We start from the raw sequence: 144,179 nt of genomic DNA on the forward strand, positions 1-144,179 counted from the left end.
TACTCAAGATGAAACGTGACTGGAATACGAAAGGACTGGAGCCCTGACGTAACATAATGTGATTTGAACATAACTTGAAATACATGACCAATTTGAGATAGAAACATTTCATAACATGGCATAACATATAATAGACAACATATTTAACATGACATACTTGTAATGTACAGTAATACATGACAGAATATATTATGTAACAGATAAAAATTGATGACAGAATAAATTCTGTATAATAGACAATTACATGATAACTTGGCATGGCATGACATATATGATAACACACATACATACACTGTAATTCCTTTACTTAGCAGACATACACAGTAGACTGCTAGTAAGTTAAAAACTAACTTACCTCGATCTCCGCGTTTCTTATAAAACTTCAAGTGCGACCACGATGAACTGTAATTAGTGATTCTAAAAGTTAGAACTAAATCACTAAATATTTGAAATATGGAAAATACTAACTTAAAGAGTAAAATTTTCATTTTACTCTCTACATGTGGGAAAATGACCGTTTTACCTATAACTTAAGGATTTTGCATACTAACTCCAAAAGTTTCTAAAATTTACATTCCTCATGTAAATTTTGTCCTAAACTTAAATATCAACTCAGAAAATTTAAAACAAAACACAACTATGAAGAACACACTATGGCTGAAACATCCATAGGCCATTTCCCTTGATTTTTGTTGCAATTCATTCCAATTTCAAAACTCATGCTTAAACTAAAATTTTGCAACAAACATCTTCCAATCCTAAATTCAAAACCATACTTAAAACATCCATTTAGAAAAAGCTAATAATTAACACCAAAGTTTTTTGTAAAAAGATCCAAGCAGTTAAATCACAAGTTTTGACCTTAAATCAAAACATCTCCAAGAATTTTAAAAAATCAAATCTTACTTCTAACATATTCATAATATCATCCTAACATCAACCATGCTTTAAATCATCAAACTAAAGTCACCAAAATCACAAAATAACATTTGGAGTTTTTGATTTTACACTTAGTCCAAAAACATAAACTTTTTCCTCAACTAGTTTTGATAAATCTCTTGATCTATGACTTATAAATATATGATCTTCAAACCAAACCATCACATGGTTTAAAAAGATGTCCTAAAACATATATAAGCTTCTAATTCAAGATCAAATGGTTAGAAATTAACCAAAACATAAATTTAGCCAAGAATATCCACACTTTGGCTTATTTGAATATCTCTTTGCATAGAATTTCATATCTTTGAAACTAACATCAAATATCTTCAAAATAATAGTATAACATGTATATAAGATACTTAGGATCCTCCAGTAAAATTATTAAAGTCATTAGAATAGGTTTAGACCACCAAAGAGTTAAACTTTCTCAAAACAGAAACTGTTTTTCTTCTTCCAGTTTCTAAGTTTCTAAATCTAAGAAAATATTTCATCAAAACCTTTAATCGTGCAAATATCCTCAACCAATAATCACATATACATGTTAAAAATACTCCATAAAAATTTCAGACCAATATCTATCCATTAGCGTAGTCAAAAACTCCAAACTATAACATATTCTCCAGTTTATCTCCCAGAATGACCTTTCTATAGTTTACATAATATTTGACTGACCAAATGATCTTCAAATGGGGCAAATAAGATATCCATGTAAACTAGACTAAAAAAGGAACAACTTATATGAAGGAGACTTTATGATAAAACACTTACAAAAGCTTCGAAATGGGTGTGCAATAGACCTCCTAAAAGCTGTCCGAGAGAGAGTGTTTGATATTCTTTCAATAGAAAGTGTAAATGAAGATAATTTCATGGGGAGAGGTGGCTGGAGATACTTATGGATGAGATATGGAAGAGATGAGGCTAGAGTTGAGAGTTGAGTGTAGTTTTCTCCTACCCAAAATATCTATAAAAGATTATCTCATAATATTCTATCAATAGTATCTACAAAAAATCAACTTAAGATATTTTTATCTAATAATATCTATAAAAATAAACTCAAAATATTTTTACCCAATAATATTCATGAAAATTATCTCAAGATATTTCTTTTTATCCAATAATATCTACAGTTTTGAACAGACGTTTTGTCCGAAAATATAAAAAAATGTTATTGCGCCATAAAACTTTAAATAACCCTCTGAGTCTAATGGCACAAACCATAATACATTTTGACACTTCTAACTATCTCCAATAATCAAAAACACACTTCTGATACCATAGTAAATAATAACACTAACTATGTAGTTAGACAAAAACCTATACGATTAATGGATTCGTGAAAACTTATGGGATTTTCATGAGGTTCCTAAAGTTAATAGAAATTTCACAATTGAATTTCTAACGGGCTGTTACAACATAGATACATTTCCGCTCAATAAATATAGATGTAAGTTATTGCAGAGTGGTATTTTATTAACCTATTGCCTCTATGGTTGTTAATAGATTCGAGAATTGCGTATCTTGAATCCAGATGAAGTTACAGATGAACTTTATGCTCTTGCTTGCGGACCAGATCCTTGGGTGGGATCATATAGTGGATGCATCATGAATGGAATTCGGTTTCACACAAAAGACCGTGAACAACATCGACGCAGCCAAAATAGTGGGGTTGTTGTTGCTGGGGTACATCAGTCGATGCCGGTTGATTTCTATGGTGTGTTGAAAGAGATCCTTGAATTACGCTACATGGGCTGGCATCTTGTATACTTGTTTAAATGTGACTGGTGGGATGTTGGTGATCATAGACGTGGCATACGTGTAGGGGACCATCTTACAAGTGTGAATACATCAAGAAAGTGGTATCAGGATGAGCCTTTCACCCTTGCATCTCAGTGCTCACAAGTATTTTATTTAAAAGATGATAGTATGGTGGGGAATTGGCAAGTGGTACAAAAGATTACCAATAGGAATGTCTATGACATTCCTCCTGTCCCAACTGCATTGGATGATGGTGAGGACTCCTCTGAAGGTGATGCATTTCAAGAGGAAGAAGCTAGTACTGAAGATTTTTCGATCAATGAAAGTGATAGTGGCTTGGGAAACACATTGCATCGGGAGGATGAAGAACTAATTGTTGTTAATGAGGTAACTATGCTACCTCGTTCTACTCCCGACGATGCCGACCAAACTTTTATTGAAGATGATGTGGATGGTGACGACTATGGCGATCATCCCAATACTGACCATTATGAGTCTGAGAATGAGGACGGGTCCCAATCGAATTCTGAAACAGAATCTGAATAATGTTTGGTCTAATTGCATGTACTTGGCAATTTCCCTATATATTTACTAATGTGGTAATGTACTTTTACTTTCGAACTCGAAACCTTATCGTAATTTGTACTGATCAGTAGGTTTTTACTGGTTATGCTGCCTGTAGGGGTAGAACAAGTATTTATGATTAAGGTGTTAAGTAGGTTCTAACATTTGTACTCTTCAGTACATTTCCTTACTGCATGTTGGAGGGTTTTGATCCATGTTTTAAGCATGTAGAAATAGGTTTTAATTAAGACCAAAAACCCATCCTGATTGAAGAATAAAACCATTGCTACCTTTTAATGAAGATGGGTAACAACTTTCTCTTTACACTTGTATAATGAAATGAATATGCTCTGTTGTTGCTGATGTACAATTATGGAAAAATACATATGTGAATATTTACATAGGGTTTTCATTTCCCTTTGGCACATATATACATCGGGGATGTATTTTTGTTATATGATGTGCTCTACCTATCATCTGTCCGCTGTTCTTCCAATACTCTCTCACAACGTTGAATCTATTAATATATATCAATTATAATGTATGGGTGATGTACTGAAGTTTCCAATGAATATTCTACAACCTCTGATGTTGTTAGTTTGCAATATTTGGGTATTAGTATCAGGACAAGGTTGTATCGGCCTGTTTCTATTGCTTTGAATTAGTACAAGTGAAGTTTTCTATGATGGTCTTATTCTTTGTTTGGAAGCAAGCTTGTATTTAATGACTATCCGCATCAGTTTCATTAAAATAACTTCACTTATCATTTGCTATGTTCTAAGCTATGAATATTCAATACCAATACCTTTCTATTGGAGTACTTCGATAACCTGAGAAATGTTAAATTTTATAGCAAAGTTGTATGGTGAAAAATATCATTAGGAGTATTTGTTTATGGATTGCTGTTTTTAGTTAGTAAACGTCCACAATGCATTGTATGAATTGAGAGTACTATATATATATAGGTACAATTTATATTCTTTCTCTTTAGGTAATGGCAAAGGAATTTTGACATATATATGCATAAATCTAAGAAAAACATGGCAGATAAAGGATGAGAGAGAGAGAGAGAGAGAGAGAGAGAGAGAGAGAGCTAATAGATAGGGAGAGAGAGAGAGAGAGAGAGAGAGAGAGAGAGAGAGAGAGAGAGAGAGAGAGAGAGAGAGAGAGAGTACTAGAAATTCAATAGTGTGACTGGTTGGTACAAACTTTGACTTAAATGCCACTTGTTTGCTTATGCCAAATAACAAATGAGTTATGACTCTTAAGTTTGTACTAGATTTACTAGGAAGCTTGGATGAATCTATGGATTGATGTAAATTTGTATGAATTTAAAATGCAACATGGCTACCTGTCATGGAGGAGTGATTTGTAGCCATGCAAGGCCTAATTTACTCTCATATGTATTAAAATTTCCTGTTAGTAGAAGTTATTATATATAGCTTCATTTGTGGGGCGGTGGTGCTCTTCCATAGTGTCGACAAGAGGCTGGGATTTGCATCATTCAAAGCCAAAGTGATATATAAGCTTGTTATACATTGTTCTTGTTGTTATAGTGTTAAATATTTTACAATTAAAGTGAAATACTTGCACATATATGCTGATGTACTTATTTTCTATATATAAATGGATTGCGTTTATCTATCAACCCTTAGAGACTATGGATGTTGGTAATGCAGGATGTTAAGTAGCTAAAATGACATATAACAGACTCTGAGTTTTCCTAATAGACGTAATTGACTCATGGCAATGGATACAGTGGGAATGGTTCTATATTAGGAGAGAATTTATTGGCTACTAAAGTTTGGCTACTACAAGCTAAGTTTAGTTGGCAAAATGTGAATTGTTGGTGATTGAGAGAGCAAGAGGAATGACTTTACAGGAAATTCAATCATTCTACCTGTCACGGTACGATTGTACAGATATTTGAGACAATGTAAACAATGCACAGTAGCACTATCTGTTGCAAGGGATCTAAAATTATCGTGTTAATTTAAATTGGAAATTCTAAAAGAACTGACTAGCTAAAACAACAATTAATTATTTGGTTAATTGGTTAGTGGAGATTCATGTGGTTATTAGACTAAAGTAATAATAAATTGGAAAAATCAAACCCATAGGCATTGCACACGGCTAATGACTAAGATATGAGCCCCAAATGTTGAGAGCATATGTGACGACATCACGTGCAGCAAGCTCTATACACGATGTGAATAAATTAAAAAAATGTATAAGAGCCATGGATTGTAGGCAAGTCATTGCGCGGTAAGTTTCCTGCAATACGTGGGAAATCTAAAATTTTGGGCACCTTTTCCAAGGAGTGAAGTCAGAAAGTGGTTGAGTTTGGTGCACTTCCTGGTTAACATCCTGAGTAAAGTTACTTTATGTAAATCATGGTTACGTTCTTGGGTTTTGAAGAGATATATAAGCTGCCCTCTAATGCCCATTACCAATGGAGGAAGCTGAGGGTTAAATGAAGTTTGGCTATGTGAGTTTCTGTCCTCTGGGAAACTCAACACCTACATAGTAGCAGCAACTGACCCCAGCTATTCAGTTGTTCAAAGCCTTCACACTGCGAACAAACCTATGTGAGTCCTCCTTACCTTTTACTCTTTACATGCAAACTGTTCAAATGTTGTTTCTATAAACTGACTACATCTACTTCTTAAGTTTTGAAAGTTAAAAAAAAAATAAAGAACAGAGGTTGTATTTGTGCCTGAATATGATGGGGTTTTATCGAAAATATGTTGTCAATGGTGCGATAACAGAATATTTTTTACACTGTGGCATTTGTTATTTCCCTCAGCTACAAGTAACTTCTCATATTTTTGTAGGGTTCATTCCCTTGCAGCATTTCAACTTCAGTTCTGTGTGCAGGCTATAATAATAATTATTATCTTTGGACTTATGTATCAGGAATTTCCAAATATGTTGCTTAGGTCAAAGGATATAGATGTACGATATTATAACTTGTTCCATTTCATGATAATATGTATTTGTAAAAGACTAAGTTTGTCTTATCTAGAAATGTGCAAATAATAGATGGTGTGACACCCTAATAATTATCTGGTCCATATGACCATCAATATCTCAAAAATATGGTTGTTTTTGAAATACATGGCATTTGAAGGCAATTGCTGAGAATAGAGTATGTTTTAATGAGGACTATGCATTGGAAATCCTTGGAAATCTGTGCCATTGATGAAGTTATATTTCATACTATAGTCTGAAGATATGCAAAGAATACAAATGTTGATGGTCACTAAATATTCCAGGGCAATGATAGTTACTAAATATAGTATGTATGTGATGATATTTTAAGACAAAAGGTCACTGGAATTTTCTGTTTTTCACAATGCAAGTGTTTATAACAAACATCTGTAGTGTGTATACATATAATAATAGTTTTATGTATATGCTCATCTATAGTATCCATATCTATTATATATATAGCATAACTTTAGTCCTGTCAGATGGTTGTATGGTATACCAGATATACGATTCATAGAATTTATGGAAATATACAATCTGGCATTTCATTATAAATATGCATGAAAAGCTGATATTAACAATTTATTATATGATGTAGCTACAATGAGAGGAACAAAGAATGCATGTAGGGGACGTGGTGGCAATCGCACATCAGTACATGGTAGAGGCCAAGGGGCACAAACTCGAGCATGCATTCTAAGGGACGAGTCTGTTTCATTTTCAGATGCATCCACTCAAGGCCCAAGTGTCGCACCAGAGGAGGACACAAATCCTGTGAATGAGGCTGAAATTGCTAACACGCTAGTTGAAGGTATATAAGATGATTAATACACAAGTTTCAGAATTGTACCAACTGTCTATTAAATAGAATAAGTACATTGTCAATTTGCAAGTGGTAATAAGGTGATAAATAACATTTCCTGCTTTCATTGTGCAAGCTCCTCCCACTCGAAAGCGTGGAAGAGGACCAGCAAGGTGTACCGAATTTGATCGCATTCGGAAGTTTGGGAAAGTAGCGGTGGAGATTAAGGATGGGCAAAGAGGAGTATCATGTGAAAATGCAACGATATTTTCAACACTCATGACATGGATTGTAAAGTTGTATGCCGACATGCGTCATGCAAGCTGGACTCGTGTTGATAAACTGAACAAGAAAGAGCTAACAGATCGTGTTAGGGTAAAGATTATGGCATATGATGGAAGCAAATTATGACTGAGATTTTAATTTGCTATTTTTCAGTGACACTAACTAGTTGATACATGTAGGCTGATTTTGAATTGGATTGGTCTAAAAGCAACCATCAAGAGACAGTGGCAATGTCACTTGCTCAGAAATATAATGATTTTCACTACCTATTACACTGCAAATACCTTGAGTATGAAACACATGAGGCAGCCCTTTCTGGAGGGACAAAGATGGTGGACAAAGCTGTGTGGGAAGCTTTATGTGAGAGATGAGGGAGTGAGGAATTTAAGGTAACAAAATTGTACTCTCAGTCTTTACAGTTCATTAGCAGCTTGTATTTAATTCGTGTACCTGGACGTTGGGATTAATTACATTGTGTCAATGATAGAATCTATCAAGGCGGAACAAAAGTAATAGGAAAAATCAAAGGATAAATCACACGGGTGGCAGGAAGTCATTTGTTAGGCTAATGGAGGAAAAGGTGAAGTTATACAAGCATTTAACAAAGTCATATAGTGTTTTTCTTCCTGTTTCCAACGAATATTTTACTTATTAAACTGATGTTAAAATCATGAAGCGGGAACAAGCTCCAAATCATGTTGCTTTCTATCGGGAGGTGCATTGGTCTACAAAGAAGGGTAGATTTATTATTGAAGCTGCTGAGCACAACTACGTGAGTTATAATGGCTATATATTTTGAGAGTCTTATAGATATTTGTTAGGACAGTAATTGCTTAGTTCTCAAACACTGATTTCTTATTGTTGTCTAATGTAGAATATGATGCTTGAGCGGATGAATGAGATGGAACCAGAAGATAACAATGATGAGAATGCCAATGCAGTGTTTAAGGAGGTGTTGGGGTCCCGATCGGGCTATGCTAGAGGTTTAGGACACTTAGTTATGCCTGAACCATCTCAATCCTTGCTATCCAATAGGGAGTTTGAACGTCTTAGGGAGGAGAATGAGAAGAACAAGGCAGAGAATGACAAGAACAAGGCTGAGGCAGAGTTGTTCAAGAAGAAATTTGAGACATTTATGAATGATTTGCAAAAGATGAATGCTTGTTTTTTAGAGTGTGATAGGCTTAATGAACGTGTTACAGAATTAGAGTCCCAAAGGGAGTCTCAACGGGAGACTCCAGGAGATGCGTAGGCATCCTCCCCTTCAAATCACTTTTGTTGAATTTTTTATGGTATTTTGAACCTTTGCTGGAGTAGCATAGAAAATGCATGAAGCATCCTTTTGTTGAGCATCCTTTTGAATGATATTTTATGAGTTGGTGGTTTTGGAGTGGTAATAAAGATGCTAGGACATTGTTGTGTACCAGTAGTGATGGATACATACTTTTGTTTATTTTCCCTAAAGAGAAGTGTCAAAGATGCCAGCCCATGGCCTTTAGAGCAGGGAACATGTATGTGTTATTTATATTTCATTGCATGCTGGTTATTACTTAATGCATTAGGCGACCAATAAATGTGGTAAGCACTGGTGTGTTACTTGCATGGTCTATTGAAGATTATAAATGTTATAAATACATCCAGATTACTATATCTTCCTGGTTCACTTGGAGTTAGAAATACTATTGCAGTAGTTGGAAATTGATAGTAGAATAACATTTTCAGCAATCATAGAATGATGGGGAATGTCACTGCTGTCAGATAAAGAGACTTGCTTGACTATGTAACTATGTGGTGTCAGGTTAAGACATATAAGGAATATGTGTTTCAAACATAGAATATTGTAGTTAATCTTCTAACATTGATAGTCTAGGTGAAGTCATGCCAAATAGGTGAATTTTTGTATAAGAGGTTACAAGAATATTGCTAAAAGTTGGTACACATCTAGATAACCTATGTACCCCAAATTCTGAAGGTTGAATATGCAATACTCAATCTGTTTATATCTTCAGTGCTAGATAAGATACTTTCACAAAAAATAGGCTACTTTCACACTAATCTAGGCAAGACTGTAAGAGCAGTCTAATTGCCACCCAAGCACTGAAGGGTTGAGTAAGTTGGGATGTCCCCAAGTAATAGGAAGCATGCAATTGTTGATAATGTGATATTATATTATATTATGGTTTCTGAAAAATTGCATTTGACCATAACATTTTAGAATGACATCTGTTTTTACTTTTCTATGTGACATTTGCTGATCTACTATGTTCAAACACAAGATGCCAAGGGTGAGTTATGAAGCTCCATGCATGCAGCAAAAGAAGAATGCTCCAGCAAAGATTGGGAATGAAGCTATACATGGTCCTTGTATGCATTATATGGTTTGCACAAGTGTGGTTGGATAAAATACATGCATTTTCTTTTGTGTATCTATGGCTTTAACCGATATTTAGATATTTTGTAAATATATGCATGCTGGTGACATGCTAAATCCCAATAGACCATATGCTTTTCTTATATATTCAATATATAAGAAGGTTTCTTATCCCAATAGACCATGCACCTTGGTTTTGGGCATTCACGTTCAGGTATTATATTGTTTGGGCAAGTTATCGACTAGCATTAATGCAAACTGTTAACATCAGGGTGGGTGAATCTCAGGCCAAAACATTTGCACAGCAAACTGAGTACCTCTGAAATATTTAGGTATTATTTTGAATTGATGTCTAGCTAATTTCTCAACAATGTAAGAAATCACTACAATAGAATTCAAAATACATAAATTCGATCAACATTAATCTTACAACAAATAAGAATGTTGCAAAAATAAATAAATAAATAAATAATAATAATAATAATAATAATACCTTTACCCCTATTATTTATCGTCTCCAGAAAACGATAAATAGAAATGGTAGGACCCTGATTTGGGATAATATGTGCATGCCAGAATTGCATTTGTTTGGGACAAATGGATTCCCTAGGTATTAACCATAAGCCGTGAAGCTCAATTTATGTCCAAATTGAGTTATTCTGGCAAACCGATACTATGGAAAAAATAGTTGCTTTCATTACTATTTATCAGCTTTTCTTACCAGTACATTTATAGGTATATCATATTTCCGAGGAATTATTTTGTCCCAAATGATCATCTCTTGTGATGAACATAACACGGGAATATATATTTCCGGTAACTTTCTAATGCGGGATTTACTATTCCAAGAAGACAAAATTACCAGAATAACTTATCTGGGATGACCTACATGTCGTAGGAAACTTCTATTTTCGGCTGGTTACATTCCTTGGAAATACTAGTTTCCAATATACTAACATATCAGAATATAATATTTCTGGTGTTAAATTGCTGGGAGAAAGTTAGCTTTTCTAACGATTCGGTGATGCCAGAAATAGTCATAATTTCGGACATTGCAAAGTCTCGCTAGAACTAATAGCATCTTGGGCCAGTTATTTCTGGTGACTCTGCTAGGACCTGAATATGCCAGAAATAGCTTATTCTGGCAGGAAATGGGAGTAATTGGGACCAAATTTCTCCCGGGAAAAGGCGATTTCTGTTATAGTGCATCTTCATTCTCCTAGTTACAGAACCCACATATGGCATCCTCCAACACTTGTTTTCTCAACAAATTCAGAAAAGTTGGAAAATTTTCATGATAAGCCTTCCATGCAAAAATCTTCATTTTTTTGGGAATTTTCAGCAACTACAACCACTTCCAAAAAACAAAATCAGTTCTCTCCCTTAAATGCGAATTTGACTCTGCTGTAGTACTCTATAAGCACTCCTCATTGAATAGTAACTATTCTTATCATGAACCCAAAACAAAGAATCTACTTAACTGATAGAAACTCGCATCTTTAGAATCCGTTGAACTACATTTGGATTCAATAGAGCCCTCAAAATCTAAACATTCCACCAACCCGTATGCTCATCTATTAGTGATTGAACTCTTAAATCTTCCTCTACCTCAAAATGAACTAGAGGCAAAGCAAAATCTGGAATCCAATGATCTTTAAACACTCTAACAGATTTACCATTCCCCACACGCCACCTACAACCCCTTTTTAAACACTTAATTGATTCTCAAATTCCCCTCCAAACATAAGATGGCTGAAAACAAACTTTGGCTTCAAACAAGTTTTTATTAGGGAAATACTTAGCTTTATAAATTCGATAAAATAAAGAACCCTCATTTCCTAGAAGTCTCCATCATTGTTTAGCTAAGAGAGCTAAATTAAAAATATGTAAATCTTTAAAACCCATCTCTCCTCTAAACTTTGAAGAGCAAAGATTCTCCCAACTAACCCAATGTATTTGGTTTTCTTGAGATTGATTTCCTCATCAAAACTTAGCCATCATCATCTTTAGCTCATGATACAAAAGCTTTGGGAACAAAAAATAGCTCATAGCATATGTTGGAATAGACATTGCTATAGCCTTAATAAAAACTTCCATACCCTCTTATGATAACAACTTTCCTTTCCACATTTGTAATTTCTGCCATACTCTTTTTTTAATACCCAAGAAAGCTTTTTTTTTTGACCTTCCAACCAAAGGTGGAAGACCTAATTACTTCTCATACTGTTCAGTATAGCTACACCCCCCCCCCCCCCCCAAATAAAAGCTACATAATCTTGGTTCTTAGCACATCATTCACATTCCTACTAAACACCATATAAGTTTTTTCTTTATTAATACATTGCCCTGAGGCTCTTTTATATTTGTTCAATAAATAATGTATCTTCTGTGTTGAATCCAAGATTTCAAGTTTTGTTCAATTATATATCTACACATGGATTTTGATGATAACAAATGAATTCAAAGAATAAAGGAGTCTCAAACTCAAGTTGTCTACACAATGGACTCAAGCGCATCAAGAAACCAAGCATGAGCAAGAAGGGAACAAGTTCACATTAAAGTCATAAAGTAATATTGTAAATATTTTAAAAATTTGAAATTAGGATTAAGGTTCAAAATTAATATTTTATCAAAAAATATTAAAATACATTTTCCACATGTGCATGAATATTTTGAAAATTAAATTTGAAAATTTTGAAAGTTGATTGATTGTCATCTTTTACATGTGCATGACATAATTAAAAGTTTGAATTTGATTGTCATCTTTCATATATGCATGTTTTATTTGAATCTTTTCAAAAGTGATTGATGCTCTTTTTGTCTTATGCAAAATGTATATGATTTTGTTTGAAAATTTTGAAAATAGTAAAAATGATTGATTGTCATCTTTCACATGTGTATGTTTTATTTGAATATTTTCAAAACTGATTGATACTCTTTTTTGACTTATGCAAAAGGTAGATGATTTTGTTTGAAAATTTTGAAAAGCAAAATGTGCTCCTTTTGTCATATGCAAAAAGTAAAAAAATTAGATTTGAAATTTTTGAAAAGTTAATGATGTTGTTTTTGACAAATGAAAAAGAAGAAACTTTTATTTGAATTTTTTGAAAAGTGAATGATGTTGTCTTTGACATGTGAATCTTTTTAAATCTGAATATAAAATCTCATATGCTTATAAATAGATCATTTGAGAGTTTCACATTTATAACACCAAAAACATACAACATTCATTCAAAACTTTCATTCTCTCTTCTTTAAGCATTGAGCCTTAAATCTTGTTCATTTTGAAAAAGATATAGTTTGCGCTATATTGTTCTTATTTCACTCATTGAGGAGTGTTTTCTGATAACCTACCCACTATCAGCTCTTATATCAGTAAAAGGGTGTGCATAACTCTTATACGTATAAAAATTATTCTACACAAGGAATAGTTGAATCACCACGTGTAAGGTGATTGCAAGTGTAGAAGGTGTTCTACATGAAATCTTTTGTAGCAGAGTTGTTCAAACGTGTAATAAGTTTCTATCTCCACCTAAAAAAGGTTGAATAGTGAATTTGGGCATCCTTGAGGGGTAGCTTGAGGCAAAGACTTAGGCAGTGGGGCCGAACCTCGGTAACATACTGAGTTTACTTCTCTTTTACCTTTACTCTTTATATTGATTGCTGCTTCGTATTTTATTTATATTTTATATTGTGTATTTGATTTATAATTGTTAATTTTTCAAATATAACCCAATTCACTTCCTCTTTTGTAAGTCATCTGAGAAACATTCTGATTGGTAATCACATCAATTTTACAAAAAATATGGCTATCATCCGCAAATAACAAGTGATTAACTCAAGTGGTACCTCTACATAACCTTACACCCTCCACTACATTCATTCCAACAATTTTTTTTAACAAAGAAATAAGGTCTTCAGTACACAAAGGAAACAAGTAAAGAAATAAGGAATCTCTTTGCCTGAGTCCTCTACTTGGAATGATAGAGCCTTTTGGACTCCCATTTACAAGCACAGAAAAAGAAACTGGTTTCACACACTTCATAACCAAACTAATCAAATTTCGAGCAAATCCAAGTGATCCCATTATTTTTTTCAAAAACACTCATTCCACTGTATCGTAAACCTTGCTCATATCAAGCTTAAGGGACATGAACCCCTTAATGCCACATCTCTTATTTATCAAAAAGTGCAACAACTTGTATGCAATCAACACATTATCAGTAATTTGTCTACTAGGAACAAAAGCACACTGAGTATCTGATATCACTTCTGGCAAAACTTTCCTAAGTCTATTTGCAATGACTTTTGATAAAATCTTATAAAGTACATTATAAAGACTAATGGGATGAAAATCTGCTACCGTAGAAGGAGAGGCTTTCTTAGGAATTAGAGTTATGAAAGTATGGTTCAAATTTGTAAGAAATTCTCGAGAATTCAAAGCTAAAAGCAAAGCATCAGTAACATATTTACCTATCACATGCCAATACTTCTGAAAGAAAACAGAAGACATTCCATCTTGTCTAGGAGTTTTAGAACTGTGCATCTGTTTGAGTACAATCTCCACTTTCTCAGCAACATAAGGTTTAACAAGTTTCACATTATCCCTTCAATGACTTTCACCCCAATGCTCGATAAAACAGCTTTCATATCCACTCTATCAACAGTTGTGAATAATTTCTAAAAATAGTCTAATCAAAGCATCTATTCGAGTTCCTGCTATCTAATTTCCAAAATCATCTCTCAATTAAACAATACTATTCTTCCGTCTTCAAGCAAAAGCTTTTGAATGAAATATCTCGAATTATTATCTCTCTCTCTCTTAAAGGGGTGTTTTTCGTTACCCCCTCTTCCCCTTTATTCTTTAATAAGCTAACCGAGGTGGATCTAAAGGAACGTTATTCATCCGGCCCGAGTAGCTTGAGCTTAAGCCCAACGTAGGGAAAAGAATCCTCTTCGTATGCATCATTTCATTAGTGGGGCCTCCTTGCACGTAAGTGGTGTTTGATATTGAGTTGCCCAAACAAATAGAAAGTTAAAAAAAGAGATGAGTGACCATAAACGTGAAAAAGACTTCTTCTTTTTTTTTTTCTCATGAAGTATAAAGAAGATGCAATTTAAATTGTACAGTGGCACAGCAGTACTGGCAGAATCGCCAAGTTATGGCTGAAGATAGCGAAATGCTTCGACAAGATCTTTCGTTTATTTTTTTATTTTTTAATGGCATACAGCTTAATTCTTACGCATTACCCAGTACATGTTAACTACTACATGACTAGCCATATGAATCTGCATATATATAGACAGTACCTCACATGATGCACTGCTTTCCTCATGGTTTTGTTCATGTAATGTTTCGTAAAGCCGGCACCCTGCTGTTTGTAGCTGAATTCAAAATAAAGACACAAAAATAGCAGCTTATTGGTTGAAATGTCACATGCTCAAGGAAATTAAGATCCGACAACAAGTACTATGATTGATGCATGGCTTTTGCCATTGATCATTATCATGAAGTCATTTCATGCATGTGATCAGTTAATTACTCGTGAAAAAATTATATACGTATCATATATATATATATATATATATATATAAAGAGAAAGAGGACTGCTACAGGTACCCAGCGATGGGTACCTGTTGCGGAATCGGCTGACGTGGCATAATGCCACATCAGCCGATATAATTAAAAAAAAAAAAACTACGACTCGAGGTGGGCCTCCTCAAAAACTGTAAATTTTTTAGGATGCAGTCTCTCCCCACCGCCGGTCGAAATCTCGACAAGTCACCTCTCGCAACATGTCCTCTTCCTCTTCTTCTACTTCTACACCTTCTTCGACTTCCAATTCCCGACGATGTCCATCGCCGTTGGTTTCTCGGACGACTACGATGACGCCGATGCCTTCGGTATCGTCTCTGGCTAAACGTTCACAGTCAGTGGAGAGGAGGAGGATGGCCACTCCTCGGCCCAGTTCTCTGGACTCGAGAGCTGGGAGCGGCAATGGTGAAGTGTCCACGGCTCAGAAGCTATTGTTCACTTCGGCGAGGAGCTTGTCGGTGTCGTTTCAGGGTGAATCGTTTCGCTCCAAGTCAGCAAGGCGAAGCTTGCGCCATCTCCATTGCCGAGCGTGAGGAAGGGTACTCCGTAGAGGAGGAAGGCGACGACATCGGCCAGAGCTGTCGATAAGACTGAAAACTCGAGGCTGGGTCTCTTCGTTTGACGGGAGATTGGGTTCAGAATCGGAAAGGCAGGATGAGGAAAGGGGGAAATACACGACTGCAAAATTTTTTTTCCTCTTTGTGCTGTGCCCATCGACGACGACTCCTCCAACGGGACGACCTACTCCACCATCGACGGAAAGCAGCAAACGTTCCAAGTATCAAATCTTCCTCAATCGCAAATTTTTTTTCCTCTCTATGCTGTGCCCATCGACGACGACTCCTCCACCATCGACGGAAAAGCAGCAAACTGGGTCTCTTTCCAAATAGATTCAAGTTTTTGCTACGGTCTCTTTCCACCATCGACGTCGCAGTGCTCTTCTCCTCCACTTCCCATCGCCGGCATCCTCTCCACCATTTACAGAGCAGGTAAGGAAAATAAAAAGCTGAACAAAATCAAAATGGGTCTCTTTCCAACCAGAATTGAAATAAAAATTCATCAAACTTGACTAAAAAAACCCAGAAAGCTTCGGGAAGGAGATGATAAAGCTTGATCTCAGAGAGAGAGAGAAGCTTCAGTGAGAGAAGCAGTTATTATGTGTAAAATCAATATTGGGTTTTGTAACAAGGAGAGAATGGAGCTTCGTTATTATCGGAAGGAGGGAGAACTAGTGTATACGAAACACACCGTTTCATTTGCACACGTGGAGGGACGTGTACGCAGGGGGTACGCATTGCCGGGTGCAAATAGACTTTTTCAAAGAGAAATGATATTTACAGTCTTAATTTTGCAAGTGCCGTATAATTTTTTTTGAAAAAAGTGAATTAATACGAGACTCACATGAAAAAAAATAACTTTTTAATCATGGACCCTACTTTTTTTTTCAAAATGATTGTGCGATATTTACATACTCCACGATTATATATAACATTACTCATATATAAATGTATGCTTGAGTTTTAATGATATAATAATGCTGTTAATGAAAGGTTTCTGCGGGGAGAATATAAGCCAAGTCGGTGTCGATCGGCATTGAGAAGCTTTTTTGCATGTGTGTGGTGTAGAGATAATAATGAAATTAATTAAACAAATTAGTTTTGACCTAAGACTATGACTGGATTGAGTCCTGATCACCAACACATCATGATCAATACTGGAATATTATCTCTGATTAATGGTAAATAAATTATTCATGGAAGTGGTAGCGGAATAAAATAGGCCAATGATTTCAGAAAATTAATTATAATTACTGATCAGAGGAAAAATATTTGAAGAAAAAAAAAATGAAATTCAAGTATACTCGAACAAATCTGTGAGTAAATTAAGATATAAATTAATACAAGCACAGATCAGATAATGAACATGATATATATAGAGAGATTTAAATCGATCGATCGATCGAGAGAGAGAAGATTCTTTTAAGAGCATATGAATTTTCTCTAATTTAAGAACATCTATATATATATATATATATGTACGTATCTGAACCAGCGCGCATCAGAGATAGAATGCATACTTTAAATGGTGCTTATAATTAAGATCACTGGAATTTCCAAAACAATCATAATATTTAACCATTAATTATACAAACTTTTTCACGTATAAATATTATTCTCTCTTAAAAAAATATAATTTGTAAAGAAATCTATATATAACAGTACTGAGTAGAACATTTCGATCCCGCAATTACAAAAAAAAAAAAAAAAATTATAATTAAGGAAATGCATGCTATATATATATATATAGGCTTTAAGAAGAAGCTATAAGGAAAAGAAAAAGAACCCACTTACTAATTAGAAATCCCATAAAATTCATAACTTCTTGATCAGGATTCAGGAAATACAGTACATGAGAAAAATATTGTCAACTTACAGCTTTGGGGGCGATTATGGCAACTTATGGGCCTATGGCTAGCTAACTGATGGAAACTTCCCAAGGGATCGCATGATCCAAGGATTGAGCGAAATGAACAAAACCAAAACCCTAGACTCATGATGATTTGGCCATCGATGAACATTAGATCAATGCGATCCCTTTGGAACTCTCCATCTGCACTAAGCTGAACTCATGTCTATTATGGCTACTGGCGTTTTGTTGCAGGTTTGTGATGATAAAGAAAAAGGTGCTAGCTCATGCTACCTCTCCATGTTCTTGGAGGAAATGCGCTTAGAGAGTGAGTAAACAACAAACATTGGGGATCGGATGGCGCTTTGATTCATAGAATAAATACAAGAAAGTATAGTTGTTTTTGGAAACTATTATATATATATATATATATATATGCGTTCACGCATTGTTAGCCAGTGGTATATGAAGTCATGAGTCAACTTGAAATACATGCTAGGAGCTGCGCGCATGTGCTTGGTTCTAATGTGAATTTACTAAATTGCGCTTGGCAGTATATATTATTATTGTCCTTGCAGTGAAAGCACAATCACATATATATTCCAATCTAATCCCATCCCGCATCCTATGCATGTAGTATGTATTCATTGGAGGACCCGTATGCATGCATCATATCGGAATCTCAACTTATCCCAATATATATTCACTGATCTCAACGTACGTTGATGGCTACAAAATGCTTAACCAATCCCAACACATTTCACCCTGGTTAATTCTCTAGGCTAGCCAAATATATATATTGATGCAAGTGACAAATTACCTATATATGCCGAATCAAAGGGGGCTCCATACTAATGCTACACACACACACACACAGTATATATATCATAGTTCATGTAAAACCGTGATTTTTTTCTTTCTAAAGTTGCTTAAGAGAGGTGATTGGAGCAGTAGAAATTCATAATCATGATTCAAGGATGCAGCGCTTTTCATGCACCCAATGGTTCATGCTGATCTTCATGATTCTTGACATGATTATATATGCATGTTAATATATGATCGTATCGGATTCTCTTAATTTTAAACTTATAATTAAGAGCTGTAGAGACGCACTAATCAACTTTGTGTCGTGAATTGGATGACATTGATTAATGTAAAATACTGTTTGGTCCTTGCAAGAGGGGAATATTGCCCCTTATGACCTGATCAGGATCCGGCCTTCCCATCGATCTTCATCTTCCAGCTTTTAGCTGTTGAACAGCTTGAATTAATTAAAGAAGGTTAAAAAGAAAAGACATAAAAAAGAAAATAATAAATATAATTGAGGGCCCAACCGGGTTCGAACCGGTGACCTCTTGATCTGCAGTCAAATGCTCTACCACTGAGCTATGGACCCATTTACTTACCACTGAAGCTGGGTTTTATATCTAAAACCCTTCGTACACCTCATCGACACATGCACCTCGTCCCTAATCTCTCTCATATATATCTCTAGACCTATATATTATCACACATGCGTTCTTCTGCATGATCTTATACGCATTCTAATTAATATGTAAATATTTATATTTATTTTTATTAATTAGTACTGTTCAACGTCGATCTATATCAGATGAATAACATTCCATGAGATGGCAATTATAAGGTGCTAAGGCGCAAGGCATTGTGAGAATTCAGTAAATGAGATATCTCCATTTGTCTAACTCTAGATTAATTGCTTCACCGTAGGTCAATTTCAATGGCTCATTAATATATATAGCTATGAGAGAATATCTGCATTAATTATGAGTACTAGTGTTGGGCTTCAACTTTGGAAGAAATTATATATATAGTTTTTTTAAATTATAAAAAAAGGATGTGAGCTTATATATGGGTGGAAAACATTATTAGACAGATGTGAGAGGAAACACATTATCTAACGAAGATTGATGGATCTCTGTCCCCTCTAGTTCAAATATCTTCCTGGTATTGTTGTTGTGGTTAATTTGCAATACATGGACAACGTAGATGAACATGATCTGCATGCATGGGCGCAGACATGTGGTAAGCTGTCAAATTTTACCAAGTCAGAACAGAATTAAGCTTGTCAAGGAAGTTCAAAACTGAAATTTTCAACTGGGAAAACCATCCTAGCTGTATATTCTGATAACAGTGCCCATTAAATGACCATTAATTGTAAGGCCTCAGTGGCAGACTTTCCATGACGTTTGATCTGAGTCCATTTTATCGTCTGAAACAAAACAAAACAATTTATCAGGTACTGTAGCTGGCTAGGTAATAAATACAATCAGGCATCCAATTAGTGGGAGAAAATTGAAAGTGATATTGCATCACTCAAAAATTAACTGTTTATTTGTTGATAATTATTTTTTATTAAAATAACTATTTCTTATTAAAATGAGCATATGTTATTTTTATTATAAATAATTCGTCACAGATGTTATTTTTTTTATAGTGATCTCGACTAGATATTTATTATTTACATTCCGCCTTCCGGTAGATCACAAGTTAGAAAAGAGGCCAAAGATAAGCTAGAGACAATTGAAACAAGCCTTTCATAAACTGAATTCATGATATTCTACATGATCAGATCATCCTTGTCTCAGAAACGTATAAATTATTAACATGCATGCTTCCCAATTGATCAAGCAGTATTGATTATTGTGAATGACTCACCTTTATGTATATGTGTCTAGCTATGTGTGTGCGAGTGCGCGCACAACCTTCACTTCACTAAGGTTTGTTCTTTGTGAATTTTTCTAGAGAAAGCTGCCCACGTCAATTTTGGTCCTCATACTACAACAGATAGGAAACATAAACAAAGCATAAAACAAAAGGCAAGAAAAGTTCATACATACATACATACATATATATATATATATATATATATTGTGGCCATCCACTTTTAGGGAAAATATTTCTAAAGCTAATTTCAATCTTGAGTAATTCTACTCATCAGCCTGTTGTTTATTCTACACCACACACCCCGTTTACATGTCCTTATTTGTTTTTCATTCATGCTGAAATGCATGTTTAGAGACTCCCTCCCTAATTTTGAGCTCATTTTGAGATTTTTTCCCTCAACCCCGCGTTCTCCCCTTTACCAATCTCACCCACGCCACCGTCTAGGGCCGCCAAGGGAAACGATCGACCTAAAAGCATGATCAATCCACGTCTTCTACGCCCGCTTCTCCATCCCTTTTCATTGACTGAAAACTTCCATTTTTTCACTCTATTTGATTTTGTTTCCTAGGTAAGATCTCTACACTTCTAAGCAATCTTTCTCATACCTATTCTATATATGTATATATATATATATATATATTCCTTTTGCTCATTTTAGATCTTTTGTTATTTTTGTTAGTTGTATGTTTTTGTGTTTCTGTTGTTCGGAAGATTTGTATTTTTGTTTGATTTCCTTTTCGTTGTTTCAAGATTTTTGTTTCTGTTGTTTGAAAGATTTTTTTGCATTGTATGTTCTTGTATTTCTGTTGTTTCACAATTATCAGCATATGATTGTGGACAAACCATATCATACACAGAACACAATTATGGGGCAAAAGCATTTTAAACTAGTTGGTTAGCTCCTTGAGCTTTAGGTCATATAAAGGGTCGATCTTTAATTCTTAACATCTATTGTTGAATAAACTTTTTTGTAGGAGTTCATGACTCCTTCTGCCTTCTGGAAATGAGCTATGTATGTTTTGATTCCATGACTTCCGTCTAAAGGTGCTGTAATACGTGCCCTTTTCTTTTTCTTCCTTTTCCCTTCAGCAACAGTCTGTGATTTCCTCTTCAAGTTGCCTACTGGTGAGGGGGCTCCCAAAAATTCACAACCAACAATGTGCACCCGACTAGGCACCATTACAAACCTTTCAATGTTGGCAGGAGTCAAAATAACATCTGAAAGAGTGGCTTTCGGGTTGTTGGTTACCCAAGTCTACACTAATTGGATACGTGCCTCTTCTAGCGGGGATAGAAGGATCTCAAAATCATGCTCGCTAGAAACTGGGGACCAACAAGCCCTAACAAGGAATTCTTGATTTAGGGTCTCATTTGCTGGAAATTCCCAACTAACTCTTGAGACAAAGAAAAATTTTCTCTCCCAGTCTTTGGCATGTGAATATTTGCGTTCTAGTTTAATTAACTTATTGTGAGACCTAAAACTACAAAAGGTTTCCATTTGAATGCCTAAACCAATGGAGCGAAAGAAACTCGTGGGCTGTGAGATCAAGGTATTCATCACCCATAGGCTCCAGTACCTGCCGCTATAAGACCCAACAAGCTATTAAGATTCTCCAAGCATTGAGCACTACTTGGGCCGGAGCAAGCCCCAGGTTGTCTAATACATAGCGGACAAGCCGTATGAAGGGTAAACAAAGCCCCATTGTGAACATTGTAATATATAAAGAAACAAAAATCGCCATACCTCTAGCATCAACTGCTCCATGATTTAGAGGATGTGGTCTCAAGGCCACCAAATATGGAATGTTGAAGTTGTTCCTCAAATTCTCCAATTCATGAGAAGCAGTGGAAGACCACCGATGGCCCACGAATATGGAGCAAGGAACACCCTCCCCTTCTCAGTTAGGGTTTACGGGGATTTCCTCAATACGCACGGGAGAATTGCAGGTTGGGAAGAACTAGCTCACGAGAAGAGGCCGAGGGTTTACCCTTGGAAGAAGGCATTGGAAGGTAGCGAGAGTTGTAAAGGAAGATACAAGGTCGATAAAGTGGTCAAAAGGAAAGCAAGAACCCAAGAATATCAAGACATTCAAGAAGGGAAAATAGGAGAAGTCAAAAGAGGAAGTGAGAAACAAGGAGTCCAGAAATCTTAAATATGAGTGACAGTTGGTATACGAAAGAGCGGGAAGATGAAACGACACTTTGACAACAAACCACGGTTAATGAAATGACGACATGATTACAAGTGGATACAGGCCCCAGTCGGGCTCCTAGCCCGCAGCCCTCTAAAAGCTTGGCCCACCTCCAAGGACCCAACCCACCCCAGATATAGAAGAAATAACCACTTGAGAGTCCATTGGATGAGAGTGGTTACCACTTGAATATTAGATGAGCTCCTCATCCCAAGATTTAAATTTTGAACAGTGGATAGGATCGCTATCACATAGTAACAGACATTTCGTGGACTCTATATTAATAGAGAACCCAAGTATATAACGATCATCTGATTCATTGGTATTGAAAAAAATTTTCTCACTGTGATTATTGACTTAGGCATCGGAGGCATTCCCACGAATCCCAAGTCAATCTAATCTTTAGTTGTAGGTGATTGTACGTGAGTGGCAATGAAACACGTCCATAACAAATAGCCTATAAATATATACTTGAATCATTAATCATCTACTATTTTGATTTGAAAAATGACAAATCTACTCATAAAAAATTTATAATTTTTTTTTTTACACGATTTTTGACAAATTTTTTCTTTTTATATGTTTTATTTTTTTAATAAAATTAATGGTTTGAAATGAGAAACCTACGTGAATATGAGTACAATTAACATGATTGCCCTTGATCATGTGGTAATTGTAATTCATGTAATGGCATGAGGCCGCTAGCTTTTGTTTGAAGCGCGCTTCTGATATTATTTGACTCTTATATATAATTTTAATTAATGCATGGGTAATTGTAAAAAAGAATGTTAAATGTGCCATAATTTTTTTCTCTTCCTCCTTGAGAAGTCCACCGCCAGATAATTTAGTTAATTCCCTTTTCCAATTGAATAATTTCCATTCAACTCAATAGAAAAAAGGGGTTTGATCGATGTTTTGTAGAAAATTAATCAAAGCCGTTAATTAAATAAGGCTAAATATTTTTTTTTTAAAAAAACCCGAAGTGAAATATAGATTCAAATTACATCAAGAGCTGGATTAATGGGAGGCGAACTAGAGCCAAGATATATTTCCTTCACATGTGTGTCCGGCACACTCCTAGTACAGCGTGTGTCACGTGCCTCTACAGCCTTCTTAATTGCTCAATGTTTTTTCATTTTCCAATGTTTTTTTTTTCCAATGTTTTCATGTTTTTATAATTTTTGTTATGTTTTGTTGTCAGTGCTAGGTAATAATAATATAAATAGGCTATTGGACTTTTGTCTATATCAAGAGAACCCGCTTCTCCTTTAGAAGATGGGGGATGGTTTTCCCTTTCCTCCTTTGGAGGATGAGGGTTGGATACCCTCTCCTCCTTTGGGGGTGAAGGATGGTGATCTCTATTTTTACAGATTGAATAGTATATTCACAGATAAATCAGGATAGAAATTTCTATTTTTCAAAGAAATCTCTGTTTTTCAAAATATTCTCATATCTCAGAACATTTTGTCATGGGTGAGTTTATAGAACTTAAGACAATATCTATCATAAAAAAATTTGTGTGCGGGAAAACCCCTCACAGATGCGTAGTTTGGCTTGTAATCTGGATAGACTTTGGATTTCATGAATTAATGAAATGAAGTCTATTTTCTATAATAAAAAAAATGACTATGTATAAATGTTTAATTTTGTAGTGCATATGCATTAATAATAGTACAACTTTGATGTGACTACTATTAATTCTTCATCATGAAATGTTTGCTAACTTTCAACGTACCTAACATCCACCACATTCTTTAGTCGTCATCGTTTAGTTATTTAAACACATTCATGTTTGACATCAGTGTAATATTTTAATTACCTATTGGGAAAAGCTGAAATAATTACAATATAATACTCTATATATAATGGGAAGTCAAAAGAAACGATTATTCTGCATATTTGATTGGTAATTAGAGTTTTTTCTTTTTCATGTAGTTTGAAATTAGAGTTGAAATTACAAGAAAAAAAAAAAAAAAACATCTATGTCGGGACCACATAATTGTGATCTCGACTATATAAATAATTGGCCACATATCAACATTAATTTTCTTGTAGTGCGAATTTAAAATGTTGCACGAATTGAATATATACCCACCATTATATATTCAATACTGGCAAAACCTCATATATATATAGAGAGAGACAGAGAAAATGATAAACTTGTAATTAGTCTACATTACAACTTGGATTCGAAAATATTTTATTTTATTTCATCTCATCTCATAATTACAATTTTTTTAAATTTTCAACAAAATATAATAAACAATTCAATTTTTTTAAATTCCAATCCATTTTTTCAAATCCTAAAATAATAATAATATTAAAAAATAATATTCTAAACATATTTTATTCAACTTTTATCTTTTATTTAAAACTATCTCATCTTATCTCTAAATCCAAACCAGCCCTTAGGATGAAAAGGACGTACAACTACTAGTCATATAAAATTGAAATTATTTTTTAATAACGTGGCACAATTATTACATTAGTTATTTAGAATAAATTGTAAAAAAATTATATGTGTCATATATATTATCTTGTATATAATATTGGCAACTGAGCAATTGGGAGGGCGTCTTCGATTTCTTCTTGTGTTCCAGCTTGTTGGTCGGAAATTAAGGGCATGTGTAATTAGTGCTTCATGTTTTGATTGAGTACTGAGTGGTTTTATATCAAATGTTAATATATATATATATATATATAGAGAGAGAGAGAGAGAGAGAGAGAGAGAGAGAGAGAGAGAGAGAGAGAGAGAGAGAGAGAGAGAGAGAGAGAGAGAGAGAGAGAGAGAGAGAGAGAGAGAGAATATGTTGATGATGAACAGGTACAGAGGAAGAAAGAATATTGAAGGGCAGCAGCCAACACTTTAACGACGGCGCCTAACATATATCCCTAATTCCCCGGGCGGGCCTTTTGTCAGTCAAACACCCAGAAGAAGTAGTATTAAATTATTGATTGCATCATCACGTGGCCGATCGTCAAACTAAATATGTTGACTAATCGGGGCGTCCATTATCCCACTAGTACTCATCAATAATATCATGGGATCGATCAAGAATTCAGAAAATTAAGTAATTAATTATTCATATCTGCGCGCAGATTCAATAATATTAGTAATAATTAATTTACCGAATTGATTTACTCATGATTTCCTTAATTAATTTAATTAAATATGACATGGAATAATTAAGTACTATATACTGAATCATATATGCTTCATGAATTAACAGTACTAGCTAGCTAGCCTATCAAATTAAAAACCCACCTCCATGCATGCATGCCATTCGACATGCACCAGTTTAATTTGCATCCATGCATTACAAAAAAAATAAATACTTTGGACGATGATGATCAGTACTGTCGACGTACCTGAACAAAGTACTGTAGTTAATGAATTGGCCTAAATCATTGCCGGAATATTAAAGCTGATGTACTGGCCTGACGCTAGCTTGCTAGGGATCATATATAAGGACGTGTTTTCTTCTGACCTCTCTCATGATCTCAGACTCGATCTCTAATTAATTAATGGAAAATCATGGTATCCTTACTATCAAATACTATCAGTCTGTTTATTTCTTTTAATTTTTTTGCCTCTGTACGCTGGACTACTTCACTTCAAAATTTGCAATCAGCTTTATCATTTCTCACACTTATGTAAGTAAGATATATTTGACATAAATGAAAATCACCATAAATGTGTTTAAACTTTTCTCTCTCTCTCTCTTTTTTTTAATTTTAATTTTATACTTGATTATTCGCATTTTGCAGTCACAAAATCTATCGTTCCAACATTTAATTGAATTGTCAATTTTTGTGTTAGCTTTCTTTCTCAACAATAGAGAGAGAAAGCATGAGAGAGAAAAGGAGAAAGTTCGGGTCAATAATTGGCCGTCAGCAGGGATGCAAGGAGGACAAATCCGCGAGGTGTTTTGTGTGGGAGTGAAAATTTGACCAATTTGAAGATTGACACAGGAATTTCATCATTTTTTTGTATAATGACAGGCTTACTTCCTACCACTTATATACTATTCTCTTTTTTTTATTATTATTATTTTTACTTAATAATTAAGGAAGTAATTATTAGTAAGATTGTATATTTTTAAAAAAATTTCTTAATAGCTATGTTAAAAAAAATACTTAATTAAAAGAATAAAAATTTTAAATACAGTATGTAATAATAAATGGATGATAAAAAATGGTAAGTTATCATTATTTATTTATTTTGTCAAGATTAAATCTTAGGCAGATCTTGTGATTTGAGCAAAAAGGATGAAATGGGCTTTTGAAGTCCTAACCTGCAGAGGAAAAAATTTAAAAAAAAAAAATGATCAGTACGTAATAGATCACCGTTAAGGGTAGCACTAGTACGTAACCCTAATTAATTAGGTTTTCCATTCAACATTTTGGTCCTCTGCATGGGCGTTTGTGTACGTATGAGTGCATGCTTCTTCTTTCCCTTGGGACTTTGGCCCAAAATTTCCGTACCACCTGAGGAGAGAAATTATTAATCGTATTTCGCTTAGTTAGATATTGATCTGGTCTTTTCGAACGGACTTCATGATGATGATGATGCTAATTTTATATATTTTAGATGTCTTGCATTGATCATGTGCGAGTACTACTGCATGCATGCTCGCATGACTAGCATGCTGACCATCATCATGTCATGTTTTATGAAGTAAAAAAAAGTATGCTTCATGTTTATTTATTTCAACCTATATAGCTATTTGCGGGACTAAAACTGCTTCCACACCGATCTTTAGCAATACGGGATCGGATGATGTTGATGATGTCATCAAATGTCATGCATGCATGTATCATGAAATATATTTAAAACAAATTAATTAGCAAGGCCGGTGCTAGCAAGCTAGCTAGTTAAAGTCTTTGATCTATTGAGGTACGTACCTGCATTCCTCGTATAGCTGCGCTCAAGACGTTGCAAGAATATTAACATGTTTCAATCCTATCTTAGGTATGATCTTCGAGTACAAATTCTTACTTCATAGGCCGGCAATGTCCTATTTATAGGTTGAAGTACTACACCTGATCTTATAGTTTTGACCGGACAGATGTATCATCATAATCACATGTTTCATTATGCATGCATAGGCTACAAATGGTTGACCTACTATATAGATATATAGTCTAGATATTAATGTGTTCTGATCATACTGAGCAGGCTAGCTAGCTGATCAGTTAGGTTAATTTCCCAATGAACCAGGCCTGGAGGCAACATTTTAAGGGAGAAGTTTTAATTATTTTAAGAAGTACTTCAATACATATTTCAAAGTTGTGATCCAATAAAGAAAAAAAATTAAAGACTTCTTTGGAAAGTGATCTCTTCTCATCTTAAAATTTTTTTGTTATTTTTTTTAAAAAATATCACTCAAATATAAATACTTTTCAATTTCAAATCTTCAACTTTTTTATCTATTCATTACCTAATCATTATAACTTTCTCAAATTTCTAAACAAAACACACAAAAATGTTACTTTTTCAAAATTTAAAATAAGAATAATATTAAGATATTATATTCTAATAAGATTTTAATTTTAGAATATTTGTTCTCTCTCATTTCCTAAAAGTTAATAAAACATTTTAATTCAAATAATTTCATTATTATTCACAGACCATTTCACTACTATATTTTAAAAATCGAATTCTCATTGATCCCATCTTACTTTTCAAACGTCAAATTTTAAGTGGATATTGGAAATTTAAATAATCTACCACGTACCAATATTGCAAATAGTCGACATTAAATATTTCCACAAGCTAGCCTAATATTGAAGCGTCATCCATGAGCAGAAATTCCAATTCCATTATTATTATTTTGGGTTAGTCGCAAAGCAACAATTCCTTTAGAATTGAATCATATATGATATATGTCACACGTGCTATATACCAAATTCATATATAGCACTCGATCGGTCCCTGTCTGACCACCACTTATATATCAAAAGCATGCACACATGCTTTTGATCTTTTGAAGGCAGACCAAATTTTATATTTCAATTTGAACATGGACATTTGGTTTTTTCTGTCTTTCTATCCGATCCTTCCATTCATGCATCTAATTATTATAAGAAATCGCTTAATATTTGTAACTTTTTGGAATTAATATAATTCTAGTATATCATCAGAATATAGTACTGATGTTTAGATATATATATATATATATATATATATATATATATATATATATAACTAAATGCATCATTACAAGAAAAATTCTTATAATTTGTGGTCAGTTATATATATAGTATGAGAATGACTTTTTTATATCAAAATCAGTCCATTCTCACTGCAAAATAGTGATCATTCTCATCACAAATAACTAATCACAAATACTCCTATTTCTTGTGGTGTGTGTACGCTTATAATCATGCACATTAATATATAATAAATAATATGATGACTTTTGACATTTTTTTTTGACAAAAAAAAAAAAAAGAACCTTTCACATGAACCTTTGGTGATGCTGAAAGTACTGATGCTGAAAATAGTCTAATTATATATTATATTGATCGATGGATCTTGATCTTAAGTACCACATTAATTCAAAATGTTGGATTTTTTTCACTAACAGATCGATCATATATAGTGAATTAGTTGACTAGTATGCATGGAAGCAGGTGGTTTTTCCCCGATCTCTCTGTGAACAAAGTGGGCAGGAATTATGAGGAGATTAGAGTTGTGCTAGATCTTTAGACATGATTCTATTAGTCATGTTAATTATAATTAATTAGAAACCTATGGGCTTGAATATTAATATTATATATGGGCATACTGAGTGATCATATACTCGTTGCCAATTATAAGAATTAGAAAAAATATAATTGCAAGTATAATTATGTATTAATCTGTACACTAATGTGATGTGATTGGTCAAAATTAAATTTTATTGAAAACGGTATTAATTTAAATTTTAAGTATGAATGAATCAGTATTAATACACAAATTAGTACGCGACTATACTTGTATATAGTAAAACTCTAAGAATTAGATGGTGGACGTACATACGTACGTACAAAGATCGATATCCAGCTTGTTAATATATATATATATGCAGGCAGCTTGTTTTTATATAATATATTTATATAAATTATATGCAGGTTAATGTACCTCGATCATCGTATATATAATATATAGTATAACTACGTACGTTTGCAAAATCAAACTATATATATATATATATAAAGTTGATCATGTGACGCAAGGCATGATTCTGATGATCTTTCTCGTGTTTGCTTAAATTAATATTATTTTGATCGAAGATGACATCAAGGCAAATCAGGTAGTACTACTATTTGTAGAGTTCTAATCCCTAATTAATTAAGCTAATCTATAATATTATATATACATAATTGATCAAATTAATTTAAACATTAAACTCATGCGATCATGATCATGATCTCATAAATTAGTCAAAGAGCGGCGCGTTTGTTTTAATCTGGCCTGGCCAGGTTTTCTTTCTGTTCAGCCAAAAAGATAGATTAATATATTAGAAGTCATGATGATGATCATGTCTAAACACAAGATTAATGATCGATCTGCCCAGTGGCAGAACAGAAATTTGTTTTAGGAGGGGCCAAGTAAACTTAAAAGTATAAAAAGATATTTTTTATTCTATTTCTCTACGATTTTTTTTTTTTTTTGGTATAAAACTATTAGATAGTAAGATCTAAAATAAAATTTAAATACGTTTAATACAACCTATATACTAAAAATATATATCATGTGTTAAGAACAATATATTATTGAAATAACAAAAAAAAATATATAAATAAATCATCTATAAGGCCTTAATAAATCCGCCATTGGATTTGCCTGATATGACTAAGAAAAGCATGCATGGAGCTAGCCGGACGTCGATTTGTATATCGCCACATACGTTTTTGTCTTTCTAATTAACAGCTTGGTTTTGTATGCGTTGTTAAAAAAAAAAATTCTATTCATAAGTCTCATACACTACACATCACTATTTTTATTATTTTTTTAATTTTTTTATCTTATCAAATATGTAGTATATGAATAATTAGTAGAAGAATTTAATTATTTAAAAAAAATACAACTAAATAAAAATTTTTAAAAAAATTTAAAAATAAAAAATTATATGACTTGTGGTGTTGGAATTTATGAATAGTAAAACTCTTGTTAAAAACGTTAATCTTACTTTAATTAACTACCTTTCCTTAACTTTTTACGTACATGACTTCAATATTAATATTCTTGATCTCTTTTTGAATTTCAGGAAAGTAATAAAGGTCGACTTTTACTGACTGACGTGACGTAACAAAAGTGAAGAACATCGAGAAAGTGGCTACATGCACCTCCGGCCAGCCCTGCAGAAATTAAACTAAACGTGATATGTAATTCTATTTTCAAACTAAATTGTCTAACGTTGTGTCATGCTTGATGTCACAATATTAATTAACTCTAATTAATTACTTACTTAATATATATGATCAATTTTAAAAAAAAAATGATATTGGCCTCTAATCACTTTGATATATAGTTTGTAGTGCTTGAACTTGAGATTATGTTTGGTTGTTGAATCAAATTTAACTCATTGCAATTTATTTAAACTAATTATTGATGTGATTTATTACTTTTTTAACTTTTCGTAAAAAATTAAATTCATATCAACTTATTTTATATATTTTAACATAAAAAGTTAAACTTATCTTAATGAGATTTATAAAATATTACTATTCATAACTCAACTCAACATCTAAATATATTCTAAATTAATTAGGATTAGATTAAGATGGCTTTACAAGAAAATAGGGCTTTTTTTACCAGTTTATTGCAACCAAAGACTATTTATAACTAATTTTAGATGAAAATAATTATTTCACTGAAATTAACTGGTCGTAAATAAGTAATTTTCTTATAATATAGCTAGCTAGTAAGTAACAAATTAAAGAAATAGAAATTGATCTCATAGATCAGTACCATATTACATGTTATATATGATCAGGAATGATATATAAAATCCCTAGATTATATAGTTTTACCTCGAGTCAAGTTTTTACGTATATTTTACGATCGAGTACATCATATACATATACATATATATATTTTTAAGAAGAGTAAAGTTAAATACAAATCTCAAATATAAAATATTTGTATTGTACTCTTTTAGAAAGGTTGTACAAAAATATGAATCCCTAAAAATGAATGCACGGTATAACTTTTTTAAAATTATGAGATTCGTAACTTGTACGAGACTTCAAAAATCGTTTCGTTTTCAAGAAAAAGGAAGAGCCATTAGCTACTAGTCAAAGGCACAACGTCTGACGTGTAGAATACTCATTGGTCGAGGCCATGTAAAACTAGCTAGGACGTAGGGCTTAGCTTCCACACTGACGCGACAGAAACTGGTTATTATCATTATTAAGTAGCTAGCCAGGAACAAAACGAAATTCTTGAACCTCAATATCTTCCTATAAATACCCGTTTCATTCTTGCTTATATTCACGAACACAAACAATTAGTCTGATATTATTAGTTTAGTGCTTTGAGAGAGAAAGAAAGAGAGAGCTAGCATAAAGAAAGCGCTTTTAGAGAGAGAAAGAGAGAGATGGAGTTTCTCGAGCTTTCTCAAGTTATTAGCATAGCCATGGTGATGCTTTTTCTCTTTCTGTCCGGGAGAATATTGTTTTCCTGTTGGATTACACCAACCCTGGTGTATCAAAAGCTTCGGAGAAACGGATTTGGAGGTCCAACTCCAAGTTTTCCGCTGGGTAATATCACTGAGATGACTGAGAAGAACGGTGGTTCTTCATTGAAGTCCTCGAATATTACCCACCATGATATACACTCAAGTGTTTTCCCCTACTTTGCACGATGGCAAAAGTTGCATGGTGAGCTTTATGATCTACATACATGCATATATATATATATATATAGAGAGAGAGAGAGAGAGAGAGAGAGAGAGAGAGAGAGAGAGAGTTGAGAAAGTTTCGGAAAAGTCTTAACTAAAAAAATTTAATGATAAAAAACATAAATATAATGCTTTCAATTCTGAACCATATTGATTTCATGTTTTATTCAACGATATTATATGAGTATTTTTATACAATTTTCATATGGAAATGATTAATGATACGATTGAATGGATACGGGAATTAAACATGCATGCATGCATGGTACTACTAGCTAGTGGAATTCATCAACTATTCTTGCCAGGGAGGTTTTATAATCTTGATATTACGACGTCGCGAGACAAAGTAATAAGTATGCACATGTATGTATGTATGTATGTATGTATGTATGTATGTATGTATGGATGGATGGATGTTGAGCGTATATAGATGGGCCGGTTATGAAAGACTATGCATGCATATAGATTGTGTGCAAATTAAGATGTTCATATATATATATATAGAGCGCTTATATGTGTATATGATGTGTTATATGTGTGTGTTGTGTAGGAAAAGTGTTCATCTATTGGGTGGGGACGGAGCCCTTTTTATACATAGCAGAGCCAGAGTTCCTGAAGAAAATGTCAGCAGAGGTGGTGGCAAAGAGTTGGGGAAAGCCCACTGTGTTCAAAAATGATAGAGACCCCATGTTTGGCAATGGTTTGATTATGAGTGAAGGTGATAACTGGGTTCGCCACCGCCATGTCATCACTCCCGCATTCCACCCAACCAACTTGAAGGTCTCTCTCTCTCTCTCTCTCTCTCTCTCTCTCTCTCTCTCTCTCTCTCTCTCTCTCTCTCTCTCTCTCTCTCTCTCTCTCCCTCTCATGAATATGGACTAGCTTATAAATTGATTGGAAATAGAGAATAAGTACACACGGTTTTGGCCTTTAGGGAATTGTAGAGATCTAAATTACTAGTACTGTTTTTCGTAGAATCTAGAATTGAATTCCATATCCATTAACCCTAAAAGTACAAGAATTCACAGACAAGTTTATTTTATGTAATGATTTTGTTTAAAATAAAGGAAACAGAAATACAAAGGAGGGGGTGCAAGCCCAACAAAATACATCCAAAAACGGTAAAGCAAAACTAAAAAGTAATTTTAAAATGGTTCCAAAAAAAAAAAAAAAATGATCCAGTCTCATCGATGGCTGCCGACGAGGCAGTTGTTGATGACGACAAGGGAACAACACGATCGATTTAGACTACGAAATAAACCCTACTAGATGCAGAAAAAAAACCCTAGAGTTGCAATAATTAAAAAAGCTGAAAAAGAAAAGGCCGGAGAACACCAAAAATTAAACCAAAGTGGCCAACAGGGATTTGCGTGGCAAAGGAGGAGACGGAGCTCCTCCCCGGCCCCTATATTAGAGGAGGACACCGGAATAGCTCAGGCAGTACTGCCGGCGTTGTTTCTTATGTGGGAGAAGCTGTGCTGGGCGCAAAGGTTATTAGCTAGTTTCTTTCGTCCCCACACAAATCTTATTAAATCTGGTGTTACAATAACCCTCTTTGTCACTAGTACTAAGCTAGTTATAATCTATTATCCTTGATTTAGTTTAGACGTTTTATTAAATTTACTCTCTTAAACAATTGATCTTCTTGTTTTCTAGGTCATGGCTACGTTAATGGTGGAGTCCACCACTAGAATGCTTAATAAGTGGACGACGCTCATCAAGTCCGGCAGACCGGAAATTGATGCTGAAAGAGAGATTACGACAACGGCTGGGATCATCATTGCTAAGACAAGCTTCGGAATGAGTTACAACAGTGGACAGGAGGTGTTCAAAAAATTAAGAGCCCTGCAAGTGACTCTCTTCAACTCTAACCGCTTCGTGGGGGTCCCTTTTAACAAAGTCTTGTGCCCTAAGCAAAACCTAGAGGCCAAAATGCTGGGAAAAGAAATCGACCGACTGCTTTTAACAATCATAACTGATCGGAAAAAATCGATTGAAGAGCAACGTCGTCCTTCACAGGACTTGCTAGGGTTGTTGCTTCAGGGGAGTCGTGCTGTAGATGACAATCCTGGGAAATCCTTAAATACACAGGAACTTGTAGATGAGTGCAAGACTTTCTTCTTTGGGGGACATGAGACGACAGCACTGGCAATCACTTGGACATTGCTACTTTTGGCAACGCATCCAGAGTGGCAGAATCAGTTGAGAGATGAGATTAGAGAAGTAGTTAAAGATAAAGATCATGATCTTGATGCCGATATGGTTGCGGGACTAAAGAAGGTACGATATATATATGTTCTTTTCGTGTCTTTCAATTAAATTGGATGCAAACTAATTACATATAAGAGAGTTCAAGATGATCATAAAATCTAATGATTAATATTGCGTAAATAATATATAATGCAGATGGGATGGGTGATGAATGAGGTTCTTCGACTGTACCCATCAGCACCAAACGTACAAAGGCAAGCGAGAGGAGACATAGTTGTAAATGGCCTAACAATTCCGAATGGAACCAACATATGGATCGACGTAGTGAGCATGCACCACGATCCGGCTCTGTGGGGAGAGGACGCGAACGAGTTCAAGCCCGAGAGGTTCAAGGATGACTTATATGGTGGGTGCAAGCACAAGATGGGATACTTGCCTTTTGGTTTTGGGGGAAGAATGTGTATTGGTAGGAACTTGACGTTTCTGGAATATAAAATTGTCCTAACCCTAATTCTCTCTAGGTTTTCCTTTACCCTCTCCCCAACCTATTCTCATTCTCCTTCTCTTTTGCTCTCTCTTAGGCCTCGGTATGGGATGCCTCTCATATTTCAACCCCTTTAGATCGACCTTGCATATCTAGCTAGAGTACTACTTCGACTTAATAATTACCAACTGATCAACATGCATGTGATCTAGCTCTGTATATGTTATAGCAGTAGTACTAGTACTTTCAGAATTATAATACATGATGCATTTGTACCCTACATGGAATATATAATAATATCATTAATATTACTCATGAAAGTCTCCTCATGAGTTTAATATTAACTGCTTCGACTTCTAATGGTAATATATATTTGTGATTTTGCCAGCTTTGAGAAATATATATGTATCGATCTAGAGGCTTTCATTGAGAAGCTAGATTTTATAATTTGTTTATTTATTTTTTATAAGTAAGGAAGTCATGAGGTACGTACGGGAATTCAATCAATATTATGATCCGGGCCTGATCTCTCATATAATATGCATCCTAAAACAATAATTAATTATTTGTTATTGATAAGCAATAATAATATTTATGCTAACCCTAAAACATCTCGATTCCCAAAACGAAATATGGTTAATGTAATTGAGTTATTACGGCCCGATGCTTGCTTAATTATGCTTAATCAGGAAAAATATTAATTGACTTGTGACTCAATTAAATAAATTCATGGGCAAATATATATACATGATGATCAAATTAAGTACTATATATATATATATATATATTCCTCTTTTATAATTAATGTAATCCGGCAGGAAATTTCCGTGCAACTATGGTTTGTTTAGTCCCTGCTATGCCACCAATAGCTAGGGAATCCTTAGAAAACCGGAACTCCTCAAATCTTCTTTTCTTTCTTTTTTTTCTTCGTCTCGAACACGTGATATCGTATATATGACTCGTTTGATGTCTAAAAGGTTGACAGGAGAACGCCATTATTAATATTACAATTTGAAAATTTAGCGCAGGCTAAAACCAAAGTCTTGTCATTAATTAGTGGGAAACGTCCAACACTAGATTTTGTTTTTTTTTTTTTTTTTTTTTTTTTTTTTGCCCTTTAAAACGTCGACCGCAGTAGTTCTTCTTTGTTAAATATCTTGATCCTGGCATTTGATGAGTAGCAATAACGGGCATTCAATTTAAGAGCTAATTGGTTTCTTTGGCTTGGAGTCTCACGATTAACGAATGTTAAAGCTAGCTAGGATTGAGATCACTCTGCTTCCCATCATCATTCTCATCAGACTTCTTTTCACCAATTTGATGATCGATCTGGTTAAAAACCCATTTATAGAATACCATACAGAATAAACTAAGAGGCCGCGTTGCAAATTTAGGCAACCTACCAATTAGTCACGTCAGTCATGCATATATAGCGTACGTAGTAATTATTATGTAATCTTTAAATATAAACACCGTTATACTCTCATTCCATCACATTCACATGATAACAGATTAGAAAAATTAGTGATTATATACCCAAAAATAAAATAAAATGTTACTAATTTCTGATAAAATGATAGAAGTCCTATCTGATCATCCGTACAACGAAATTACTTAACAATTACTCCAACGAAATTACTTAATAATTACTCTGAAAACTGCGATGCCATTGTTTCCTCAGTGTACAATATTACTCATATGCACTATAAATTACCCGTTTGAGTCTGATCACAAAGAGCGAAACGCAAAAGCACGAACTAAATGTATGGCTTAGGAAAGGACTAGTTTTTAATAAAAACCTGTCACTGTTTTACTTTTACTTTGACAAGGAACCTTTCGCCATCCGATTAAGGTTCCTGGACCATCCACTGCGTACTTGCAGAGTTAATCATATGCCACAGACTCGATCAACACACGGATTTAAGCAAGCTGCCCTAAAAAGAAGGGGTTAAAAAAAAAAGTTAACATCTTTTTCTATTTAAGTTATCACCTTGATGTCAAGATCACAGACTCAGTAGTTCTTTTTCAAAAAAAAAATTGAGCAAGTATTTTCTAAGGCTATCCTTGAAATAAAAGACTAACACAACACTTTCTTTTCTAAGCAATCGTTTTGATATCCAAACAATGTTTGCACAGATTATGACTTTTATATCATGTGAGTTATCCTGCTCATGATATCAAACAGTACTACAGAGAATGGTCATGTTATTATGATAAGAACGTCTACGCGTTAAGAAGTCAAATCATTGGAATGGGCGTCGGTCGCCCAGTTTTTCAAACCCAGACACCCGATCCGAAATGAAGCATTCTTTAAAAAAGTGGCAAGCTTGCGGGAAAGCGCACAAACATCCACTGCCTCTCATATGTTGCCAAATGACTCCATCCAATTTCATCAAGCAGAGAGATCTTTAGGTCGTAGAGCTTCTTCTTTGGAGGATCCCCATCTTCTTGGATTATGTCATTCAGTACCTGATTCAGTAAAAAGTAATAGTTAAGACAAATAATCAATCCGTTCAAGAAATTATTCAAATACTTGATTGACGAACCACATTATTGGTGCACCGTGCATGTGTCTTATGATCATGATGGTAGTATGTTACTCACAAAAGTCGTCAACCATACGAACACTTCATATCATCAGATAAGATACTTTGGTTATTTCTTATGAAGCCTTTATTAAATATTTAATTGGAGCAACTGGATTTTACTTGTCATAAATATGTCAAATAAAAATAAAACAACACTTCCAATTATAAGGTTGAATCAACAGGCCTGCCTAAAATAACGTAAAACTAGACACATGCATCTGAGTTGCCCCACCCCCAATCCTGTTTCACAGGATATATAGCAGATTAGGTATGCTCCAGTGTTTTCATAGGGCTGATGGGAAAAAGAAAATAACAAAAAAAAAAAAAAGGAAAAAAAGAAAAAGAAAAAAAAAAGATGCATGCATGCATGCAATTATAAGGTAATATTTCTTATACAGGGAAGCCATCACCACCATCTTGTGATAGAGAAAGCTTACAGTGTGTCTTCTCCTTATCCAACAATATAAATGCTAAAACCACAAAAAATAATGGAATAAAAAGGCTCATGGTCCTCGCTGAAAATATATTGACCGAAATGGTGAAGAAAAATATACCTTCAATGCTGTTCCAAGCCTTCCACTACGTCTCTCATGTAGCACTAGGAGGGTGCCATATTTAGAGGACTTCACGTCAACCCATCTCTTTAATTCTTTCAAGTTCTCTTCAAACACATCTGGCTGAATATCACTAGTCTTGTCCACATCTTTTGCATCAGATGAAGCCAAATCTGATGCCTTCTCACCCTGAAACAATTAAACAAAGATGATGATGATGATGATGATGCTACTATCAATGAAATCATTTTTTTTTTTTTTTTGTTCCTACTTTATTTTATTTTAGAGCTTTTGCTACTCATCACCACCACACACCACACTTTTTTTTTTTTTTTTTTAATTTGGTTTTATTCTTCTTATACAAAGTGAATTCTTCTACTCATCATCCATATATCACAGATTTGGTAAGAGGAAAAAAAAAAGTGGTATGTAGTGTGTGGGGATGATGAATAGAATTTTTCTTTATTTTATTGGTAAATTAAACACCCAGTGGGTCTAGAATCCAGGCTGTGCTGCCTCCTCGTAGGCAAGGAAATATAATGCCATTTGAACTAGAGCTAGATGGCATAGTGCTGGCCCCTTTTTTTTTATTGGTGTTAACAATTACGTATTTACTTGCTTTTCAACAAAAAGTTACGAAAACTCTAACTAAAATTAGGACCTGAAAAAACTATATAGATGTAAAAAAGAAACGGGTCTGAAAAGGGGAACTGACTTAAAAAATGAGAGGGATCAGAGACATGATCAGTCCCATAAACCAACAAAACTTCCATGTGGGGAGTGACTACAGTTGTGGCATTAACCATACATATCACTAGAGATATGGATCAAATTGGTGGCTGAGATGAGGTATGAGAAGCTGTGCTTGCATTACATGCCAATGGCCTCTAATTAATTAGTGCTAATTCCTAAAAACGAAAAAAGGAAGTCAGAGAGTAAGACATAAAGTATCGTAATCTCTGAGGAAAAGATACATTTTTGTATGACCTCATTTAGAACTTGAGACAATAAGCCACAGCGCATGTCAATCACAGCTCTCAAAAGGTGACATTTCTTACGTTCTTAGTAATCACTTGCGTCCATAAGGGAACAAATCAGTGTCATCTATTACCTTAAATACCACACATTGGATTGCAAAAGATTAAACAAACGATAAGGATTCCTATCTTCCAAATTTGGTATATACATATATCTTACAACTTTGAGTTGTGCTTCCTAAGCATGAGTCAACTTTTTCCAACAATAAGCTTCACAACTATTTCAGTAATTATGGCCAAGCATGGCCAACACAATTAAAAAATGATAACTAAAGCAAGGTGCTTGAAAGCCTAGATCTACGACTGACTTTCAAATTGAGAGTAACGCTAGGTGAATTCCTTTTTTGAATTTTGTACTCAGAAAACCATATGGTGGGGTTGACATGATGGTGTGGAAGTTACAAAATAAAAAATGCAATGGTGAATTTGATGTTTGATTTGAGAGAGAAAGGAGGGTTGAATGGTATGTTTTTCCCTTTGAAGAGTATTTGAGGTGCAAGGGTACCATGGATGGCTGTTTTTCTCTTCTAGGGTAGATTACACTCCTTCCACCAGCCGCCACTCCCCCAAAACCATTTGAATAACCCCACATTTAAAGAATATGTTAAAATTTCCTTCCTCAATATAAATCATGTCTTAGATGTAAATTGCATGCCCTTCCTTGTAATATAGAATTATCCAACTACCCTCAAAAGGGTTTCAAGTCGTGCTAAAATCCCTAATTCCTATCCAAACGTCTTTCCAACTCAATTTCAACCCCAGCCCACTGGATCCTACCCTCACTCTTTCCTTAGTCTGACCGCTCTCCAAGACAAGAAAGATGAGGGAAAAGGAATTAAACTGGGTTGGTGCACAATTTCTTCATTAGTTTCTTGCATTCAACACAAAGGGCTAGTCAGTTGAAAGAGAGAAGGGGGGTGGGGGAGAGAGCACAATAAACTTGGATTTTTATTTATTTATTTATTTTTTTATGAATGAGAATAATTTTATCAAGACTAGTAACAAGGCAAGGCCAAGTACACAGGAAGTATACAGATACTGAACCTAGCTACAAGTCAGGAACTAGAAAAATGAAGTTGGATAAATTAAGACAATGAAAGTAAACAGAAATTAAGGCCTCTTCCATATTTCAGAGTCAATCAAAAGAAAATGAAGTAAAAATAAAATGGACATCAAATACTGGCCAAATGATAGTGATTGACCATAATGTAATGATTGGAGAATTTGAACAGTGGTGGATGGGGTGTTGGACTTTCGAGCCGCTGGGGCATTGTAGTGGTAATTTCAGGTGACCACAAATTGACTGCGGGAATCCAGGATGGGTGGGAATTTGTAGGTGGTAGCCAATGGGCATTTCCGGGCGTAGGGTTCTGATAGTAGATGCTTTGATTGCCAGACAGGGGTGCTGCTTGATTCTGAGTTTTTTTTTTATTTTTTTATATATATCATTTTTGGGTATTATGCTTTGAGGTTAGGGGAATGGGGTTGCTTTTAGGAATTTTTTTTATAACCCTATGCATCTTTAACACTTGGACCTGCCAGTAGAACGGGGTTTTCCTTGTAAGGGGTAGCAAAGCATTGCATAAATTTTGTTCAGTTTTTTAGTAAGAGATGATCGTGGGTTGGTTGGATTGTGCTTGTTCCATCAGTGGGCAGGTAAAGACCATGATTTGTTTCAAGTGGATTGCAGACTGGGTTGAAGAAAGGTCTTTACAGAGATTGATTGTTTTAATGCCACTTGCAAACAGCTTCAAGGGTTATATAATCCTTTGACATTGTAAGGAAGCACATACAGCACAGAAATCAAGATTCTCATAAGCTATGATATAAATTAAAACAGCAGCAGAAAGGAAAAACCATATAGTATTTTCTGGATAAATATTAAGTACTTTAGAAAGGGTTTTGATTTATGGCTTTGGAAAATATCCATGAGTTTGGATGCACTTTGGTTCAATGATGCTTCTGTTATGGATTTCTCTCCGTACAACTCTTGTCCCCATGCTCATTCATAATCTCATCACCGGCGTTTCTCGCCAGGTGTGAGTTTCCTGTTCCAACGCTTTTCATCAGGAACTTCTTTCCTTGTGTTCCACAACGCTTCTCATCAGGAACTTCTCAGTCTCTGTTTTTGTTATCGTCGGGAATTTCTTCCCATTTCTGTCTTTTTCGTTTTTAGTTTTGGTTTGCCGAGTTGGTGCAAGGGTGATGAGGTTGCGCAGAGAGGTCCACATAGACCAAAAGGTATTTACGTTTAAGAAGGAAGACGGGTGGTGGTGGAGAATCACAGAGAGCAGCCGCCGTGTGTTGAACTACATCTCTGTGGATCATGAAGCTTTGGGGTGGTTGGGTTATACGGTGAAGGAATGCGTTGCTTCACAGGGTTCACCGGAGTTCCTTATAACCTGTAGGAAGGGACAACAGGTGCTAGTAGTGCAGAGGCGGCCGTAACCCCAAAGGAAGCTACTTCTCCATATTGGTGCTTGGCAACGAGAAGAGAAGAGGTCTGTTAGTGGTTCCGGAAGGAAGGAAGGGGGAGGGATGGAGAAATTTCAAGGATACTCTGAAGGATCTCACTCCTTCTTCCCCTTTTTCGAGCTAGAGGAACAGAGTGCTGTTGGGTGGCGGAGATGGCGGCACATCTCGGGCATTCCCTTCACGTCCGATGGTAGACGGCTCACGGACTTACAATGAGGTGACCCAAGCTCAAAGGGTTCAAACTCGAGCTGCGAAGCATGCAGAGGTGCCAGAGACCATTTTGGAGGATGCTTAGAAGGGGGATGGAGATGGCAGAGAGTTGATGGGTGCCAATGAGGAAACCATGCTTAAGGTGTTGGTTAATATGGAGGAAAGCGTGGGGGTATTATTGGAAGAGATAGAATGCCTTAAATGCTGCATTAAGGGGAAAGGAATTCTGCAACCAGGCTTGGGCCGTGATTCGGGCCCTAAAGGAAAACCTCAAGGGGGCTAGCTTGGCTTCAAAAAGCAGGCTTAATCATGCAGTTGGGCCAAGGGGGTTATCAACACGGATCAGGCCTAAGAAAAAAGCTGGTTGGGCCTAAAGTGAAGACCTTGGGCTACGGGCCCGAGGGGATTTCGGGCTTAGCTAAGCCAGGCCTTGTCTGGAAGCAGCGTAGCCAGACAGAAGCTGGCCCATCGAGGTTTGGTCAGGCCCCGACTGAGATACATATGCCGCTGCCGCCGATGTTGCTGGTGCAAAAATCAGCCACCGTTGGGAAGGAAAATGAAGAAATAGGCTTCAAAACTGTCAGCGTTGGCTCTACGGGGGTGCAACCTCCACAGACAACAACGGCAATGACAAAGGAGGCTCCAACGTCGATGGTAGATCTGTCGCTGATGGTGCTGGTGCAAAAATCAGCCACCGTTGGGAGGGAAAATGAAGAAATAGGCACCAACACTGTCGGTGTTGGCCCTACAGGGGTGCAACCTCCACAGACAGTGACGGTGGTCACCAGCAACACTCCTCCAGAGGTGGTGATGGCAGTATTTGATGAGGAGGCTTCGGGTCTTGCAGAGGCAGTAGCTCTGTCCCAGCGCGATGAAGAAGTGGCCTCTGAAATATTGTTGGCAGAGTTTGAGGAGGGGGAGATGGGTCAAATTGTGCCGTTGGTTGAGTTTGAGGAGGGGAACGTGGAGTCACAAGTGGGTGCTTATGTTGAAGCTTGTGTGCAGGAGAAGGGGGAGGAAAAGGGGGAGCTCGAAGGAGAAGGAGCTCTAATCTTATGTGTGTCTCCCAGAGTAACAGAAGAAGGAGAGGGGTGTCCAGGAGATGATCCCACTCCTTTAAGGAGTATTCCTCCTTGTACTCCATTAGATTGGATTCTAAAAAAAGTGGAAGAGCTCCAAGATTGGATAGGGATATCCTGTAAAGGTTACAAAGAACAGTTCAAGGCACTCCTTATAGCCATAGAGGCAGGACATCAACATGGAGTAGGGGCAAAAAGAAATAGGGAGTTAAAGAGGCTAACTAGGTCTCTTAATTATGAGGGAAAAGAGGGGAGCGTGAATTGGGGACGTAATAAAGGAAGGGCTGGAATAGTTGATTAATGTTGCCTAAAATCCTGACCTAGAACGTAAGGGGGCTGAATGATATTCATAAACACCTTCGAATAAGATCGTTGCTTTGTGGAAGGCGGACATCATATGTTTGCAGGAAACTAAATTGAAACTTATCACAAGAACTATTCAGAGTATCCGGGGCTGCCAATATGTAGGTTGGGCATACTTACCTTCGGATGGGGCGTCAGGGGGAATATTGGTTATGTGGGACAAAAGGGTGGTGGAGAACGTTGATGAGTTTGTAGGAAAATATTCCGTGGGATGCTCATTTAAAAATTCTGAAGATGACTTTTGAGTGGGCTTTTGCTTGGGTATATGGTCCTAATTTGGAGTGTGAACGGCAGTTACTTTGGGATGAGCTTGCCGGTTTATGTTCATGGTGGGAGATTCCATGGTGTATAGGGGGGGATTTTTATGTGACAAGATTTCCCAGCGAAATATCGGGAGAGGGACGGCAAAACCATGCCATGGGGGAATTCTCAGATTTCATTTCAGAGTTGGGATTCATAGACGTATTCTCATGGGAGGTGACTATACTTGGTCTAACAATCAAGTCTGGTCAAGACTAGACAGATTTCTCATATCTCCTACATGGGAGGTACCGTTTCCAAATTCATGTCAGAAAAGACTCTCGGTTGTGCTCAAACCATTTTCCTATTATGTTAGATTGTGAGAGAATCTCGGAGGGTAGAAGGCCCTTTAAGTTTGAAAACATGTGGTTAAAATCTGAGGAGTTTGTGGAGTTGGTTAGGCAATGGTGGAGTTCTTATCAAATACAGGGCACTCTGAGCAAGGTATTGGCGGGAAAGTTGAAAGCCTTAAAGGGAGATTTAAAGACATGGAATGAACATGTATTTGGTAATGTAGCAATACAGAAAAAGTCCCTGTTTCAAGAATTACAAAGTTTGGAAGGTGTGGAAGATGAGAATGGTCACAAAGGGCAAGTAGTTTCAAAGTTAGAAATGTTGATCTTAATGAAGGAGATCTCATGAAGGCAAAATTCAAGGATGGGAGGTTTAATACAATCGAGTCCATGAATATCAATGGCGATTCAATTTCAGATCAAGCAGAAATTAAAGATTATGTAGCTAGACATTGTGAACATTTGTTGGAAGAACCATATGCATGGAGGCCTACAGTTGATGGGTTAGCTTTTGGGGCCATTGATCAAAATAGTCTAGCTTGGTTGGAGAGACCATTTGAAGAAGTAGAGGTACACGAAGTCATCATGAAAACGAACAAAGATAAATCTCCGGGGCGAGATGGTTTTACTATGGCATTTTTTCAGACTTGTTGGGAGGTGGCAAGTGCAAGAGAGGCAAAAGATTTCAGGCCTATCAGTCTTGTGGGCAGTGTGTACAAGATACTCGCAAGTCTTGGCCAACAGGCTGAGCACGGTCTTGGATAAGATTACTTCGAAGTCCCAAAATGCCTTTGTACAAGGTAGGCAAATATTGGATTCGGTTCTTGTAGCCAATGAATGTTTGGGCAGCCGGCTTAAGTCGAGGGTTCCGGGTATTTTATATAAATTGGATATGGAGAAGGCCTATGATCATGTCAATTGGAATTTTTTGCTCCATTTATTGGGTTGTTGTGGTTTTGGGGAAAAATGGAGGGAATGGATGAGACATTGTATTTCTACAGCTTGGTTTTCAGTCTTGATAAATGGTGAACCTGTGGGTTTCTTTAATAGCTCGCAGGGATTACGACAAGGTGATCCTTTATCCCCCTTACTAATTGTGATTGTGATAGAGGCTCTAAGTAGGATGGTTTCGGTTGCTATAGCAGATGGATTCTTTTCAGGATTCTCAATGGGGAATATTCATGGTCCCATTATTATTTCTCATCTCTTATTTGCAGACAATACGCTGCTGTTTTGTGATGATAATGCAGGGCATATTCAATCTTTGAAGGCCATTCTATGATGTTTCGAAGTGGTTTCCGGTTTAAAGATAAATCTTGCGAAGACGAAGATCGTGGTAGTGGGGGATGTAAGAAACATGGAGGGGTTGGCCAACATTTTGGGGGTGTGGGGTTTCTTCATTGCCAATGAAGTATCTTGGCCTCCCTTTGGGGGCATCTTTTAAAACTAAGACAATTTATACGGAGGTGGGGTAGAAAAATTAGAGAGTGGGTTAGCCAGGTGGAAAATGTTATATTTATCTAAGGGGGGGAGGCTCACACTTATTAAGAGCACTTTATCTAACCTTCCCACTTATTTCTTGTTTTTATTTCCCCTTCCAGCTAGCATTGCTTCTAAGATTGAAAAATTACAACATGACTTTTTGTGGTGTGGTCGAGGGGAGTTTAAATTTCACTTAGTTGGGTGGGATAAGGTGTATTGCGTGAGGGCGGTTTGGGGGTTCACAATGTGAGGATTGTTAATATGGCCTTACTAGGGAAATGGTTGTGGCGCTATAATTACAAGAGGGAAGCCTTATGGAAAGGGGTGATTGAAGCGAAGTATGGGAGTACAGGGGGGGGGGGGGGGGGGGGGGGGTTGGTGCTCTAATGAGGGAAGGGGGGCATATGTTGTGGGGTTATGGAAGCATACAAGAAAAGGTTGGGGGGTATTTTCTAGTAACACCAAGCTGTGTATAGGGAATGGTCAGAGAAACAGTTTTTGGCATGATGTGTGGGTGGGTGATACGGCTCTTAAGGCGGCTTACCCCGCTATTTTCAGCATTGCAGGGGAAAAAGACTCGAAGGTGGCTGACTTGTGGGGTACTACATATGATGCCCAAGCTTGGAACATAAATCTCACTAGGGAGGCTCATGGCTGGGAAGTGAGTATGCTGGTGGAGTTTTTTAACCTGCTCCATAACATCTCCCCTGATGTTTTAACTGAAGATAAGTTGGTTTGGCGACCATCTCGAAAAGGGAAATTCTCGATAGGTTCTTTTTATGAGATTTACAGCCCAACCTTTGCCCAACTTTCCGTGGAAGAGCATATGGAGGAGTAAAGCACTGCCCAATGCGGCATTCTTTGTTTGGACAACAGCCCTTGGGAAGATCCTAACCATTGATAATTTAAGAAGACGTGGTCTTATAATGATGGATTGGTGCTGTATGTGTAAAAAGAGTGGGGAAACAATGGACCATTTACTCCTACATTGTGATTTTGCCAAGGATATTTGGAATCATTTTTTTAGCATAATGGGGTTAGCATGGACAATGTCGAGAAGGGTAGTTGAGTTACTGGCAAGTTGGAGAGGGATCTCAGGGACAGCACAGATTGCAGCACTGTGGAAAATGGCCCTCATTTGTATCTTATGGTGCATCTGGAGTGAGAGAAATGATAGACATTTTGAAGACTAGGAAAGATTTGTAGAAGAATTTATGAGTTTTTTATGGAAGACTTTGTTTTCGTGGGCCGTTGCTTTACAGTTTAATGGTCTCAGCTTCCATGATTTCCTTGTAACAGTTTCTAACTCTTAAAACGGTGTATTCACATGTATACTTCTAGTGTACGTGGCTTACGCCTTTCTTTACATCAATAAAATTTAATATTACTTATAAAAAATAAAATAAAATAAAAAGATTCTCACAAATTAACAATGAGATTGGAGGAGATCGGGGGATAGGGGTGGGAGGGTTACAAATGTGATAGTAGTTTCGGGAAGGAATGTGTAATTTACCCTTCTTTTTCATAAACAGCTGCTTTGGGGGGGAGATTTTGACAGTTGATAATCTCATTGCAAGATATATTGTAATCATAAATTGGTTTTTAATGCACAAATCTAGTAGAGACAAGTGACCATTTGTCGTTAGACTGCTCAATCACGGGGCTTGTGGACACTTTCTTTTTTGCTTTTGTCCAAAAGAGGTATATTGCTGCCACAAAAGTTGATTAAATTGAAATGCTATCCAACTCTGCATAAGATGGATATTTGGCACAAAAGAAAAATCATACTTTTCAATGGGTAAGCTGTCCTAACATCTTTGTGTGAATGTAAAATGTATTGGGACGTCTTCAATCTTTCTCTTGTACACATCTGTTACCATCTGTATACTTTAGATCTCATTTTCTGTAATAAATTCGTTCTTTAGTTTGTCCAAGACAAAATTAGAAAAGTTTTACAGAATATTACCTTTCTTTTTTTTGGTCAGTTTTACAGAATATTGCTATCACACATTAATGGTATTCTACATCACAATTGGTCAAACGTATAAATAGTAATTGTAACATAAACACTCTTACCTCCTGGGATTCAATATCTAGTAGTGCCAATCCTTTTTGGTACAGTGCATCTGCTAATTGATCGCGGGTTATCTCCATCTTCTTCTTGATTTTCTAGATTAAAAGGAAGAAAATATTAATTGGCTCTTTCCAGAAAATCTAACATATAAGTGTCATAAGGTCCGCAACAACATAAAATAGAACGTTCAGAGAAGGAACTACTAATGATGAGCCTCAGAGGATTTAGAAATGGAAACAAGTATATGGAAACAAATAAGAGAATTAATTTGATAACGAGTTCAACACCTCTGCCTCCTCATCTTCGGGGTCACTTTTGAGCAAGAAAAATTTTGCCAACTCGTCTTTATCAATACTATCAATCACATCATTTGCAGCATCAATAACCTGAAAGATGAACTTAGTAAGTGCAAATAAACCTTCTATTTCACATGAGTGTTCATTTAGGAATGTATATATTTTAGAGAATGCCTGGAAAATTTACGATTAATTAATCACATTCATAGGAAAAAGGAAAAGATTAAATAAAATAAAATTAGCAAAAAACCAGTGTATAAAGAAATCGATAAACATATTGCCCAATTGCAAATAAAGTTTTTACCGTCAGTAAAACACAAAATGTCTTTCAAGGTTTTAACGCACTTGCATGCTGAACTCTATCAAAAAAACTGACGTGCAGATAAGATAAGATTGAATTTGGTCAAGCTCCAACTCAGTCAGCTGGTACAATTAAATCCTTGAACACCCCCACATATATGCAGGAAACTCTGATAGAGTTGGCATCAGAAGAGTAGTTAAGATTCTGTTATTTCTCTCTGCCGTTCACCACTAAATTCAAATCATTTCTGACTTAAAGGGTTAAGGTCAAGAACAAAATGCAGGAAGCATATTCCAAGCAACTTATCAGAGTTGGTGCTTGACCTTGGGTATTGAAAATAGTTTATTAAATTCCAAGATTCTACTCAGCATTGCAATTTGCCTCTGAATATATAAAGCTTTGCTATGAAAAGTTCATGGAGAGAGCAATACAGCCAATAGGTAGAGCCAATCTTACTCCATGTAGACAATCTCTCGAGGCCTCTGGCCTAGGTGGAAACGTAATCTTTTTAAAGCAAATGTAAACTTTTTAAAGCAGGCAAGCCAAAATTGATTGGTCAGTACAGTATATCCCTGGTTTCTACTTGAACCAAGAGGGAACCACACGAAGTATTAGGACTGTGTGGGACCCAGAGGAAGCTGATTATGCCCATATTCATAAACCCAGTGAGATCTGTTTCCATTGATGTATGGGCTAATGAAAGAGATAGTCCAAATTGTGTTCAACTCAAATCCGTATTGGCGTAGTAACATACAATTATAAATAGTATTTTTCAGAGAATAATGTCTAATGGAGTAAAGAGTTACAGTTCATCAGGAACGCACAATTTTACCAAATTTTTTCCTTTTAGGTTAGGTTAGGTCCACTTGTATCAAGAGAGAATTTCCTTCGATCTTTTCCAGACAAGTTGTACTTTACCAACAGCAGTTAGTAGAGACAATAGTTCAAATTCTTTTTTTTTATATATATATATATATATAGGTAACAATAGTTCATATTCTCGTTACAAAGAAAACCATGCCAATGAGTTCTAGATCAAACGGTGCCTCCTCCATTATAATAATGGATTAGAGATTGATCCTGGTTTATGAAAAACTGGATGTGCATGTAATTTGTCAATTCAAAGAAAGAGAGAAGCCCAGTTTTAAATCAATTTGAGGTATGCACCCATCACATTGCTCGCTTAAGGATGTACTGCCCCACCACTGGTGAAAGAGTCAATGAGAAAACCCAAGACAAATCCATCAGACAGCAACTATACCATATTCCATCGCAGGCTATAATGAACTAATCTCCATCTATCAATATTTTTTTTTATCAGTAACTCCATCTATCAATAGTAAAAGCAAGATATCACATGCACGTTGATTATATGCTTGATAACTTACCTCTTCATCATGGCGGATTTTGTCCTTGACATTACTCCGAGAAATCAAAGCTTCCAAAATCTTTGCAAGCAAGGGAGTGTACTTTGGATATTCAGACTGCCAAAGACAGATGATACACATGAATTTTAACATCCTTAGTATAACTTTGGTCAAAAAGAGGCAAATGCTGATGCTCCACCCACATCCAAACAGAACTTTGTTCCCAAAAGGTGGGTAAATCAGTTACAGTACAGCTGTCACAAAATTTAAGCTGATAAGAAATGGTGAATCCAATCACTTAACCATTACTCTAAAACTTCATGAGATCTTAACTTCTAATAGGAAGGTAGTGTTGAGTTCGGATTTGAACCTAAGATCACCTATTTAATTTTTTTTATCAGTAAATAACTATTTAATACCATGTTATATCACCAATTATTCCAAAAAACCACATTTATAAAAAATGGCGAATTGAATTACTTAACCTTATTTCAAGAAAGAAAAATAGTTGAATTTTTTTTAGAAGGTACAAGATTCTTCAATTTGATACATAAAACAAAGCCTCATTGAGAAATAAGCATAAAGGATGAACTACAGTAGCCAGGATGTGTTCTACAATATCCCCCATGATTTTTTTTTATAAGATAAAATTTTATTCACGAGGGAAGAGGGTGTAATCCCAATAAATAGGAAGTATACAAAAGACCCACCTAACTAGAAAAAGAAAAAAGTTTTCGAAATTCAAGAAAGGTAGATATAGAAGACTAGACTACTGTAGACAACCTTTCCAATATGCTAGGAGATCCACTACCTGGGATGGCATAACCTACTCTATCCCAAATAGGCCAAAAGACGCGTTCCATAAAGCATTGGTAACCTCGCAATGTTGTGGTGGATGATCCACTATTTCCCCACTCTTCTTGCACGTGGAACATCGATGTGCAAGAAGATAAGCCTAAATGTTGAAAAAACTAAACAATGTATAACTGCCCTTCCCTAAAGTGTGAAATGTTGGAGGAATATGAGCAATGTTCCATTGCTCCTACGTAGACAGGACAACTATACATTGTACCAGGTGTTATGCCTATTCTTTGATTAATACATTACATTTTACTTATAAAAAAAAAAAAAAAAAGAATATGAGCAATGTTTCAGCCAACTGGAATACCAACTCGCCTAGCATGCCTTAGAGAGGAAGCACGTAAAAATACATACATATAGCTGTTGCTAATTTACAAATATAAATTTCACTCGAGATTAAAAAACAAGTTCTAACCTTAAGAGAGGAAGATAAATTTTTCCATTCCAATTGTTCATTATCACTGTCTTGCTTTAGGCTTGAAAGAAATTTAATCTTTACATCTCGAACCTGGTTGACAGGCAAATAACAACATCATGTCTCTGTAAAGGGTGTATAACAAGATTTGCATCTATTCTATTAATTGATATGCATGATTTGATAATTATTAATACAATAGATGCAAAAAACATTAAAAAAAAAAAAAATAATCGCCATGAAGCTTAGGTACACCAGCATTGCATGAAAATATCTCACTTCCGTCTCACCTCTTCTTCTAAACGTTCAGAAACAGTCTTGGGGCAAACTGAAGATGAACTTTTTCCCTTGTCTTCATCAAGCTGTCAGATGTATTTTAACGAAATGGAAATCAATTAGAAGTTAGTGTATTTAATGAAATGATAAACAGGTAAGTGTATTTAAGACGACAAAAATGTGTGATTCTGTCTTAGACCATTAAAAATCGTATAAAATAGGAAAAAAAATACACCACATCACGTTCTTAAACCTTATTTGGTGGCAGTATATAAGAAAGCCGATATGATGCAGGATTCTTTTGGGGAGTTTTCCCCAATTCTTGACCAGCAAATGATAGCTTTCCATATGAGATTGCGCCCAGCAATACAGATCCTTGTGGGGTATTCTGCACAAATATTACAAGTCCCATTAACACTTGCTCTTATACTTGAAGTAGAAAACAAAAACAGAGAATGATATACCTTGGGGAGCTTGTCTTTGGATGGAGGCCCCAAATAAATAGCTTCGTTTTTTCTAACAAAGAGTTCATTAAGTTAAAATAACAACTAGTTGGAAATAATAAAATATGTAAACCATATGAATAAATCGTTTAGGGGCATACCCCGGAACTAAAGTCGAGGATTTAAAGCTACCATTTCCCATAATAGGGCCATCTGGTTGAGAGAAAAAGCTCAATCGAATGACATCCTGGATTAAAATGAAACCACTGGAACAGTCAATAGAGGTTTAACACGCAAGAGCATAGATTTGATAAATAAAACAGCAGAAGCAGATTATTTTGTATACTCAAAATTCAAAAACTTCTAAAATGCAGAAACTATACAGGAACACATAACAAATTGCAAGGATTTCCTTAAAACTACTAAAACTATACAAGAACATGTAATAAATTTCAAGGATCTCCTTAAAAATTATTAAGCTCATTCAGTGTGAACTATATCATATATGGGACAAATCCCTGGTCAAATGCAAAGTTCATCAACACATACATGTGCACGCGTCTGTATGCATATGAACCAATAAAAGAATGTATGGGTGTATGATTCAAATGCATGCCAATATGCATAACAATGTGCGTAGAAACATGGTTCTTTCCAAGGATTATCACACAAGTAGATGGGATTAGAGTTAGGGAACAATAAGAATAAAGTGGTGAATACCTATTTCTGCCAACCAAACTATGCATATATTTTTATTCAGTCGGAAAGGTTAACACCCTAGTACGAAGGAAGTATATAAGAGATACCCCTAAATAGAAGAAGGAAATAAATCTAAGGAATCCTGAAGAAAAGAAATAGAAAAAGCAACACTATTGTGGACCACAATCCATTCACACTTGGTGTAAAGAAAGAATGGACTGTGGTCCCCATTTGAGTTTCTTTTTCTATTTCTTACAATCTTCAAAGCTACACTCTTTTCTCACTCCCCAAGTACATCACATCCAACAAGGGATCATTTTCCATAATAATGTAGAAAGGCGAGTATCAAACTAGGAAATCCACCACTAGAGATGGCGTGACCCAAGTAGCCAAAGATCAATTTTAATAAATTACTTGCTGCCTCACAATGGAGTAGAAGATGATTCATTGTTTCCCCACTCTTCTTACACATGCACATAATTAACCACTACAATTTGCTGCTTTGTTGCACTATCCAAGACAAGAATCTTCCTGAAGCTGTCATGCATACAAAAACTTCTCACTCTAGGGGGACCTTTGTTTTGACAAATAAGCTTCTATGGGAAACGGGAGTTGTCATGAGTACAAAACCTGGTAAAATGACTTTACTTCGAATACTCCTTTCTTAGATGGACCCCAAACCAATTTATCTTTACCACCTCCTTTCATAAGTGATCAGAAATTTTAGTAATGAAAACAATAGGCATGGCCCAAGTACATAGGACATCTACAAGAGAAACACCAAACTAGGATTTCCAGTTGATACAAGAAACTCATGGAGACTTAGTCCATTAAAATCTATTGCAACTATAGATAATCTAAGGAGCTTTTTTGTTTGGAAAACTTCCTTAAGGAAGATTCTCACCATAGATAATCTAAGGAAACATAAAATCATTGTGATGAATTAGTGCTGCATGTGCAAGAAAAATGGGGAACGGTAGATCACTTGTTACTTCATTGTGAGGTAGCCAGGAGAGAGAGTCGACCCTCAATAATTTTTTCTATCGCAGAGTCAACCCTCAATAATGTATCTAGATACTTTAGCATGTTTTTATATACCAATAACCATAGCCAACAAATAGTGAGAACCAACGAATGAGGTAGAAAAGCTTGCAGGCAAGGAAGGAATTGTATGCATACAAGAACCCTGCAAAGGCTATAAGGCTAGTTCAAAAGGATGCTCAAGGCTACATATTTATACGCAGACTCTAATGGAATTCCATACTTAGACCAGTTTTAATCTTCAATCACAAAAATTTTTTCAAAGGAAACAAAACTAAATAAAGAAAAGGTAGAATAATAAAGGTTTGCGCAGGCGAAAACATAGTACAAACAAAAATAAACAAAATGTATAGAATATATTCCTCAAGTATAATGCTATAAACCAGATGTTTGAAACATCAAAGAAAAGCACACAGACTCTGACAGCTATTCAAAGCACACAATACTCCACCTTCTCTTCCAAATTTCTCTCGATGAACAATACCAATTGCTTCAATTTTTCCAAATACTGCACATTGTCATGCCTGAAATAAGATAATTGACATGAGAGGGAGGAAGTTGGCATGGAAGCACCTCTTATTAAACATGTTATAGCTTCCCACTTCTCAGGAGTCAGGATTATACTTATATACGATATTGGAGTGCTGGTACTAGAGTCCTCAATAAGGTGACAAATCCATTACCATTTTCTATACTAGAAAGACAATCAGACGATCAAATAGTAGCAAAATCAAACACGAATAGACACAAGTTTCACCAAAGAAGAAAAAGAAACAAACACACAAAAAAAAAAAAAAAAGCATGCCTTGGTGGCAGGTTATGCCTTGGCAGGCCCATACCTTAGATATAGTTGTAGATTAAATTCTCCCTTAGGAAGTTTTGAAGACTTTGGATAGGCATCACCCATTGCATATACACGCTACAATTGGAAAGTAAAAGATTGAAAAAAAAATAATGGAAAATTGAGTCAGCAGGTTTACACAAAATAGAAAGTACACTACCATTGAAACAGAAATATACTTATCAAAAAAAATTGAAACAGAAATATAAGGAAAAGGAAAGGCCGCAAGAATATGAAGGGATATAAACTTCAATTGCCACGCCACTTGAATTTCAGAACATGGATTTGTAATGCAAACATAGCATTATTATTTCAGCATATGTTGCCAGTTAAAAACTTACAATTGAGAATGGTAATACAACCCCCCAACATCAAACAATAAGTAGAACTGAATTTCATCCTACAGAATTTTCAATGTACCTTGTTTGCGTCAGAGATCATATAAAATTGAGACTCAAATTTAGTGTCATATACGCGGTTGTTAAGTAATGGTATTTGAGGTTTTACTTCAGCTGCATCTTCCAATTTGAACTTGAAACTGAAATTACAAGAAGCCATGGATCAATATAAACTCATCACAGCCAAATGAAGCGCTCAAATGAGTAAAAATACCACAAGAACTCACACTAATGTCAGTAATAGAGTCTGTTTGCCTGAGGGTAGTTTGTCACGATCCGTTGCAAGAGCACTAAGTTTAGACTCAATGGGACGATATGAGGTTCTTACCTGAAAAATAAGACAGGTAAAAGATATTTCAGTATAAGAAATCGCATGAAAAAATTAATTGGCAAAAAGGTATGACAGGACCAACTTCACCTTGTTTAGAAAAGCAGCAGGTGCAAGTTTCTCAGATGCCAGTAGAGCTTCGGCATCAATTCTGGTAGGTGCTTCACTTCCATCAAGTACCACTTCCTCTTTATTGATGTTAATCCCATGAAACACAACCTAGGAAATAAGATAAACGCCAAATGCCAGATGAATTCTCCTGCTCTTAAAAACAATGCAACAAAATTATAACCCTATGTTCACCACAATGGATGCATGCTATAAAAAGAGTTCTTTCATTCATAAATTAAATCTTTTAAACGAAAGAAGCGAAGGTCCGTAAGAAATCATGAGAACACTATAACATAATGTTGAGCTTGAAAAAAGAGCAAAAGGCAAAAGGCATCCAAATAGAGAAAATTGATAGCATGACGAGAACAGTAAAAAAAAAAAAACTACCAAATTTACAATATATTCAAAGTTGCGAAGAAGCATCTACCTCAAATTCAACAACAGTGGTTCCATGACTTCCTATGCCACTTGACCAAAACTGAGCTATAGTTAATTCCATTGTCCGACCACCCACAACAGGGAAGGCAAAGCTTTTGGCAGCAGGAGAAGAAAATGTTACAACACTCTCCCACTTTTTAGGCCTTTGCAAAGGACAAATCTGAATATTAAAAAATGTTAAATCAGGTCCAGATGGTCTAATATAAGATAGGCCTCCCACTTTTTAGGCCTTTTTAGATGATGTACCTGAACAGCATCAACAAAGAATCTTCGAGTCGTATCAAATCCTGATGTTTGTATCGTTGCTTCAACCCAACTAGCACCAAGTGGCACTTCTATATATCTCCTCTCTATGTGGCCTAATAACTCAGAAACCATGAAAAAGGAATTAACTCCAGTAATTAGAATAGACCCGATACTTGATGAAGGATCCCCCATCAAATTCACTTCCCTTTAAGTGAACCAATTCGAAAACATAAATCGAATAAACCTTAATAATATTGGTAATAAGAAACAGGATAAAAGGCCAGTTGATGTTACACCTGGCTGAAATGGCATCCTTGAAAATGAAACCACAGGTGGCCGATTCACTACAGCCATAGCCTTCGTGATAGTAATTGGGATTCTGAACAGAGGGCCACGCCATGGTGCTTTGCAATCAACTCCAAAGAGTTCAAAGTAGTGCAGACCTTCGCTGAGATTGGTAGGATCTACAACTATACTGAAAAGGAAAGAAAGCACTTGCTTAACTAGTAGAAGCAATTAAAATTCAGTTTTAAAAACCAAAGTTACAACAAACAAGGAAGGAGAAGTTCTTCAAATTACAAGGTGATACAACAAAAGCCATAAATGTAGCGAAGCAGAATGGGCAAATAGGTAAACGATTAAGATGCTTGGCTAAGGATCCCCCGAAAAAATAAAGCCCCAGTAGAAATAATCTCTAAAGAATTACATATTTCCCTTCGAACAGGATTTCATTATTTTATAAAGAAGATAGAAAGGAAGTCTCATGTATATTTTCATTTTTTTTTTTTTAAAAGTGGTTTCACATATTTTTTGTTTTGATAAATAAACAATTTTATTGATCAAAGAAAAGCAAAGCCTGAAATACAACTCTACTGCCCCACTTAGGTAGGTCACATATTCAATGCAACAGAATGATATAAATAAAATTCAAAACAGTCTACTGACAGAAGCTATATCCCAACCACTGCTCCACCCTTTAAAAGCAGTGGTTGGGATATAGCAAAACCCACCTGGTAGATCACCCTAAGAACTCTAGAGAATTTTGATTCATCCAAGGTAGTAAGTACATTGTGCAAAAAAAAAAATTGATAGCTAAGTACATTGTGCAAAATTCCAAAAACAAAAGTGAAATCGCAGCCGCTAGTTTTATCTTTACCAAGGCTTATATATTTTTTGTGAGGAAAATTCTACTCAAACTGCAAAGTGGTGCAACCCAAGTAAACCGGAATTATACAGGCATATCATGGAAAATATAGTGCTATTTCTATACAATCAACATCCAATCAGTCAAACATCCATTATAAGAAATCCCTCCAGCTCAACACCATCTAGATTCTAATGATACACCATCTAGATTCTTATGTTAAGTTGGTGCGTGTAATTTTAAGACTCTGATCTAATCCCCAAAATGATTCATCAAATGGATTAAGTCTATGAATAATTCAACACACAAATTCATATGGACATGTATTTCTTATTCTAAAGCTCCAAAAAGAAAAGAAAAAATTAATAGAAAAAGATGAAACAATAAAGGGGAAAATATGAAACAAGACGGCTAAGAGATCAAAAACTTTAGAAACATCATTTAAAAAGTTGATAAACCACAAGATTTCAACAGAAAAACATCTCTGTATTAATCAAACATGCATAAAGCTACCATGAAGGTGCAATGAACGCACTTTATCAATCATGATACTTGGAGCACACATTTTTTTATGTGCTATACGTGGAGCACTTATAAACTAAACTTGCATTATCATAAAAAATGTGACTTCCGAGAATGAGATTTGCACTTCATGGTTAAAAAAAAAAAAAAAAAATCCTTTATATTGGCAAACAATTTTTTATTGATCAAAAGAGTAGGCAAAAGCCCAGGTATACGGGACATATACAAGAGCAACACCTAAGCGTGCTAGTTTAGTGATACAAGGAATTCATGGAAAGTCATGCTATGAAAATCAATTAAAATCAACCAATGGAGTAAAGTGTTGAAAAAAAAAAGTTCTAAGCTCATCCATTGTCTTCTCTTGGTCTTCAAAGCTTCTTTCATTCCTCTCGATACAAATGCACCACCATAAATATATTGGTACCATCTTCCAATGATTGGCAGCCACTGGTGTGTTTTGTGCAACTTTGGAGGAAGACCCAAGCTCAAAAGTGCAGTGGCCCACATTTTTTACCCGCCATTGCCGAGCTTGGTGCCCTGTGGGTTCATGGGCTTTCTGCTTACCCTTCTCAGCCCAAGACTTCCTTGTTTCCCCCAAGCCCACATGTGAACGCAATGGCCTAGAGACATATCGAGCCACTTCCAAGCCCTAGCCTAGGCCCATATCCTTGTCAATTCTGTTCATTAAACTTGTGAGCCTCTCTTTTAAATCTATCAGTTCCTCCTTTATGCCAAGTATGGAAGTCTCCTCTGCACCGCGCCCCTTGAACAGAGAGCCGCCATCCCTTCTTGGATACACTTCTAGCTGACAGCGCATCAGTCCTCCTCTCTACCCATCTCTCTAATGATAACTTGTCTTCTCAGTATCGCATATGTTTTGCTGGTGTCACCTCTTGTGGCTGGAGCAAAGCCCACAACTACCTCTGCGTATGTCTTAGCATCAGTTACACCACGTGTGGCTATCTTCATAGGTTGCTGGATGAGCGACTCAACACTCCCATATTTATTCCCTACAACTTTATCCACACAACCACACATCTTATGAAGCTCCATAGCCATCTTTCTACAACCTTGACCTTCAACTTCTTTAGGTATGATGATTATGCTTCTCCTGCCACCACCTCTATACTCTACTATGGTCAAGTATCTTCCATAAGCATTAGAGGACTGTTGTGCAATATAAGCACTGCTACCAAAGCTGGAAGTTTTGATAAATTCCAGAGTCTGCACAACCCAAATAATTGTTGTAGAACTTATAACTAATTTTTCAGTCACCTTCCTTCCCCTCTCTATAATGTGTAATGCTCAACTTCCTGCATCCGAAATCTCGAATAGCTTTGTCTTTATAAGGACTGCCTTCGTGTACCCCATCCTTAACAATTACACCTCCTAATATCTTCCAGAAAAATGCTAATCATGATGGTATATCCGGCCATGGAATATTAATCACAAGTAGCAAGGAAATGAAAGAAGATGTACAGAGAGAAAAAGTAGAGGAGAGAGAAAAAGAAGATTATACACCCAAAAATTACACAAGATGTTAACAACTATGAAAAAAACATGGTTAAAAACCAATGAGACGAAATAACTTAATTGAGTAATATAAAGAAATAACATGTAAAACTTAACATATTTATGAATACATAAGAAGGGAAAGGAAAGGTGAAGTAACGCTAACTGACTTGAAGCTACGCCCATTGTAAGTAAGAAGGAGATATTCAGGAGCCCTCACAACTGCCTTTTCACTAGAATGTAACTCAATACACTCCTCAAAAGGAACCAATTCTTCTAAATTGCTGGCATCTTCATGAAATTTCGGCTGAACTTGCACTGACCACTGTAAAGGAAAATACTTAAATTTCTGTATGGATGAGAAATGCAGTTAAATGTGAACATGGAAAAAGAAAAATTCTTGCCAAGAGACATATTCTACCTACTTCATTAAACAAAACATTAAGTAAAACGACATATTCAATACAACAGAAGCAACCAAATATTTCTTTTATAAGGAAAAAAAATCATGTAACAAACTTCAAGTAAAAAAATCTCACTTCAGTGGATTGCCGGCAAGCACTGGCTTCCCTAAGGTAGATGCCTCGAGTTGTAGGAGCTGCAATCAATTCACGTAATCATGTAATTTAATCTCAATCTAAAGTAACTAAGAAATTTCTCTCTTAAAGATTGACATTGGTGGGAGAACCTGTGGTCAATAGTAGAAATATTGTTGAAAGCTTTATAAGCAAACATAATTCCCATAAAAGAGGACATATAATTACATGAATATAAGCAAAACAAGACCATCTCTATATCTTTAGAAAAAATCTCATACTACCGAAAAATCAGAGAACACAAGAAAAATTATCAAGTGAAGATTGTCCAAAAACCCTTTTAGAAGAAATAAAGATTCTATATCAGAGTGGAAGTGAACGTAAACTTACTTGATTTTCCAGATTTATTAATTTTTACTCGATACCATACATTTGGAAGATCCCGGGACTTCTGTATATATTCATGTGCCCTGTCATGAAGAATATCAAAAAAATAATTATATAGAACACAAATGATGCTTCAAGTTATGAATGAGCAGAAGTCAAGAGCACAAATCTAACTTGTCAACTTGCATAAGCCCTTGTCCAGTGGTTAATTTATCTTCAGGCAAACTACCTACAGGAATAGCTGTATTCTCAAGAGCCTTTCTTACACTATAGGGGCTCACAGGAATGCCCTCAGCCTGCATAAGAAATATTACGTGTCAAAAGTTCTGCATAAAGAGTAGTAAGATGACAGACAAAAACGTGACTAAAAGTAATGCAAATCAAGACCTTCATCGCACTTAAGAGTAATGCAATTCCCCCACAAGCAGATGGAGAAGCCATTGATGTTCCATTCATAAGCATTCGTCGTTGAAGAGTCCATGTAGGAACAGGAGCTACCGCCCCACCAGGTGCACTTACACAAACACCAAGATCTCCATCAGCAGTTGGTCCCCGACTGGACCTGCATTGAATGTAAGCCAATGATGCTTCGTTCAAACACAAGCCAAAAAAGAGTCCTCAAAGCTGCAAATTTGAGGAAACCATGGCATAAGGTCAGAATCAGACAAAATAAGTTCATTTACCACGTGTATTCAATTCCTTCGCTGGGAGGTTCAACTACACAATGAGCTGCAGAAGCCATTGCAGGAGAGACATAAGCACCAACTCCTATAATGCTTGAAGTGGTACCACCAGGTGCACCGACAGTGCTCAATGCTGGCCCACTATTGCCAGCACTGCTGACAAATATCAGCCGATGCTTATTCACCACCTATATTGAAAACCAGTGTGAACATTTGTAGCCTATAGCATGAAAGACAAAGAGAGGGAAAAGAACAAAAATAGTCCATCCCAAACAAGATCACATAGTTAAGACTTGATACTTCATTAACAAGGTCAACAAATCGACCATAATCTGGAAATAATGTAGGTTCTCCATAACTCATGTTGATGAGATCACACTTATGCTGCAAAAAAAAAAAAAAAAAAATCGCCATGGTTAAGATGTCTCCAATGCAATAACTTGCAGTGTATAATAAAGAAAAACAAACACACAGAATTACCATAGTTTCAATTACCATGGTTTCATAATCATCAACTAAAAAACCTAATAAAACAATCATTAAATAAAAACAACTTCTGGATCTTGTTCATTTTATATAAATATAAACAGTGTAAACCAACTAAAAGGTACCTCCACTGCAGCTATCAAGGCTCGAGTCAAGCCAGTCCCTGTCTCCATTGAACCCAATCGTGAATCTCCAATTTTACAGGATATTAACTGTGCTCCAGGTGCGACACCATTCAACACAGACTCCTAACAACAATCAGATATATGAGAAATTATAATGGTTTACTGAAAAAAAAAAAAATGCTTCAGGTGAATAAACTTAACAAGAATTTGTATGGTTTCACCTTTGGGTGGAAAGCAGTGGCAATACCGGCAACATGAGTGCCATGAGGGGAGCTATCCGTAACAATACTTAAGATTTTCCCTTCATCATACACATTAACAACAAATGTGCAGGCATCCAACTTGCTAAACACACCAAACTTCCGTTCAATCCTGTAAAGGTAGATTCTATAGTTACACATACAAATATAAAGATCTATAAAGTTCATCACCTACTAAAGAAATTATTAAGATTAAAGCACCAAACATTTTTTTTTTTTTTTTTAGGAAAGTAAGTATATTAATAAAAGAATAGGCAAAATGCCACGTTCAGTACAAAGAATGTCCTAAACTACGTAGGAGCAATAGATATAAGGAAATCATGTAGATCTTGGCCATTAAAACTAACAGCAATAGCCCAAGTCCAAAGAGTTCTAAAAAAGAAATCTTTCAGCTCCTTCATCGATCTCTCTTTGTCCTCAAACGTCCGTTCATTGCACTCCTGCCACACGCACCACATAATGCATATTGGAATCATCTTCCAAATCACCTTAATCTAGGTGTTGCCTCTTAGAACTGTCCAGCTAGCTAGGACCGCCACTACTGTTTCCTGCATAACCCAACTCAAGTCCAGTCTACAAAAAACCTCATTCCATAACCCTCAAGCTACCTTACAATGTAGTGAAAGATGGTCCACAGATTCACCCTCTTTCCTACACATACAACACCAATCTACGATGATTACCCTTCGTTTTCTCAAATTGTCCGTTGTGAGGATCTTGCCCAAAGAAGCAATCCACACAAAGAAAGCCACTTTGAGCCTTGTGTTTCCAAAGCCTTTTCCATGGAAACTGAGAGGGCTGCTCTTGTGCTAAAGCCTTGTAAAACGCGGAAACCGAAAACACACATTTACCTGATGGGACCCACCACAACAAATCTAGAAGCTGGTTACTTGGTTTGGTTGAATACAAAAGACTGAAAAAGGCTTCAAAACTGTCCATTTTTCAATCTTGCGCAGCCCTGCTAAAACTGATGTTCCACTGGATTTGCTCCCCCACTATCACCATGACCTTCGCCACTAATGTCTCTTTGGCACTTGCAACCGAGAATAATGTCAGAAATAGATCCTTAAGCGCACAATTACCACACCAAGTGTCGTATTTGATCTTGTTCCCCTCTCCTAAACGAAACCTAGTGTAACGAGAGAAGACCCCCCATCCTTGTCTGATATATTTCCATAATCCCACACCATGCGCCCCTCGCACTTCCTTGGTACACCATCCACCCCATAATCCCCCATACTTAATCTCAATCACCAACTTCCAAAGAGCTTCTGGTTCTCTATGGTATCTCCATAACCACTTACCAAGTAACGCCCGATTAAAGATTCTCAAATTTCTAATGCCCAATCCCCCATTCAAGATAGGCCTACACACCTATTCCCACTTGACTAGATGAAACTTGAACTCCTGACCTATTCTGCCCCACAATAAGTCCCTTTGTAATTTCTCGATACGAAGTGCCACCCTTGCTGAAATAGGAAACAGGGACAGGAAATATGTCGGTAGGTTAGAAAGAGTACTCTTTATTACCGTAGTCCTACCCCCTTTTGATAGGTACATTCTCTTCCAACCTACTAATTGTTGCTTTACTCTCTCAATCACTGTATCCCAGAGAGTAACTGCTCTCGAGGGGGCCCCCAACGGAAGGCCTAGATAAGTCATAGGGAGTGAGGCGGTCCTACACCCCAGAGTATTTGCCAACTGTCTTAAACGCTGAACACCACCAATAGGCACCATCTCTGATTTTTCCAGGTTCACTTTCAAATCTGAAGCTACCTCGAAGCAAAGTAGGAGTGCCTTCAATACTCGAACCTGGAGTTGATCCGCCTCACAGAAGATAAGAGTATTATCTACAAACAACAAATGGGAAATGTTAATACTACCCCCTCCCGGGGGTCCAATCGAGTAACTAGTCATATGCCCATTTGCAACCAAGACTGAGATCATTCTGCTCAAAGCCTCCATCACAATGACAAAGAGTAACGGGTACAACGGATCTCCTTGTCTTAGACCTCGTGTGCTATTGAAAAATCCAGTTGGGCTTTTGTTTATTAGGATTGAGAATTTCATCGTAGATATAAACCAACAAATCCAAGGACGTCATCTCTTCCCAAAACCACACTTCCCTAAAATGTCAATAAGAAAGTCTCATTTAACATAATAATACACCTTCTCCATGTCTAACTTGCATATAATCCCTGGATAGCCCGCTTTCAATCTACTGTCCAAGCATTCGTTAGCAATAAGCACTACATCTAAAATCTGTCTATCATTTACAAAGGCATTTTGGGGCTTTGAAATTATCTTTCCCACAGCCTCACTAAGGCGATTCGCGAGTACCTTGGAAAGAATCATGTAAACCCCATTGACTAGGCTAAAGGGTCGAAACTCTTTAATATCCCCCGCCCCCAACCTTTTTGGTATCAAAACTAGAAAAGTGGCATTTAAGCTTTTCTCAAACTTTCCAAACGAATAAAACTCCCGAAACACCTTCATAAGGTCATCCTTTAATACCTTCCAACATGTTTGGAAGAATCCCATAGAGAACCGATCAGGACTAGGAGCCTTGTCTTTAGCCATTTTCCTTACCTAGCACCTCCACCTCCTCAAATGGCCTCGCCAAACGATTGGCATCCATAGGCCCAATGGAATCAAAAGACAGCCCCTCTAGCTTAGACCTCCAACCCTCATGCTCAAAAAGAAACTGTTCAAAAAAACCAACCACGTGATTGTTAATCATCTGGTCATCCTTACAATCTGCCCCATCAATCTTCAGCATCTCAATGTTGTTAGATCTCCTGTGAGAATTAGCTACCCTGTGAAAATACTTAGTGCTACAGTCACTTTCCTTCAACCATAACGCTCTAGACTTCTGCTTCCACGAGATCTCTTCTAGTAGGATGATCCTCTCGAGCTCTGCGACCAACACTAACTTTTGGACTAATTCCTCCGGATTCAAAGGCCTTGATTCTTGTAGCTTTTCTAACTCATGGATCTCCCATAGCTTGATTTTCTTGAGTTCCCCGATATCACCAAAAGACTGCATGTTCCAAAGCTTTAAATCTTGCTTTAGAGCTTTCAGTTTTCAAGCAAAAATGAAACTAGGAGTACCCTGGATATGGTAAGATGACCACCACTGTCCAACCCTATCCACAAAGCCTTTTGATTTCAACCACATGTTTTCAAACTTAAAATGCCAACGCCTTCTTTGAATCCCCCCACAATCCAACATGATGGGCCAATGGTCAAAGCACAAATGAGGCATCTCTTTTGCCATACCTCTGGATAGTGAATTTCCCACTCCAGGAAAATTAAGAATCTATCTAATCTAGACATTGCTAGACACATTTTTCTATTTCCAAAACACTCGCTTGTAAATCTTGTTACATTAAAATCACCACCAATGCACCATAGAAGATCTCACCAGCTGTGTAACCTAGCTAGTTCATCCCACAGTAATCTTCGGTCGTTGTCTGAGTTAGGGCCATATACACCTGCAAAGGCCCACATATACCCATCGATCACACTCCTAAAAGAACATGCTACTAAGAACAACCCAACGAACTCCTCCATTTTCTCCACCACCCGTTGGTCCCACATCACCAACACTCCTCCCGAGGCCCCATTAGCTGCCAAATACACCAATCAACGTGAACGCAGCTCCATATACTTCGTATTATTTTTGTAGTGACGACTTTCAACTCTCTCTCCTGTAAACAAACAATGTCCGCCTTCCACCCACGCAGTAAGTTTCTTATTTGAAGACGCTTACCGGCATCATTTAGACCACGAACATTCCACGAAAGTATTTTTGGTTTCATTTATTGGAAAAGGCTAGCCCCTTCCCTTTAGACCTATCCCTGCTTGAGCTACCTTCAAAATTCATGGACAATGTTAGCCTATGGAGTTCTCGCTGTTTCTTGGAACCATTTTTCCTTTGTTGTTGGTGACCCACTTTGATGGCAGTAAGTAATGCCATGAATTGCTCCTCATAACCTTCATACTTCAGTCCCACCATGTCCATAATACCATTCACCGTTTGGAACACCCAATCTGATACGCTGGATGAATCTGGATACATACAGTTCAAAGGGATTGGATTCTTCACCCTAAACTCCCTCTGCCCCTCCATGTTCACTTCTCCAATCACAAAACCAACTTCCCCTCCATGGTCACTAATCCCCTGAATAGCCTCTGTGAACTCTCTTCATCAGATAGGAAAAGATCACTGGCCAAATCCTATATTTCTCCCTCATCACTATTTTCCACCACCACGATGTCACTGTTCACCACTGGGGATCTCGTCGGGCCGCCGCGAGGGGGGACAAACACTCAGTGGTGGTGGGAGCACCACCAATGGGTATGTCGTCAAGGTCTAGTTGGTCTTCCACACCGAAATATCTTCCCGAAGCTTCGTCGGTGTCATCTATTGATCGGACGGCAGGTTTTGTCGCCGTCGTGGTGGTGGGAGCACCACCAATGGGTCTATCGTCAAGGTCTGGCTGGTCTTCTGCGTCGAGATATCTTCTAGAAGCTTCGTCGGCATCGACTGTTGATCGAACGGTAGGTTTTGTTGCCGTTGCGATGAGGACTCAGGCAAGGAGAACCCCCTCCTGCTTCGAACCTGTGACCCGAACCCTTCCTCTCTACCCGTGCCTTCCATTCCTGACGAGCCATGTTCTTCAACTTGTGTTGGGGCCCAGGTCCAACCTAACTTGATGGCTTGATTAATTCCTTCCTATAATTCCTTCCTGCATGATTATGGGCCATGGGCATACACTTTGGCCCATAGCCAGCCCAACCCGAATCCCTAACTTCCTCCCTTGAATTGTTACTAGCCATGGGCTTACTCAACCCAACTCCAGAGCCTAAAGCCCATGGCCTCTAAAAGGCCTGCTTACTACCCCTTAAGCTCACCGTTTCATCCCCTACCTTAAAAGCCTCGACCACCTTCCTCACTATAGACACCTCCCCCTGCAACTTCCTCATTTGGACTTGCAAGTCACATACTAGGAACAGTGTATCCCTCATGTCTCCTCCACCCTCTCTCTCCCTAGATTGACCTCGAGGGGCTCGATGCACAGCACCCCCGCCGAACCCAGTTGTCAACATACCATGTGTCCCTTCCGGCGTTAATGCTTCTTTGTACGGCTTCACCTTATCTCCCCCTGGTCTCTTCAGAGCATCACCAAATGTGCCATGGCTGCTTCTTACCACCTGTAAACTCTCCCTCAATGCCTCATGCAATCTACTCCAGCCACCTCTTTAGGGATAAAAATGGAACTATTCCGTCCCCCATCACCATAAACCGCCACCTTCACGAAACGGGCTCGACTTTTTTAGCATCTTTGTATGATGAAACTCCGGTACCAATGCAAGTGCTTTCCACAATGTTGTTTGTGACCACCACAATTAGAAATAAAACCATAGTATTCATCAACCCTACTGTCAGTTTCTGACCCTGGAAGACCCCAAGTATCACTTAAAGTATTCAACCCAATTCTACCGGTTTCAGACGTTGCAGTATTCATTAACCATTCGACACTGAATCTGCCCAAGGAAATTGAATGTTATGCACCCCTACTCAGCTACTACTCTTGATAATTCAAGATTCGTTTCTATAAACAATCAATATATAAATCCCATCTCGAGCCAAAGTGGTAAAGAGAATTTAACAAACAAAAAAATAAAGAAAACAGAATGAATCACTGGGGATTAACTTGATCCGGCTGATGAAAAAAAAAAAAACCTTGGGTTTTACTTATTTCATGAACAAAAGATAAGAAATAGTTTGTCACCAGGAACTTATTCAAACAGGAAATTTAGATATACTTGGATCCCAGACTTTCCTCTCTCTTAATTGATTATCAAATTGTCCAACGCATATTAGGGTTTGTTTGAAATATTTTTTTTGATGAATGAATAAATCATGGGATCCTATAACTATATGGAGGTGCCTATGTTCATCAGCTTGTTATATTTGGAGTTTGTTAAAATAGTTTACAGCCTGAAATAAAACATATAATAGCATCCCACAGAAATGGGCATGTGATGAACAATCAAATATAGAATAAGAAAATACTGCATTACAGACGGCAGGAAAGTGCAGCAAAAAGATGCTAGCATTCTAGCATGTTGAGAGATCAGCAAAATTCCAAAAAAACACAGTTCTAGAACCTCTGATTCCCACTGCATCTTGAGCTATTCAGTAGGCATGGGATCTCTCTCTCACCAAAATTTCATACTTACAGGGGATATAGGTGCAAGAAAACCAGAGAGAGATCTCATGCCCACTGGATAGCTACATTTTTTTACTTTTTTGATCGCACAAATAGGCTGTATGCTTGTTGCTAAAAGGATTATGTGTAGCAAGCTTCATTTGCCTCAGGGTTGCAATTGTCCAGGGCAGAATGTGCCAGGATAATGATATGAAAACCTATACCTGGCCATTGCGAAACAATTAAATCAAACTCTGGACGGAAGAACCAGTCTTGTGGATTGCAACAGAATTTCAAAGCCCTTTCCCTCTTTAGAAAGATTAGTTATCAGTCATTCTCTTATATTCCAGATTTTTAGTAGAGCTGAATGGACCTTTCAGGCATCCTAACTCAAGCTGGACAATATCAAGTAATTTTGTATCGAATTTTGTTATTGAAGTTCCTGTTGGGGAAATCTCTTCATATTTCCTTGAAATTCTTCCTTACCTCTACATTGAAATTTCATCTCTATCAAATAACTTAGAAACTCTGATATAATAAACAGTTTCTATACAACTATTACTAGCCAAATCACTAATATACATTTTGGCTAATGCAGATTAATAATTTCTTGAGACTGGAAGGTTTACCACGCAACATTTCAAAACCCTAAAGTACACATCTCAACAGTACCTCTTCCATACCATTAACAGCCAACACACCCCTGGATCTTCTCTTATAGTTTTAGTAGTATTAGAAGAAGAAGAAGAAGGGATATCAGACTATTATCATTAAATTAAAACTAGAACCATCAGTGATATGCTGAAATTCAAGATATACCATTTAAATTAAATTACAATTTTCTAGGATGTTTTTACATTATATTCTCTTCCTCTCAACATTATCCCACTTCTGTCTAAGCAAGAATCTTTTCAGCAGATGCAACAGTGGATGATTGAGGATACCTATAGTTAGTTAGGGGTATAAAGTCAGCAAGTTTCCCAGAATCCGAATCATCCTCAAGACTCTGTGTGTCAATAGCAACCCTCCATACTTCTCCATCATGCCACACAACAGCATCAATCACAGGCCCCTTGTCATGAAAGCTCTAAAAATAGAAAGATCATAACTTAGTAGCATAGGAAACTCGGCAGAGATTAAAATATAAAATAAAAACTACTTATCACTCACTTCGGCTTGCTTTCGTAGAATATCAATCCTCTTTTGGAGGTCTTCACGAGCCTTTTTCAGGTTTGCATCCTCCACTTTAGTGTGTTTCTAGAAAAAAAAAATCACGATAAGTTATACAAGGGCGAAAAAATACATCACACTATGCATGCACATTCAAACTTTTTTTTTTTTTGATAATTAATAAGAGAATTTTATTACAAAGAATAGGTAAAGCCCAAGTATACAGAAAGTATACAAGAGGAAATACCTACATTCACACTAGAAACAAAAAAAGACTCAAGCAAAACAAGAAAATTATCTCCATTCATTACAAGAGCCTTAGCCCAAACACTCAAGGTACTAAAGAAAAACTCCTTAAGTTCTCCCATCGAGCATTCTCTATCTTCAAAGCACCTCTCATTCCTCTCCAACCATAAGCACTACATCAGGTAGGGCTGAGCAAAAATCTGAAAATCCGATTCCGACTCTGCACCAACTCTGCTCCGACTTCGATAAGTCAGAGTTGGAGTCGAAGTCAGAGTTTTTTTCACCAAAAAAGTCAGAGTCAAATGTAGCGATGTACCGACTCCGACTCCGATATTTTTTTTTTGATAAGTAACTCCGACTCCAATATTGTACGTATTTTATAAAAATATATATATTTTTTATATATTAAGCATATATTATATAAATTTTTTTATATGACTATAACTTATATAGTTAGTTAAATTCAATAATATACTAATATGAGCAAATTTTTATAAAATAAGATACTTTTTTTTATAATTAATAAGAGTTTTATTACCATAAATAGGCATAGTTCAAGTACACAGGAAGTACACGAGAGGAAACTCCACCACCCTCCTATCCCACATAACAATAATACCCCCCGATGCCTCATTCGAAACTAACTCAACCCATCCCAGACAATAAAACTCCACAAACTATCAACAATAGATTAATTAACAAACTTCAGTTTGGTTTCCTTAAAGCAAATAACATCAGCCCTCCACTTGCGGATCAAATTCTTCACCCGGAGACGTTTTCTAAAATCATTATGCCCCCGAAAATTCCAAGAAGTAATCTTAGGTTTCATGGATAACAATTGGCAGCCCTTTCCTTTCCTTTATCTTTAAAGGCACCTCCTTCCCTAGCATTATAGTTAATTGAGCACGACAATCTCTTCAATTCCCTCTCCTTTTTTGAAGCACATCCAGCCTCAATAGCAATAAGGAGAGCTCTAAATTGTTCCTCAAATCCATCGCAAGAGATTCCCACACAATCCTTAATTTCATCCACCATCCTCAACACCCAATCAGATGATTTATTATTCCATTCAATTTCTGGAGGAATAGAACACAGCAGATCAGAAGCAAAATCCCCATCTGATTCAATCAACTCACCAGATTCACTAGACTCAGAAGCATATTTAGAAGCATGACAGCTGAAGAGTTTGAAAATATGCTCATACAAACTTCAATGATCTGAGAGATACATCTTTTTGATAGTTAATCTGAGAGATAAGTCTGGCCATGGATGCATTTTTAATTTTAAAATAACCATGATTCTATGTTGTCAGCCAAAAGAATGAACTGTTTCAAAATACTAAAATAACTGTAGTTTAATTTTCATAGACTTATCTTAGTTAAACAACAGGAAAAAAATCTGCACCCCCACAAGAAAAAAGGTTCAAATATTCGAAGATGCGGAAAACCCATGTCCTTGGGAAGATGAAAGGGAAGTCTTACTGGTTCAACATGAAAAAATGCAACAATAAGCTATACCAATCAATCAGACTTCGCACGAGCACAATATGCTAAGCATGATTCAAAAAACAAAATTTGAGTGAATAATACATGCATACTTATTATTTAAATCTAAGTTAACAAAGATTAGTATGGAGGAATTGCAACAACCTGATTGAATTCATCAAGATGCTTAACAGCTTTAACAATTTCTTCCTGGTTCTTTTCATCCCACTTTTTCTTTCTTTCTTTCTGTCAATGGGGGAAAAGAAAGGGGGTGCAACTCATGGTCAGGCTTGAGATAAAAAAGAGAAATTCACTCAATCCACTTGATGGATCTTAACAGGTAATTCTTACCTTCAATCGAGAGGTCAAGGTTTTCGTAAATAGCTCATACACCAACTTACAACCCACATGCCATTCACCAGAAGGATTTTTCCATGAAGGATTGACAACCAAAGTGGTCCCTGTACCGAATATATTGTTCGAACCAGAATATGATAATTTCAGGAACAGAACCTGGCTCAAAATCTACATAGAGATGTTCCACTCACAATTTCTAAGGGACAACATAATTAGCGGAGAAAGATACTTTGCAAAGGAGAAAAATATCGGTGTGATTTATTATTTTTGCTCATTTTCTACTGCTGATCCTCCAGGTGCGTAGACTAGGGTTTTTTTTTTTTTTTAAGTGGGTGCGTAGACTAGGGTTAAGATGCAATAATTAAATGGAGGTCAGTTACTTGTCAAAAAAAAATTAATGGACAACAGTTACAGGTAAGACAATCAGAACTAAAATTTATGCATGTGTAACAGGGACCACTCCACACATTTTTCATCTAAAATTTCTGTTATGGGCTGGAGCCATTATTAAATCAGCCATACATATATAAATTCTGATATTTTCTACACTAACCAAAAGAAGAACAGAAAACCTCCATCTAACCATTTCAATTATCCAAGTAAGATTTACATATTGGCAAAAAAAATCCCAGTTGGGAGGTTTGTAAGTACAAACAAAGGGCACAAAATCTTTACTTGGCATAGCCTTAGAAATCCATTCATTCATAAAATAGCGGCACTAATAAATTATTGGCAAGAACTTTGTTGGAAAACGTACTGGCAAGAACTTCATTGAAAAATTACTATTGGCATAGCCTTAGAAATCCATTCACTCATTCGAAACAACAATCCAGAACAAAATGAGGATAACGTATTGGCAAGAACTTTCGTTGGAAAATTACTAATTTGTCATCATCCCACTGAAACATTTTTCATTATTTAGCTGGCAATGAAAATCACACCATCACAACCACTAATTCGTAATCCTAAAGTGAAATCAGGAACCACAAACACTAGACTGCTACCACAAGCCTGCAGCAAAGTCAAGGACATTCTCAAGACATGAAGGACGAGTAGGACATATTGGCAGCGCCCTATTCTTATAAAGGGCTGTTGCCAGAAAGATCAATGAGAAGGGAAGCTTTTAAGGATTTGTCAATGAATTCATCAAAGAGATGGGTGAGGGTGGTGTCATAGCCAATGATGAAGATGGTGGTGAATAGGGAGCAGCCAGTAATGACGAAGGGCCACAGTCACCAATGCAGGAGGTGCAGCAGTCCCTGTGGTAGCCTAAGATGAGCATAACTGTCATAATTGAGATGGCCTAGAGAGAGAAGCTTTAAAATTAAAAATTTTACTAGTGAATATCTGTTAAGCTTTTTAAAACATGTCGACTCATTTGCTTAGTTTTCTGCCAACCAGGGAAAATATTTTTATGTTATTAATATTTTCAGCTCCACCAAACACGGCCTAGGTGATCAATTTAAACTATACATACATACATACATATATATATATATATATATATATTTATATATATACGCGAGCACGAAAAGAGCCGCTGAAGGTTTGGGCGTAATAACAATGAACTATCCGTTAATATCATAACAAACCTGAAGCTCCACGAATACAACCATCCACATCGACTTTCACCACCTTTGAGGTATCGACATCACCACTCCCGGTGCTGAAGCCAGGAAAAAATTATCTTAGGTCTAAAATTTACCTTGAAATAATTCAAATAAACCACTCGAATGACCAAGAAGCTTCATAAATACCAATCAAGGACATCTAGGATTTTCGGCTTCCCATCCGAGGTAACTTGCAAGCCAGCCGCAGCCGGGTCAACGCCAGAATCTAAGAAGAACAAGTCACTCGTACATCAAATACTTACATTTACTGGTGTTAAGTATTCTTTCCGCAATATCAGAACAAACCGCAACATAAAGTTCTGAAACTTTAGGGCGCTACCTTTACACTTAATTTGCCTAGTGATTAAATTTTTCATCGGATTCGAGTTCTTTCATTTCGTTTTCTTTTCTAAGAAACAGGAAAAACAAATACCAAATATCGCAATGAGGACGCCACGGCCATCGTAGTCCGGGTGGGCCTCGATAAAGCGATCGGCGGCAATCTCTTTCTTGGGCATGAGGGAGGCGAGGAAGGTAGACTCGGTCAGCTTGAAATTACGCAGACGACCATTGTCGTCACCAGCGCCGGAATCGCCAATAGAAGAGCAAGGCATTGCCCTCACCCAACTCCCACTCCAATCTCCGTTTCTTGATCCCCTTCCTTTGCTGCTGGCTCTTCTAATAATGGTCGATAGGGACAGTGGCTTTGGGGCGGAGGGTAAAACTGGGAATCTATATAGTAATAATACGGGGTTTTGCATTTTTTTTATTATTTTTGTGAGAAGGTGCTTTTAGTAATTTGAGTTGGGGGCGGCTAACGGTGGAGGGAGTGGAGACAGGGTGCAAATGACAGGTGGTGAAGAGTTAGATGGTTAGGAAGCGAGGGAGCTTCCTGCCTACTGGTTAGTGGTGAGCTTTGTGTTGGATGTGGCGAAGTCCCGCGCTGCAATGAGATTACCATTTTGTCCTTTCTTGAAAAACAATGCATCCATCCATTCCATATCCCCTTCCGAACGGGTCGCAAAAAGGTGAGAAGAGAGATAACTGGACGAGTCAGCGAATCCCCATCAGCCCACCATGATTGTAATAACATAATATTATTTATTAATTTTTAAATATTATTTTAAACAAATAAATTTGATCATTTTTATTGGAGATCTCTAAAATTATTTATTTAACTTTCATTTTGTAATCATAATATGCCATGACATTTATTATTACCTATATAAATTTTGGAAATAAACCGTAATCAATTGTAAAAATCTAATTGTGTATTCGATATCACTTATATTCATTAAGAAAAATTCTTTAGCTATAAATAAATTACATAAAAATAAATCTATAAATTAATATAGTTTAATATGGTACATCAAATTATAAAATTATTTTTATTATAAAATAAATCTAAAAATTTTTATAAAATTACACTAATTTATAAATTTAATTTATATAATCTTTTTATATTTATAACATTTCTCATTCATTAATTCTAGTAGGCCTTTAGTCTCTGCTTGAGTATGAAGAAGAATAATAAAAATCATTATATTGATTATTGATTGAATGAGAAACAAAGTGAAAGATTTTCTTTTCTTTTTTTGTTTCAATCAATACTAATCTTTATTTAGGGTAGGTTTGGTAAAAGTAAAAATTCTGATCTCAATTTAAAATTTTTATTTTATAATTGTAACTTTTTTAAATTCCCATATAAAATATAATAAACAATTTAATTTTTTCAAATTTTAATTCAACTTTTTCAAACTCCAAAACAATAATAATACTCAAAAATAATATTTTAAACTTTTATTTCAACTTAAATTCTCATCTTACTATCCTCAATGAATTATCTAAAGTTAAAATGACAATTTTGATGAATGTAAGATAAATTTAGTTTTTGAATATTTCATTCACATAAGTCTTCACATTGAAATAGCTATTTTTTTATTATAAAACAATAAAATAATTTAAGATAAATTTAAATTTAACTATTCACATCAATTCTCTACATTGAATTATCTATTTATTCATTATATAGTAATGAGTAATTAATAATTAAAAAATATTATTTTTTTAATTATTAATTTATTTTATTTTATCATATTTTACTATTCTACTTAATATATGTTAATTCGTAATCGTATTCTAATTAAATTAATAATCATAAGTAATATAAAGTAATAAAATAAACATTTACTTAAACAATAACAACCAAATTAAACTTTATATTTACCAATACTGTAGCTGAAAGTTAAATAATTTGAATTTAGCTAATCCATTGCAATCCTCTTTTCATTTCTAATAGTTAAACGTTACTGTATTTTTACATATGAATAATTCATTAACAATGCTCTAATCATCATTTTGTAGATACATTGAAATCATCACCACGTATGAATATAAAAGTAATTTTCCTTTCGGTGAATCTCTTCAAAAGCTACCAAACGGCTGCATTTAGAGAACCTTGTGAGAACAACTGTATCATTTCCTCGTAAACTTCGAATCTTTTTATATAGGACCTGCGACATTTCTGTTTGGGTCAGATAAGAGTAAATAAGAGCATCCAAGTCGCCCAAATAGAGCTATAAAATTAATAATGCGTAAGTAAGGACAATATCACCTGAGCCAATGGCTATGGTTTTGGTATAAGGTTGTGGCAGGTACTGTCACACGGATATGCACAATCAATCTCTTGGGTACTCATCCTTCTGTTGAAGTACCAATCACCAACTGCTTCTGCAATGCTCTGGGAAAAATAATTCTTCTCCATTTTAATTACAACCCCAAGTTGCTAAACTCCTCTCAAGCCATAAAACTTATGCAAATATGGGTGTCCTCGAATTCTTATATTGATCAGTTGCAAAATATGTTTGACTCCAGTCAATTGGACATGCGCAGAAGTTTTGGCACTCCAATTAACAAAAGTTTGAAAATTTGTGTCTGAACTATCAAAATCGACATATTGCATCTTTAAACTATAATATCCCTTCATTCAAGTCTGGCTCTAAAGATGACATGACAGAATCTAGTATGTCGAATCTTAAGTCGCTTGTAGTTAGAGGGTGCGATGTGTCCCTTTTTTTGGTGGTACAGATGCAAAGTGAAAAGCACTCTTTAAAAATAAAGTAATGTTGTGTATGAAAGTCTCACTACAAATAATCAAGCATTTTCTGACGCTCAAAATTGTTGCCAAAACCCCCACACAATAAATACATCCGAATATTTTCGATGATGTTTAGGTCACTGCATTTTCAATGAAATTAATTGTTCACTATTAAAAAAAGAGACGTCGCGCACTCCTTTAGGAAAAAACAAAAAAAAAAAGGTGAAATCTATTATGAAAAAAATAATTTTTTTTTATATAGATTCTAAATTAATCTACCATTTTTTTTTAAAAACTAGTGTGTAAGACTTGCATATCAAATTCAATTAGATCTTTCCCCAAATCGGGCCTGACCATTTCAAGTTAAAAAGTACCTTATTGTGAATTCTCGGAGAGTCATCTCTGAACCATGTGTCTTGGGACTCACTCTGGCAATGAGCAAAGCATGAATTTATGAACATCCCCACTCTTGATTTGTCGTACCCTCTCAATGCTAAAAGCATATCATCCCTGAAGCCTGAAGTGTGGGGAGGAATTCAACAAGTCAGGCAGTCAGTTATTGATACTAATTATGATGCCTGAAATTTTTATGCCAGTTGAGGAAGTGTGGTTTGTATTTGTTAAAGAATTGAGATGGATGGTAACCTTGCAATGTTTCTAACTGGTTTGCATTGCATGCAGCTGGATTCTGCTTGCAATGACTCCAGTCTCCATGTACATCAGCCGAAGGTGGCACCAATATATGATTAAACTGGTAACACATCGCTCACTATAAATCCACTAGAATTATAAAGTGGATGATATGAGATCTACAATGGAACAAGGCAGAAGAAAGTTTTTTACTTGGAATACATCATATGCCGTGTTCAAGACAAAGAATGGCGTGTTAATGTATTTCAATGCATACTGCGGGAAGAAGCACTGCATGACATCAAGATATAGATGTCAGAACCATGTCGTTTATAGAACAAAGCCATGAAAAGAGAGGCAAAGAATTCAGGACTGCTGCGAGGATCAGACCAAATAAGGCAATTTGAGGGAACTGGTGCAGGTTTTCTCCAGATTCTGCTCAACCCCCTGTCATTCATGCACACCTCTCACAAATGAATATGTATCAAGAACACAAAAATCCACAATCAGATGGAACTTTATAATGGTTTTTCATTGAAGGAATGACACTAGTTTCCTTGTCCTGACCCACCTTCCGAATACCTGACAAGATTGTAGAAAATTTCCTGGGCCCCCTTTAGTTAGTGACCTTATTTTGAGCATTTGGGCCGGTTACATGATAGTTATAAATCCATGACCTTTTCTTAAATATATCCCAAGATAGGAATGTTGGGAGAAAGCAATCATCACACAGATGGCACAGATTTGAACTACCTTAGTTTCAGGCCACAATAGAAGAAGAAGAGAGTTTTTAAAAGCTAAGTGAAACATGACACTGCAGATTTGCAGCATCCTATAGTTCACACAATTGACATGTGTAGAGAGTAGAGTGTCACCGAAGTTTTTTATATACAATATTCAACAAGCGCTTCCTAGTGTAACTCATAGATGGAAAGTCCTACCTGTAGCGAAACAAGATCTCTGTACAAGGATCTCATGGTATAGTTCGAACTTATATCTCTTCTGTGGAAAAGGACCGAGAAAAAAATGTTAAAATATGACTGGTAAAAGATAAAAGAGGTGCAAAATGTCCAAGCTCTTTATTGTATAAGGTTTTGCTACGCTGAATTGGGGGTATCTTTTTATTAAAAACAAAGGTGAGAAATTATAGTCTAGCTTGATTTAATAAGATCAAATTACTTACTCATCAAGAAAAAATCCAGCATCACTCAAGCACTTCACACTGGCATTCTCTGGTAAATACTTGCTGAAGTTGTCACAGTGCAAAAAGGATGCTAAACCCCCAGCAGAGCAACCTGAAAGCAAAGCCTGTAAAAAACAGAATGGAATAATATCGGAGTTAAAGCTTGGTCGGATATTTTTCTCTTGGGTAATGATCATGACATTGAATGTTGATTAAACTTGTTGCCACATAGGCATCTGAAGCTTACAAAGATAAGGCGATCAAATTGAGTAATATTACGCACAGTCGTGAAATATAAAAGTGTCGTACAATTGCTTTGAAAAAAATAAGATCCATTATAAAAAAGTTAATTTTTTTTTATGTGGATCATATATTTATTCACTTTTTTTAAATTGATTACGTGATACTTACACCCTCACGATTATAACTATCATTTTTCGATCAAAATTATACTTTTAGTATGAAGTCTAGACATGCAAAGTACAGAGGAAATAATATCTACATAGGTTTAAGTTTTACCATGCGTGCATGCCCCAAACCTTTTGGGAGAAGGTCATGAATGATTGCTTCCCAAATCTTTTGCCCTCTGAAATAAAGGAATGACGTCTGTCATTTGTTTTAACAAACACATCAAAAACAAAAAAGAGATAAGTTAATCACTTAATTCAGTGTATATATATATATGGTGCATAAGCTTTTACAGTACTAAGAACAAACAAACAAAAACCTGAAAAAAAAATGATAAAAAAAATCATTAGTAATCAATTGTGCTGCCAATATGGTTTACCAATACGTATAAAACATTTTTGAAGTTAATATCTCTATGAAGACGATAAATAACATTTTTCTCAACGCATGCATATCATGAGTTAGAACTTGTCCCAGCTGGCCGGGAATTAAGATCAGCAGCTAGCAGGCAACTGATCAATTGGTAAGTACGAGAAAACGATTTGTTTAGGAAATTACCCCATTGTCGAACTTGGCATCTCCAGCAAATGAGGCTCCATCGCAATATCTAAGCTTCACACGGTTCCAATTGTAGAAATCTGGTCCATATTTAGTATATATATAATGATTAATTCTATAATTAATGCAAGTGGCAGCTAGCAATAGTCTTTAAGAGAAATATAAGTAAAATCTGGAAATGTATAGGCATCAAACGATCATCTACAATAGATATTGAGATCGAAAACGGATCAATCATGAGATACAGATGCAGCTAAATCATGTGTAGATAGTCCTAATTTGTAGGGATCATGAGGTGATGATATTCCATCCTTTGATCTTAGCATATTGCAGTTTCGCAAGAATATTAATGGGTCTTATTATTTCTTTATGTTTTCTTAACCTTTTCCGATTATAACAAAGGAGTACAATGGGCATGAGATGCAGATCACAGAGAGAGGGAGAGAGATAGATCACATGCCTGGATTCAAAGAAGCATTGTTGCTTAAAATTCCAGAAAAGACTTCCCACTTGGTCATGAGACGTGTAGATCCTCTACGTGTTTTGGCTCTCTCCAAGCACGACGCCATATCATTGCACCACCCACCACCCTATACAAAGATCGAGCATGATGAATGAATACCGATACATGATATTCTCATCATATTAAGATACTAAATGATTTATAATTTAAGAATATCTAATAACTTGCACAATAAATAACCCTGATCACCCTGTAATGGAACTATTCATGGATGCATCAAATTAGAAAAACTATATATATTTTCACACCTTGACCATGCATCCCAACATCTATAAATACCTTAGCCAATTCTATTTATTTGCAGCCTGATTTGATAATTCCATTCGATAAGAATTCGTGGGTCACAGAGTGCAGGTTTGGACCCGATTTTATCTATACAACCGACCCGAGCCATAATTAGGGTTTGCTATAAATGATATCAAACCTTTGTACGACCGTACTGTATCTTTGATCTCTTTCTTTTGAATAAAATAATATGTAGTTCTGTAGACGTAATTACGCACTGAACCAAGTAAATATTACAATTACAATATAAGTGTGATTGATTTCTTTTTCACTTTACTTCTCTTATTATTCCTAACACAAACAGCCGCCAGTCTAATTTTTTGAAGCACAATAAATAAAAAGAATTAATACCTCGAACTGCAAAAGCCATTTGTCTGTTCCGGTCCCGGATCCTCTGTGCAGATGATACGCCGGCAAACTTCCATCCAAGCAAACTATTCCACAAATTTTAATTCCAGGAAAACATATTATAATTTACCATAATAATAATAATAACTCATATAAAAATTAAAAAAAAAAAAAAAAACATGTTCTATATATATATATATATAGAAATCAAAACGTGAAGCCTTTTAAGGAGTTTAGTCTCTTACAAGCACCGAGAGCAGAAGCCTTTTGGACCAGAGTCATGGGCACAAGAAGCCGATTCTGCGCGTATATGCGCCGGGCCGCGTACGCGAGCAGAGCCAGCACAACCGCGACGACTCCATTCAAATTCATCCTTTGACGGATTCCTCGATCGGGATTCTCTTTAATTAAAATTTCGAAACCTGAAGAATTATGAATATGTCCTACGTACGCATGGCATGTCTAGTACTCCTATACTACTACGTGCTTTTATGTACAGCTCGATCGAACAAATGGGGGAACGGAAATCTGGAATCTGTATAAAGAAAGACAGACATCTAGAAGATATCCGACTATTTTGGAGGTGGGCAATCTGTAGAGAGAAAGAGGTTCATTGCTTTTACGTATATTCCGGGTTCCCCGATTGATATGGTAGCTTTGGCGTAGTTTCCTTGTTTTTTTTTTTTTCCCGAAAAAAAAGTAAGAATTAACGAAATTGTTTTCGGTTCATTTTCAGGGAAAATAAAAAAAGAAAGAAAAACTTCGGAAGAAGGCTAAGGAGACCAACGAAAGCGAAAGGATAAGCTAGCAAGGTAGCAGGGATCAGCGATGTGAAACTTGATGGAAAGGTGGTAGCTTTTCTTATTGGAATAAGTCGAGAGAGCTCCACAGGAGCCAGTGCAGCACGGGGGTGGTGAACCGGTGGTCAGAGATTCTGTGTCATGGGTCCTACATCCTCACCAACGGTTGTGCCGCACATTGCATTTTCTGAGGATTTCTGAAAAGAAGTCGTGCGTTTCTGAAAAGGGTTGCTGCAATGAGTTGCTGTGTTTGATTTCGTCTTCTCCAAAAGGCTTCGGTTCGATTTCGTCCCAAGTAACTCCCTACTCCACCTCAGTCCATTTCCATCATGCATTAGAAGTATTGGACTTGAAGTCAGTGTTTCCAATTTTATTGAAACTACTTGGCATCCACAGCGAACAGTGCCAGGCGACAGATGAGCCACTAGTGCTTCAATCAATTCACTCTGTATAACACAGGAGAACCTTAAAATCGAACTGAAAGCTGCTACAGGGAATCGTTCACAAAAACCATGCTTTTCTTGGTATGCTTGCTAGAGCCGACGAGTAGGTAGCGGTAAGTGACTCCGTCCAAAACGCCTATCTAAAAGAGGAGAAGAGATCTGAGTGGGTCTTCTTCTGCGTGGGTAGATCTGAAAGAGACGTAACTCCCTACTCCACCTCGTCCTTCTGCGCGGGTAGATCTGAAAGAATCTGGATATGTGTATTGCTTAAGATGGAGGATTTAATATCAGACGGGGCTGAGAAGCTGGGAAAGTTGAGGTTTGGGCTCCGAGTTCATGCCGATGATGATGATCGGAACTGTACGCGGGGCCCCGTAAACTTCTTCGTAGGCTACAGAAATTTCTTCTTCGGTCTCCATGGGACCATCGTCGAAGCACGGTAGAGGAACAAAGATTTCACAGGAGGGAAAGGCAGAGAGCGAGAGAAATGGCCCAAACGGGCATCGGGTAATTCCGTTTAAATCAAAAACGGTACGGCCATTTCCACTACCGAATAAAATTGAAACGGTTCCGGTTTTTTTCCGGTTCGGATCGGTTATACGACTTATTTGTGCACCCCTTCAACTTGTGCGTCCGGTTATGCCAGATAGGTAAGTTTAGCGTATAAGATAATCTCATTTTATTATTATAATATTTTTAAATTTTTACATAAAATATAATAAATAATTTAATTTTTTAAAATTTTTTTTAATTTTAAAATAATAATATTAAAAAATAATATTTTATTAACTTTTAACTTTTACCTATATCAAAAAAAATTTCATATCACCATCTAAGATTCTAAAGCTATCCATTATCTCGTAAAAATGATTCCTGGATAACAGAAAATTATTTAGAGTTTTAATTGAGTTTTGAAAAAAAAAATAATTTGAATAAAAATATTATAAAATTAAAAGATTATTTAAATATAATATTTTTTTAAATTTAAAAATATTATATTATTTTTTATGTTCTGTTTAAAAGTTTGAAAAATTTATTCTAATTAGATAAAAATATTAAAAATAAAAAAATATTTTATATTTAAGTTATATTTAAAAGAAATTATCTAAAAATACCTTATTAACTCATGAAATAATAAAATAATAACAAATAAATTGTAAAGTTTTAAAATGTGTAAGTTATGATCAGTCTTTTAAAAAATAGTGAGCACAACTAGGAGATAGCGAGGCCCCACACCCCACCCCACCCCCATCCACCAGATGCGGGCAGTGGGGTCACCCGCCCACGTTTGGCTCCCTACTTATATATTATATCAAAACTGCTCTGTTTTGATTATACAGGTTAAGTTACCCCCTTCCTCGATCTCTCTCTCTCTTTCTCTACCCTATCTCTCATTTTCTGTCCATCCGTCTGTTGCAAGCTGTTGATGTCACTACCTAAAGCTCTCTCTGTCGCCATCAATTTAAGTATCCCAAGCCTTTTTAATTTTTAATTTTTTTTTAGTTTTGTTTGAGTTATAAAGGATGTGATTGAATTGGAGATTTGGAGGATGAGATTATAAATTATGTATCATGGATATTGGATTTTTTGTTGTGTGAATTGTGTAAATTTTTTTTATGTAAGTAAAGGGTTTTGGATTCGAAATCTTAAATTAATTATCAGGTTTTGATATAAACTATATACAAATTGGGATTTTAATATTGAAAGCCCTAACTTAATTTAGGATTTCAGATTGAAATCCTATATTAATTTAAAATTTTAATCTAAAATTTTAAATTAATTACGGGATTCGATTTCAAAATCTGTAGGGTTGACTGTGATGCATGAGAGTAGTTTTACATTGGCTACAATACGACTTTGTGTGTTTGGACCCACAATTGCTATTGGTTTATATAATTTATCTCTTAATTATTTTTTATATTTTATATAATATTTGTAATTCTAATTATTTTATTATATTTTTTTAATTTCTATAGTCTTACTATCATATGCCCAATCCTAATCCCATCTTGATTTCAATCTTGTATTGATATTAGTTAGTACTTTTAATATATTTAACTTTTACATGTCTATGTAATGTTTATATTTATGATTTTTGTTTTCTATTTATAATTTTAATTTGTTTTTCAATTAATATTCCAACTTTAATAATCTCACAATCTCGCAGCAGAGCTTACTCACTTTCCAATTCCCACCATCGTGACTACCCCAAATGACAAGAAAAGAGTCTAAAATGGTAATATTGCTACAATTTGTTATAACTTCTTTCACTTGTATCAGTTCCCACAAAACAACAAAAATACAAACTAAAATAAATTTTAAAAAAATATATTGAAAAAAAAAAGACACAGATTTCAAAAATTTCTCCCTATTCATATATATTTTTAATGAATTTCAATATTTTAATGAATCATAATAAAAATATATCTAAAAATATTTCTCAACTCAAACATATTTTTTGACTTCCGGTAAAAGTGATGCAAACTAGTGATTGTAATAAAAAAATGAAAAATATTTGTAATTGTAAATTATATAATCGTTGTGTAATTATTTAAAAAAAGTAAATAAAATATTAGATTTATATAAAAAATTAATTTTTTTAATAATAATTTTTTTTTTAAATAATTACTTAATATTTATACATTTAATTAAAAAGGGAGATGATTAACATATCTCTCGCTTACCGCCCAATATCATATAAAAGATAATTTTATAAAATTAAAAACCATTTTTAATGAAGTGATATGCTTACGTGGATTGATTTTAAAAAACTTTAACAGAAATATAATCATTAGTTCAGAAAAAGTATGTTGCATCCAAACACATCGACAATGACATGAATGGTATGTTGCACGTTTATGAATTCTACAAGTCTTGTGGCACCGACTCGATTGGTAAAGTTTATATACGTACAATGAAAGGATTAAAATAATCACACTTGTAAGTTAAGGAAATACGAGAGTTGGTTTATTTTATTTTATTATAATAATTTTTTAAAATTTTTATATAAAATATAATAAATAATTTAATTTTTTAAAATTTTAAAATAATAATATTAAAAATAATATTTTATTTAATTTTTAATTTTAATAAAAAATTATCTTATATCATCTCATCTTTTAAATTTTAAAAAAATTTTAAATTACTATACGATGAAATAAAGATATACTTGCAACTCTTTTATAATTCATATAGTAATTCATGCTATGCTAATTCTTTAAAAATAAAATTTCAAATTAACTATTCATTTAATATAAAGTTATAGAATGGTCGTACATTACTCATTTCCAATCATGATCAGCCAATTTGGAATATAAATATATAAACCATTTTAGTAATTAATTATATTTTCAAATTAAATTAATTTATTATAATTTTTTTAAAGTAATGATTAAAATTTATAATTTGGATTCTCTTAAGAGAAATAATATAATCACGAAAATATTTAAGAAAAGTAAATTTATAAATTAACGTGACTTGATGTAATATATTAGATTGTAAAACTATTTTTTATTATAAAATAGATTTAACTTATCATATAAAATTATGTCAATTTTTAAATTTACTTTTGTAAAATTTTTTTATAACTACAACACTTCTCTCATTACAAATTAATGAAAAATAAAGATTTACATAAAAGAGAGAGTTATAGAGATAGAACGAGATTCATAAAATTTACTTTTGTAAAATTTTTTTATAACTATAACACTTCTCTTATTACAAATTAATGAAAGATAAAAATTTACATAAAAGAGAGAGTTATAGAGACAGAACGAGATTAATAATATTTATTAAGGATTAGAAGCACTCGTTCAAATAGCTATTAAGATAAGTCCTTTATGGTTTTATAGATTATCTTAAATTATCTCATCTCAATATTCAAATATTATTAAAATATAAATATATTTTTAATTTTTAATTTTTAATTTTTTCATTTAATTATTATATAATCATTATAATTTTTCTAAACTTCTTAAAGTATAAAAAATAATTTAATCTTTTTAAAATTTCAAAAATATAATATTATAATAATATTTTAACTTTATATTATTTTTATTTAATTATTCCTCCGTTCTTTATTAAAATTCTATAAAACATCTTTTTTAACTCAAATAATTTTATTCCCATTGGTAAATTTTGTATTACTATTCACATATTTGTCGTATAGACGCGCAACCAAAGTTTAAACCCCTTGTAATTTAGATCGAAGAGTTGGGTTCCAAATCCACAAAGTATACATCAATCTTCATAAGACGGCAATCCGGGGGAGTTTTGCGTATTCTCCTTGTTATTTATCCGTTAAAGGGTCGTCTCCAGCAAATTAGCGGAAAAGAGAGTGCAGGTTTTTCACTCTTCCCTAAAGTCCAAGGTTAGTACAAGTCCTCGCATCCCTTCTCGGTGATTTCCTTTGGAAACCCTAAATTCCCCAACTCCAACTCTTTCTTTCAGATCTTTTGCTATTTATGAGTTGTATATGTTTTATTCCTTCTTTACATTTGTACGCACGCGCATAAATGGATTATAGTTGCCTGTTTTGCTAGTCGTAGATGTTGCCAATTTTAGGATTGAGACTCTGGTTGGTTATGGGAAAAGAAATGACAAGGTTGCATCTTGGGTCTTATCCCTTTGTTTGGGCGTTGAGAAAGAAAAGAAGAGAATTTTGACTCTTCTGTCTGCATTTTGTTTCATTTTAAAGAATTAGTGAAATGCTCCGCTCAAGTGTAGTAGTATTTTAGGCTTAGTTTATTGTGGGGTTTTGTTTGCTATATTGGGTCCGTAGGAAAGAATACAAATTTGGAACTTCTTGTTTGAATCTCTTGTTATCTTGGCTATCAAATGGAAGGTAAAAACTTTGGGTTTGATTTAGTTTAAGACGAGTAGAGTTTCTTGTTGCTTGATGGTTTCAGCCTGGGCTGCTGAGGAGACGACGAAAGGAAAGAAAGCATTGAAGATTTGCATATTCCATGCTTAACGTATGTGCTGTTATCTTTCCTTGGGTACCAAAAGATGCATGTTTGGATGCATTTAGTGAAATGGCTTTCCACTTCTAAAACGAAGAAGAGAGAGAATATGGGAAAAAAAACATTTTGAAGTTTGTTTGGGAAAATATGTTTGGATGAAATTCTCTGACAATCCAACCCCTCTGTGCAAGTTTTATGACCCTTCCCTGTCCTGCAATTCATCAGGCAACTGTCTGAGCACCATGCTATGAGTTAGGTTTAGCTTACATTTGAGTTGATTTAGCTGCTAATATTTTTAGTTATACCAGTTGCACTCACTCTTACATTCTTCCTTGATATGACTGCTCTGGCAGGTTGCATGGATTTCTCTGGTAAAATCATCATCAGAGAGACAATGCAACTTTGGTTTCAGACCTTGTAATTGGGAACTTCCTCTGTTGATAGTTATTTCTGCAAGACTGACAAGTTGAAGATCATAGATTAGAAGGAACTGTGCGTTTAGTAAGCTATGGAGCCACTGTGGAAGCTCTTATATTTGCTGGAGCCAGCTCCCATTACACTCATCGTTACTGCAGTAGCTGTGACGTTTGGATCTGCATTTCGTGCTCTAAATTATGGGAAGGAAATGGAGCGAAACCATGACTTATCTGAAGCATCCATTACATTAGACAGGTCGCAAGCGCTAATGATCCCAATAATGAGCTCTTGCAGTTTGCTTTTGATGTTCTACCTTTTCTCTTCCGTCTCACAACTCCTTACTGCATTTACAGCCATTGCCTCTGTTTCATCCCTTTTCTTCTGCCTATTTCCTTATGCTGTGTATGTGAAGTCACAGTTTGGTTTAGCTGATCCATTCGTGTCTCGGTGTTGCTCAAAGTCTTTTACACGAATCCAAGCGTTATTATTGCTGGCATGCTCTGGTATTGTTGCAGCTTGGCTTGTCTCTGGCCATTGGATTTTAAATAATTTGTTGGGCATCTCCATATGTATGGCATTTGTGAGCCACGTGCGTCTGCCGAACATCAAAATATGTGCAATGCTGCTCGCTTGTTTATTTGTATATGACATATTCTGGGTTTTCTTCTCTGAGAGGCTTTTTGGTGCGAATGTTATGGTATCGGTGGCAACACAACAAGCATCAAATCCTGTCCATACAGTTGCTAATAGTTTGAGCCTTCCTGGGTTGCAATTGATAACAAAGAAGCTGGAGTTACCTGTGAAGATTGTTTTTCCTAGGAATTTGTTGGGTGGAGTGGTTCCCGGAGGAAATGCTGCTGACTTCATGATGCTTGGGCTAGGTGACATGGTATGACAACCTTTTCTCTCTATTGGTACTAGTGGATATTTACTAAATCTGGAAGGTCTGTTGCATTTGAGCACTATCACATTTAAGTTGGTATCTTGTTGCGATTGATTTTTCTGCTCACAGTTATCTTTGTGTTTACTATGAATAATATTAAGTCATCATTTGCCATTTTATTTGGGAAGTTACACGTTATTTTGATTTGCTTTCTAGGTGCAAGGATTGCATTGTGGAAGATCTAACATTGTGTTTATAATGCTCTTTCACTTGATTGACATTTTTGAGTCCGAGTGTAATATTAATATCAAGTGATCTTGCATGTCTGCACACTGCACGAGGCAGTGATATGTGCTGCATGGCTTCATTTTTTCTTTGAATCCTAGTTCTATACCCAGATATTATGCTGTACCCTTTCTTCTCTAGGGTGGCGTTATTTGAATTATAAAGGTTCGGGTAGGGATCTTTTTGATGAGTCAGGCAGGCAGGGACCTTGGATCCCTTATTTGTGTGTAGTCATGGATATGCCAGCATATTGAGGAGTTATTGTAAGAATGAGCAATTGGTTAGACTTTTTCCCCATTCTTCATTAGCCAAGATCTTCTAACCTGGCCAAATTCTCTATCCTTTCGCACTCTCTCCAATATGGATCCTTTTTAATGCGATCTGCTTTGTCCATACTGCTGACATTTTTTTTTTCAGTCAGATGCACGATGGATTTAAGTACAAGCACATACACCTAAACTATGTTAAGCTTTGAGATCAAAGTGGATGCTAATTATCATGTATGTGGATCCCCAATTTTATACAGATTGTGGCACATGCAGACATGATTTTCAAGATGTATGAATGCTCTTAAATGGTCAAAACTTGACGATACCACACTGATATGAGAATCACCAAAATGTCCTCCAGCTATTAGTCTAAAGTGCTGAACTTACATTTTAATCACGACAGGACACAGTCTCATAAAAAAATGTTAGCAGGGCACAGTCCATTGATTGTTATGGTGGAGGTTAGGGTCCTAAACAGTTAAGGCATTATTTTAAATATGATAGATGTTTTACTTCATATGTACACTTGCGTTTTTAGAATTTGGTATAAGACTCCCCTACTTCAGAATAAGTAATGGCAGCAATGTAGGATTGGAACAGGGCACCCTTTCCCCACCCCTATTTCACTTAAATACCCTTGCCATGTCTCTGTCTCGAGTTTTAACTAGAGGTCCTGTTGCTGCTCTGTTTATGCATACAAAAACCTCCCCTCACTCTACCCCACCCTGTCCTTCCCCATTAAATACTTCCCATTATACAATCATTGTCCAAGATTTTCACAGTAGGTATTTGATCTGAAGTAACCTCATGTTCTGAAACATCTCTTCGTGCCTTCCACCACTGAATGACCCCGTCCACTCCCTAGTGTGATTCGTCTTCTAGATTTGACATTGCACTAGCAGGCTGCCTCAACCTTCACAGTAATGTCCAGTCCCACATTAGAAACGGACAGTGAATAATAAGTCATGAATGTGTGTGTGTGTGTGTGTGTTATACTCATGGTGGGCTGGCCTGAGCCCATCTCCCCTAGAACAAGAGTTTCCTTTTGGGAGCTAAATTATTATTTTCCCCATATATCTGAGAATATCCTCAAAGAATTTTCTTTTTCCTTTCGGTTATGTTATTGTCACAGGCTATTCCTTCAATGCTTTTGGCTTTAGTTCTCTGCTTCGATCATCGAAAGAGCAGGGACTCAGTAAATCTCTTAGACATATATTCTTCGAAGGGGACGAAATACATATGGTATGCCCTTGCTGGGTATGCGATTGGACTGGTAACTGCTTTAGCTGCTGGTGTTTTGACTCGCTCACCTCAACCTGCACTTCTTTATCTGGTATTTTTCTCTTTAATTTTTGTTTGTTTGTTTTGCTATCCTTGTCACATCTTTTTCTTCTTCTAGATAGATGTTTCTTGTATACTTCCTGTGTTTTTGAATTGCGTCTTTTAATAAAGTCTTATTACTTATCTTTAAAAAAAAAGAAGCGTTGTCACGTTTTTGGGATCTGCTAAATTTCATGCAATCATGAGGTTTGTGCAAATTCTTTTTACTCTTCTTGATTAGCAGTTTATTGGTTTATCATGCCTTAAATTGCCATTCACAAGCTTCTTTCAAGGTGTAAGCTTTCATGGTTCAAGTTACACTGTCTGTATAATTTTTGTTGTCAGAACTGTATGCTGGCTTTGAGACTCCAGCAATCATAGATTTGAACCATTTGTATATGCTGAATTGCAAGGAGAATGCTGATTATGCTTATTTTATGCATCCTTTGCATGAAAGTATCTCTTAGTAGCATGCCGTATCACAATTACGAGGGGGACTTGCCTTGTTCAATTGTACTGCATTTTATTTCAAGGAAGAACCATTGTGCCACTCTACTTTTTTAACCCTTTTCCCCATTTGGCTGAGTATAGGTGCCTTCCACACTGGGACCTATTATTGTGATCTCTTGGATAAGGAAGGAGCTAATGGAGTTATGGGAAGGAAACATGCCGAACCTAAATGATAAATCTCACCAAACAGAAGTTTGAGACCTTGTGTGTTCAAACACGACGTCACTGCTCGTGGTGTTAATTCACATGAAAGCACTCTTCTTGTTGAACTTTAAGAGAAAATTAAATTATATGTTTATTTTGGTATCTAAAATCTGGCATCAGATGTTTCCATTCAATTCTCCAACAATGAAAAATAGGAGATTTATGGGAACCTTGTCTTACCCTATGATGTGTTTTCCTTTGAGACAAGATATATTTTTCTGTTTTCCACGCTGAAATCGTGACATTTAGGCCTTGGACAGATTGACAGAGAAGGTTGCAAGGTAAATAAACTGTTTGGTGTTATGAGGTGCGTGGCATGAGAGGTTTAGTAAAACGTAGGCAAAGACATTAATGGGGGCCATCAGAATTAAGAGTGCAATATGCCAAAATTGTTCATGTCAAGTCCTTCCCAAAGTTATGGCGTGCACAAAAAATGTCAAAAGTTATGGCTTGCATAGACATTAATGAACGAACTCGTGTTAGGTACCAGTACCCCTCCTCCCCCCCCCCCCCCCCCCAAAAAAAATAAGGTAGTATTTCATGTCTAGCAAACAAGGCGGACACGGTCTTGGATTGAAAAAGATTACAGTCTATATTATTAGGTGTTGACTGTTGAGCATTAGTATTGATTCTCCATCCTGTTGAGCAAATTTTACATGATATATCACTTTTTGTCTTTTGGCTGTACCACATAAAAGTTAATCACGCGTTGGTTTGTCTGTCTGTCTGTCTATAATAATAAAATAATATTATTTATTTCTTGTCCATCTATCTCAGTTTGTCTTGTTTGCTTTTTATCTTTGACGTTTGGTGTGCATAAAGAGAAAATAATACTATAAAAAGGAATGCCTAAGCATATCACTGCAAAATATCACTGCAAATTTGTTGAGTCACTGTATCTAATAATAATGACAGGCTTTCTATCGTACTATCGCCTTTTTACTATTTTATTTTTATTTTTATTATTTAATAATTAAATAAATTATTATTAATGAAATTATATATATATATATTTAATTTTTTTAATAATTAAAGATGTTAAAAAAATATTTAAAAGAAAATAATAAAAACTTTAAATATATTTTAAAGTAATAAATAAGTAGTAAAAGAATAGTAATTGTATTATTTCCTGTTTCTAATAGCCAACTGAAATGTACCCGCATACATCCCAAAACCTCTCTCACTCATTTCTCTCCTTCTTCCTACCCCATCCGTCTTCGATGTCGACCGAAATTTTCAAACAAAAATTTTATCTGCATGTCATTTTTATAGATGTTTTTATACATTTTAGTAATATAGTTGATTATGTATTAAAAAAATTAATCTAATTAATCATATCAATAAAGTGTACACAAAAATGACTTATACTCATTTAAAAAAAAAAAAAAAACAAACAAACGTACGCGGAAGCCCCAGCATGGAGCGGTACACATTGCACGCCGTCGTTAGGAGACTCTAGACAGCAACCCAAACGTATGGCAGCACCTACACGCAGTCGCTTCACAAAAGAACACCGACACACTCCTCCGCTGCACCAATACCCACGAACCCGGCTCTACTGGCCCGGCCTGGCACGGCTCAGGACCACTGCACGCGCAACTACCGATGGAAACCCACGGTTCACCACTTCGCATAGCACCCTGACGCCACTCACAAGCTTCATCTTGCCACATCGTTTGGTTTAGACAATCTGCTTTTTCTTCTTCTTGTTTGTGTTTAATGGATTCGAACGGTTACCGAGAAATCCGTAGGTAAAGATTATTAATGCTCTGATACCAGATGATTAAAAACCCCCATTTCCTATCAAACTGAAATCAGAACAATTAACATAAAACAAAAGAGAGGGAAAGGTGAGGATAAAGTGAGTGGGAAAACGAACCAAATTCCAAGGACACTAATGGCACATCCTTTTTTCTTGGTTAACTCCTCTTTCTTTCTTTTTTCTTCGTTATATATGTCTAGTTTTTAGTTCTTTGATTCAATCCCCATTGTTATGGTTCATTATTGCTTTGAACCTGTTGAATTACTAGTGCGGAGCCAAATAGTCGTTTGACCAAGGGTTTTCCAATTATTCCGATTAATTTTCTTGGTAGCGGCTGTCCTTGTTATGGTTACGTTTTTTTTTTTTTTCCTTTTTTTTTGGGGGGGGGGGGGGCTTCCGTCGGCATCAAGTGCAAATGTGGAAGGGAGAAGGAAAGAAAGAAGGAGAGGGAGAGGTTTTGGGATGTATGCAGGTGCATTTCAATTCTTTTGGGAATGCATATGTGGCATTTGTTTATTGGCCGGCGTAAAATTAAGTTTCACACCCATCTGGCCTGAAGCTCGAGTGCTCGACTCATTTATAATCTCGTCAAGTTGTACAGTGATGATTGTGTTCTGCATAGCTTTTTATTGCCTTTATTGAAATAAAAGGGTTTAAAGATACATGGGGAACAATATACCAAACATTCAATACTAGGTGGGGTAGGAACATTCAACAAAAAAAAAAAAATTATCAGATATATCATCAAATACGCTTGAGTTTTTAATACGGGAAAGAAGTTCGATGGAATGCCTTCTGGTGTGACATGATCAGAAGAAGAGCAAGGAGTAGATTGCATGCATCGATAAGTGATGTTGGGTGCATGCAGGGATTTAGAGACTTGGATAGGCAGTGCGTCCAAGATACGGCACGACAGCTCAATTCACGTTGTTCGACGTTCGTCATAGACGCAGGGTGGTAACAAAAACCGACTTACAAGGCGGGATTCATCTCATTGTAGCTAGCGATTAAGGGTGATGAGGAATGCAGACCAAGGTCTATAAACGATCAGGGGGAGCTTCCCACAAACTTTGTACTTCGATCTTGGGTGAAGAAGTAGCTGCTATATATATATATATATATTATGGACATTGATCTGAGACAAGTTTAGTGACATCAACGTTATCTATATTTTCGGACGACCTAATTATTTTCAGTGACTACATAGAGATATTGTTAGACTCAAACAATTCGAAATGATCTAAATCATTTTTTTTTTTCGCAACCTATCTCATTTCATTTCATTTAATTATTATAATTTTTTTTAAAACATTTCTACACAAAATAAAATAAACAACTCAATTTTTTCAAATCTCAAAATAAAATTAATATTAAAAAATATATTCTAATAATATTTTATTTAACTTTTAATTTTAATCTTAACTCATCTTATCTCATATGTGAAAACAAACGAGGGTCACAATACATCTTATTTAATAGTTACAAAATTTTTAAATTTATATATAAAATAAAATAAATAATTTAATTTTTTAAATCTTAAAATAATAATAATATTAAAAAAATATATTTTAATAATATTTTATTTAATTTTCAACTTTTATCTCATCTCGTTTTATAAAAGAAACGAGAAATGAGTGTTAACCTCTAGCCAAAATAGCATTATCTATCAATAATTTCTTAACTTTCTTATTTAATTATAAATAAGACGACCTAAGAGAAATGAAAAGTAACACGTTTATACAGTGAGACGAGAGCGAAATTAATTGTCACAGACTCTCACAAGTGATGTGTAGCAATCGATAAACCCATAGCACAAGTAATAGTACTACCATATAAACATGCACATGCACATGTTCGGCTTGGAGATCCGTTGGGTACGCAAGTGACAAACAGCTAGATGCTTGCACCAAACAAAGATATTCGCTGCATGTTTGTCGGATGAGCTTTAATTTACACGAGGAAAATTGAAGGATTGTCCCCACGATAGTCAAAGTGAAGTACTACTACTCCTACGTCTGAGTATGACATTTTTTTAATATTGTTTTTTCTCTTCGAAACCATGCATATACGCGCGGGTACGTACGTTTTTTAATATTGTCCCCAAGCCCTCCATCACTAATTACTGTGCGACAGTAACATGCATACGTTGAAGTGATTTTAAATAATAATAAATTATTTATAAATAATAAAATAATACGAGATTACTTTACTCTCCAAAGACGGTCTTTGCCTCTTGCTTTTCGGTTGGGTTTGATAGTAAGATAAAAATTTTAAATTTTAAGATAAGGTATTATATTTTAATATTATTATTATTTTAAAATTAAAAAAATTAAATTATTTATTATATTTTATATTGAGATTTGAAAAAATTACAATGATAAGATAAAAATTTTAAATTTAAAATAAAAATTTTAAAGTGCCAAACCGAATAAAATCCCAAAATTAATTGAAAGTCCACGAGCTATCATAATGATTTCGTATGCAAGCCAAAAATTCATATTTACATTCTTATAATTTATAAATTTCATGTATTTACTTAAAATAAATTAATAAATATAAAATTTATATAAAATAATTTAATAATTAATCATTGGACGATGGTAGAGTAATTATTAAATATACTCACCAAATATATACAGTAATATAAATGAATTTTTTTTATTGAATTCTACTATACAATCAGTTTTATGTACTCTAATTTATACACTTTACTAAATAATAATTTTATATAAAAAATAATGCAACTAATTATATGAGTGAAGTTCTTAAAAAGTATGTAGAAAGTATGGATAGACATGGAATTATAATTTTTAAATATTAAAAAAATAAAAAATATAAATTTAATAATAATTACTTTCTTAATTATTAAAAAAATATATATTTATACAAATGAGCTACACATTTGATAGTGCTCTGTCATTTTCCTAAATTATTTTTCAAAAACACTGAGCGGAAGTACTTTATCGTCTATCTAGCATTACTAGTCAGAAACAGATAGTCACGTGAACTCACAGATAGTACGAGCCACGAGGCCACCGACTGCATGCTTCCCAGTGCAGCGAAAAAAGACTAGGGGTTCTCGTGGAGTCGCAGATACAGAGAAACTGTGAATGTGTGTGCCACTGCGCGCCAGTGGGACAGAAAGATTCTCATCAACTTTACGAAATTGAAGTTCTCATTCAAAAACTGCAGAAGCGTATAAAACTAAATACAACATTTTTTTTGGGGCATGTAAAATGCAGGGGGGGAAAACACAATACATGAACATTATTAATCTAAAACATGGATATTGTACCCACAGCGTATCGATTTGAATCATTTGATACACCATGCGATGAACGAAACATTAACACAAGTTCTGTAAAAAGAACTTCATCTCTCGTTATTTTCTTCCGAAGTGATCACACATGCAATACCGCATTCTGCAAACATTGAACAAAACATGACTATCAAATCGTCAACCACGACACAGAAAAAGAACACTAGCTAAAAGAAGTACAATTAAAAAAAAAAATTAGAAAGAAAAAATAGATTAGTACCTTAGGCGGTACATTTGAACCCTGAAGGTGGAGTCTTGCCACAATCAATGAGGACCTCAAGAGCAATAGGAATGATGATACTGATATTTAGAAGCTTAGCCTTAATGGTGGTGCAAAGGCAGACAGCGGCATCCAAATCCAACAGACCTTGCAGCACTGGACAACATGTGTCCTTAGCACTACTGCCAATCCCTATGTGCACAAGGCCGCCTAACACGTCTACGCATGCTCCCAGCTTTAGAGTGTCAACGGGGCATGTGCCTTGTGCCGGTGGAGGTGGGGGAGGAGGACATGGCGTCTCGGTCGGAGGAGGGTTAGGAACAACTGGAGGCACGGGAACCACTGGTGGCGGCGGCTGTGGCACCACTGGAACTGGTGGCCGCAACGGTGGTGGCCTTGGCACTACTGGTACTGGTGGGTATACAACGGGAGGACTGGGAATAACAGGAGTCACAACTGGCGGCGGCGGCGGCGGTGGCTTTGGCACTACTGGCACTGGTGGATATACGATGGGAGGACTGGGAATAACAGGAGGAGTCACAACCGGCGGCGGGGGTTGGGGCACATAAGGTGGTGGATAAACAATGGGAGGCTTGGGCACGACCGGCGGATAGATCGGAGGCCTGGGTACATATGGAGGATAGACAGGAGGCCTGGGTACATAGGGGGGATAGACAGGAGGACTGGGTACATATGGAGGATAGACAGGAGGCTTGGGTACATATGGAGGATTGACAGGAGGCTTGGGTACATATGGAGGATTGACAGGAGGCTTGGGGGTAACTGGCGGCTTTGGAATATAGGGTGGCTTTACAGCAGGTGGCTTGGGTGGATGCGGCGGCTTAACATACGGCGGGTGGGGTGGCTTTACAGGATGCTTGGGTGGATGTGGGGGCTTAACGTGCGGCGGATGTGGTGGTTTTACCGGTGGTTTGGGTACGTAGGGGGGATAGACAGGAGGCTTGGGTGTAACTGGAGGTTTTGGTATGTATGGTGGCTTTACCGCAGGTGGCTTTGGGGGATGTGGTGGCTTGACATGTGGTGGATGGGGTGGTTTTACAGGAGGCTTGGGTGGAAGTGGGGGCTTAACGTGCGGCGGCTGCGGTGGTTTTACCGGCGGTTTGGGTACGTAGGGGGGATAGACAGGAGGCTTGGGTGTAACTGGAGGTTTTGGTGTATATGGTGGCTTTACCGCAGGTGGCTTGGGTGGATGTGGGGGCTTAACGTGCGGCGGCTGCGGTGGTTTTACCGGCGGTTTGGGTACGTAGGGGGGATAGACAGGAGGCTTGGGTGTAACTGGAGGTTTTGGTGTATATGGTGGCTTTACACCAGGTGGCTTGGGTGGATGTGGTGGCTTGCCATGTGGCGGATGGGGTGGTTTTACAGGAGGCTTGGGAGGCTGTGGAGGCTTGAAATGTGGCGGCTGGGGTGGTTTTACAGGCGGCTTGGGTGGGTGTGGTGGCTTAACATAGGGGGGATACTTTGGTGGGAAGGGTGGCTTTACGTGGGGAGGGTGTTTGGGTGGGAATTTTGGTGGGTACTCTGGAGGAGGACAGTAGGGTAAAGCAAGAGAAGCAAGCAAAGTACCCAAGTTCAGAAGGAGAACTAAGAGATTAGGGAGAGCAAAATTCCCCATCTACTTCTTCAAAAACCCAACACTCCAACACCGGATGATGTTTCAGTGTTCAAGCTGGTCTGCATATGGATGTCTTAGCCTTCTTTATAGACAATCGATGATCATAGCATGCAGTAGAGAGTGTAGTAGCAGTTGTAGTATTTTTCATTTGTGGGGTCTTTTGTCCTTCTGTTTGCATTGGAGGGCGGTCACCATGTTGTTGTTGTATTCTTCCTTGGATTGTCAATCAAGTTGGATTTGGTACAGCTTTGTTGTGCCAAAAATTAGAGACTTGCGAGGGAATCAAGGAAACGCGGTTTTGTAGCAGAGGACATTTTTATCAGGTAGTGGCGCCATGTAGCACCCGTGAATGTGGTCATTATACTCGCATGTGACTCCTCATCCACTAGAAAAACACACATTTTCAGGCTATTAAAAAACCCAGTAAGAGGACAAATTACGTACTCTCAAACTTTACCAATCGGATAAAGAGAAGAGAAATAATATTTATAATTGTGGTTGTGTGAGTATTATATAATTTTTTTAAAAAAATAAATTAATATAAAATTTATATAAAGAATTAATTTTTTAATTAAAATTTTTATTTTTTTTAAAATAATTATATAATATTTATATATTTTATAACTGTACATAATAATATTAGAGTAAAAAAAGCCTTTTCTTTGAATCGACTACTGGACGACTCCCTCCCTAGCTATGAAGCTGTCGGCCAAGCAAATAATTTAGAAGTGATTTATCATCAATTTGATATTGAGATCTTTTATATATTATTTTCATGTTTTACCTAAAACAACAAGAAGGATTATGAATAATAATAATAATAATAATAATAATAATAGATGATCGCTATAGTCATAAAAATAATTATATAAAAATAATTTTATAAATTGATATGGTTTCATATGATCTGTTATATTTATTATACGATAAAAATAATTTTATAATCTGATGAACCACATAAAATCACTTCAGTTTATGAGATAACTTTTATATTTTATGGTTAAAGTATTTTTCATAATAATAAATTAATAATATAGTGTATAATAGTTTTTTTGATATTACATCTTTTCTTAATTTGGATTTCACATAAATTTCCCTTTGAGAGAAAATAGAAAAGGAAAGTGTTCCCATTTTTCTTAAGAAAAAAGAAGATATATATATACATGTGTATAGTTTTAAAAAGCTTTTTAAAATCTTTACCTGAATATATATCAGAAGTTTGCAGATGATATAGACGCAGCTGGCACGCTCGATCGATCGGCTCCATGAACACGTAAAAGAAAAAAGAAAAAGAAAACAAAAGCAAGAACAGAAAGCAACATATGGATCAGTTAAATAGCGCTGATCTGCCCATAGAAACCATAAAAACCACTTGCTGCATGGTCCCCGAATTGCAAACAAACAAGACAGAGATGCCCAACCATAGAAAGTAGAAACCACTCATGTCAAGTACTTATCTGTACATAAGAATAGAGAGTAGTACGTACTTGAGAGTTACATACATATTAAACTCTTGACAACTTCGATGGAAATCTAAGCAGCTTCAATGAGGTTTATTTCTTTCCCGACTGTTGATCAATAATTGTTGATAAATAATGTCTCACTTCTTTGTGAAATTAGTTCAGGTTGAGTCCCTATTTTTCACATCTTAGATTCTATATGTGGTAGTTAAGGTCTCGCTCTCTCTCTCTCTCTCTCTCTCTCTCTCTCTCTCTCTCTCTCTCCATATATTGTGAAAGGCTTCCACTATAACGGGCAAGGACAAGCACATCATTCCTACCGACCTCAATGGTGGTGTCAAAATCTGTAACTTTTCCTCTCTCTCTCTCTCTATACTATGCTGTGGGAATGCATGCATGGGCATTGACTTCTCATTACTGAACAATTAAAATGAATAGCTATCTGTTAATGAAAAAAACGCATTTCCTGAATACAATGTATCATAAAGGTATTATTTTTTCCTTTTTCTTTTTCCATTTTAGGCCTTAATTTGGTTCTTCTATAAGTGGAGATCAGCTGGTGCCTGTGTTTCTGAAGTCGCCTGCCTCTCTTTTGTTCGTGTGTGTGTAGCTTCGTCTTTCTCATGAATTTGAGTGGGTTGCCTACTTTAGTACTGTTGTGAAAAACGATGCAAGAAAAGTAAATTAAGTGAAACAAGAAATTGATGATGGGATACAAAGATTTATATGGTTTCATAATCGTGGTTACATTTAGGGAGCTGCAGAGTATTTTTTTATTATTATTTTGAGGAATAAAAAAAATACTTTAAAGTGAATTATACTATTCATCTCGACCATACTATTTATAATAAATATAATTATATGGTTGTATGGAAGAAATACTAATTTCACAACTATTGCTTTATTCATTTGAATGAGTTTTGAGCAAGTTCTCTACTTAAATTTCGTTAGTGCGATTTTTGACATGAACATTGAGCAAATTTAACGTTGGGCAAACTTTCTGTCTAGTATTTTTCGAGTCACAAAAAGGTCGTCAATTTTTCTTAGGGTTTTGCCCCCGACCACCCACATGGCTTGTCAATGTTCGCTTCGTCTTGAACTTCCATGGCCTTGCCTTATTGAAAATCCATTAAAAATAGGGATGAATTCTTGTCAGATTAGGTCTTCGAATAGGACCACCACAATGTAATGAACTAGGCTCCACATACCCAACAAGCCCCCTTAAAAACTTTTCCTAGCTTCACCCTTCACGAACAGTGACAGATCCATTTGGCCATAATATTGTGAATTTCAGTGCACCATACAATGAATTTGAATTTTTAAGCAAAAAAAAAAAAAAAAAACATGAAACGACACAGCCTTGAGTAGGACATACACATTTTCTATTTTTTCACTTACTCTACTGGACTGAAAAAGTATGCATTTAGTCATTAATGCTTCCATCCCAACTGTGTTAGCAAATTCTAATTGTAATGCAGCTCAGAAACCTAAAGAGGGTTTGTCCAGAATTAGAAAGGAGCAACGTCTGATCATCGAGTGCTCCAAATTTGGCATATTCTTTCAAAGCATTACCTGTAGCACACTCCATGCATTCGCGTTAACTTTGCTCTTACGCTGGATCCAAGAAAGAGGACATTCGGTGAAAATGTACAGAAGAACGAGAGACCACCAAACCCTATCCTCAAGTTGCTTAGATAGAACATCAATAGGATTAGCTTTGACAGTAGGAAACTGACAGATTTTTGTATTATTCTAAATGTAGCACAAAACAAACTTATCTTGTACCACACAGCCTATCCATCCCTCCAAATATTGCATTTGTCCATATGGTGTATGTTCTCCGACAATGTTGACTTTATGCAATCTTAGAATTGCAGTGAAAAATATATAATTTAAGTAACAAATTTTACCGTTAAAAAATTATTTATTATTTGATAATAATATATTTAAAATATTTTTAAATATATTATATTTATTTAAAAATAAATTTAAAAAATATTTTTTGAAATAGAAATGACGATTATTTGATTTTTTTTTTAAAATTTATGACTATATCATTTAAAGTTTAAAAATTATAATTATTTGAAAGTTAAATGAATATTTTTATTTATTGATAATTTTTTTAAAATTTGAATTACATTTCGTATTATTTAAAAAAATATATTTGAGATGATATTTTTTGTAAATAGACTTTTTAACTTATTTGAGATTAAAAAATATTTTAACATGTTATAAGTAAATAATTTAATTTTTCTATTAAAAAACTTGCAATGTTATTTAAATATTTTTTAAGACGTAAACCGACACTTTGTCCTAGCTTATTTTTGTGCTTGGAAGTCTATATTCCAGATAATTCTGATTCTTAATTCGAAAAATGATTGTTGACTTACTTGGATCCACCGTGACAAGCATGGCAATCCCACCAAAATCACAATTGCCTCCACCTAGCTTTGTGTTTTGCAAGTAGCCGTTGAAAGCATGTACAAGAAGCATGAGCCAAAAATAGTGTCAGGTTGGTGGGGTGAACCATTGGGTTGAATTGACTTGCAGTCTACACCCAGACCCGTAGGCATAGTCCATAGCTTGCCAGAACTATCGGTTCAGGAACAGTTGGCTTTGAAACACAACAGCCTCGAAATGCTAGCTAGAACCCTTTTTACTCTTTGGTAAAAATGTGTATCGAAAAAGTGAGTTTTTTAATTATTTTTTTATAAAAATTTATACGAGATTTGTATATATTATTTCTCGAATCCTTAACCATACTGTAGTGTTGATGGAGATGGAAGAACTAGATCAGGTGGGCTAAGAATATGTTTTTTTGGGGCCTAGGGAAGCTACCAGGTGGGCTTGGCTCGTACTCTGGTGGATTTGGGAGTGGGGAATAGGTAGGTGGGCTAGGCGTGTTAGAGGGTATGCATGGTGGGCTTTGGAAAGGGAAATTGGGTGTTGAGCATTGTGGAGGGATGATAATTTATAAAGCATAGCTTATAGAAAATTGTATGGTTGGTTGTAGTAGGTAATATTGGTGCATTCCCATAAAACGGAGGAGCATTTTCAGGCAAGGGAACATGTGCTAATGATTCAAATTGTTGCAATTTCATCACTTCAAGTGAATTTTGATATCCAATTTCTACAAGAGAGGTCTTGGATTCAATCCCCTCTCCAAACCTTCTAATATCAAAAAAAGAAAAAAAGAAAAGTAAATTTCGATACTAAAATGAGAAAATGAAGCGGACCAAAATCACGAGAGAACATTATAAATCGAGGGGAACAGAGAAAACGGTTCAAAAACTAGGGACAAATCCGGCACATAGGTTGAGTGTAACGGTAACTTTCTGTCTTGTTCTTTCTTCCGTCTTCCCCCTCTGCTGCTTAAAAATCATGCCCAAACCCACTAAAGGAATTAGCTTTCGATCATCTGAAAGAGAAAGCGAAAAACCCGTTGAAAACAATCGCAATTACTTCACAGAAAATCCCCGAGAAGATCAGAAATGACCATGCGCAAAGGAGAAGAGGAAGAAGAAGAGGAGGAGTGCCTTGTTATGGCCACTACCAAAGTGGTTGAGTATTTGGAGCCATCGATGTCAAAAGGGCTTCTCTGCAAGTTTCCCGACAACTTGGTCTTCGATTTCGACTATACTCAGAGCTCGATATGGTCCCCTTTGGTCACTAAGGCTTACAGTCCCATGGACTTGGACTTTGAATTGAGTTTCATGACACCAAGAAAGCTCTCATTCGGGTTGGAGTTGAGTACGGATTTGCGCAACAAAAACAAGCTCAAGAAAGTCACTTCCAACATCAAGAAGAAGATCAGCACCACTTCCTTCAACATCAACCACAATCTTCTGAAGATTAAGCACAAGAAGAAAATAAAGGCGTCCGAGTTCTCTCCAACTCCTATGAAGAACACATGTTACCCAGCTGCCATAAAGGTATTTCTACTTCTGGGTTCTTGCTCTGATTCAAGCCGATCCGTTATATAGATACCATGATTTACCACAATGTGCTAAATTTTCTGAATTTTATTACGTATAAATAAACTTGCGTATTAACGGGCGGATCAATATTGATTTATTTATATTTAAAATTTAATTTAGTACTATTTTTAATAAAATCTACTTTTTAACTAATTAGATTAGTTTTGTGCATATATTAATACGCTGTTGTGCTTATAATTAGATTTTTCCAAATTTTCCTGCTTAAGATTATAATCCATTTAGTTTATTCCTTAAATTTCAAGTCTACTGAGGTGTCTTTCACTTGCTATACTTTATACGTCACGTATACAGGCATGGACTATGGTGCTGAAAGCTGCGTCGAAAGGTTTCAAGAAAAAAACGAAGAAAGATCATACAGCCTATCACCGGAAGCCCTCCAACTATCTGAGAGATCATGGAACTGCTTCAAGAGGATGATTATATTTGTAATTGTATTCTCAATTAATAAGAATGATTTTCATTAATTTATATTGTTTTTTCTTTTTTCTTGGATGTAATAACAGGTTTTTGATGCAGATTCCAGACATATATATTTTTAATCTACAGTAAGAAACAGAAATCATCCAGATGCCATTAGAATGGAAAGACTAGAAAATTCTGATAAACTGCCAAACTGTCGTTGGATAGATGTGAATATTTGTGTAGAAAAAAAATCTCTTTAAATTCTTATCCAAACTTGAGGACTTCGATAATGTACGTGCCATATGTGTATGTGCTTGGCTCAAGTGGAAGATTGGAGTGGAAATTGGAAAATGCAAGTGGCTTAAGAAGCAGGAACGTTGATTATGATGATTGGATTGGGATTGGAGACTTCAAAGGGCACTTTATAGGAGCAGAAGCATAAGGCATGATTTCTCAAGTTTTTAATCCCAAAAGATGATTATTTTCTGGTTTTCAAAAACACTTCGGGTGCAATTTTATTAGCAACCTTCACAAATTTTAATTTTTTCCACATGAAAAGGAAAAATACTTTTATAAAAATAAATTCACAAATTGATATAGACTAATCTATATTACATCATATTGCAAAATTTTTGTTACGGTAAAGCGGATCAAACAAATTGCATGAAACTACTTTAATTTATGAATTTTATATTAATGAAATCTCTTTGTGGGGGTGGTGTAGCACTTCTCCGTCAAAGACCTTTTCAACTAGCTTGAACACAAGCATTAAGTTACATTTTCTATCATTTGGGAATCAGAAGAACATTCCACAATGCTCAACTTCAAGCCCATTTAGCCAAGAGAGACATGCAACCAGCCCCGAGAAGAAGAGATACATTCGACTCTATCTGAAGCTTGAAACTGCTCTGCATCCTTGAACTCATAAAATCGGCTGCAAGAAGATCAACAAGTGCCATATAGATTAAGATCCCGGCTGATGCTGCATTAAGAATTCCTTCAACAATCAGGGCACTAGAGCTGTTCTCATTGTAAACATTAGATATTCCTATTCCGATGGCAATCCCAACTGGGGTTGTAAGAGAGTAGAATACCACCATGATTGCAATAGCTCGGGACCTGAAGTTTGCCTAAAATTGCAGAAACAAAAAAAGAAAAAAGGGACATATTTATATGAATTTATAGACCAGTTACAATACTGAAAATTGTTTATGATTACTATACCGGCAAAAAATTAAAAAAATTATTATTCAGGCTTTATACCTGTGAGATGCATCCACCAAGTCCCATGCCCTCAAAAAATTGATGGAAGGTTAAAGCAGCTACAAGCGGCCTTATTGTCTTGGGACTTTCAGAAGCACCCAGAGAAATTCCTATTATGACTGAATGCACCACAATTCCCAACTCCAGAACCTACAGTTTAGTCAAAAGTAAATACACAAACTCTAATATTTCTTCATGCCAAAAACTGGAAAAGAGAATTTATAAATATAAATATATATATATATATATACACGCAACGGATCACTAATTTGGAGGAAAACTGGTGAAGACACAACTTAATTTTTGGCCAAGGTTGCGGTACAGTGCAGGGACAGAGTTTACTTTGCAGATGTGGGTCCGAAGGGTCGTTTCTTAGAGAGGCTCGATGTGAAAAAAAAAAAAAAAAATGCCAAAATAAAAACGTCCTATTAACACACTCATGAAGGCAATAATTTTTCGAGAAACCCAGAAAAGAAGTTGGGAAATTAAACCAAAACAGAGAAGGAAAACTTGTAGATCCTTTTCACACAAAACTTATTCCTGAGATCTCAAAAATTCATTTAAGTGAACAAAAAACTGAATGTATATATGAATGGGGAATTGAACAGAAAGATCGTCAAATACTCCACAACCTCAAATTACCTGCGATATGACTCGACTTCGAAAAAGCTCAGAAGAGCCAGAATTCCGAGCCAAAGAAGCCACCGGACCGTGAGCATGACCATGAGTTGCATGAGTATGAACGGGCATGTGATCCTCCTGATCATGCTCACCGACCTTCTCCTCGAGTGCTCCAGTCCCACGTGGAGCGTTATGGAAGTGAGATTTGCTGTAATATGAAGTCGCAAAGGCATCGACCATCAAGGTCCCAATGGCGGACACCATTGCAACAAACCCCGTGAACGGAAATTCCCCCCACGGATTCTCTGCAAGACACGGCGATGTCAAGTTCTTGAAAGCATCCGGAAGTACGTGAATGAACCCCGTGGATAATATCACACCGGCGGCAAAGGCCTTAATGATGAAGAAGATGTTCTTCTCGGGACGCAGAGCAGGTATAGTCTTTCCAAGCATTGGAATACAAACTCCAAGTGCACCTGCAACGAGTATGGAAGAAATAGCTACGAGTTTATATTTGAGAGCTTGGTCCTTGTCACGCTCTTCATCCCCAGTATCACAACTGCACTCTCCAACAACCAGGGAAGGGAGTAGGAAGAGGGTGAAAAAGAGTGTGATATAGAGTTGTTGAACCATCTCCATTGTGTGAATATCGATTGAAGAAGAAAGCTGAAACGGGATCTTATGAAGACAGGCTCTAGCTTATACAGAAAGTCGTGCTTGACTTTCTTTTTGTCATTTTGAAAAAATATGATAGGTCCCAACACAGAAAATATAAACACTAAAGCAATTGTCCTCTTCGGGTGAGAACGTACCACACGTTTGAATGTTAAAACTTGAATAATGATCCATTACTGAAACGATGGCTGCTTAAATAAGCAAAAACAAACAATACAAACCGAAATATAAGGAAACTGCAACTGACAAATAAAACTTAACAAATGTAAAACAGAATGTAAATAACAGAGCCAAATAACACAGCATAATTAGCGGAAGCTAAATAACGTAAAACTCGCAACACTTCATTCCTCTTCTGCACGTTGAGCTACGACCCAGTCCTGCATGCAGCTCACGTCCCTTGAGCCATGACTCAAGTCCTGCATGTACTCACGTAACAGAGTATTACTCACGTAACAGAATATTTAGGATTCGGTCGACGTCCCCTCTCAGATCTTCGTGGCTTAACAAAATATTAGTATGAGTCCATGTTTACATCATTTTAGGCCTCTTGGAAGGAAAGTATGTCGACGTCGAGAGCACAGAAAAAGGAAATTGAAGTGTCAATTCACGTCTAAGATTGACCCGAAAATGACTCTATATATCATGTGCAATATTTTTATTTTATTTAATGTTCTTAATCACCTCGTAATCCCCGCCCATAAATATTATCAGTATTTTAAGCAATTTTATCACATCATTAATAACATTATATTTTAAATTTTTTTTTACTAAGAATGGCGGTGTATATCGATGTGATTAATCCCTAATTGCATACCTGAAATGATAGATTTTAAGTAATTATTCATTTAAAGCTTAGTTTAAATAGTAAGATCATCGGTAAATAGTAATTAATAAAATGATTTGTGAATAACAATGAAATGATTTGAACTAAGATGTTAATATTATTTTGATAAAAAGTGAGAAAAAAATGAATAAAAATATTATAAAATTAAAATAATGATAGAATATAATTTTTTAATATAATTTTTATTTTGGGGTTAAAAAATTAATTATTTTTTTATTTTTTTATTTTTTTATGTTTTGTTTGAAAAAGTTTTAATGATTAGATGAAAAAGTTAAAATTTAAAATTTAAAATTGAAAAATGTTTATGTTTGTAGTATTTGAATATTAAAATAAGATAAGATAAGATGAGATTAGAGTATCTTGCTATTCAAATCAGGCTTTAAGTGACTTGTATATGAAGCCATTTAAACCGTGTTACCTCTACGGTTAGAGAGGACTAATTCAGGATGAAGATAATCATTAATCTGTTTACAAGTACTTGAAGAATTTCAACCGAACCACATAAATGGAAAACAAAATCAAAAGAATGTTGAAGTTTCAATTTTAACAAAAGTTGGCTTTTGCGGCCAGAGCAAAACCAAGCAATTACTATATGGCACTTTACAGAGACCAAGTGGCGAGATGGAGACACATTATGCAACGAACACAATCTGCAATATATTCATCCCAAAGCATTCAAAAGTACATAATAATGTTTCATCACCTGCAAGCTGTGATTTCTACGGTGCTTCTCTCTAATCTATCGAGTCATACTGAGCATACTCTTCCTCATCATAATAATATTCACCATCCTCGTCATAATATTCTTCTGCAACATCGTCATCAGCATCGTCGCTTCCATCACTTAGGAGATATGTGGAATCACTAGACTGCTGACCCCTTAGCCGCTCTTGAATTCGATCCCTGATGGCAGTGCCCTAATAAACAATGAAATTGTATGGTGAGGATGCCAAAATGATATATAAGCAGATCGATAGCATGTGCTCTATCATCAACAGCCTGATTTTGTGAATGAGAATTGTGTTTGTCACGCCCAAAAATAAATATCTAGATATTTGTGACTGTTAATGCATTGATTGGCTTACCACTTTATGGCAACGTTCTTCGAACATCTCAAGAAATCCAGCAACCAAGCGATCGGCATTCTCCACCCACTCATTACGATACATTGCAACAGTTTGAATCTAAAATTTTATGGAAGAAGCAACTTAAATCAATCAGCATTCTATACAATAGTTGATGAAAAAGAAGAGCAAAAATCTGAAAAATGAATATACATGAAAATTTTAATTTTGATAATATGGAGAGAGAGAGAGAGAGAGTCCACAATCAACGAAGCCAATGATACATAAGTATTTGAGTAGCATGCCTCATAAAATAAATACCATCAGCACAAAAGATGACACAATGACCACAGGTAAGAGTTCAATCTCTGTTGCTTGCAGAAAAAACAACCTAAGCACACCATGGGTACATCACAAACTGCCCAAATGGTAGGGAACATTAACATGGGGCCTTTTGCAGAAAAGGATTTTCAAGAAGCATAAGGTCACAACAATCAAATACTGGAGACAACTTTGGAGATCAGTTAGTCATCAGCAATGAGACCACTGACTGTACCCTTTGGAAATGATTAGGATAGGATTCGAGTCCACATTCACTCCATGGTGACTGCAGACACCACCCAAGACATATGTGGCAATGATTTTGTTCAACTAAAAAAAACTGTGAGGAGATGAAAGATAGGCAAAATAACTACATGTATCACTAACAGAGTATACAATATGATGACCTTTGAATCAACTGAATTATGGCAAAGCGGGCTTGAAAATGATACAGGTATTTCAATTTAGGTAGGGATTAATCACACACTCATTCTCTATTATCCTCTTCTGGATAAGCAGCTGAGTTCGTAAATCCGAGTAAAACAGCTCAATAGTTATCAGAACAAAATGAATAAACAGAAAAGCTAAAAACTAAATTATACTTGCAAGAATGGGCTCCAAGGACTCCTGGCATTCATACTTCAATTAAGTAATAAACATAGCAAACACAATGGAGCTTCAGGGAGGATAGCATCAATAATGTCATTGGAAATAAAGATATCTTTCGAGGAAATCTGTATATCAAAGCCACCAAATTCATGTTCCTGGTATTAGTTCAAAAACTATTTAAAATCTTATGTGATTGGCAACAAACAAAACCCAGATGAAAGGATCTTTCACATAAGACCACATAGAGAGAGAGAGAGAGAGAGAGAGAGAGAGAGTATAACATATCAGCATAATATATAATTAAATCAAGTTCTGCCCGTCTCTTCCATAAGATCTTTACTACATTTTTATTGGCATAATCGTCCACATACCTTCTCTCCCACCTTCTCTTGTTGTTCCTTCACTTTCTCTTGAAATTTCTTCAATTTCATGTTCACCCTCAATCGTTTTTCCTGTGTACATGAACAAAACCAGAATAAATACACCAGGAACAGAAAAAAGCAAAGAGATTCCGAAACAGAATCCAGCAATTGGGATTATCTATTCAGAAATAAACAAAAATAATAAAGAGAATCTAAATAACAAAATCATACCTTCACAAAGCTAACACCAAGTTCTGTTCTTGAATATCCACGATCCAAGTTACGCATCACGTATTCGTTATAATCTTTTACAATCCTCATTATAACGTCTGATGTAGAAATCCCATCAGTCCGTTTTGTTTCCTTGAACTTTCCAGCAGATTTAACCTACAGTAGAGGATTTCTTAATTTAATTGCATGCTACAGAAAAAAGTAGCAATCGCAATAGAAGAGAAACTGTCTCTCAGACTAACAAATTCATAGACATCGTTCCCAGCTCCACTAGCATCTGCATAACTGCAAAATATTTATAGCAAAGTGCGAAAGATTACATGAAATACCTGAATATTTGAATCACTAAAATTATCATTACAGAATGGATTCAATGGAAACAATGTAAGACAAAAGACAAATACTGTGAAGTCAATCAACAATTCTGTTGTCTCGACATGATATAAAATGTTCCATAATTCGAACAGATTATTGGGCAAGGGAAACTCAAAGGAATTCATCATTGTTGTAGAATGCCTTAGACAAAAATAAAATAAAATAAAATAAAATTGTATCATAACTCTTGAGCTAGTTGCTTATTCTTACGGAAGAGAATCATGGGCCACATAGTCAATCTTGTACTTGTCAAGAAATTCTTGTGTGATCACCCAAGGTGCATCGGTAATGACTTCATCCACCCACCTGCACAAAGGAACAAGAAAATCTCACTGCTGAGAAATTCACAATTCCCTCATCCATAAAATAAAGACATTCGATGATACACTACACACCATACATCAAACTACTATCTGCATACCATAATTTTATAGAAGGAAAATTCCAAGTAGCCATACATCTTTCTTCCAAAGTTTCAAGAGTACTCAAGCTTTATCAAGAATTCAAGTCATTGGAAAAAAATTATACCTGCAATGACGAAGAGATTCGCAGCGTTCATCCTCCGTCATAACAGTTTTTCCTTTATATCTATGGGTGATCTCATCACTGCAACATCCAACAAGCAGATGGGTGCTTGGGAACCTGAATATACAATTTAATCTTATAAGAAAGTTGTAGCCAGCATGGAAGATAACAGACACAGATAAAATGAGAAAAAGAAAGAACCATATATACAAGCCATGAACCGATGCACGCATTACCAAAAGCAAGAGCACAAAAGCAAATGGTTAAAATTCAAAAAGCATTTCCGGCTTAAGTGCGGATAAAATGCCAAAATGAAACATAAGTTATAAATTTAACATGGAAATATTAGCTAAAGCTAAAAATTAGAAGAAAACAGCAAAAGACTGACCGAACCTAACAGGGAAAAGAAGATCTACTAAAAGACTACACTAGAATTTTGAAAATGCATAATTCAATATAAATATACATCACCAAAATTAACTTTAGTGAGCAAAGAAGGATAAAAATCAATCTCATGAAAGGTACGGATAAAGATAAGGAATAACAACAAAAGACATAGAGATGCAGTTATAAGTTATAACGCCATATCATTGATATTTGAAATGAATTTCCCCACATAACACAAATAAAACATAAAATTAAGATAAGCCCAAATAAGTAGAACTTGAAATTTCCTAGAAATAACAGAATTCAATCAAATCTTCGACAAATTTTCACATACAAAACAGAGGAAAGGCGCGAAAAGAGACAACCTAGAAAATTAACGGATCACAACAGGTATGCAAAAGGTATTTCGCTAATATAATTGAAAAAAAAAAAAAAAAAAAAAACAAGGAAGGGGACGGAGAGAAACAGTTTCTTGGCTTGCTCAAGGGAGCGAGCATGGGCGAAGTGGAAGAGATCGTAGATCCCATCAGCATAGACTCGAACAGGAGGGTCCGGCACAGGGTCATCAGAGCTCCCGTTCGAATGTAAACTGGTGGCATCCTTGGGCGTAGCTTCCTCCATTCAACGATTCGAATCGCCAGTCACTCGACTACGGGAGTGATTTAACGCTACCGACGTGCTCAGAACACACTTTATATTTCGATTACTACCATTTGTAAAAGAATTATTAACATAACAGTATTTGTAACTGTTACGCCTTTTCCATCGTACCATTTTTTTTTTTTTTTTTAAAGCAAGTTTGATTTCATTACACTAAAGAGATGATATATGAGAAGGAAGTGAAGTTTCCAACAAACACTTCAAAGCAATAAATAACAATAAATAGTGATAAAAAAAGAACAGATTTATTTGAGATCAATTTCTTAGCCCCTACCCATGTCTTACAAGAGGACGTCGTCTTATAGAAAGATGAAAATGTGTTCGCATACAAGCGAACAAAGGAACCACTGCCAGAGACGGTGGGACCTCCATTGGAAGCAGTGGCGATGGCGGGGGCACTATCACTTGTTGTCTTGAGATGATTTTTAGAGATGTCTACGATCCCTCTTTCAAGATCACAGTTTAGGAAAAGTGATAATATAGGATAGTAGTCAAAATCTAAACCGAGTCGTCGGCGAGGGGCCAACACCGTCGGTGGCAGCGTGTGTCCACCTTATGAGGAGAGCTGACGAGTTGATCCGAAGGATCAAGGTCCAGTGAAGCCGATGGGGCTGTGTGTGGCCTCAAAAGCCTCCCTAGGATGCGGCTGCGTGTAGTAAATGCAAACGGCAGGGGCCGTGAGTGCAAGGAAAGCGCTGAGCAAAATCATAGATTTCTTATTCGGGCATGAAGATCGGCGGCTGTAGAAGCAATAAAGGCGGCACGTGTAGGACGAAGAATGCTGGGGAGCAGTAGATCAGCGAGATGCAGTGCTACGGAAAGAAAACAAATGAAAAAACCTATACACAAAAGGGCCACTGGGGCCGGCTAGGGGAGGAGGTGGTCGAATCCAAAACTCTGAACCCCCTCCGCCTAGTGATGGATTATGGTGGAGAATCCTAGAGACTGTTAGGCAAAGCGTCTACGGAGAGTGGAAAAAAAAAATATGACAAGGTAAATATCATACTATTTTTTTTACAAAAACTTGCCGTTACTTTTACGGTTTTTTTATACATTGTATTAATTAATGTGATTAATTGTGTTATTTTTTAATATAAAATAATTATTTTGATAAATCATATTAATAGAGTATATAAAAATTACGTAAAAATGATTGAATGTAACATAATTCTTTTTTATTTTTCTTTTAATTATCATTCTTTTATTCACCATTTTCATAATTCTTATCATGTAATTTAATTAATTGCTCTACTATCTAGCTATATCTTTTTTACCCTTTAAATGTGGATTAAAAATTTCAGAATATAACATTCTTATATAATTTAGAAGAAAACAGTTAACTAATGTAATTATGTAATTTAATTAAAAATAAATTTAATTATAAAAATATCTTCTATTTTAATATAAAATTATAAAAATATATATATAAATTTGATATTCTCCTTATAACTTAGCATATGTATATCACATAAGTGTTACGAAAATGGACTTATGATGAATGGAAAATTATCAAAATACATCGATCTTAAAATTGATGTGCGCACAACTTGACACAATGGGCTGCTTCAAAACTTTTATTTGAAGTAATACCTTTGAACTGGATCCCTCCTAATTTATTTAGTTTTTACAGTAGAAAAAGACCCTCCCATATTGTATAATTAATCTTTGAACACTGCTCTTATACTTTAAGACTTTCAGCTTAATTAATATATGCTTGCTTAATTTTTTTTTAAAAAAAAAAAAGAAAAAAAAAAAAGAGAAAAGAAGAAAAAAAAAGGGGACATCTGATACCAAGTTAAGCTTCAATTATTACTCGTCCACAGGGGGTGTGGTTTCTTTCTGGAGCTGTGCGAGGCTGCCGTCAAGCCATTATCGCTGTGCGTGCCGCTTATTACAATTTCATGTATTTATTTTTATATTTTTTAATATATTTAAATATTTTTTAAAAAATAAAAAAATATGTTAATATATTAAAAATTAATTTCTTAATTATTAAATAAAAAAATTAATTTTTTTTTTCTAATAAACGGTCATTTGGAACATTAATATTAGGACGGCATAGTAAATTTATTCTTTACTTTTGAAACTCAAAGAGTAAAATGAAAAAAAGTAATTGGATAATAGAGCAATAAAATATATATATATATATATAATTATCCTTTTTAATTTACATGACCTTTGATAATAGGATGAGATATACGTATTTGAAATGCTACCTATTTTTTCTTTATAATAATCTTCTCACCATTTTATAATTTATTATTAAATAATTGGGAGACTATTTATTAAGTTGAACTTACTAATTACTTAGGTGCGATTTAGATAATGAGTTGAGATGAGATGAATTGAAATAAAATATTATTATAATATTATTTTTTAATATTATTATTATTTTGATATTTGAAAAAGTTAAATTATTTATTATATTATATATAAAAATTTTAAAAAAATTATGATGCTGAAATAAAATAAAATAAATTATTTCTTATATCCAAATTGTACTTATTTCCACATTAAAATATTTGTGATGGTAAAAAGTACGACAAATAAAGTTTTAGAAAAATCTAATTGTAAGTATAATTATGCATTAATATGTATATTAATTTAATGTGATTGGTTAAGAAGTAAATTTTATTAAAAATAATACTAATTTAAATATTAAATATAAAAAAATTAATATTTATATACAGATTAATATATAACTTTAATTATACGTAACAAAACTCGTTAATTTTTTCCTAATTCAAGGGGTCACTCGACATCAGTCAAAACTCAAGATGACAATAGAGTGACGTTGCATTAATTTCGAGAGATGAAATCAACGGAACCTTAGAGATTTAGCACTCTCGGGCTCTTGGCCTTGCTTTATATCTTGGGCTCAGAAGAATCCACGATCCCCGCAACGCAACATGATCTCCAAATACTCAATTTACTATTGCCTGCTTGGGCTACAACGTTACGGGGCTCGGAATAAGAGCTATTTTTCCAAGCATATATGGCTCAAGGTTAAGCCATAACTCTTTGAATACTTTACTGCTATTTATAACAAGATAAATATTATAGTCATAGAGATATTTTATAAGAGTAAATTTATAAATTAATTTAGTTTCATATAATAATTAGATTTATTTTACAATAAAAATAACTTGACAATCTAATATATCACATAAATTATGTCAATTTGTTGATTTACTTTTGTAAAATCTATTTATGGTTAAAATATTTATCTTTTACAAAAAATTCACACACCCACGTGAGACAAGTATGTGTTGGTGATGATACCGTCCCATGCTGTAACGATGAGCATTGAAGTAATAGGAGATGATGAGACCAAAATGAACGAGATATTTGAGGGGGAGAAGTTAGAAAAAGAGAAACTCTAAATGCAGTCGCCTAACGCAAACGACGCACAAACGGTTTTGCTGATGTGTCAAAAATTACAACGCACCGTTTTAACTTTAACTCTTTCATTATTTCGTTTTCAAACTACGAAGCTTATAACCATTTTCACTATGTTCGTAAGTCCTCACCATGAAGATGACCCCAGCAAAGATGACCCACACCCCCACGAAGATGAACCAGTAGAAAATATTGATTTTTCTTCAGAGTTTTTCTTCAGCAATCCTTCTACATACAATCGAAAATACTCCCCCACGAAGATGAACCAGTAGAAAATACTGGTTTTTTTTCAAAGTTTTTCTTCAGCAATCCTTCTACATACAATTGAAAATACTCCCCCACGAAGATGAACCAGTAGAAAATACTAGTTTTTTTTCAGATTTTTTCTTCAGCAATCTTTCTACGTACAATCCTTCTTCAGCAATCCTTCGTAGTTTTTCTTACCTTTATTTACCTACCCTAGCTGCAGCCTGCCCATCTACTTCCCATTCTTTATTACTTTTGCTTTTAGATCTCTTTTTTAATTATTAATTTATTTTTTTTCTGAGATGATGTCAGCTGACTCCCTACCCGCTTGCAACACCCAACTGTACGTAGAAGGCCTCTTAGAAAAATGCAATGAAGACTGATTTTCTACTCAGATGAGAGACTCATAGTAAGATCAAACTGGATGATACGTATTTTTAACAATTATTTTTTCATAATCTCTTGATCAATGATAATCATCAAATAATTAGGATAAGTAAAAAATAACAAATAATTTTCTAATAATTTGATATCATATAAATTTTATTACTTGAAATAGACATGAGACGATAATCATGCCTTATTGGAAGGTTCTAGCGATCGAGTTAACTAGAAATTCCTATCCATGAACTGATAAACCTACATCATGAAATTAAAGTAAAACAAAAAATTTATCTGTATTCACTTTTACATATTTTTTGTATATTCCATTAATGTAATTGACTGTATCAAAATCTTTAATATAAAATAACTGTTTTAGTCAATCACTTCAATGATGAAACGTGTAAGGATTACGTAAAAATGATTGTATGTAGCAGGATATGTGATCGTCTAAATGTAAGATGCGAAATTATTCCCTTTTAATTACTTATAGTTTCACATGAGAATGTTCCTATTTTAAAAAATAAAAAATAAAACATCGGTATTTTAAATTACGAGTGATTCTTGCTCTCCCGTGTTTTACGCAACAAAGAATCTAATCAATTCTATACGTCAATCTCAATTCATGCTTATTTATTTATATATTAATTTGTGTACATCACCTTCATTCACACGATCCTACAAAGAATCACCGTCGGTCATGTATTATACATTTGAATTAAGACATGAAACTTTTGACCAAATGCTTGATGACAAGGGAGATAACAACAGCAAAGACAAACATGATCAATTTCCGCATCTTGGAAAAGTTAAGAGGGGGAATAAAGAAGATCACGAGGAGGGTTCACACCCAAAAAGAGTGGAATGCTATCTAGCTTATGAGAGAGAGAGCTAATAGTAAATGATATCGATTCAATTAGTGTAAAACTACAAAGAGATCATCTATAAAAATAAACTCATAAATTAACATTACTTCATATAATACGTTAGTTTACGAGTTTATTTTTATGCGATTTCTTTGTGATTGTAACACTTATATTTAAATTTTAGTTTCATCTACTTTTAATTTAAAAGACTACATAACTACTATTTTTTATTTGAGAAAGGAAAAATCTAGTTGCAAGCACAACTGCGCACTAATATGTATACCAATCTAATGTGATTGGTCAAAAAGTAGATTTTATTGAAAATAGTACTAATTTAAATTTTGAATATGAAGGAATCAGTATTTATATGTAGATTAGTACGCGACTTTGCTTATACGTAGCAAAACTCAGAAAGAAATACTAAACCCACTGAGATGGGTTCAGACAATGTGTTCCGATTCTTTTTTTTTTTTTTACTTAATAGTTAAGAAAGTATTTTTTAATAATATTGTGATTTTTTTTAAAAAATATTCTTCTCGGGAACCGAGCCTGTGCTACATCCTCCAGCACGGCTCTTTTTGTTTTTATTTTACACAAAGTTGTAAAAAGAGTTATTAAATAAAACGTGTAACTAGTATTAATCTATGAAAAATATTCGAAAGGCAACATTAGATTCAGACTAGTTGCCTAGTTTAGAAATTAATGATTTTTCTGACTGTATGATTGATGACACTGTGATAAGGTTGAGATTAATTAGATGGCTAATGATGCTCTTTCAACCAATTAAAGATTGATGTAATCTCTTAGTGAATCAAAATGCACCCATTTTAATTCAAATTAACAAGGATTAGGGTTCAGTAATAATTGACTTTGCCAAAGTGCAAAGTACTTTTCCTTTTGAAATGGGCCCCATGATGAGCGCGCATTCACCCCCTCTTCCCAACCCATTTCCCACTCAAATCGATCCATATATGATCTATCCCTGTCATCCAAGTTTTTGGAGAAAGCATCGATGCTTCCAACATCGATCATGTTTCCTTTTCGTCATAAATTGCAGCTACGCACATTTTCAATTAATTTCAGGGGGCCTACCAAAATCACTATTTTCCGAAAATAACTTAAGAACCGTACGTGAATATATATAATCTTGTGACCTCCTCGTGTTTAAAATTTAAAGTTTGGTTGGCAGCTAGGATATATAATATAATATATATATATATATATATAAGCCTAGCTAGTAGCTAGGTGTACGTTTGAGTGCTAAATAGAGAAAATTAACTTTCATCGATCCCTCTAGCCGTTTGGCCAAACAAGGGAAAATTTGGCAAAAAGTTAATATTCTTCGACGAAAGTTAGAACTTTGTCAACTTTAATAGGCTCTTTTACGCCAAGGATTTGAAACCTACTACGTAATTGGTATATTCACATGTGTATATATTTTTCTCACTTAAAACTAGAAAGCCTTTTAAATGACATGACTAATCGAAATGGAGGAAGTACCAGCCTCGTGAATATTGCATCCCTTTCTATCTCTCCCCACCTCTACTACTCCCTGATTCAAATACCGCACCGACTGGTATGGTCGGTATATATCATACTGATCACTGATTTGATGTAAGTATTATATATGTTTCGTACCGTCTTAAATACTGGCCTTAATGGTAGATACCAGCCGATATTTTGACTTATACCGGCCCGTATCGATTGGTATTTTGTCTTTTATTTATTTCATTTCTTCAATCTGTAAGTTTATTTTTTGACCTCCAATTCAAACTAAACTATTTATAATTTATATATATGTATTTTTATATAATTTATTCATATATAGACTATTATTTTGAAATATAATTTATATATATAATTTATTAATATATCAACTTTTTCCAAACGGTATACAAAACGGTATCGATACTAAAATATTTCGTTTCAGTGGCTTGACTTATACAACATCTGATACGGTATTCAAAACTTTGTTACTACTACCCGGCCTTCTTCCCAAGACTTGGAACTCAATATTGTCTTTAACATCTTTCTTTGTATTTTCACTTGTAGAATGGTGATAAATCCATGTATCATTTTCAACTAATATTAGCCTAGACCAGATGATTTATTTGGCTACATTTTGCACGTTTTCATTTTTTATTGTCTTGTTGCAACGTCCATATAATATAACGGGGTTTTTATAATTTCATCTTATATCCTCTTTTCATACTAGTCCTTTGATAGTATTTACTCATTATTTGCTGAATTTGATATGGGGTACTGCCTAACCTACCTAAAATATTTATAAAACCAAAATTGAGATATTAATATATATGATTGTAATCCAAAGATCATTTATTTTCATTGAACGAAACTCCGAAGCAGAGTTTTATAATACAGCTCAACAGTACTTCAACCATGATATTGTCTTTAATTAGAATATAAAATAATTGAAATCCTATCATTTTAGTACTACATATATATATTATATATTTTTCCTAGTACGATTCATATTATCATAAATTTACGATAATTTACTAAATTTGTAACCAAATCAATTCACCTTAAAATTTAAACAATATAGAATGTAATTATATATGTACAGTCACTTTTACGTATTTTTTTATATATTTTATTGTGATTTATTAAAATAATTATTTTATATTAAAAAGATAATATAGCCAATCACATTAATAAAATGCACAAAAAATAAGTAAAAATGATGACATATATAACTTTTATAAGAAAAAGGTGTAAAAACCAAAAAAAGAGGTTTAATTAACTAAAGTCAATGAAGAACTTGTGCACTCAAATGACCGGGATCGAATATTAATCATTGCAGACTTAGAAGGAAAACAAACACAAACCCAAAACCAAATGAAGGGAAGCATGAATGGAATAATATTTAGGCAGGCCGCTCGTAACCTGCGCTCAGTAATTCAGCAAATTCCCAAGTCCCCCAACTCAATAGCAACCAAAGTAGAAAAAAGAAAAAAAAGTAAAAATGGTGAACCCTACGGATCCAAGGCCAAGTGGCGCCGACAATATTGGCATCGAGTGATCAAAAGGATATACATATACATGTAGTAATTTACATTGGTCAACAATTTCTCCCTAAAACAAGTCAGTATACCTAACTTCTTCTTTCTGTCTTTATCAAAACATTAGACTGTTACTCCTATTCTCATTGGAGGAGCTAGATGGCCTTGGCACTTGGAAGGAGGATGAAACGCCCTCCATCACAAACCCATCGGAGACCCCTGCGTTGGAGGGTCTTGAGCTGCTAAGCCTTTGAAGAAAAGCATCCCCAGGTGCGTTGTTGCTGCCCAACGAAAACATGTATTGCTGACTTTGTGGTTGGTACAGCTGTGGTTGAGGCTGCAGAGGATGATATCCGCGACCCGGAGGAAACATCATTGCACTAGGATTGTTAACATGAGCTTGACGGCCGGCTGCTCCTAAGCCAAAACCAAAGTTTGGTGCACCGGGGTGCGCCCCGGCCGAGGCAAAGGGCGCACTAGGACCACCGGTGAATTGTTGCACCATGGCTCGGAAATTGGTGGTGTCTGTGTTGAGCAGCGTAGTAGGGGTCCGTCGAGAAGCCCTAGACCGCCTGCGTATGGGCTTGGAGACACGGCCTTCGGGGCTCAAGCGATGACCAGTACTCATGTTTGAGCTAGAGGTGCCGGCGCCGCCGGAGCCGAGTGGAGTCATCAACGAGGCGACGGAAGTGACAGTGGAGGTGACAACAGTGTCATCAGATACTCCAGTATCGAGCAGATCAGGCGGCGGCCGAGAGGCAGCGTGGCCCGGAGATGTCGCCTGACTAGGAAGGTTATGGTTATAGAATTGGAACCAATCTCCAGAGCCCGACATGGTTTGGCTCATGGCCGGCCAAGAGAATACTACGTGTGAGAAATGAAGGGGAACAGCTTTGGCACTGATCTCTAATCTCTTCCTTTGGTAAGAAGGAAGGAAAAGGGCATATGGTTTCCCTATTTATGGAGGTTTCAACGTGGTCAAAGCATGACTTTGAAACAGATCCTGACCCTTGGTTTGGATGGGAAGAAAACAAGCAAAAAACACAAACGTAAAGAGGAGATCAAATTCCACGGCACGTGACGCAGTACGTGTGGCTGTGGCGGAGAAACGTTTGGCATGAATCATCATGAGCGCGATGTTTATGTATGTGGGGGAGCTAGGCGTGTTTCTGGAAGGTCATTTTTGTTGCAAAATTAGCTGAAACCTTCAAGGATTAATCAGGGGTACGTTTCCTCGAAGCTGCTAAAGTCACAAAGCTATGTGCTCGGATGACATCTTTAGCTGGTGGCCACGTCAGCATTGGGACTCGTTGGGGTTTGGTGGACTTGGGAGACTTTTCTTACAGTCTGCCTATAACGTTTTGGGCCACCTTTATTTATCATTTAGGTCAGAGGAAAGGAAACAACCAAGAACCTTCCCTTCCATTTCCAATCCCCTATATATTGCTTTAATTTATGGGTCACTCTCATTATGTTATTTTATTAGTGTTTCTTTTTCTTTTGGTATATAAATTAATCAAATTTAATATAATTAATTGAGAAATATTTTAACTATACCAAAAATTATAAAAATAAATCTATAATTATAAAAATTATAAAATTATAGATTTATTTTTATAAAGTTGTAAGGCTTATCTAATTAATTTATTTCTATTATTAAGAGGCGAACGAAAAGGATTAATCGGGTAAAAATTAATGTTCTTAATTCCGTTTCGTATCAATCGTTACGACTAGAATATTTTGTTCTGAAGTAATGTCTGGTATACTATTCTATCTCGTTCTGTTTTACTTCAAACTCTGGTCATTCCGATCCATTCCGACTATTATGGTCTGAATTCATTTTGGTTCTCATTCCGTTTTGGACTATTTTTATAATTTGCTTATACTTAAATGGTATTTTTATAAATTTTAAATCCAAATGGTGGTATTTAATTAATTTCTAAAATATAAAATATATTTATATAATTTTAATTTTTTTGTAACTTTAAATGTCTCTTTGTTCTCTCTTTTTTTAAATATCATTATTTTTAATAATTTATCTATTCTTTTAATTTTTTTTTATTTTTATATCTCAACTTAAGTTTTTAATTTTTTTTTTTACGTATATTCATTTTATAAATCCTCAACTCTTCTATATATATATACTTATACATGATATACACTTATATATATATGTGTATTGTGACGCCCTCAAATTCCGTTTGGGATTGGACGGACATTTGAAGCGTCGAGACATGCAACACAAGGTTACCTGCCCCCGTTCATGACATATAAGATGCAATAATCCTAACATGCATATAACATTATGCAATATTCGCAGCGGATAATTTTTTTCTTTAGCAATACTATGCACCAAACTGAAAATATCCCAATACTTAAAACATACTTCATACATAAAGATCCATTGAATAACTAAGATCACAGCACTATTCCAAAATAGTTATGATCCAAAAGTACTGGAGATGCAACTCCATCGTACAAGTAGTAATTTAACTACTATATTAACATTAACGACGCACCGTCGTTCAGTCGACTGTGTCTAGTTGGTCAGCTCCTGGTCCTCCTTCAGGTCCTGTAACAAGATCTACCATTCGGGAGGAATGGTAGTTGGGACTACCACAGTGAGATTTGATTACAAATCTCAGCAAGTTAACAAAAAACTTCCACACAGACTAATGATGCATGGATGACAGTAAAAGCATAAATGCATAATCAAATTCATCAGTAATTAAAGAATAACTTAGCGTACAACATAGCATAATTGACATAACTTAAATTGAAACATGAACTGAACTTGACTTAGCATGAACTTGCTCTGAAACTTGAATTAACATGAAAAATACATACTCCACAGTTGTTGTGACCCCATGTATTCTACGTGTAAATACATACTCCACAGTTGTTGTGGCCCCATGTATTCTACACAAACTTGACTTAACATTAAAAATACATACTCCACAGTTGTTGTGGCCCCATGTATTCTACACAAACTTGACTTAACATGAAAAATACATACTCCACAGTTGTTGTGGCCCCATATATTTTACGCATCACAATTGTAGTTAAATACATACTCCACAGTTGTTATGGCCCCATGTATTCTACACAAACTTGACTTAACATGAAAAATACATACTCCACAGTTGTTGTGGCCCCATGTATTTTACACAAACTTGACTTAACATGAAAAATACATACTCCACAGTTGTTGTGGCCCCATGTATTTTACGCATCACAATTGTAGTTAAATACATACTCCACAGTTGTTGTGGCCCCATGTATTCTACACAAACTGAATGTACTCAAGATGAAACGTGACTAGAAAACTAAAGGACTGGAGCCCTGACGTAACATAACTTGATTTGAACATAACTTGAAATACATGACCAACTTGAGATAGAAACATTTTGTAACATGGCATAACATATAATAGACAACATATTTAACATGACATACTTGTAATGTACAGTAATACATGACAGAATATATTATGTAACAGATAAAAATTGATGACAGAATAAATTCTGTATAATAGATAATTACGTGATAACTTGGCATGGCATGACATATATGATAACATACATACATACACTATAGTTCCTTTACTTAGCACACATACACAGTAGACTGCTAGTAAGTTAAAAGCTAACTTACATTGATCTCCGCGTTTCTTATAAAACTTCAAGTGCGATCACGAGGAACTGTAATTAGTAATTCTAAAAGTTAGAACTAAATCACTAATAATTTGAAATATGGAAAATACTAACTTAAAGACTAAAATTTTCATTTTACTCTCTACATGTAGAAAAATGATCGTTTTACCCATAACTTAAGGATTTTGCATACTAACTCTAAAAGTTTCTAAAATTTACATTCCTCATGTAAATTTTATCCTAAACTTAAATATCAACTCAGAAAAATTTAAAACAAAACACAACTATGAAGAACACACTATGGTTGAAACATCCATAGGCCATTTCCCTTTATTTTTGTTGCAATTCCTTCCAACTTCAAAACTCTTGCTTAAACCAAAATTTTGCAACAAACATCTTCCAATCCTAAGTTCAAAACCATACTTAAAACATCCATTTAGAAAAAGCTAATAATCAACACCAAACTTTTTTGTAAAAAGATCCAAGCACTTGAATCACAAGTTTTGACCTTAAATCAAAACATCTCCAAGAATTTCAAAAATCAAATCTTACTTCTAACATATTCATAATATCATCCTAACATCAACCATGCTTTAAATTATCAAACTAAAGTCACCAAAATCACAAAATAAAATTTGGAGTTTTTGGTTTTACACTTAGTCCAAAAACAGAAACTTTTTCCTCAACTAGCTTTGATAAATCTCTTGATCTATGACTTATAAATATATGATCTTCAAACCAAACCATTACATGGTTTAAAAAGATGTCCTAAAACATATCCAAGCTTCTAATTCAAGATCACATGGTTAGAAATTAATCAAAACATAAATTTAGCCAAGAATATCCACACTTTGGCTTATCTGAATATCTCTTTGTATAAAATTTCATATCTTTGAAACTAACATCAAATATCTTCAAAATAATAATATAACATGTATATAAGATGTTTAGGATCCTCCAATAAAATTATCAAAGTCATTAGAATAGGTTTAGACCACCAAAGAGTTAAACTTTCTCAAAACAGAAACTGTTTTTCCTCTTCCAGTTTCTAAGTTTCTAAATCTAAGAAAATCTTTCATCAAAACCTTTAATCATGCAAAAATCCTCAACCAATAGTCATATATACATGTTAACAATACTCCATAAAAATTTCGGACCAATATCTATCCATTAGCTTGGTCAAAAACTCCAAACTATAACATACTCTCCAGATTCACGCCCAGAATGATCTTTCTATGGTTAAAAATACTTTTGACCGACCAAATGACCATGGAATGATACGAAAAATACATCTACGGAAACTAGACTCAAAGAGGAACAACTTATATGAAGGAGACTTTATGATAAAACACTTACAAAAGCTTCGAAATGGGTGTGCAAAAGAACTCCTAAAAGCTGTCCGAGAGAGAGTGTTTGGTATTCTTTCAATGGAAAGCATGAATGAAGATAATTTCGTGGGGAGGGATGGCTGGAGATACTTGTGGATAAGATATGGAAGAGATGAGGCTGGAGTGAGAGTTAAGTGTAGGACTCTCTTACCCGAAGTGAGAGTGGAGTGTAGGACTCTCTTACCTAATAATATCTACAAAAATCAACTCAAGATATTTTTACCCAATGATATCCACGAAATTAGTTCAAAATATTTTCTAAATGTGGAGTAGACTTGGAAGAGTAAGGTGGTTAAAATCTTTCCATGTGTATTTTAAATCTATGTTCTTAAGATATTTTCCAAATGTGTATTTTGCTTAGGTGTCATGATCTCACACCTTGATTTCCTTCACAATTCCATCTAATGGTTTCTCTTTGTGCTAAGTATCTAATACTATTCATTATGTGTGGTTAAGATCTTGCCAAGTATCCAAATAAAATTTCGCTAACCTAATTTGGACATTTCACACTGTGATTTTGAAAACACTGCATTTAGTACGTTTACCGAGATTACTATTCACTCCAAAAATAAACGTAATAAACTTAGTACTGAAAAATCCTAAATATTCAATTAAGCCTAGTGGTGTAGACTATAATGTATTCTGACACTTCTAACTATCTCAAATAATTAAAATCGCATTTCTGGCACCATAGTGAGTGATAACACTAACTATGTTGACAGGCTAAAACCTATGCGATTAGTCGATTCGTGTAAACTTACGGAATTTTCACGAGGTTCTTAAGGTCAAAAGAAATTCCACAATTGAATTTCTAACGGGCTGTTACATGTATTTATTATATTAGTTATTAATTTACATATAATATATTATTAATTTTAAAACAATACTAATATTCAAATATTTGGTTCGAGTCACTTTTAACGGAAGATTATTCAAAACTTTGGTACAAATAGTTCCGATTGTCCTTGGGGTTATACTATTCAACTTAAATTACATATAAAGGACTAGTACGATTAGGCTCAAGCTCACGCTCAACGACTTCTTCTACCTGCCTACCTAAAGAATTTAATATCCAGGTTGACTGAGTTATATGCTGGCCATTAGCAATCATAGAAAATAAAATGGGAAAAGAATATTTTGTGAATCATTATATTATCATCATCTTTTATTTTTATTTTTTTTAATTTTCGTTGCAAATGATTAAAACAGTCAATTCTGACCTGACTGTCACGATTATACCACATATTTATATATATTGTACAATTTAATATTTATTGTAGTTTCTAACTAATAGGTAGCTATAGCAATAGGCAATAGGGAAGACGAGAGTAGCGTGACATGATCTATAATGAATGTAGATAGCTAGGTGATATTGCATCCATCTGGTCCAAAATTTGGAACTCCTGCTGATAATCGTACCGTGTCTCACGTACTCATGCATGGGATCGACAAAGGCCATGGAATCCAAAACCATAAATAAATAAAAAGTAATTTTATTAAAGTCGTATAGTTTGTAAATATCGTATATTTAAAAAAAATATTTTATTATTAAAAGTTAATTTTTTTAATATAAATTTTATATTTATTTATTTTTTTAAAAATAATTACATAATACTTACCGTATTTGATATCTTTTCGTAATTTCATTCTCGATTAATTTTCTTTGAGTTGTATGGATCAGACTTTTCCAGCTTGATTGAAACGGGGAAAGATTCATTTTTTCCACGTCGAACAGTGCAGAGAATGTCGGCCAATGGTAATGCAAAATTGTGGCAAGAATGTTGTTGAACAAAAGAACTTGAAAAAAACGCAAAGCAGTAATTGGTCTCCTACGACCCAAAATTGATCAGTGGCGTGAGCCACTTGGCTCCTTATTCCTTTTCATTTTTTATTTTTATTTTCTTCGTTAATTAATTAGAAAGTTGCATGCATGCCAAGCCCAGATACTATAACAACAAAGGAACAAATTAATTAATTATTTAAAAATTTTGTAACGCCCTAATGTAATATCTAAACTACATGTCTATATTTTAAAATGACTACATACGATTCGGACTTTATTAAAATCTTATAAAAAATAAGAATTTTTTATTTTTAAAACCTCTTACATAACTTATCATTATCTTTATCGGCATCATAGATGTCCTCATGATTTAGGTATTAACAACTCTGAATCTACTCTTTTTTGACTGTGGATCAGCCTGTCTTTAACATTAATGTTGGTGATTACTTTATGAATCAATCAATGAAGCATCAAGAAGTGTCATAAGCTCATTAGAGCAATTAATATTATATTTGAATGCAACTTTTGGCAAATTAAGGACCTTACCTACGCGTTTGAAATCATGTACATGATTTAGGATATCCAACTCCAAACTTTCTGTCAATGTCTAGGTAAGAGAGACAGAGGTTTATTTAAGTGAGTAATTATTAGGTAAACTTGAAGTATGGATACCTGCTACTTACATCTTATCATATCATATCAATTAAAAATGATGCTTACATAAACAGTTTAGTATCAACGTGATCAATATTTTTAGAATATTTAATAATTTTTCGTATCTGAGTTCGTTTAGTCTGGATAGATAAAAAAGTTAGTGAAACTTGAGAATGAAGGCATCAATTTGGATCAAGCTAGGTGTTCAAGGCTTCTATCCATTATAGAATGCATGAATATTATCTTTTTCAACATGGCTTCTATCCATTATAGAAAGATAGACTTGAATCTTAAATACCAAAATTGAAAGAAATCTCGCCAATGGTTTGGATGGACCTGCAGATAGCACTGAAGAATTGCTTTGATAAGTTGTCTAAAGAATTACTAGGAGAGTATGATGAGTTTTTGGTGGCAGCAAGCTTCCATATCCATGCAAGTTGGCTGGCTTCAGGGGGTTCTTTCTATTGTAATCTCCTGGGCATTATGGAGAGCTAGATGTGAGGCTAGAATGGAAGATACGAAGTTTAACCTGGAAGTTATTATTTGATCTGTTAAAATTTTAATTAGAGAAATGTCGAGCAAGATAAAAACATTTCGGTGGCGAGGCTCCCTTGAGCGAGTGATTCTAGAGGAGTTAGGTTGTCCAATTATTCTTGTTGTTACAAGGAAAATTGAATTAATTGCATGGTGACCATCGGAGACAGGGTTGAAAACCGACACCATCGGTGCAGTTTCTATTTTTGACCGAAACTACACCGATAGCTTATAAACAAGATGGTGCTGACCGAAACTGGCCTGCGAGGATAGAGAAAACAGATGGCTTCTTGCGGTTGGTGTCGATTGGTTCCCCAGTCGATCCGTCGATTGGTACCCATCCCCAAAATTTCACATCACAAATTTAAGACTTCAAACCAAATTAACCAAAATACAACAAATTTTTAGAAATCTACAACAAAATAATAAATGCATAACAAATTAGGAGGAGAGGACTAGGAGAACGAGAGAGCTGACCTTAGCATGAAAGTGAATTGGTGAATGATAGAGATTGAGAGGAAAGATCTCAGGCCAAGCTTAGAGCAGCATGAAGAAGGAGGGGAGGTGGTTGCTCCCCTACTTCGTGCGTTGCGGTTGCGCCATCGCTGGAGGAGTTTGGAAGGGGAGAGGGAAATGGGTGGTGATGGTGCCGAGAGAGAGAGAGAGAGAGAGAGAGAGAGAGAGAGAGAGAGAGAGAGAGAGAGAGAGAGAGAGAGAGAGAGAGAGAGAGAGAGAGAGAGAGAGAGAGAGAGAGAGAGAGAAGACTAAATCGAACGAAATGGAGGAAGAGTGACAGGAGGCGCAAGCGCTAGGGTATTTTTCCAAGGGCCATGCCCCAAACGACGTCGTTTCGCTCATTTGAGTGAAACAACACCCTTTTTGTATAGGTATAAAATGAAAAAAATATGGTAGAATTGGTCGGCTGGTTCAACATTTTTTCACTAGGTCAAACTGAAACCGAACCGACCGACGCCAGTTCTATTTATTTTCCACCACCGACTGATCGGTTCTTTGTCGGTTTTGGCCGGTTCCATACTTCGGCGGCCAGTCTAATTGATTTCTGACCCGTTACTTGATTCTTGTACACCCCTAGAAGAGAGGACGTGTAAAGTTGAATGTCGATGGAGGCTCTTATGATAATTCGGAAAATTCAGGTGGGGGGTGGTATTATTCGAAATTCTCAAAGTGGAGTAGTGGCGGGTTTTCTCCATTCTTATGGTCATGCTACTAATACCATCGTTGAGTATAAAGCTCTCTTTGATGGACTTCGATTGTGCAGGCACTTGGGGTTGAAATGTTCTGGTAGAATTAGATTCAATGAGTTGGCTTAAAGAGTGTGTAAATATTAGTTTCTTTGGAATTTTTGGGAGAAAATTAAGCTATTGTTAAGGAGCTCAATGTTCATTTTTGCCCCATTTTTAGAGAAGCAAACATAGTAGCACACTTTCAAGCTAAGCAGGGGATGAGAGGGGTCAATTCATATTTTGATGATGATATTTTTGTTCATAGCCATATTCAGGGTATTATTCATATGAATAAACTTGGCATTCATTTTCTTAGATGTTGATTGGTTTTTTGGGTTTGGGGGATTGTTTGTTGGGAATTTTTTGATACATGAGAGTTTATGATCTTAGAGACTTTATTTCTCAGTATTCCTCCTCCATAAATAAATATTTTTTAATAAAAGTTAGAATAGGTCACTATTAGACATATGACATCAACTCTAATATATATATGGAAGAATAATACTACTTATCATCCTTTTTATTATCATCCCATGATGTAATTTGAGACTATTTATTATGTTTTATTTATGAACCTGTCATTTAATGTCACGTTAAGAGGATAATAATTAATAGATGGAGTTATAGATAATAAAAAAAATTAAAAATAAAAAAAGATAAAGGCAACATATTAATAGGAAATATGACATCAACTCTAATATATATATATGGAAGAATAATACTACTCATCATCCTTTATATTATCATCCCATGATGTGATTTGAGACTATTTATTATGTTTTATTTATGAACCTGTCATTTAATGTCACGTTAAGAGGATAATGATTAATAGATGGAATTATAGATAATAAAAAAAATTAAAAATAAAAAAAGATAAAGGCAACATATTAATAGGGCCTAAAACTAACCATAAAATAAAATTGATGCGGTGAGCGTGGATCGAACACGCGACCTTCAGATCTTCAGTCTGACGCTCTCCCAACTGAGCTATCCCCGCTTGACGTTGGGCAGTGCCAGTAATTATAGATGTCATCTGGTCTTTGTATGAGCTCGATCGGGTCAAGATGCACAAATGGCACACTCATTCTTGTCAATTCTCTGTGTGATTGGCAATGTGTAAGAGAGATTTGGGTACACGTCCTTGGCAATTCCAGATTATATTTACAATTCTATTCATAATTAACACCAAGTCTTCAAAAGTTAGATCTTATTCTCCGTTCAAAAGAAATTGGGAATCTGTAGTTGGTGACAACATTGGGCATGTAACCCCTCTATAAATGTCAATTGACATCAACTCTCTTTCTCAGTTTGCACCACATTCCATTCTTTGTGTGCATTGTTGCCCCGGTGACTAATTCCACTGATTCTGGAGATCCCTTCAGCATCACGTCGAACTTCTGCAACAGCATAGCCAATGCCACGGTTGACTCCATTAGTGCAAATTGGTCTCCGACGCATTTTCTTGGCCCTCCGCCAAATGGTAAAAAGGAAAAATCTGATATTATCTGATGATTGCAAGGATAAACCCAGTAAATATAACTTAAAGATGTGAAATCATGAAATTATCCATCAAAAACTATTTGACTGTTTCAGAGACCTCGTTTGGGTACAGCGCGCCAGGACTTCGAGATGGATCAAATCCAGCCCACCCTTCAATGCCTTCACTCTTCTTTTGCTCTAAAAATCTCTCTGGCTCAAACTCCTGAGGTTGGTCCCAAAAATATGGGGATCTATGGAGATTATATACCTGAATTTTGACAAAATTATGAGGAATATTGCTCGGAAAATAAATAAAATGGTTGTACTTTGTTGGCAGAAGTGCAAAAGCAAGGAGTTACGAGTGCATAACTATAAATGCATGCCTGTGTGTCAGTGTGTGGGCGTGTATGACATTACCCTTCCAACAGATGGGGGCAAAGTTCCAGGCTTCAGCATTACAACTGTAAGCGTTTGTATATGTCAACATAAGCACAAGGAGAAAAGCAAATATAAATGAATTTACTCACAGAAAGGAAAACATCAGTCCCAGCAGGAATGGTATAACCATCTTTTTCACCCCTGTACCCTCCTGCACAATTATAACAAAGTTCCATGATTAATCAAATATCACGTATGCATTTTCGTCAAATTACTTGTGCAGTAAAAAGACAAAACATATCGTTTGATGACAGTCCAATTTATCAACCTGGTATAACTGTTGATGCATGAATGAATGAACATCAAAGAGAATTATACGGAGCAGTTCAGTTCTGAAGAATAATGTTCATAAATAGTTTAGAATTCACATGAAAAGGGAGTAGAGACAGTAATATGTTTTAATAACCCTCAGGAATGAATATTCTTCATCAAATAGTTTTATATTGGTGAGAAGTAATACCTGGCAATACATCCGATCTGAGAGAACGTCTAATTAACAAAGGAGGTTGAGGATACAAGCGCAGAGCTTCTACAACAATAAGTCTAATGTACCTGAATATGTGGCACATAACACATTTCCTTAAACTTTCAGCTTTGAATAAAGGGTGCAAAAGTGCAAAGATAAAGCAATTACAGGCTGTTTAAGATCTGCTCAGCAAGTTTAGATGGTACTCAGACTAGACTTAGCTATGAGAGGCTTGGGTAAACCTATTCATGCTTGGCTTGCTAATTGATTGGCCAAGCTCAACCTAGGTCGTGCTTGAGCTTATTTTCCAATTACTTTTCTCAATGACTACTTTTGACATCAGTTCTACAAGCAATCTTCTTCAATACCTAAGTGATACACTAAAATCAATATTTAAAAATCTACAAAGGAAAACATTAGCTTATTAAATTATATTTAATATCAACAATAATTCCTAAACAAGGTTGTGACAATAATATTATTTTGATTAAGAAAAGCTTGCTCGTATCATGTGCACAGACTTGATTTTGTAGTAAATAATTATCGTTTCACTTTCTAATGATATTTTACACATAAAACACAAATTCTATCCTCGTCCCTCAAGGTGTATGCAGATTTCAAAGATTTATTTATTTTGACCCAAAGCCCCACTCTTCAAGATTCTAATGTCCTCAATAACTTCTCTGAGAATTACTTTTCAGTTATTAACAACTCAAATACTGTTTTCTGTAGATAATAAAATTTGCGCATATGTACAGGATTAAAACTGGTTACTGCACCCCTTATGTTCACTTTAATTATATTCTTAACCATGCAAATCACAAAACATGACGACAGAGTAATATGAATTGTACTAAGTTGTAATTTACATGTGTACCAACCCAAAGAATTTGTCCACATAGCTACAGCTATTAGTGAATAGATCACATTCATACAAGTATTAATTGGGTGACCTACTCCAGTTTTTTAACCAATTCAAAAGTTGGTCTGCCCTGGCCAAGCACTGAATCAATCTCTGCTTGAGCTTTTCTCATTTTAGAGGGATTCTGCAATTTAGCAAATAAAGATGCAGAAGAATGGTCAAAAACTTGCTGGAGATAAAAGCTACGGATAAAAATAAGACATGGACGGGCATGTATCCACGAAACTGTCTCATGAAACTTACAATGTTGAATATCCAAAAGGAGGTAATAAAAAATCATACTTGTGCAAGTAGGAAAACAGCCCAAGTAAGAACTGCAGCTGTTGTTTCATGGCCAGCAATAAGCATTGTCATCAGATCATCCCTAAGCTGTAAAAAAGCATCATAGACACGATTTGAGCTGCAATTATTCATCTAAAATTATAAGAGGAATATAACTGTTCAAGGTGGGTCCAACCTAACACATGGTGTGCATGGATACAAGCAGACAGACATAAAGAGGTTCCAATGTAACACAACTTTTAAAAGGTCTTTTCCAAAAAAGAAAATGCATGGTGCAGGAATAAGAAATAATAATAATCTGCTCCAATTATCCAGAATCTGGAAGACTGAAGTTGATATATTTACCTGACGGTCATCAACATCAGCTCCCCGCATATCAACTAAGAAACGCAAAAGACTTGCATCCTGCATACTTCAGTAAACTAGTAAATGTCAATCAGGCAATCTTTTATATACTTCAGTAAGAAATAATAAAAGACAAATAGATAAAGCAAAGGTAAGAGTACAAATGCCCACCTTGAGATTTAAGTAGTCCCTTTGCTGCAGTTTCTCTACATCTGTTTCCTGTCATAGAGTGGTAACAAGATAGATTTTATGAAACTGCTTTCCTATGTTTGAATGTGCTTATGCAAATGCTACTTAGAACCAAACTAAGCACACGTTGATTAGAGCAGTAATGTCATACATTAAATGATGTTCAAGAGTTTATGAAACATGCACGGTTATTACACACCCACTTGTACTAATCCTTTGATGAGATAAACCGTGAAGGAAGGGTTTCTATCCAATTTCACTTGTCCAAGAGCTTCCACATTAATTAAAAATAAACTAGAAGACCCAGAACCAGTTTTGCATCTGCCTGTCTGTCAATGCTGCACCATGCATTTAATCTTTCCTAGCGATTGGGTTTCTTTTTTCTTTTGGGGGGGAAAATTTCATTTTGCACCCAAAATATGACTCTTTAATCAAATTGTACTCCAAATTATCAAAACCCTCAATTTGCACCCCAACCCATTTTCTCAATATACATCCCCGCACAATTGATTCTAGGGCCAGTTTGGATCCCAAACTTATCTCAATTCATCACAACTCACCTCATCTAATCATTACAATTTTTTCAACTTCTAACACAAAATATAATAAACAATTTAACTTTTTCAAATCCTAAAATAATAATAATATTAAAAAATAATATTCTAATAATATTTTATTCAACTTTCAACTTTTATCTCAACTCAACTCAACTTATCTCAACATCTAAACGCAACCTAATATTAACCCTAGATTTTTGAGTGAATTATCTTAAATACACTCTACAAAGGTTAAATTATGTAACTACCCTTTGTTAGAATAAAACTATTAAAAAAGAGACTAAAATAAAAAGGACAACATAAAAAACAAAGATATTAATAGAAATAAATGATAAAGACAAAATAAAAAAACAATAATAACCATAATATTGACACCTTACACACATTGACACATTCTTTCAAGACAAGTCATCAACATCCATCAAAGAGAATAACTTTAGCCTCACCTGTCTGGTCTCTTTTGCATTTTTGATGAGTCCATCAAGACAGTCATTGATAACTTTAAGATCATTCTGGAATTTCCGCTGCCTAGGGACAATCCACCTTGCCAAAGGAAGTTTCCAGTATGGAATGTAGAAAGTAGATCTGTGTTCGGCTTCAAAGAGAGTGCCATATACTGCCTGTTATGTATTTTTTTAAAAGTCAATCATGAAACTAATGAAATTTACAAAGTTGCATATTCATTCTAGTGAAAAGAAAACAAACATAAACCCACTACACCTAGGCAGTTAATTATTCAAAGACTGATAATCAGCATCAATTCACTCCACATATAAATAACTAAATCTACCTCTTCCCATCAGCTAAACTCTACTTTGATACCAATACAAAATCACCACTTGTCCTTAAAGCTTAAGATGAAAGGAAGAGATAGATTTAATTATTTATATTATATCCTTAACAGTTCACAAACAATGTTTCTGTTAAATTGAAACGGTGGTTGTCAGTGGGCTCCACACCATGATTTGGTTGTAATCGAATTATTTATCCAAAGTGGGTACTCATCTTCAACTTGAATCAAGTTGACTCAAGTCCACCTCAACCCAATTAATTAGAGTCAGCTATATGGATCCTTTTATGCTGGCCAATTAATTAGGGTCAGCTATATGGATCCTTTTATGCCGGTTGGGCCTACCAAGGGTCACAAAAATGGGGAGGTTGAGGAATATGTTTCTCATAGAATTAGGACAGGAAAGGATGAAGTGTGAAGATTTACCTAGAGTTTTGCATTATTAAAAGAGGTATTCACCCTACAAATTTGATTCTTTTATCCAGGAAACTCAAGAGGAAAATGGAAAGGTAGGGAAAGGATAAACAGAGGTTCAAATGGGATTCTTTTTTCCAACTTGACCACTCAACCATAATGACTCCATGGTCCTGAGTTGTGCAGGTCCCTATGATTTCATTAATGTCCCTACACTTTCACCTTATTATCACCGACATGATCAGAAATGGTCAAGAAAGATAACTGAAGTCAACTCAATAAAGCTTTGCCCATTTTCTTTAGTCAACATCACCAGCGCCTATACACCCTTGGAGCCCCACTGGCCATACCATTGACAATCTATATTAATAAGTATATTTTACAGTGTCTATAATTATTTAGGACATTTATGGTAGAAATTTTTTTAAAAAAGTAACTTAAAGGTAGAAAACTCAAATATGAAATATGTCATATAACAAAACTGAATGCAGCAGACAAGAACAAAACTTGTAAAGGGTATCATTGATAAAAATCTTATTTCCATTACATTATGAGATCCATGTCTTTCAACATAAATGATCACTGTACCAAAAAAAATAAAAATAAACGACCACTGTTAGTAGGAAGAAGAAGAAGCAAAATAGATTGTTGACATATACTGTAATGTGAATGCACAACAACATGGCAGAAGCTTATTGCTTGTCAGACAAGTCAGTAGAATAACCTCTTGGTGGATGTACCTTTATTACAGGCGATTCTTTGGTAACAGAACCAAAATCATAGTTGAAGACACTGAGCCCAATGATGTCAAGAGCCAGACTAGAAAACTCTGCTTCAAGATCCAACTCAATTGTCTTCTCTCCAGGCGAGTTTGCTACTTGTAAAAACTTCTCAAACTTCAATAATGCTCTCTCTGAACAATCAGTAAATATCTTGACCATAGCTTCCAAGTATAAGACATGGAACCCAGGAGCAATAACTGCGAAGTATTTTGATACAGATCAAAAGTAGCAGCCCCAACATTATCAACCATGAAACATATTTCTCCTCTTAAGGATGGAACTACTAAAGAACCACAGATTTATGAGTAAGAATATTTTGTATCTACTTTGATATGAACCATGTTGATGAAATGGGGAGAAAACAATATTCACTTTATTATATCCACAGTGTACACACAAGCACATATATATACCCTAAAAGCAAGAGACACATATACCCCTATACAAACACATTATAGACAATATATTCTAACACTCCCCCTCAAGCTGGGGCATATACATCATATAAACCCAGTTTGAAACAAATAGGTTTTAATCGACTCCAACACAAGGATTTAGTAAACACATCTGCGAGTTGATCTGCGGACTTCACAAAAGGCGTAGCAATGTCACCACTTAGTATCTTATCTCGAATGAAGTGACAATCAATCTCTATATGTTTAGTCCTCTCATGAAATACCGGGTTAGAGGCAATATGCAGTGCAGCTTGATTATCACAAAATAGCTGGAGAGGGATAGGAGCTGGAAACCCAATCTCTTGAAGAAAGTTTTGTAACCATGTCAGCTCACTAGTAGTATGTGCCATTGCCCTGTATTCCGCTTCCGCACTAGAACGAGCTACTACTGTTTGTTTCTTACTCTTCCATGTAACCAAGTTACCTCCTACAAAGGTACAATATCCAGTAGTAGATCTTCTATCTGAAGGAGATCCTGCCCAATCAGCATCTGAAAATGCTTCAACTCTAAGATGTCCATTTGGTCGATATAGTATTCCAAGACCAGGTGCTCGCTTGAGATAACGAAGAATATGAACTACAGCATCCCAATGTGAGATCCTAGGCGTTTGTAAAAACTGACTCAGTACACTCACTGCATAAGAGATGTCTGGTCTAGTGATGGTAAGATAGTTCAATTTCCCAACAAGTCTTTGATACATACCTGGATCTTTAAACAGCTCCCCTTCTTCTTTCAAGAATTTACGATTGGGATCCATAGGGGTGTCAATAGGTCGTGCACCCAACATGCTGGTTTCTTCTAACAAATCAAGTACATATTTCCTCTGAGATAGGTTGGTGCCCTCTTTAGATCTACTGACTTCAATTCCAAGGAAATATCTAAGCTTGCCCAAGTCTTTCGTCTGAAACTGATCATGTAAAAATTGCTTTAGTCTAATAATTCCAGCAGAGTCACTTCCAGTAATTACAATATCATCCACGTATACAACCAACAAAATGTGACCTGCATCACTATGCAAGTGAAATACCGAGTGGTCTGTTTGGCATCTGTGAAGACCAAAGTTCAATACAGCATCAGAGAACCTTCCAAACCATGCTCGAGGAGATTGTTTCAAGCCGTATAATGCCTTTTTCAACCTGCATACAGTACCTCGATACTCCCCCTGAGCAACAAACCCAGGTGGTTGCTCCATATAAACTTCCTCATGCAAGTCGCCATGGAGGAATGCATTTTTTACATCCAGCTGAAATAAGGGCCAGTCTAAATTAGCAGCCAGAGAGATTAGCACTCGGACAGAAGAGATTTTGGCAACTGGAGAGAATGTCTCTTCGTAGTCAATACCATAGGTTTGAGTATAGCCCTTTGCAACCAGGCGGGCTTTCAAACGTTCCACAGAACCATTAGGATGAAATTTGATAGTGTATACCCATTTACAGCCAACAGGTTGTTTACTAGGTGGTAGTGGAACAAGATCCCATGTGCCATTATGATGAAGAGCATCCATTTCACTTTCCATAGCTGTCCTCCATCCCGGATCAGATAATGCATCCTGAAGTGTTTTAGGAATAGAGAGTTTTGAAACTTGAGATGTAAAACATGAGAATGAAGGGGATAAGGCATGATATGAAACAAATTGACTAATAGGATGTTGAGTAACACAAGAACGACTACCTTTACGAAGAGCAATAGGTAGAGAGTCTGAAGTACTGGGTAACTCAAGATTGGAAGATGGAGGCACGACTGGTTGGGGCAACTCAAGATCTGAAGATGGAGGCACAACGGGTTGGGGCAACTCAAGATCTGAAGATGGAGGCACGACTGGTTGGGGCATGGGAGCTGGCGGCCACAAGCGACGTGAGTAAACCTGCGGTTGTGAGGGAGATTGTGAGGGAGATAATGTAAGAGTAGGTAATGGTAGAGGGTCACACTCAACACTCGAAGATGTATTTGAAAAAAAAGGTATGGACTCAAAGAAGGTAACATCAGCACTTGTGAAATAGCGTCTAAGAGTAGGACTATAGCAGCGATATCCTTTTGAGTCCGAGAATAACCAACAAAGAGATACTTGGTAGAACGGGGGTCAAGTTTATCAAAGCCTGGACCAAGGTTATGAACAAAGCAAACACATCCAAAGATTTTTGGTGGAAGAGAAAAGGGTGAAGATGACGGAAACAAGACGGAGAAGGGAGATGAACCATTAAGAACAGATGAAGGCATACGATTAATAAGATGACAAGCAGTAAGAACACCATCACTCCAAAAACGTTTAGGAACATGCATATGTAGCAATAGTGCTCGGGTTACATCTAACAAATGCCGATTTTTGCGTTCTGCCACCCCATTCTGTTGGGGTGTATATGAACATGATGTTTGATGAACAATTCCTTTGTCACTTAGGTAAGTAGCAAAGGCACCAGATAGATATTCTCTACCATTATCAGAACGCAAAATCTGAACCTTTTTATTAAACTGAGTTTTAATTTGTTTCCAGAACATTTGAAATATGGAAAGAAGTTCAGATCTAGCCTTTATAAAAAACAACCATGTCACACGAGAGTAGTCATCAACAAATGTAACAAAATATTGAAACTTGTTTGATTCAATGTTGATTGGTCCTCATATATCAGAGTGAACCAATTCAAAAGGACTCGATGCACGTTTATCAATACGAGGAACAAAAGACACACAATGGTGTTTACTAAGTTGACACGCTTCACAAGAAAAGGGAGACACACTCCCCAAGTTCTTAATTTGACACTTCAAAAGAGAAAGTGAGGGATGACCCAAGCGACAGTGCCATTCAAAAGCAGATGATGAGGGGGTTGTAAGAGCTCGAGTGGGTGACTGTTGAACATCAAGATAATACAGACCACCAGCTTCATGCCCCGTACCAATCTTGTTCCCCGTCTTGAGATCCTGAAAAACACATGAAGAGGGATAAAAAGTCACTGAACATTGTAGACTTTGAGTAATCCTACTAATAGACAACAAACTAAAAGGAAAACTCGGAGCATGTAGGACAGATGACAAGGATATGGAATCAGTGAGTTTAGTGGATCCAATGCCTGTAACTTTAGCAAGAGAACCATTAGCAAGAGTGACACTTTTTACAGATGGTACAGTATTTAACTTAGACAGGACAGAAGACAAACCAGTCAAATGTTCGTTAGCTCCTGAATCAATGATCCATGGACCTTGAGTAGGTGAGACAAGACATGCAGATGCTATACCTGAGTGGGTAAGAGTAGCTGTGGAAGATGAAGCCCCTGTGTGACCCAAAAACCGCTCATACTCATCCTTTGATATACTGATCATATCTGAAGATCTGTTGGAGCTCGTTGACTGTGGATCATCTTGAACAGTGGCTTGATTAGCAGACCCAGATGGTCTACCATGTAGATTCCGATTAGCAGACCCAGATGGTCTACCATGTAGATCCCAACAATAATCCACTGAGTGGTTAGTGCGACCACAATGGGTGCACTTACGAAATTCACGACCTCGAGTGCAATTATCTCTTCCCCCACGTGCACCTCTTCCACTCTGACCTCCACGTTCAGCAGGAGCAACATAGGAAGCAGTTAAAGCAGATCTCTCGTTACTCTGATCAGAAGATAATGTAGCTCGTTGAAGTCGAGAGAATACATCAGGAAATGACGGAAGCTGTGGACTTGCCAAAATCTGAGAACGCACTGACTCATATTCCGGTTTTAAGCCAACAAGAAAGCGAACAATATTAAAATCTTCTCGTTGTTTTAGCATACTTGGAACATCAGAAGTGACGGGTTGATACACTTTGAGTTCTTCACATATGCCCATCACTTGAGAATAATATTCTTCCAGGCCCAAAGCATTCTGTTCCAACGCGAAGAATTGTTTACACAACTCATAAATACGAGTTATGTTTCCAGCACCTGAATACATCTGTTTAAGATGCCCCCACACCTCTTGAGCAGTGTCAAAATGTATTAAACTTGAGCAGATACTAGGTTCAATACTATTCAACATCAGAGATAATATTTGAGCATCTTCCTGCTCCCATTGAGCAAATGTAGGACTAATCGAAGCAGGAATAGGATCAATCAGATGAGTACGACGAAGACCCTTGCCTTTTAAAAACATCTCAACGGATCTTGACCACAACATGTAATTCTTTCCATTTAACTTCACCGAAGTCATAGGCATACTAATATTTGGTGTAAGTGACATTGACTCAAATTTGTTTGCCATGGGAAATATACCAATATATCACAACAATCCACTTAGAAACAAAGATTTCACATAAAAATCATGAAACGTGGACCAAAACTGGAAAAAAACAATCTGGAAACATATAAATCCAGATTAAAAACCCAAATCCCAAGCCTGTATCGGGTGAAATAAGTCTGAACCGGTCAAAAAAGCGTTGTACCGGTTCGGAACCGGTATGTATCGGCCTGAAAGTGGCCGGAACCGGACTGTATCGGCCGAAATCGGCTCTGTTTCGGCCGGTATCGGGCCTGTTTCGGCCGGTATATGGCCGATATGTGCCTGTCTCGGATCGGACCCAGTATAAGGCCGATATGCACTGTCTCGGATCGGGTCCGTGTCGGACTCGGGTCGGGTCTGGGTCGGACTCGGATCGGGTCTGGGTCGGTCTCGGGTCGGGTCCGGGTCTGGCTTGTTTGGGCTGCGTCGGATAAGCCTATCCTAACTGAGGATAGGTTTAATCTATCCGTGTTACCAAACACGTTTTATTCCAACCCGGAATAAAACTCTATACAGGTTCAGGAGTATTCCTACTCCAGAACTGGAATACGAGTTTACCTGCAACCAAACGGAACTGGATCGGCGGACGGTAACCCCTTCCGGCGGCTGGAGACGACGGCAACCAAGCTCGGGGTCAACAGACTCGGCCGGCGAGCTCACCCCTGGTGTCCAGTACCCGAGATGATGCCGGAAATTGGCCGGAAAACACTTCAACCACCACACGGCGCCGGCGAGCACAAATACCACACGGAAACACGCCGGAGAACACGATGAGCTCACAAACTACACTCGAAAACACTCTCAACCCATTCAGAACTCGGATTCGTGAGAATCGGCTTTGATACCATGTTGATGAAATGGGGAGAAAACAATATTCACTTTATTATATCCACAGTGTACACACAAGCACATATATATACCATAAAAGCAAGAGACACATATACCCCTATACAAACACATTATAGACAATATATTCTAACAAACCACTAAGCTAACTAGTAGTGGAAACAATTTTAAGAACTGCTGAAGAGTCGGAAGAAACAAATTGTTGATCATTATCGAAGGTAAAAAATTGATACAGTGTGCTATTAATTTTTACTCAGAAACTGAGGTGCAAAGCCCAAAACAATTGTTAATTGCATACCTCTTCTTCTCTGCTTCCAAGTATCAAGGTCAGCAGGTATAAGTCCTTTGCCCATTATTGGTTCAAGGATATCAGCGAGGACTCCCTAATTAAGTTTTCAAGAAGTTGAGTGCAATAGTTCACAAAAAAATAATATTCATAAAGAACTTAGATGCATTGTAAGTATGCCAAATACCAGAATGGCATTTTGGGAATAGAAAAAAGATCTTCTCAACACTGTTGACCAAAGAAAGTTCATCCATTCATGCTCACAGAGATTGAAGGCATTTCACATAATATCATGCACCAAGAAGCATATAATTAAAAAGTACCTTGTCATAACAAAAAGCATTTTCTCGAAGAATATGTCTTGCAACAATAGGATCTGATACAACCACGAATGCTTTTGGCCCGAAAGCAAGTTTATACACAGCACCATGCTGCAAAATTCAACATATGGTTAGACGAGAACAAACACAGGGTCTTGGAAGGCTCACAATTATCCAAGTAACGAAGGCAAAAGGCACAGAAAGAAGGAAACTACAGTAAAACAAAAACATTGAGTTTGCACTTCAATAATGTGATTAGAAAAACAATCCAAAATGTGCAAGGGACATCCAAATGAATCACTGAAGCGGCGATTCCATGTGTCAGTTACACAACCATCAAATACTAAAGTGCCTTCCTTTGGCAGGTTCCAGAGCCAATCAACCAATAGTCAGACACAAAAACAAGGGCCGATGGCAGGAGATTAGTACTTTAATCAAATCATCCAAGGGAAATTTGTGAAAAGGGTAAGTACCTCTAAAAACCAATCATACAGTGAATAGAAGAGAGGGCGATCAAACAAATCCGAGACCGCACCTTCAGCAATAGGCATGGACCCAAGAGTTCCCCCACTTAACAAATTGGTAAGGAGGTTGCTCGCATTGTCCAGTAGGTTTCTTCTTGTTTTCGGTTCTTCAGTACTTGTTGATTGACACCTATCAACAGCATGATTTAATTCAATCACTCAAGGCTCTCTTTGGTATCAGCAACTTGGAGTGAGTTGAGAGAGGGTTAGGGGTTGTCTGGATATAAGAAAGTCTTTCAACTCATCTTATTTTATCATTACAATTTTCTCAAATTCTTACACAAAATACAATAAACAATTCCGCTTTTTCAAATTTTAAAACAAAAATAATAATAAAAAATAATATTTTAACAATATTTTATTCAATTTTCAACTTTTAAATCTCATTTCAATTCACTATCCTAATCCCCTCTTAAAGTTTTGAACTTTGAGGCCTGATTTATTTTCACAATTCCTCTCAACTCATTTCATTTTATCTTACCCGATCATTACAATTTTTTCAAATTTCTACCTAAAATAAAATAAAAAACTCAACTTTTTAAATTCTAAAATAAAAATAATATTAAAAAAATATATTCTAACAATATTTTATCTAACTTTTAACTTTAATCTCAAATCAGTTCAACACATCTCATCTGCAAATGTGAAAACAAAGAGGAAGTAACTCTGAAATGATACGTTTATATTCCATTCGAGTTTAGGACGGTGCTATGTGCAGCCGAAGATATATACTAGAAAATGAAAAGGAAAAGAAAGTTTGTGTGGCTCGCAATTTATCTCAAGAACCAGCAGGTTAAGCCGCTAGCCTGAGCGCCATCAAGTACTATTTTTTTCTCACTTTCAATGGATTTCCCGTAAGTCCATGAAAAGCTACAAACATAAGAAGGAGTTACGAAAACAAAAAGAACCTGATAGTAGTCCGTTTTGGCTTAGAATTGAGGGAAGGACTGGCGGTCGGAGAGTGAAAGCATGCAGCTCTTGTTGTAATACCCACAAACCCAGCATCAATTCTCTGAAAATCGCCGTTACCTTTGGAAGGGGAGAACCAAGAGAGAGGAGCAACTCCGGCCACTGCATTTGCCATACTTTTTTGAGTTAGAGCGGTGTTCGTTTATCTTTTTCTGGGCCTTTTTGGGTTTGAGCGGCGAGTGTTATCGTGAAGCGGTGTTCGTTTATCTTTTTCTGGGCCTTTTTGGGTTTGAGCGGCGAGTGTTATCGTGAGACCCACTCAGCATCCACTAGAGTAGGATAATGTCTGGTAAAAAACCTTCTTCTAATTGGACCATGACGTAGTAAGCCTAATATATTAATAACTGAAAACATATGGATTAATGTTGAAAATATATGTTTTATTATGTTTTTAATTTTTAAAAGTCAATTCTTTTCCTATTTGCTTCTTGTTAAGTAGGTTGAAGATTGATTTCAAAGTGTCAAGTCAGTTACAAGTTGTATTTAACAATCTTAATTTGACTCGTTTAAATAATAAAATTCAATCTTAAATGTTGTGTCGATAAATCGAGTTTGAATTAATCAAACAAATTAAATCCTTGGACTTTGATTCATTCTATGGGCATGGATACATATACATGGCTGGCAAGTAAAGGCAAAGTTACAAGAGATTCATAACAGCAAGCGAGCAAAGGATAGGGTGACGCCATACACGCCACATATGCCTAAAATAAAATTCGGGAAGATGTCCAAGTAACAATATTCCTTTAAGGACATGATCCATGGAGAAAGATTCAAGCGAGAAACTTGCACTTCAAGGACATCATCAGTGACAAGATACTTGTGCTAGAAGGCGTTGTCGGTTGTGACATACTCGCACCAGAAGGATACATAGTGCCAAGATATTTGCACTTGGATGCTGCCATCAGTAAAATCTAGTTCAAGAATGAAACATTTCTAACTGAGCGCTAAGAATTGTGCCATAACGTCATTGGTATATACCTCAATCTGTATAAGTATCTTACCAGATATGTTACAAGGAGATTCTGGTTTTTTTATTATTATTGGAAATGATTCATTCTCTAAGAGTATTGGTATTGGACTATCCAAATGCTAATAGAGTAAAAAATATATTTCTTTTTTTATTAAATCAGCTACATTATTAGCCAAATGTCTTCAAGTAAGACTATGAGATACAGTAAATCTATTGCAAAAGTCATGTTTGGAGAGTTACTACTCACTAATTAAAAGTAAATTTTATTAAAAAATAATATAGAAAAGTGGTCCAATTTTCAGTGCAAACCAGGAGTTTGATATTCTCCATTGTTTTACATTTACTATCTATAAGCAACTTTTTACTTTTTTATTACTTGAGGTCGGATTTTAAGTTTTCTGTGTTTGTTATTTGATATATATATATATATTTTAATTTGACCACATAATCGATTAAATTAATGTTCAATTTTATCATTATAAAGTATTATTATCAGGATTGGCAAAATATATTTGTTGGATAATTAGGTTGGGAAAAAAAAGTTGTCAAATAATAATTTAAATAAAAATTGAATTATTAATTAACACATAATTAGTATAATTATAACATTTGAATAAAATTATAAAAATAATTATTATTAAAGAATTAATATTTTATTATTATTTTGACTAATAGATAGATAATAATATTGAGTTATATCTTAAATGACAAAGACAAAAGATAAATCATGTGGTTTTAGAAAAATTTTGACTTGAACTTTAACTAGACCATTGCCAATATTCTTACTTAGCCATAGAAGACATTCCAAAACTTTATCTTAATTACATATTGACAAAGTACTAGGAAGGCATTGCTGAAAATTTCATCAACCACATTCATTAAAGAGAGTCGGCAGTCTTGACGAATCTTGCAAGCAAACAAAGGATCCTTCATTTTTCATCGATCTTGAATGAACCACAATGACGAACGAGCATATATCATGGTCGGGTTTATGGCAACAAGGTCAACCACACCATGGTCGGCTCCAAGTTCAACTTTGCTTTTGGCTAAGGTTGAAGAAAACTCTGTCGAAAGCAAATTATAATGCTGGAATTAACACCCGTCCCTCTCAAGTCTGGAATTATTAGACCATTTCTGTCCAATACCAATGTAAGTAGAGATGTAAGCCGGGACAAAAGAAAATGAGAATTTCACAGTTGACTGCCCATGTTTTATGAACAGAACAATATCCAACACAGAAATACAGAGCAGTCTCCAATTTCCTTCTTCCTCAGTTTTCCTGGAATTAGAGGGGTAGGTTTGGATAATGAGATGATAATTTTTTATTTTAAAATGAAATTTAAAATATTATTTTTTTAATATTATTATTGTATTAAAATTTGAAAAAGTTGAATTGACAATTATGATACACTTACCACTCACTTCTACCGG

General features: G+C 35.6%; 10 protein-coding genes and 2 non-coding genes across 17 annotated transcripts; 3 read left to right on the plus strand and 9 right to left on the minus strand.

Moving 5' to 3' along the window:
* Positions 1-19,036: 19,036 nt before the first annotated feature.
* TRNAC-GCA lies at positions 19,037-19,108 on the minus strand. Its single transcript has one exon. It is a non-coding gene; the product is annotated as a tRNA-Cys (tRNA).
* Positions 19,109-32,171: 13,063 nt separating this feature from the next.
* On the plus strand, positions 32,172-35,381 carry LOC122308466 (cytokinin hydroxylase-like). The gene is made up of 4 exons (XM_043121803.1): positions 32,172-32,459; positions 33,030-33,259; positions 34,136-34,759; positions 34,886-35,381. Exons 1-4 carry the CDS (start codon positions 32,177-32,179, stop codon positions 35,309-35,311), a joined length of 1,563 nt encoding a protein of 520 aa, XP_042977737.1. The 5' UTR covers positions 32,172-32,176; the 3' UTR covers positions 35,312-35,381.
* Positions 35,382-37,238: 1,857 nt separating this feature from the next.
* On the minus strand, positions 37,239-73,295 carry LOC122307076 (tripeptidyl-peptidase 2-like). The gene is made up of 34 exons (XM_043119693.1): positions 72,864-73,295; positions 72,578-72,656; positions 72,413-72,486; positions 70,815-70,924; positions 70,629-70,709; positions 68,734-68,820; positions 68,508-68,650; positions 61,307-61,457; positions 61,086-61,208; positions 60,775-60,858; positions 60,475-60,662; positions 60,179-60,353; positions 59,966-60,087; positions 59,795-59,874; positions 59,408-59,466; positions 59,039-59,193; positions 55,987-56,165; positions 55,691-55,803; positions 55,434-55,604; positions 54,986-55,114; positions 54,795-54,895; positions 54,590-54,707; positions 54,168-54,247; positions 53,780-53,852; positions 51,750-51,835; positions 51,610-51,661; positions 51,399-51,533; positions 51,160-51,231; positions 50,870-50,962; positions 49,615-49,710; positions 47,917-48,015; positions 47,632-47,724; positions 38,317-38,505; positions 37,239-37,643 (listed from the first exon to the last, which is right to left on the minus strand). Exons 1-34 carry the CDS (start codon positions 73,189-73,191, stop codon positions 37,485-37,487), a joined length of 4,077 nt encoding a protein of 1,358 aa, XP_042975627.1. The 5' UTR covers positions 73,192-73,295; the 3' UTR covers positions 37,239-37,484.
* Positions 73,296-74,689: 1,394 nt separating this feature from the next.
* LOC122307630 (pectin acetylesterase 9-like) lies at positions 74,690-81,217 on the minus strand. Of its 2 annotated transcripts, none has more exons than XM_043120630.1 (13): positions 79,708-81,217; positions 79,466-79,548; positions 78,767-78,896; positions 78,307-78,386; positions 77,860-77,946; positions 77,341-77,465; positions 77,099-77,159; positions 76,548-76,604; positions 76,371-76,448; positions 76,173-76,278; positions 75,902-76,044; positions 75,045-75,170; positions 74,690-74,954 (listed from the first exon to the last, which is right to left on the minus strand). In XM_043120630.1, exons 1-12 carry the CDS (start codon positions 79,832-79,834, stop codon positions 75,057-75,059), a joined length of 1,191 nt encoding a protein of 396 aa, XP_042976564.1. In that variant the 5' UTR covers positions 79,835-81,217; the 3' UTR covers positions 74,690-74,954; positions 75,045-75,056. The 2 variants fall into 2 exon arrangements, with proteins under 2 accessions (XP_042976564.1, XP_042976563.1); XM_043120629.1 differs by having other exon boundaries at positions 74,690-74,943; positions 79,708-81,216.
* Positions 81,218-84,917: 3,700 nt separating this feature from the next.
* On the plus strand, positions 84,918-89,790 carry LOC122307579 (signal peptide peptidase-like 1). 2 transcript variants are annotated; one of them, XM_043120522.1, is made up of 4 exons: positions 84,918-85,074; positions 86,020-86,972; positions 88,653-88,853; positions 89,432-89,790. In XM_043120522.1, exons 2-4 carry the CDS (start codon positions 86,175-86,177, stop codon positions 89,546-89,548), a joined length of 1,116 nt encoding a protein of 371 aa, XP_042976456.1. In that variant the 5' UTR covers positions 84,918-85,074; positions 86,020-86,174; the 3' UTR covers positions 89,549-89,790. The 2 variants fall into 2 exon arrangements, with proteins under 2 accessions (XP_042976456.1, XP_042976457.1); XM_043120523.1 differs by lacking the exon at positions 84,918-85,074 and adding an exon at positions 85,607-85,678.
* A 4,683-nt stretch (positions 89,791-94,473) lies between these two features.
* LOC122307216 (36.4 kDa proline-rich protein-like) lies at positions 94,474-96,643 on the minus strand. Of its 4 annotated transcripts, none has more exons than XM_043119946.1 (3): positions 95,228-96,643; positions 94,856-95,197; positions 94,474-94,738 (listed from the first exon to the last, which is right to left on the minus strand). In XM_043119946.1, exons 1-2 carry the CDS (start codon positions 96,489-96,491, stop codon positions 94,857-94,859), a joined length of 1,605 nt encoding a protein of 534 aa, XP_042975880.1. In that variant the 5' UTR covers positions 96,492-96,643; the 3' UTR covers positions 94,474-94,738; position 94,856. The 4 variants fall into 4 exon arrangements, with proteins under 4 accessions (XP_042975880.1, XP_042975881.1, XP_042975879.1 ...); XM_043119947.1 differs by having other exon boundaries at positions 94,856-95,932; positions 96,068-96,634; XM_043119945.1 differs by having other exon boundaries at positions 94,474-94,762; positions 94,856-96,638.
* A 4,568-nt stretch (positions 96,644-101,211) lies between these two features.
* On the plus strand, positions 101,212-102,554 carry LOC122307529. Its single transcript, XM_043120450.1, has 2 exons — positions 101,212-101,883; positions 102,241-102,554. Exons 1-2 carry the CDS (start codon positions 101,443-101,445, stop codon positions 102,364-102,366), a joined length of 567 nt encoding a protein of 188 aa, XP_042976384.1. The 5' UTR covers positions 101,212-101,442; the 3' UTR covers positions 102,367-102,554.
* A 456-nt stretch (positions 102,555-103,010) lies between these two features.
* On the minus strand, positions 103,011-105,041 carry LOC122307527 (zinc transporter 5-like). The gene is made up of 3 exons (XM_043120448.1): positions 104,257-105,041; positions 103,615-103,764; positions 103,011-103,481 (listed from the first exon to the last, which is right to left on the minus strand). Exons 1-3 carry the CDS (start codon positions 104,872-104,874, stop codon positions 103,176-103,178), a joined length of 1,074 nt encoding a protein of 357 aa, XP_042976382.1. The 5' UTR covers positions 104,875-105,041; the 3' UTR covers positions 103,011-103,175.
* A 1,153-nt stretch (positions 105,042-106,194) lies between these two features.
* On the minus strand, positions 106,195-110,348 carry LOC122307528 (choline-phosphate cytidylyltransferase 1-like). Its single transcript, XM_043120449.1, has 8 exons — positions 110,098-110,348; positions 109,248-109,361; positions 108,930-109,025; positions 108,587-108,629; positions 108,345-108,500; positions 108,123-108,203; positions 106,843-106,941; positions 106,195-106,674 (listed from the first exon to the last, which is right to left on the minus strand). The coding sequence occupies exons 1-8, from the start codon at positions 110,250-110,252 to the stop codon at positions 106,492-106,494; spliced, it is 927 nt and encodes a 308-aa protein (XP_042976383.1). The 5' UTR covers positions 110,253-110,348; the 3' UTR covers positions 106,195-106,491.
* A 7,695-nt stretch (positions 110,349-118,043) lies between these two features.
* On the minus strand, positions 118,044-119,450 carry LOC122306576 (VQ motif-containing protein 22-like). The gene has a single exon (XM_043119000.1). It carries the CDS (start codon positions 119,051-119,053, stop codon positions 118,322-118,324), a length of 732 nt encoding a protein of 243 aa, XP_042974934.1. The 5' UTR covers positions 119,054-119,450; the 3' UTR covers positions 118,044-118,321.
* Positions 119,451-128,386: 8,936 nt separating this feature from the next.
* TRNAF-GAA lies at positions 128,387-128,459 on the minus strand. The gene has a single exon. It is a non-coding gene; the product is annotated as a tRNA-Phe (tRNA).
* Positions 128,460-128,603: 144 nt separating this feature from the next.
* LOC122307091 (cytochrome P450 97B2, chloroplastic) lies at positions 128,604-142,010 on the minus strand. Its single transcript, XM_043119713.1, has 15 exons — positions 141,995-142,010; positions 141,715-141,933; positions 140,756-140,936; positions 140,286-140,393; positions 139,975-140,059; positions 134,085-134,323; positions 132,587-132,760; positions 131,566-131,613; positions 131,395-131,454; positions 131,050-131,136; positions 130,803-130,891; positions 129,840-129,931; positions 129,469-129,530; positions 129,060-129,209; positions 128,604-128,967 (listed from the first exon to the last, which is right to left on the minus strand). Exons 2-15 carry the CDS (start codon positions 141,888-141,890, stop codon positions 128,743-128,745), a joined length of 1,776 nt encoding a protein of 591 aa, XP_042975647.1. The 5' UTR covers positions 141,891-141,933; positions 141,995-142,010; the 3' UTR covers positions 128,604-128,742.
* Between the last annotated feature and the right edge of the window lie 2,169 nt (positions 142,011-144,179).

The sequence above is a fragment of the Carya illinoinensis genome, chromosome 4, assembly GCF_018687715.1.
Source record: "Carya illinoinensis cultivar Pawnee chromosome 4, C.illinoinensisPawnee_v1, whole genome shotgun sequence".
NCBI classification, from domain to species: Eukaryota; Viridiplantae; Streptophyta; class Magnoliopsida; order Fagales; family Juglandaceae; genus Carya; species Carya illinoinensis.

Excerpts from the sequence above, each read along its gene's own strand:
- LOC122307076 (XM_043119693.1), bottom strand. The coding sequence starts at position 73,191 with ATGCAAAACCCCGTATTATTACTATATAGATTCCCAGTTTTACCCTCC. Across the intron at positions 55,804-55,986 it reads AAGGATGCCATTTCAGCCAG|GCCACATAGAGAGGAGATAT; the intron begins GTGTAACATCAA and ends CTGAGTTATTAG. Across the intron at positions 37,644-38,316 it reads GGCTTGGAACAGCATTGAAG|GTACTGAATGACATAATCCA; the intron begins GTATATTTTTCT and ends TTACTGAATCAG.
- LOC122306576 (XM_043119000.1), bottom strand. The coding sequence starts at position 119,053 with ATGAGCCAAACCATGTCGGGCTCTGGAGATTGGTTCCAATTCTATAAC.
- LOC122307529 (XM_043120450.1), top strand. The coding sequence starts at position 101,443 with ATGACCATGCGCAAAGGAGAAGAGGAAGAAGAAGAGGAGGAGTGCCTT. Across the intron at positions 101,884-102,240 it reads GTTACCCAGCTGCCATAAAG|GCATGGACTATGGTGCTGAA; the intron begins GTATTTCTACTT and ends TCACGTATACAG.
- LOC122307528 (XM_043120449.1), bottom strand. The coding sequence starts at position 110,252 with ATGGAGGAAGCTACGCCCAAGGATGCCACCAGTTTACATTCGAACGGG. Across the intron at positions 108,501-108,586 it reads GGAACGATGTCTATGAATTT|GTTAAATCTGCTGGAAAGTT; the intron begins GTTAGTCTGAGA and ends CCTCTACTGTAG. Across the intron at positions 106,942-108,122 it reads AAGAGAAGGTGGGAGAGAAG|ATTCAAACTGTTGCAATGTA; the intron begins GTATGTGGACGA and ends ATAAAATTTTAG.
- LOC122307216 (XM_043119945.1), bottom strand. The coding sequence starts at position 96,491 with ATGGGGAATTTTGCTCTCCCTAATCTCTTAGTTCTCCTTCTGAACTTG.
- LOC122308466 (XM_043121803.1), top strand. The coding sequence starts at position 32,177 with ATGGAGTTTCTCGAGCTTTCTCAAGTTATTAGCATAGCCATGGTGATG. Across the intron at positions 32,460-33,029 it reads ACGATGGCAAAAGTTGCATG|GAAAAGTGTTCATCTATTGG; the intron begins GTGAGCTTTATG and ends TGTGTTGTGTAG. Across the intron at positions 34,760-34,885 it reads TGGTTGCGGGACTAAAGAAG|ATGGGATGGGTGATGAATGA; the intron begins GTACGATATATA and ends TATATAATGCAG.
- LOC122307579 (XM_043120522.1), top strand. The coding sequence starts at position 86,175 with ATGGAGCCACTGTGGAAGCTCTTATATTTGCTGGAGCCAGCTCCCATT. Across the intron at positions 86,973-88,652 it reads TGCTTGGGCTAGGTGACATG|GCTATTCCTTCAATGCTTTT; the intron begins GTATGACAACCT and ends TTATTGTCACAG. Across the intron at positions 88,854-89,431 it reads AACCTGCACTTCTTTATCTG|GTGCCTTCCACACTGGGACC; the intron begins GTATTTTTCTCT and ends GGCTGAGTATAG.
- LOC122307091 (XM_043119713.1), bottom strand. The coding sequence starts at position 141,890 with ATGGCAAATGCAGTGGCCGGAGTTGCTCCTCTCTCTTGGTTCTCCCCT. Across the intron at positions 140,937-141,714 it reads CCAAAACGGACTACTATCAG|GTGTCAATCAACAAGTACTG; the intron begins GTTCTTTTTGTT and ends TGCTGTTGATAG. Across the intron at positions 140,394-140,755 it reads TGTATGATTGGTTTTTAGAG|CATGGTGCTGTGTATAAACT; the intron begins GTACTTACCCTT and ends TGAATTTTGCAG.
- LOC122307527 (XM_043120448.1), bottom strand. The coding sequence starts at position 104,874 with ATGGAGATGGTTCAACAACTCTATATCACACTCTTTTTCACCCTCTTC. Across the intron at positions 103,765-104,256 it reads GAAGTCGAGTCATATCGCAG|GTTCTGGAGTTGGGAATTGT; the intron begins GTAATTTGAGGT and ends ACTAAACTGTAG. Across the intron at positions 103,482-103,614 it reads TTGGTGGATGCATCTCACAG|GCAAACTTCAGGTCCCGAGC; the intron begins GTATAAAGCCTG and ends CTGCAATTTTAG.
- LOC122307630 (XM_043120630.1), bottom strand. The coding sequence starts at position 79,834 with ATGAATTTGAATGGAGTCGTCGCGGTTGTGCTGGCTCTGCTCGCGTAC. Across the intron at positions 79,549-79,707 it reads GGCTTCTGCTCTCGGTGCTT|TTTGCTTGGATGGAAGTTTG; the intron begins GTAAGAGACTAA and ends TTTGTGGAATAG. Across the intron at positions 78,897-79,465 it reads AATGGCTTTTGCAGTTCGAG|GGTGGTGGGTGGTGCAATGA; the intron begins GTATTAATTCTT and ends ATCTTTGTATAG.